Source organism: Solea senegalensis, linkage group LG7 (genome assembly GCF_019176455.1).
Source record: "Solea senegalensis isolate Sse05_10M linkage group LG7, IFAPA_SoseM_1, whole genome shotgun sequence".
NCBI lineage: Eukaryota > Metazoa > Chordata > Actinopteri > Pleuronectiformes > Soleidae > Solea > Solea senegalensis.
In genome coordinates, this window is record NC_058027.1 from 28,003,451 (window position 1) to 28,125,346 (window position 121,896).

The window sequence follows — 121,896 nt, forward strand, 5'->3', positions numbered from 1 at the left end:
CTCCTCGATCGGCCTCAGACGGCTCTCAAACAAACGGAGTGAAAACACTTTCCCTCTCTGCGTCTCCTCGTCTGTTTTTTTTCCTTCTCCTCTCTCTCTGCGTCTCCTCGTCTGTTTTTTTTCCTTCTCCTCTCTCTCTGCGTCTCCTCGTCTGTTTTTTTTCCTTCTCCTCTCTCTCTGCGTCTCCTTCCTCTGATGGGCCACTGAACCCTTTCGCGGGCTGTATATGCACCAGCAAACATGCTGATACGATCTTAAAGGTCATGTTCTTTTCACGTTGACAGAGGCCTTCCAGAACTTTGACGAGGGGGTGGGATGTGTGTTGGGGGGGGGTGGTCCCTCTGAAGAATAGCACGGTTACACGGCGGCGGCGGCGGCAGAAGCAGTCGTCGCACCTCCAGCTGAAGCCTCGCTGATTAATGCTCTACATCAAAAGCCCTTTTCTCCTTTTCAACCTGCATTTCCAGGGTTAGTCATGCTGAACCGGGACGGCCCATCAGCCGCCGCCCCCGCCACACACTTCCCAATCTGAATCACCGAGATGTAAGAGGATCAGCTGATTAGTGTAACTGCTGCACCGTCCAATCACAGAAGAGGAGCTGAAAAGTAAACAGTTGTCTCTCTGATGAACACGGCATTATCATCAGCGTATGAAGACGACAGCACACGGGCCATTTGTGTGAGTTAAAGCAACACTTTACGGCTTTTGTGTGAAAGAATTATTTGAATGAGTGACATCTAATGGTGAGAGTGTAGATTGTAACTACGGTGTTAAGTCAAGGCCACTTTATTTCTGAAGCACATTTAAAAACAACAAGGGTCCACCGACAGAGTAGAAAGTACAAAATATAACACAATAAAACATGATAAAAGAACATATTACAACATTAAAGGGGCTTTAGGTAAAAAATATTATATTAAGTCATAAAAATAACTATTATACATCATCAGAGATCTCTTTCTGCAGAGGAGTTCAAATACAGACGGTGATTAAGATCATTTTTTCTCCTTGAGAAGCAAAAACAGTGAGATTCAGTCAGTGTGAGTTCACTCACGCTGTTGTTTATCTTTGTATAACTGAACGTATATGAAGATTTTTTTACAGCTTCACAATTATTCAAAAAGGGTCTTGTCCTCACCTTTTCTATATTAAAAGTCTCATTTTAAGGCAACAAACACCAAAGTATTTTGTACTTTACAGCAATAGCACGTCCCTTTGTGTTGCTGTTAGCTCAAAATTGCGGCTCAAAAAGACGGCAACATTTCATCTACTAGAGATACAGGTAATGACCTCACCTTTTCTATATAAAAGAGTTATTTTAAGACGACAAAAAACGAATTATACAAACATATCATGTGAATGAGTCATTTATTCAATTTCAATGCTCGTCAGTGACTTTGTGCTGCTGTTAGCTCATGCCCTCACCTTCAGTATATAAGGTGAATATAATATAAAAGGCTACTTAGTTATGCTAAAGTGTTTAAAGTCTTAAAGTTTATTTTACAGCAGGTATGCTCTTATATGAACACATGTATGGGTTGTATATTTCATTTCAACACATGTCAGTCACTTTGTGCTGCTGTTACCTCAAAATAGCAGCTCACAGCGGCCGCCTCTGTATTTAAAGCCGACAAAAACAAAAGTATTTTAATGTGAAATCATTTGTAAACTTACATGAACAAACTTCTGAGTATTCTCTTCATGTTTTACCTCAGTGTTACACACTGGAGCGTAAAGTGAGTGCGTTTCAGGATGTTTATCATTCTGAAGGAGTTCAGGTAGTACATGAAGACTGTGTGTGTGTGTGTGTGTGTGTGTGTGTTTGTGTCGAACTGCATGTTGTTTTGTGTATGTGTGTGTGTGTTGTGATGTCAGTGTTGGACTCCTCTCCGTCGACAGCTCCTCTCTTCCCTGCCTTGTTTTTAAAAGGCAACCATAATGGCCGGTAAGGACAGCCTTAAGAGCTGCTGGCAGTTTGAAGCTTGCAACCAAAGGTCATTGATCGCCCGCCCAAACACACACACACACACACACTCCTCTCCTCGATATGTGCTCTGTCTCAACCGTCTTCTCTTTTTTTAAACAATACATCCAGATTTTGGCATTTTGTGAACACACACAGGACAGCGCGCCGACGAGCCGACCTTGACAGCGAATTGGATAAATAAACCTTCAATTTAGCCGCTCTCCTGCTCCTCTCGCTCCCCCAGCGCCGCTCACCGGCTCAGGCAGCGAGTCCCACCGGGAGCCTTCACCTATCCATATCGTTCAGCCCACGCTCGGCTCCGCTCGCCTCTCCCCTCCCTCCCTCCCCCTCTCCTCCCTCTCTCGCGGGCCTGTCTAACGGAGCTGCCCTCCGCGCTGTGACAAACACGGCCTTAAAGATAAGCTAACAGCCCCCGTGCGCTCCAGTCAAAGTCAATCCTTGTGCCGCGTCGGAAATTTAATGCCAATTCTGTCTCTCAACCCCTCACCCCCGCCCCCGCCCCACCCTCCCCCCGTCCATTCCATCCCATCATCCCATTTCCACAGTCGACAGCGTAGCCTCCATCAAACCTTTTACCGGAGGCACAAACACACACTCCGCACCGCTCACGCGGCGGCTGCAGCGTCCCGCGGGATGTGCCGGGAGTGAGAGCACTACTCCATAACGGGTGATGACATGGCATTTAATGATACTGTCCAAAATGATCCGGGCCTCCGCCGACAGCCGCGGCTGCTCTGCATGGAGGCCGCACCGCCGCACCGCCGCGTGTGCGTGTGTGTGTGTGTGTGTGTGTTCACGGTAGCTCTCATTCGTCCCGTGTGTTGATGGGATGTGACACACACGCCTCCTCCGCTCGCTGCCGTCACTCCTGCCATCAGCTCACCTCTCCACCCCCCATCTCCTCCTTTCTCATTTCATTTGCTTCTTCTCTCCTCGTCTTTTCTTCTCTCTTCAGTGTAAGAACGTCTGTTTTTTCACGTTAGATGAAAATGAACGATCATCACAGTTTCAGAATTGGTTTATTTTAGTTTAGTTTTTGCACAACGCACGTGTTTGAGAACATAAAGACGAGGATCAAGTGGTAGAAGACGGATGCAAACTAGTGTCATGCGCCGCCTTGTCTCCACCTTGTCTCCGCCTTGTCTCCGCCTCCTCCTGCTTCTCTCTGTGTGTATGTGATCAGCTCACCTGTGTCAGGATCACACCTGCTCACAATCCCTCGTGGTCAGACGGTTCCAGTCTCCTGTGCGGTAACGTCACACTCCTCCTCATGTTTCTTCTTGTTCTTTGTGTTTTTGACACTTCACTGACCTCTGTGACCTTTTGGGCCCAAATCAAGTTCAGCTAAAGGCCCCAGAAAGATGTGAACTGTGACGTGTGAACACATTTCACAAATTCAATCCGATTGTAAACATCTTTATTACTTTTTGTTTGCGTGTTTATAGAGTTGGTGAAATGTTCTGTGTTTTTTTTAGGCTTTTTTTGAGGATTAAGACCTGGTTTTGAAGTCAACTTTATTCACCTTGTGGCCATGTCACCCTCACAAAAATAAAGGTTCATTCATTAAATAAATAAATACATTTAGGTCCCCAGAAAGTCTTGGGCCGGCCCTGGACAATATACGTTATCGTGAGAGGGCTCGTTTAAGAAAACTTGTATTTTTCCCAGAAACTTGGGAACCATGGGATTGGGGAACCTTAGTTTGGGAATTTGGGGAATTTTCCATGGGAATTCATGGGAATCTTTGCAACCCTGTTAGCTCGTGGTCGGCTGATTCATAGAGTTTGAGCAGATTTTTAATATATAATAATAATAATAATAATATTCAAAGATGCAACCAAAGTAGAAGAATTAAATAAACGTATGAGCGAGCACAGATTCAACCAGAAGACCTGAAACCGAGCTAAATACAAAGAAGACACCAAGACACTGGTGAGGACAATTAATCATGGACATTTTTACTTTAAAGTAACATTCAAAGAGTTACATATGCTTAGGAATTGTGTTACACGGATCTTTTTAGTGTAAATTTAACAGTAAATGAAGTAAATTTAACCCTTAAGAGTTGATTTGTCATATTCATTGACATTTTTACTAAAAAAGTTACTAAAAGGACCTCGTTTTTCTGCCGTAAACACTGACCTCGTACCAGGACCAGTACAGTCCTCATGGAGACCAAAACCTGGTAGAACCTCATTTCTAAGTTTGAATTTAACTGGTTATGGTTAAGGTTAGTGATGAGGTTTTCTTTAGTCCTAAGGGTGTGTGTGTGTGTGTGTGTGTGTGTGTGCAGCTGCGGGGTTCCTTCTCAGTGTGTCTCGCTCTTGTCGGTGTAAGAACAGATGCTGGAGGCAAACCCTCAGGCTGCCCTCAGGGCTCCATGCACTCTGGAGACACACACACACACACACACACACACCGTGCTCCTGATCAATGTCACAGAGAATAAAGTCTCAGTTCTTTCAGACTGAACAGTTTTCTGTGATTCTCTTTACAGCCATTATAAATCAATGCAGATTCTGACCAACATGAAATCAAATAAAAACAAAAACAAAAGACCTCAGTCGTCCGTATCTATTAAAAAACACAAGTGATGTGTTAGAGACACAAAAAAGATGTTGTTTAAATTTAAATTACATTTAAATGAATGGGCGAGAAGAATACTTCAGTAGAGTATTTGGAGAATATTTAAAGTATATGATACTTCCTTTACATAAACTCAATCTCACATATGATATAACACATGACACATGATATAAGTGGCTGCATGACAGACTGGGGGCCCGAATGTGGCCCACGAGCCTGGAGTTTGAGACCTCTGCTGTGACGTTTTGTTGTGCAGCCGTTAGTGTTGTTTATGGGACGTCATTTATCTTTTTCCATGCACAGCTGCGTTTAAATCGTTCACTATTATCTTATATTTTATTCTGACGTTTTTTCAGTCGTTTTTGTTTGTATTTTTTTTGCCACATCTGCAGATAACTCTTTTCATGGCCTGAGTCACGACTTCCTCCTCCTCCTCCTCCTCCCTCCTCCTCCTCCTCCTCCTCCCCTGCTTCCTCCCTCATCACTCATGTTTATATCTGATGGACAAATAACTCCTGTAGTGTTGTATTAAAAATACAAGCAGCCGGCTGGAGTGTCACAAATCAGCCTGTCCCTGCGCCGCTCTGTTTCTCCCCCTCGGCCATCACTCAGCCGTCGAGCAGATATTTTACGGCCTGAGTTACTGTGCGGCTGACACAAATGAGCAGTGAGCTAATTACGACTGTGGCCTCGTGTTCTTCGAGCTGAGGCAACACTTTGATATGTTCCACTGCTGTTGGTGTGACTGTGAGGACAAAACCAAAGACTCACCGAATAAAATCTACGTCTATGTCTGAGTTTAAGTCTGTCACATGTTAAAAACATGTTCATAAGTCTTTATCTCACTGTTGGACACACTGCCTCATGTGGTCACTTTGTGTCGGAATTTTAATGCCAAATGTAACTAAATAAGACATTTGAACTTAGTGATGGAGGCAGCAGTGGATCAACAGCTCCTGTGTGCGGTGATGTTAAAATTATGTTCTATTATTATTATAGTTTAACATTTTTATATTGACTTCATCATGAAATATTTGCGTCATGTTCCGCGTGAATGTAGCGTAACACTGAAGTGAGCTCTCTGCTAAAATGCATATCTAAGTTATTAATAATAATAATAATAACATCACTAATATAATAATAGTAGTGTAGCCCAGATACCATACACAGATTTATCTCACTGTTTTCTTCATTTCCTCCCTGTCAGCACCTGCTGGTTCAGCGGGGGTTGGTTTTCTCTGCCCTGTTCTTAATTGGCGTTAAAGATGCCCAAGGCCTCAGCAACACACACACACACACACACACACACACACACTCACTATTAGGTGACTCTTCCAGTGGCTGGCGTGTGTGTGTGTGTGTGTGCGCGTGTGTGTGTGTGTGTGTAGAAAAAAGAAGAGAAAGAAAATCCTCTGAAGCTCCTTTGTGGGATGAAAAGTGCAATGATAGGGAATATTCTCGCCTTAATTACTGCCTGTTTACTCTGCTCAGCCCCCCCACATCTACAGGGAGCCTCCGCCTCCTCCTCGCGACCTCTAACCTCACCTGTGACTGCTGCTGCTTCTGCTGCTGCCTCTGCTGCCACTGCTGCTGCTGCTGCTGCTGCTGCTGCTTCTGCTGCTGAGTTCAGTGAAATCAGTGAAAGTGTAAATGAAGAAGACGAACGGCGAGCGGCGCTGTCACTGTCGCCGCAGCTTTCCCACAACATCAGCGGCAGCGGCCGTGTTTTATTACCATCAGTGTGTGTGTGTGTGTGTGTGTGTGTGTGTGTGTGTCTGCTGGCACGGGAGGAAATGTGCAGGAAATAACGACGGGCCGGGTCTTGAGGGTCTGGATTGAAGTGTTCCTGTAAGAATTCCACCGGTGTAAGCAATTTATTTCTTAACACATAGTTCATATTGTTTAAGACACGCCGTATATCTGCCACGTGTGACGCGAAATATGGCTTTAATACAGCGTGGCGCACACCAGGGGACAGGGAGATATTTCTCACCCCACTCCCACTCACACCCTTCTGACCAAAACTCCTCTGGACGAGCTGAGGTTTAAGAGAGAGGACACTGTATGAGCACACATGATATCTAATCCTCCTGAAAACTGAAGATAAAACCAGTGCAGTATCTACATCTGATGGCACTTTTTCACTTCACAGTTCTAACTCGACTCGTTTTGGTTTCTTTCTTCTCCATCAGTGACAGAACCTGCTGTTTTTTTTTTACTTCCTGCTCGGAGAGTGTCGTCACTGAAGAGTCATGAGTGCGACGTCAAAGCCAGTGAAAAAGACTTAAAAATCCTACTTAGATTTCCAAAATCTACTTAAAATTACAAAATCTCCTTATAGTTCCAAAATCTCCTTATAGTTCCAAAATCTACTTAAAATTACAAAATATACTTAAAGTTCCAAAATCTACTTAAAATTACAAAATCCCCTTATAGTTCCAAAAACTACTTAAAATTCCAAAATCTACTTCAAATTCCAAAATATACTTATAGTTCCTAAATCTACTTAAAATTCCAAAGTCTACTTATAAGCTATGATATGATGACTCCGCCAACTTTGAGGAGGAGCTTTGATGTCATGGAAAACAACATGAATGATACCAAACTGAGTCGAGCTAGAACAGAAAGGAGACACATATTCTCTCGCTCTCTCTTTTCAAATGCTGCCAAAGTTTTAAAGAGGGAGGTAACTCACACACACACACACACACACACACACACACACACACACACACACACACAGCTCAGATCAGAGCTAAGGTGAATGATGGAGGGATGACGGTGAGGGATAACACTCGGGTGAATGACAGAGTACAGGTGTTTGGTTTTGTGTCAGACAGACAGACAGACAGACAGACAAACTTCCCTCAAGGCCGTCAGAAGTTACCAGACGTCTCCTCCTCTGTGGGCCACCAGGGAGGGAGGGAGGGAGCGAGCGCTCCTCTCTCCTCCTCGTCAGGAACATCCCTCCTCCCTCTCCTGCTAACATTTGGCTGAACTTTTCAGATGGGATCCTCCCTCATGGCTGTCAGAAAAGAAAACAAAGGGAAGAGAAAAGAAAAGAGTGGAAGGACAGAGTGAAAGAAGTGACCGTGAGTGATAACAAGAGAGCAGAGGCAGCAGTTTGAGGTTTGGTTCAGGTCACAGACGAGAACAAGCCGTGGTTTCAACGTCAAACGCGTCTTTCTGCCTCATAACTGTTCAACTTAAGGGAGAGTTCAGGGTTTTTGTAGTGGGAAGAAAGTCGGGTCATACCAGCTCACTATTTGGCAGTTGGCTTGTTGGTGGATATAGAAAACAGCTCATTATTTGACGGTTAGTCTTTTCATGTGTGTATAGAACAGCTCACTATGTGTCAGTCAGTGTGTTGGTGGATTTGTAGATCAGCTCACTATTTGGCAGTCAGTCTGTTGGTCGATATAGAGAATAGCTCATTATTTGGCAGTCAGTCTGTTGGTCGATATAGAGAATAGCTCATTATTTGGCAGTCAGTCTGTTGGTGGTCTATAGTGCAAAAAAATACAATTTTGTGCCGTGAATATCTCATATTTAAACTGACTGTTATTGCATTGGGGACAAAGGAACTTTTATTAATCTATAATCTGTTTGATTTTGCAGGGTTTCGTGGAACTCCCCTGTGAGAACCTCGAAGTAAAGGAACCTAAAAGACGTCATGGACATTTTGTCCAAAACTGTGTGTTATTGTTTGTTTTCCAACAAAGAAACGCCCAAAGACATTAAATTATTTGATAGAGATCAGAAAGACTGTGTGATGCAGGCAGGAAGTGTCGCCTATGACATCATCAGACAGCACGTCGCACACGCACACTGATAAACTGCTGTTCTTATAAAGTCATCACCTTAGACTTTAAACCAGTGTGGAGATAAGAGGGACACACACACACACACATGCAGAGCACACTATATAGCAACATTTAGCTTGAAGAAATCAATTTGGATAAAACACTGACCTCAGTCAAGATTAGTGACATAAACATAATCCCCCCCCCGCTTCATTTCATTTTCCTTTGCCTCTGTGTTTTCTGAATACCAATTCTTCTCTGCAGCACGTCCACGCTCACAATGGATAATCTGTATGGTAATGCAACGGCTTGAGCCCAACTTAACACATAAATGTGTCAGAAACTCGGGCGGAATACAGAAAAAGACAGAGAGGAGAGCATGAAAATGAATCCTCCCCCCGTCTCTGCACGGATCTTCAGAGGTATTAATTTCTAATTCCACATTTTCCATGTTCAGATGTTAAGGGAAGAGGACTAATAGCTGGAATTATATTTGGTAATAATTCATGCGGAGTGGACTCCCCTCGAGCGCTGGAGGGGCCCGGGCTCTAATTCATCAGACGGAATCAGAAAACAGCTCCCTGTGATATCTGCCTTTTAAAACATCTGCCACTGGCTTTGACGTTTCACTCGGGGAATATGTTTCAGACGAATATGACGAGAAAATCAATCAGGCCACGGCAGATGGATGAGTGTCAGCGCGACGGATGGCGGCGGAGCGTCCATCGCTCATAAATCCATGCAGACAGCGGTTTGTAAATCGTGTGACGGATCAATTAGGGTTAAAAAAAAAGGTCCAATGCGTCACCTCCGTGTCACGTTGTCTTGAGACAAATTGTGAAAACAAACAGTGACTCGTCGACTCGTGGCGGTTTACCGGAAAACGCCCGGTGATCCATCTCAACTCCATCCAAATGGCTGATTCTGCTCCATGAACTTCAGCAAAGTGTCGCACAAATCAAGATCCACGTTAGAGCTTTCACTTTTTCTGAAGAACACGCTCAAAATAAACTTTTACGACATGTTCTTCAGAAAACTGATACTCTTCTAGTTCTGTATTTCGAACTCAAACGGGGTTTTTAAGGCAATCAGTGTGTTGTCCTCAGCTCACTATTTGGCAGACAGTATGTCGGTGGATTTACAGAAAGCCTCATTATTTGGCAGTTAGCCGAACCGCAGAACCAGTCTGGTGGTGGATGTATAGAACAGATCCTTATTTGACACTCAGTCTGTTGGTGGATTAACAAACTCACAAGCGCTTTAGTAATTATGTTGGTGGACAGAGAACAGCTTTCAGCCAGATGCCCTTCCTGATGCAAACCCTCTGAATTAACCTGGCAAGGACTCAAACCGACAACCCTCCAGTTACAAGCCAAGTTCCCTTTCCGCTTCCATTTTAGGTTTAAGTTAAGTTTAGTTAAGTTTTGTTTTTTTTTAAATAATGAATTAATTATAGTTATTTTTCCATTATATTATTTTCAGATAAATTATGTGATTATAGTTGTATATTTTTTACTCAAATTGGTTTTTAATTTTTGAGTTTGAAACTTTGCCATCACGTAGGTAGATAGATAGATAGACAGACTGACAGACAGACAGACAGATAGATAACTTTATTTATTCCCGAGGGGAAATTGGGTAACGTAGAGTTTAGTTTGGTTTATAAAGTTTATTTGTATCAGGGACAACATACAAAAAAACTATGTTAGCATGAGAAAAACATGCTTTGCCCCAGATTTAGCAGATTTACCTTTTATTTATTTTTCATAACTTTGAATGTGTAATTCGTGAAATGCTAGTAGCTCATGGATTGGAATCACCGCAGGTGGATAAACATGGCACCTGAGAGTAATCGTCATCATTTAAATGTCACACCCCTTGGAATTTAGGAGACAGAAAAACATAATCCAGCCTGGAAAATTTAAATTCTATGCTGTGAAAAGTAAACCTCAGATTTTAAAAGTTACATTTAATTGATTTCCGTCAACTCTGGGGAAAAAAATCGCAAAGAAAACACAAATGTAACTGTAAAAATGTATTAGCCTCGACTCATAGTATTTTATTTATTTATTATTTTTGGTTAAAAATAACTCAAAACCCGTGTATTTATTTTAAGACGCGTTCAGTCAAAGGTTCCGGGTTACCTGAGAGGGGGGACTCTAATTAGCGACGCTCACAACACAGTTGAGCGACGTAGGAGCAGAGACTTCCGGCTGAACTGACGTGTGAATCCGGTAAGTTGTCGTGTTTAAAATGTGATTTTCCCTTCTATAAACTGAGGGAACGTGTGATGATAGTGATTGTGAACGTGTGTGTTAGAGTTAGAAAGTGTTTTGGTCGAAGGAAAAAGTTAAATTCATGCGGAATTGCGGCTAATTTGCATATTGTTTAACCGCTGCGGAGGACCGTGTGTGTGTGTGTGTGTGCGCGTGCGTATTTATATTTACATCTTTGTGAGGACCAAAAAACGTAGGAACAGAAAGTGAGGACATTTTGTGAAAATGAAAACTAATTTTATTTTCCTCAGTTTGACTGTAGACAAATTAGATGTCTGTTTTGCTGCTGTTTAATCTATTACAGTCTTCTGAGGACTCTTCCTTCATTTTTGCTGAAAATATGAATATAATCAAAGATTTTTCAGCTTTTAAATTCCAGATATTTACATCCAGATATGATATATAACAACTTTGGGTGAGTTAAAAGTATCAGAATGAGGATCATGGTTATCAGGCCGTCTGGATTTATTCAGATGTCAAAAAAGAAGTTAAGTGAGTGAGTTTTTCTGCTCCTTTTTTATCTAAAATAACTTTCACTTTTCCATATCTGGCAGTTATTAGGAATCACAGTACTGAGAAGCTGTGACGTGCTGGTGAAGCTTGTTTGTGATTGGACGCTCGGTCCGCTGAAGTCCGGACGTTTATGGCGTCTAAAAGCTCTTTTTCTCTGCTTTCTGCTATCATCCATTCATCCGTCTTCTAGCACTTTCTACCGGTTTCTAACCAATTTTAGCTGACATGGGCGAAGCCTGGACAGATCGCCAGTCCATAGTTTCTATCATTTTCTACGTATCACAAACAGTCCAGGAGTTACGCTAATGAGACGTACGCATGCCAAATCCTGTCATTACAGCACAGTAAATGAGTTCAACTTTTACTAGAGTAATATTAGAAAAAGTGACTTCAACTTATACCAAAGTCATTTTCTGGTAACATACTTGTACTTTTACTCTAGTATCACTTGAGTGTACCACGTCAACCACTGACAGGAAGTGAGGACAGTCAGGCTGGTCCTCACATTCTGTCCCACCTTTAACAGGCTTTTTGAGGGTTCTGGTTTCAGGGTTGTTTTCCGTGTTATCGTGCATCAAATAACTCATCCATGACGGCGCCAACATTTGTGCTTGAATTAAAAGTTCTGTGTTGTAATTCCCAGTTGTCAGGGTATTGATCCTTTGCCACCGCTTGGACATTTGTTCACAAACATCCTCCTGATGTTTCTCCACCTCTTTATGAGCCGTTTGTTTCCCGCGACGGTGGCGACTGTGTCGTTTTTAAACGGCAGCATTACGGCCTAATGTGGCGCGCGTGGCAAACGCCGGACAGTAACAGTGAAAAGTGTGATGAAGTCCAGGTGAGCGTGTGCGAGAGCGAGACCTCGGCGTGACCGCGGCGCCGGAGTGGCCTGACAATACGGAGTGTTATTTTCATTTTACAGCAGGTTTCAATGTTGGGGGGGGGCAGTGATAGTTATAGAAAATCAGGACAATTATAATATATATGCTTGTAGCTGCAGGGGCCAATTTCATGTTGCAGCTACAATGTGGCCGCTTTATGGGAGCAACACTGTCATCAAAGAGAGAGAAAGACAGATTCAAATGAGCGCAGATGAGTGCAGGTGTTTTCACCGAGCTGCTGCTGGTTCCACTTGTGAACACAGATACGACGCGGAGCTGAGGTTTCGACGCGGAAAAGCAAAAAGGAAACGGAGGCAGATAATTTCCTGAGTTGGCAGAAATTAATTATGCTCTTTGATCTTTATGGCCGATCGCAATTAAAGCAGCAATAATGAGGAGTGTAATAATGTAGGGACTTTGTTTTGGGCTTTGAGTCCACGTTTAGAAATGCTGTGTGTGAAGATCCTCGCACAGCTTTGAGGTTCAAAGAAACAAAGATAGATTCATCGACTGCTGGGCACTTATTTTATTAATATATACTGTATATATGTATATATATATATATATATATATATATATATATATATATATACTGTGTGTATGTATGATGATATGATTATTTTCTTTATTATTTGGATACTTTGGTCAGTAAAATGTCAGAAAATGTTGATCAGTGTTTGTCAAATGTCTTGTTTTTGAAACAAAATGATTCACTTTTTTAATTGAAAAAATGATTTTTGACTTCATTCATTCCACTTCTTCCTTTAGTGGTCGCCACACCAGTCTTTATTTCTTTATTGTCTTGTTTTTAATGTTTACATGTTTTCTACTTTTATCTTTTATTCTGATTAGTAGTACATTACATTACATGTCATTTAGCAGACGCTTTTATCCAGAGCGACTTACAATGGAATTGAGTACAATCAGCCAGGGGTGGAGTTGAACTTGGGACCATTGCGACCATGATGTCTTTCGCAAACAGGGTACCGGTCTTAACCACTGAGCCACTTCACCCCTTCATACCTGTAGTATTAGTGGTGGTATAACTTTTTTCTGCCAACTTCTGACACATTTCAGGTCATTGGGCATTTCCTGGACTTCATGTTGGTGATTGGTTTAAATCCATAGAATGTAAATGAATCTGTAAATTATAAAAATCATACAGAAATAACTCATTATAACTTTATATTAAACCTTGGGTCAAAAAAAACCCGCAACATTAATTATCATAAATATCGTTAAATAATCCCATAAATATCCAGATATCAGTTTGTTAAAGATGTGAGGTGGTGCTCACGCTGCCTCACTGAGGACAGGAGGGGAAGTGCCTCTGAATTGTGTATATGTGTGTGTGTGTACGCCAACACTGAAGCTACGTCTCCGTTCTTCTTCTTCTGCTTCTTCAGCGGCGGCCCGCTAATCACACAAATTATTGCTTCCAATTAGCGCCGCAGCGGTAATTAATTCCCCCACTATCACATCGTTTAGCGCGCTTTCACGCCGTGGCACCTGTTCCCCCACACACACACACACACACAGCCCTGCCTCCACTGTTCTGTTTGTTTACTCCACACACATTATTTGCATTAAAAGGTTTAATGAACGGTGTAAAAAACAGTGGAAGGAAGTTGTGAAGACACCGAGGGTCACGAACAATAATGACGACACACACACACACACACACAGCAGTGCAGGGGGAAAACCGTCTTTACACTAACACTGAAGACGCCTCCCCCTCCTCCCCCCACCCTCTCTAATATGGATTAATAAAGTGATAACGCTCTTTGTTAATTAATATGAGCGTGCCGTGCTAATTACTTTGCTGTACGACAAGCGAGCTGTTGAACCCGTAAAAGGAAACGGTGTCAGATCAGGCTGCTGATGCTACAACACGGCCGCTGTGTGCAGACTGGTAATGGAGTACAGAGGGCAGAGAGGGAGAGGGAGAGGGAGAGACACGGAGAGAGAGGGAGGGAGGGAGAGACACGGAGAGAGAGAGAGAGGGAGGGAGGGAGAGTGGTTGTGAATAATCACAATGTAATCAAGTAGCTGTGATATTCAAATTCATAAGAGCTGCTGAATATTCAGGAAATGATCAGCTCTGTGTCAGTCAGTAACACACACACACACACACACACAGTTCTAACCCTAAAACCAGGTCTTAACCCTGAAGAAGCCCTTCAGAAGTTGTGAGGCCCAAACAAAAAATGTCCCTGCGAGGTAAATATGTCATCACAAAGATATAAATGTTGATCACACAAAAGCAGTACGATGATTCCCATTGAAATAACATACAGTACGTTATTGAAAACACGATATAGATCATTCTTGGCTTTATTTTGTTTGTTCTTTGTCTTCTTTAGTTTCTGTAAATAATGTTTAGTTTACTTTAAACTCCTGTTTTTGTCTGTAAATATTCTCTGTGCATCACATACCGACATAAAAGAGTCAAAATAATTCTGTGTGTGAATAAGGAACACCCTTGTGTTGTGGGGACATAGATGTGTTTACACACTGACGTTATGGGGACTTGTCTTCTTTATGGGACAAAAATCCAGTCCCTGTGATGTAAATGTCATTTTAAGGTGAAGTTAATGAATGTAAGTCGTCTGTATGAGAGTTCTCTGCTTCTCTGCTTCTTCCTCACCACCGTCATCATCTGTTTCCGTGCTCACTTCTCCCCCTGCTGGTGTAAACCCAGAACCAGTGCAGCGGCTCCCACCAACATATGTTTTGTGTGTGTGTGTGTGTGTGCGCTCATTAACATATTGATATCTGTTATCTATAATTCATGGGGAACATGTTTTGAAATTAATATTCAAAATAAGACGCTGTGTTTTTTGCTCCTGCAGGCAGCAGGTTCTCACACACACACAGAGCGGTTCTTTTCGTTTTCCTCAGGTTGTTTTGTCTTTAACTATTCAGTCACGAGACAAAAGATAAAATCAGCTTTTATTATAGTTATTGTTGTTGTTTTTGTTCCTGTCCATTATTTTACATGAAAGAGAAACAGAAAAAAATGAAGAAAACACGAGTTTAATTTCACTTGAAGGAGAGAATCTGTGTCTCCTGCTCCTCGTTCTTCTGTTTGTGCTCGTGTGTCGTTTACAGTCAACGCAAGAAAAAGCTATTCTTTTAGCACATGAAGGAATTTTCATGTTTCTCCAATTTAAAAGCATTAAAAAAAAGATCATTTATGTATATATGTGTGTATATATATATATATATATATATATATGTGTGTGTGTACATATATATATATATATATGTGTACACACACACACATATATATATATATATATATATATACTGTACATATATATGTGTGTGCGTGTGTATGTCAGAGGTCTCAAAGTCGCGCCCCATGGGCCACATGTGGTCCCCCAATTGATTTAATTTGGCCTGTCACTTCATATCAAGTTATTTAAAGTTTAATTAAATTTTTATGGTATTTATTGTGAATTATATATTACCTTATAACAAAACAAGAGTGTTATCACTCATTTTATATCTATAAGTCCACCCTAAATCTGTACTCACCAGTGTGGACACAGGTCCTATGACTTTGTAACCCCTGATTCAAAGAGTCAGAGAGTAGAACTACCACCAGGGTTCTCACATCCTCCTCCTGGACACGTTTTGTAATTAGAAAACTCTTGTTTTCCAGGGTCAGCTGATCAGATATCAAATAAATGATGATATTCATGATGTATGTTCACGTCCCAGTGAAGCTAGAAAACGCCTCTAAAGGCCCATTGAGACGCAAAAGACGTCGATGGGCGGGGCCTTTCGTGGGGACAGTAGCTATCATTTAATTTAATTTAAGAGCGTCTGTGGCATGAATTACATCCATGAGACGACTTACTGTCAGCAGTCTTAGGGAAGTGTTGCATAACGTCCAGACCAACACAAAGGACGCACAGAGGTTTGTGTGGTCGTCATGGAGATAACGGTTGGGACGGATGGACAGACGTGAAACAGACGGAAAATTTAGCATTAATTGTTCTTTACGGGATATAAATCTGCAGAAATGCAAGTCTTTTATGATAATTTTTATTAATCATTGAAATGATAAATATACAAACTGAGAGTCCACTGTGAACAGTGACGGTGATATTTCAGCCCGTCAAAATAAGAGCCTCTTTTAGAGGAAGTTAGGTAAAAGAAATTGTGGAAAATGTACTGTATGTTTCTTTGGTCCACAGAATGATAGAAAATATTCCAAAAATGTTGGTCAGTGTTAGTCAAACCATGATGTCAAATGTCTTGTGATTCAGTTTGAATGATTTCTTTTGTTTTATGGAGCAAAGAAACCAGGAAATATTCACATTTAAGTTTAAGTTTAAATTCACATTTACTATCAAACTTATCATCAATTATTAAAAAGAAATAAATCAATTATAAAATGATATGTTTCACTTTGTGTAAATGTTTTCATTCAAGTACAAATCTCTCAACTTCAACGACCTAAGCAGAATTATTACGACTTTGTGTCTCATTGAGCGTGAACACAGCGCCCTCTGGTGTTAAAGACTGGAAACTGCAGCAAAATATGAGGAAATGATTTTCTTCTGCTTTCTCTGAAAAATGTTTACGTCTCAGTGTTGTGGATTTTTTCTGATTTTCTTTTCCATGTTTAAACATAAACATGCGATTTAAGAATGTTATGGACATTTAAACGTGTTTCCGCTTAGGGTCATGATTATTTTCACTTGTTTGGTCCATAAAACATTAGAAAATGTTTAAAAGTTTGTATTTTTTTTTAATTTTCTGTTACTTTTTCCCAGATGTGTAACTGCAGTGGGTCTGTGAGGAGGAAGAGGAGGAGGAAGAGCTGCTGCTGCTGCTGCTGCTGCTGCTGCTGCTGCTGCACAAACGCTCGTCTAAAGTAGGTTTGATGAGAATTAACGGCGCTGGAAGACGCTGATTTTTTGACAATGGCCATTAAGAATTAATCAGGACGGCTGCTCAATAATTCATCGTGCTTCCCAAAGTCCCCCATTAATTTTTGATCCTCTCCGTCGCCGTCCAGTATTTGCATGAAATCAAATGAAATTTCTAAATAATGTGTCGCTCGAGTGACATCAAAGTCTTTGTCAGCGGCAGCTAAAAGAAAAAGAGAAGGAAGGAAAGAAAGTCAGGGTGTAAAAGTCGAGTGTAGGGGCAAAAATGCATATTTGGTCTGTTTGTTTATTGTTTATTTTGAAAGGTCACTCATACTGTTTTTTTTGTTCATGTCACTTCCGTTTTGATTGACACATGGGTGTGGTTTAATCTATACACCTGGGCACTCGGACGGCGGTGGGTAAGAGAGAAAGGGGGTTAGTGGCGTTCCTGATTTATATTTTCTGTTTACCGTCAAATCGTCAAATAACCAAGAATAAATCATCATACAACCAAGAATAAATCGTCAAACAATAAACATCACTGGACTTGGATTCATTTGAATGACGCGTAACTGCCTGGAGCCCACCTAAGCCTCTTAGCGACCTTTTATTGGAAAACTGTCGCTACAATTAGTAAACAGAAAATTCAATCCATAAAACACCACGGCATGGACGGAATTCAACGTTGCTCTTACCGCTTGGATCTCGATGTTTTGCACTGAACGAACTATGCAACACATTGGACTCTTTTCCGCGGACACCTTGGATCAGAGACATAAGTGACAGCAGCGCATCACAGCCATCGGAAACGGTATGTTAGTTGATCCTCCTGTGTATTTGTTTGAAGTTGAACACAGTTTGGAGAGGCTGCCGTTTTGTCCATTGGGGACTGTTTGTTTGGGCTTGTGTTGCGCGTGCTTCGTTTGTCGCGATCGGCAATTGTTTGGGCTGATTTGACTGTGTGGTGAGCAGTGGCCGCCGTGCTGTGCTGTTGTGTTGAAAATCGCATTGTGGCTGTTGCTCAGTGCTTTGGTGAATTGTGCACGTTGAAAGTTCACATAATGAGTGACTCAAATGAAATGGAAAATACGGAGAAGAGAACGGTCAAGCTTACAGCCAAAGCGCTGGCTTGCAAAATGGAAACTCTTCAAAAGCAACGTCAATCTAATGTGACAAAAATGAAAGCACTCTCACGCGAAATTAAAGAGCTCATGAAAAATGATGAAAATGCAAAGAAAGTGCAATTCAAACTGAATGAACTCAAACAACTGGATGAAAATGCAAAGGCAGCACATGAGTCAGTGATTGTTTTATTTCCCAAAGAGGAAAAAGTAACACAAAATGAGTGGTTTGGACGCATAATAAAACACAACACAGACTTCACTGATGATGTAAAAACATGGCTCTCTGAGACTGAAAGACACTTTCAGCAAGCAAGAAATGTGACTGCAGATGTGTTTGCTGCACAATCAGTCAACTCTCCCATTCCACCTGAAGAAGAGGCACCTGTTGCACCTGTTGAATTAAAGGAAGATATACCACACTCTGATGTTCCAACTGCCATTCCTTCTCAACAGAATAAAGCAATATCTGACATGCAGGATGAAATTAAACCAAGTGACAGTGTGTCAAATGTTACCAACAGGAGTCACAAATCACATTCTTCATGCTCAAGATTTTCCACCACCTCATCTGCATGCATCAAGGCTGAGGCTGAAATGGCTGCTCTTATTGTAAAACAACAAATGCTAAAAGATAAACATGCCATAGAAGCACAAGAGGAGCAGCTAAGGAGGAAAAAAGAGCAATTGGAGCTGGATGGAAACCTTGCTGCTACAATGGCAAAAATGAAGATTCTTGGAGCCTCAAGTAGATCTGGTGTGTGCAGCCACAGATCAAGAGTGTCGGATGGTATGAACTCGTATATGGAGAAAAAACAACATGAAAAGAAAACACAAATGACTGCCACTGCTGACGGAGACAGTACTCAAACCCAATCTCTCCCCACAGTGCCAGTGACAGTACAGTCAAATACATTAACTATGGATGCACATGTTACAATACCAGCCACATTGCCTGCTCCTAACAATGGTGAACAGAGCAACATGCTTAGCATCATGGAAAAGCAAAATGACATCACTGCATTAATGGTCCAACAACAGTCTCTCTCTTTAATGCCCAAGAAGGAGATTTGTCGTTTTTATGGTGACCCACTTCAATTTCAAACATTCATAAAATCCTTTGAACACAACATTGAAAGCAAGAACCCAAACCCCACAGATTGTCTTTATTATCTGGAACAATATACAGAAGCACAACCAAGAGAAATGGTGAGGAGCTGCCTTCATATGACAGCAGACAGAGGATTCAGGAAGGCAAAATCTTTACTGCAGGAGCACTTTGGCAACGAGCATAAAATTGCTACAGCCTACATGGAGAAGGCTCTTTCATGGGCGTCAATTAAACCAGATGACACAAAAACACTACAAGCATACACTCTGTTTCTAAGAGGATGTTGCAATGCCATGGAAGATCTCAACAACATGCAAGAGCTCAACATGTCAGCTAACCTGCTAATTATAATTAAGAAGCTGCCATATCGACTGAGGGATAAATGGAGATCTGTGGCATGTGATTTTCAGGAAAGGTACAAACAAAGGGCTACCTTCAGGGATCTGGTCAATTACCTTGAAAAACAGGTGAGGATTGCAACTGATCCAGTATTTGGAGACATCAGAGACACTCCAACACCAAGCAAGGATGGAAGAAGTTTTATGTCAAAACCACCTCATCCAAGAATCAAAGGAAGTACATTTGCAACCACTGTGACAGTTGCACATGAGAAAAATGGAAATGGACCGAGGAAAATGGAGAGTTGGCCGGCTGTAAAAAGGTGTTTGTTCTGTGGAGGTGGACATGCTTTGGAGGTGTGTTTCCTATTGGAAAAGAAAGCACATCATGAGAAAATCACTTTCCTTAAAGAAAATGGAGCCTGCTTTGGTTGTTTGCAGATAGGACACATGAGCAAGTACTGCAGGAAGCGACTCAGCTGCAACATATGCAATTTGAAGCATCCTCAGATGCTGCATATCCACCAAAGGAGATTTGAAATGGACAAACATCAAGCTCAAACAAAAGAAGAAGCTGACATCAGAGCCATAGCCTCGGTACAGACAAGTGGTCTTACTGGGGCCGGTGAAGACAATTGCAAACTCTCAATAGTGCCTGTGAAAGTAAAGGCCAAGAAGGGGAACACAACAGTGCATACATATGCATTCCTTGACCCGGGAAGCACTGCGTCATTTTGCACATTGGGGCTAATGACTAAGCTAAATCTCCAGGGAAGAAAATCTAATATTCTTCTGAGAACAATGGGTCAAAAGAAGGTCGTTGAAACCAGCATTGTTTCAGGCCTAGAGGTTACAGGACTTCATGGCACTGATTTCTGTGATCTCCCATGTGTGTACACTCAGAAGACCATGCCTGTGCATAAAGGAAACATCCCACATCAAAATGACATCAATCAGTGGCATCATTTGAAGAATATTCACTTACCTGAACTGGACTGTGAGATTGAGTTGTTGATTGGCTCCGATGTACCAAAGGCTCTGGAACCACTTCAAGTCATCCGGAGTGTGGGAGATGGACCGTATGCCGTCGAAACAATGCTCGGCTGGACAGTTAACGGACCTCTGGGAGGAAAAGATGATTATGCTCAGGAGCAGTCAGAGATCAGGGTTAACAGGATATCAGTTGTTGCACTTGATGAGCAGTGGGAGCAGCAGTTCAAGATTGACTTTCCTGAGTGTGTCAAAGATGACCAAGAGCCTTCAAAAGAAGATCAGCAGTTCTTGGATTTGGTATCAACATCTGCAAAGCTAGTTAATGGACATTACTGCTTTGGTTTACCATTGAAGGACAGGGAAATCTGCTTGCCTGACAATAAAAACTGCGCTGAACAGAGGGCACTAAACTTAAAAAGGCGTTTCCAGAGAGATCCAACAACCAACTTCATCCATTACTTCTCATCCTGGAATCAGTTGAAAAGGGCAGTAGCATGGATGCTCCGAATCAAAGGACTGCTTCTGCAACGAATCAGGAAGAGGAAAACAGCAAGTGGTGTTCTCTCGTTGCAAGGAAATCTTGACACCCATGAAATCCGTCTCACAATCGGTGAATTGGAGAACGCAGAGATTGAGATAATCCGCTTCTGCCAAAAGAAGAGATTTGGAGATGAAATCTCAAATCTGAAAAAAGGAATGAATGTTAAAAGGACAAGCCACATTCATAAACTCAACCCCATTCTGGACAAAGATGTGTTAAGAGTTGGTGGTCGCCTAAGCAGAGCAGCAATGCCAGAAGAAATGAAACATCCTGTCATTCTGGCCAAAGACTTTCACATTGCTGACCTCATTCTACGACATATTCATGGAGAGGTGGGACATGGTGGTCGCAACCATATGTTATCCAGACTGCGTCAGAAATATTGGATTCCTGGTGCCACAGTATTGATCAGGAAAAGCCTGTCTAAATGTGTTGTTTGTCGGCGTATAACTGCTACTCCTGGACAACAGCATATGGCTGATCTACCCCTGGATAGAGTTTCTCCAGATGAACCACCATTCACAAACGTTGGAGTCGATTACTTTGGACCCTTTGGAGTGAAGCGTGGCAGAAGTGTCGTGAAGCGATATGGTGTTATTTTCACCTGTTTGGCTACAAGAGCAATTCACCTTGAAATGGCCTCATCGCTTGACACAGACTCTTTCATCCATGCCCTTCGGCGCTTCATAGCCAGACGAGGCCAAGTAAAAGAACTACGATCAGACAATGGAACCAATTTTGTGGGAGCACAGCGCGAGTTGAAGGAAGCTATTGAAGGATGGAATCAAGGTCAGATCCATAACATACTGCTTCAAAGGGGAATAAACTGGATATTCAATCCCCCTGCTGGCTCACACCATGGAGGTGTGTGGGAAAGATTAATCAGATCAGTGCGGAAGGTTCTCAACTCAACACTAAATGTGCAAAGTCTAGATGAGGAGGGACTCCACACAGTCCTATGTGAAGCTGAAGCTATTCTCAACAGTCGTCCAATCACAAAGGCTTCTACAGATCCCAACGACCTTGAAGCACTCACACCAAATCACCTTCTGCTTCTCAAAACTACGCCATCCCTGCCACCAGGACAGTTTCAGAAGGAAGACCTATATGCTCGCCGCAGATGGAGGCAAGTTCAATATATGTCTGACTTATTTTGGAAAAGGTGGATTAAGGAATATCTTCCCCAACTACAAGAACGACAGAAATGGTCCAACATAAGACGCAACTTCACACCAGGAGACATCGTCGTCATTGTGGATGATTCCGCGCCTCGCAACTCCTGGTTGACTGGAAGGATTGTGGAGACCATTATGGACAAAAAGGGACTTGTACGTCAGCTTCGGATCAAGTCAAAGACCGGATTTCTGACCAGGCCCATCAACAAAGTCTGCCTACTATTGGAGGCAGAGGATCATTGACTGACCCAAACTGACTTTTGACCCCTTGACTTTGTTCCTGAACACTTGACTTTGATTAATCACTCTTTCCTTAGAGAACGTATATTGGATTACAAATAATGAAGAAAGAAGATCAAGAAAATATATTTATATACTATGTTGATTATGTCGAAATTGTAATTATTATTTGAAACATAATAATTAGGGGCCGGAATTGTAGGGGCCAAAATGCATATTTGGTCTGTTTGTTTATTGTTTATTTTGAAAGGTCACTCATACTGTTTTTTGGTCATGTCACTTCCGTTTTTGATTGACACATGGGTGTGGTTTAATCTATACACCTGGGCACTCGGACGGCGGTGGGTAAGAGAGAAAGGGGGTTAGTGGCGTTCCTGATTTATATTTTCTGTTTACCGTCAAATCGTCAAATAACCAAGAATAAATCATCATACAACCAAGAATAAATCGTCAAACAATAAACATCACTGGACTTGGATTCATTTGAATGACGCGTAACTGCCTGGAGCCCACCTAAGCCTCTTAGCGACCTTTTATTGGAAAACTGTCGCTACATCGAGGGTCGGAGTTAAACGTTTATGAGTCGAGAAGGAGACGAGAATTAACGTCAGCGTGTTTGACAGCGAAGTTTAACTTGATGAAAAGTCAATTCATAAATAGTTCTGCCAATCTTTTTAAAACGTGAGCGAATAAATGAGAGAATTTGCGCTTTATTTCATCGTAATAATAATGTTTAAAGGTAAAAACTACAGAGTTACTGGAGAATGAAAACAAAGGAAGTCAGGCCGCAAAAAATTAATTCACTGTTAATAGTGGGGGGGGGTTTAATAATTAAAACCAGTTTGTGTGTGTTTTCAGCTTCTTAAATGTGAATATGTTCTGGTTTCTTTGCTCATAAAACAAAGAAATCATTAAAGCTGAAGCATTTTGGTTTGAGAACGTCCTCATTTACAGGCTTGACATGTCCTCACTTTCTGAAAATGTACAGAAAGCCAACCCGCTCACATCTCACGACAAAGGTGTTTCCTTCTATGTATGATCGTGTTATTGGAGGTCGGAGGTCAGAAAAAACATGTCGTTTCACACTTTTATCCCAACAATTCTCATTATTTTGACCAAACTGTAAATAAAATACTGGGTTTTGTTTCCTAAAATAAGTAAATTCTCTATATTTAAAGACATTTCTAAACTCCATTTATCAAACACTTTAAACATATTGCACCAAATCTAGATTTTGTCACTCTTTACATTTGAAATGTTTCCATAACCAGTGAAGAGAGAACATTATGACAAACACGCGTCACGTCACGTCGCTGCGTTTATGAACTTCCGAAGCTGCCGACTGTAATAACTTCATAACAACAACTGGATTCCTTTGATTTATGTAGTAAATGCATTTTTAATAAAAGTGGAAGAGGAGAGGGACCAAAAAACACAGAGGGAGAGAATAGAGAGCAACAAAGAGGAATAAGAGGAGACGTGTTGATGCTGAGCAGCTGCAGTCAAACATAAATCACTTTTTTATTTTTCATTTTTCCTCCAAACAAACGCTACGAGAAGAAGAAGAAAGAGAAGAAATGTCTCCGTGTCCAACAGTGGAAGTGGGCTAAAGCCGTCACAGAGGCGTCTTTTACCTGAGACAAAACTAATACCCTTGATTCAAAGTAACAGTCAAGTGGTCATTAGGGTTTTTCTGTAGCCTAAAGCAACAGCGTCAGCGTCTCTATGCTAATGAGCTCGTGTCCTGGAAAAATGAGCCTGGATTCTCTGTGGAGCTCAGAGTTCACCTTCCTCCCTCCCTCTCTCCCTCCCTCCCTCACTCCCTCGCTCCCTCTCTCCTCTACTGTTGTTCTTATAAAGGTTTTATGGAAATGCAGACATGTTCAATAAGTAATGTAAATGTCCTCACTTTCTGAAAATGTACGGAAAGCCAAACAGGTCACATTTAACTACAAAGGCGTTTCCTTCCCTTTGTGCATATTTGTTTTAATAAGTCATAAAATGGACTGTTTAAATTCAAGAAAAGGAAATTAAATTAAATTAAAATTGTATTTAAATTGTTAAACATTTCAGTTCATGCTTGAAATAAGTGTGTTTGTCATATTTTATTTAGTCTAAAATAGTGATTTAATGCTGATTTCATGCATTCATTCTACTCACAGAGTTACCATACGCGATACATACAATAATATCACGATACAATGATTTACACGTCTCGGAAACAAAATAAATATGCTGTAACACAAATGATTTGGCTTAAAATGAAAGAACTGACTTTTTAAAATATCATTTTGTTGGTTCTGTGTAATATTTAGTTTTTCAAAAACCAGGAAATCACAGAAATCACAAACACTCTGATTATTCGATATCACCCTACCACGATATCCTGCCCGTCACTTCCTGCGACTCCATCATTGTGTGTGTGTGCGCACGTGTGTGCGCGTGTGTGTGCGCGTGTGTGTGTGTGTGTCAAAGAGAAAGAGTTTCAAAGAGAGAGCGAGAGAGAGAGAGAGAGCGGGCCTTTATTAAACCTGCTGCTAATTGAGATAGGAGCAAAATAATGGGGAGTGACACTTTAATGAAGACATGCTGTGTGTTACCACTTCTTCCTTCCTCCACCACAGAGAGGAGGAGGAGGAGGAGGAGGAGGAGGAAGAGGAGGAGGGTAAGAGCATCAACTATTTTTTTTATTGCAAAAAATAAAATAAAATAAAATATATATAGAAAAGAGAAAAGACAGAATTGATGCCGTCTCACATCTCGCACCGTAATACGTTTTCAGCGCCGCGTCAAAAAGTACGAGTTAAAGGGAGTTTACGGGCGGGAATATTGTTCCATCGCGTTAAAACACAATTACATTCTCGTCAGACGACGATTGCTGCGCTCGCTCGTAACACGTGTGTGTGTGTGTGTGTGTGTGTGTGTGTGTGTGTTCTGTCTGAAAAATACAAGAAGAAGAAAACTGTCAACCAAAGTGAAGCCAAAAGAGAGAGAACAATTAGAGAAGTGGGTGGTGTTTTTTTTCCTTCTATTCGGTTACTGCTCTCAAAATCTGACACGAGGTGGCAATCATTGGATTTGGGTTGAGATTACAGGGGGAGGGGTGATGGAGGGTGTGTGTGTGTGTGTGTGTGTGTGAAGATGAGGATTATGAAGAAAACGCATCAGTGCAACAAACACAAAGAGTAACAATAACAGCAGCTCTTTGACTCTGCAGCCAATAACAAATCTTACAACACACGTTAGCGTTATTTACACCCGGATTAAAGGGGACGTTCGTCCTTCTATTGTTTGTAATGGAGTTAGTTAAGAGAGCGACTTTGCCTTGAGCGCCCCCCTGTGCTGAGAACCACACACTGAGGCCTTCGCTCAGTAAAAACATGAGTTTTAACAACTTAACTTAAAATCTACATCAACTTAAGTCTTTGATGTCTTTATTCCACCTTTTGACAGCATTTTCAAACCGTAAAGTGAAGTTTGTGTTGCTTTGTAAACCACTCACTCTCCCACACCAAAGGCCATAGAGAAAACCAGTGATTTTAACATCACACACACAGGAGTCGTTGATCCACTGCTGCCTCCATCACTAAGTTCAAATGTCAAATGTTTGATATCCTTTGTTCTGATTTATCTCAGTGACACAAAGTGACCACACGAGGCAGCAGAGGAATCACTGATTTTCTCTATGGGCTTTGGTGTGGGAGAGTGAGTGGTTTACAGACTTCAGTTTCCTGTTTGAAAAGTGTGTGTAACAGCGAGATAAAGCTTGTATGATCATGTATTTTGGCTAAATACTTACTGTGTGTGTGTGTGTGTGAGTGTGTGTGTGTGTTTGAAGTGGTAGACTGACCTGAAGCTACTTTACAAGCAGATGTATCAGATACTGTGTGTGTGTGTGTGTGTGTGTGTGTGTGTGTGTGTGTGTGTGTGTGTGTGTGTTACGTGGCTTTTGTGAAGAGAGTGCAGAACAGATCATGCTCACCTCTGTGTTCAGGGGAAAAAGCCAAAGAATAATGCATTTCATAAATATTTATACCTAACATGGTGCTTGGATATACTCACACACACACACAGGTTTGCACAGCCGTCATTTAAGGAGCTCTGTGTGACCTTGTGACATTTTCACTCCAACATTTAGCAAAGCAAATGTGTAAAATATCATTATTGAACAGAGGAGTCTGCAGCACTGAACCATTCTGTCGACTCTTCTGAACTAACGATTCACTTTCACCCAAAACAGCTGCTTTACAACTCACATGTTTGTGTTTGTGCCGCGGAGAAAAAAAACCCACATCGCCACAGTTTCACGCAGCCGTGCTGTGATGACTCCGCCCACGTTAAGGAGGAGGAGCTATGGAGTCATGGAAAACAACGTGACTGATACCAAACTGAGTCGGGTTCTTGTGTCGGACGTCACACTCGTGGCTCTTCAGTGACGACGCTCTCTGACCAATCAGAGGCCGTCAGTCTGTCCACGTCACATTCTAGAACCTCGTCAGAGCCGGGACTAAAGCCGTTAGTTCCTCTGAGCAACAGTGTTTCATGTTGTGTGTGTGTGTGTGTGTGTGTTTCTCCTCATGACAGTTTGTCAGTCATAGAAGAAGAAGAAGGAAGACTCAGTAACTTCTTTCCTCCTTCCTTCTCCTCCAGTCGTCCATGACAGGTGACATTTAGTGGCGGGAAAAGACCGATGTGGCTGATTGTTTCATGGTGTGTGTGTGTGTGTGTGTGTGTGTGTATATGTGACAAATTTGGTGTATTCCAGGCCAGACGGGTCACTCAGAGTGTTACATGTGGCCTGCAGGGGCAATGGGTGCAGGAAATGAAGGGCTATTAGTGAGAGAGAGAGAAAGACAGAGACATTTAAGCTGGAGGCGATATGTGACAGTGGAGACTGTCCAATAACCGTGATGTCTTCCTATCAATCTCAGCACGGCCGCGCGGCGTCGGCACCGCGGCCCCACGGCGACGCCTCCCAGCGCTCAGCATCATATTAAATATAGAGTCCGACCCAAAACAAATAACAATAACCATCGCGGCGACGGTTAACGGGTGAGTTTACATTCACGGGTAAAGAGTTGAATCACTGGGTTACGGGTGATCCTTCTCTGTAATACTGCACACCATTCAGAGGAGGACGAGATACTGTATATGTGTATATATACATTCTTTTTCTGAGCACAGCCACATTTGCATGATGAGAAAGCGCTGCTCATATTCATCTTAGTGAAGTCACAGTAAGTGACTCCAACAGCATCATCATCTGTTTTAACGCAGGTAAAATCACTCACTTCAATCAGAGAGAGAAGCTGCAGCTCCACGTGTGAGGAGCCTCATTTTTTACCTCAGAGAGAAACAGAGACGTAATAACTGTGTGTGTGTGTGTGTGTGTTTCACCCACAGAACTAACATCACACTTGTAATGAAAAAAACCTTCCAAGACTCGCGCTTTTATTGGAATCCTAACATTCTGTCTGTTAAACTGGGGAAATTATGGATTCATCCATTCATTCATATATTACCGCTTTTATCGTCCACATGAGGGCGCCAAATCCCAGCTGACATCAGGAGAAAGGCGGAGTCACAGCGAGGACAGGTCGTCAGTCCAACACAGGGACACACGTGGAGCTTTTTCATGACATAGTCACGGCTCAGCTCGGCTTGCCGCTACGCAGTTTCGTTTGTTTTCCATGACCTCATGGCTCCTCCTCCTCCTCAACGTGGGCGGAGTCATCAGAGCGCGGCTGCGTGAAACTGTGATGACGTGGTTTTTCTTCTTTGCGACACAAACACGTGACTTGAAAAGCAAATCATACTTAAAGTTTCAAAATCTACTTATAGTTCCCAAATCCACTTAAAATTCTAAAATCTACTTATAGTTCCCAAATCCACTTAAAATTCCAAAATTTACTTAAAGTTCCCCGGCCACGCCACACGGTGGTGTAGTGGTTAGCACTCTCGCCTTGCAGCGAGAAGACCCGGGTTCGAGCCCCGGTTGGAACAAGGGCCTTTCTGCATGGAGTTTGCATGTTCTCCCCGTGTGTGCGTGGGTTCTCTCCGGGTTCTCCGGCTTCCTCCCACAGTCCAAAAACATGCAATGTGGGGATTAGGTAAATTGGACACTCTAAATTGACCATAGGAGTGAGTGTGAGAGTGAATGGTTGTTTGTCTCTAGTTGTGTGTGTGGCCCTGCGATGGACTGGCGAACTGTCCAGGGTGTACCCCGCCTATCGCCCGATGTAGCTGAGATTGGCACAGCACCCCCCGCGACCCTCTGGTGGAGGATAAAGCGGTTAGATGATGACTGACTGACTTAAAGTTCCCGAAGCTACTTAAAATTCCAAAATCTACTTATAGTTCCCAAATCCACTTAAAATTCCAAAATTTACTTAAAGTTCCCGAATCTACTTAAAATTCCAAAATCTACTTATAGTTCCCGAATCTACTTAAAATTCCAAAATCTACTTATAGTTCCCAAATCCACTTAAAATTCCAAAATCTACTTATAGTTCCAGAATCTACTTAAAATTCCAAAATCCACTTACAGTTCCTAAATGTCGCGTTCATGAGTCTTCAGTGACGACACGCTCTGACTGATCAGTGACCTTCGGTCTGTTGACGTCACATCTTGGTCTCGGCTCTGCTGGACCTCGTCAGGTTCTGTCACTGATGGAGAACCGTGAAATGAAGGTGTGGTTCATTTATCTTGATCGTGGATGGTTTAACTATTCAGAATAATGTCGTCGTTACAGAAAAGACAGTTAAAACCTTATATTATGCACAGATTTGTCATGATTTATTTTGTGAATTAGGTTTTGTCGCCTTTCAAAAAAAAAAAGTGTCCCTGGTTTACAAAGTTTGTGAATCCCTGATTTAGAGTCTTAAAGATACGGCCGCGTCTTATCCATCATCATAAGGTGAACATTCACTGATTAAAGTTAAAAGCAACGTGCGGCTCTCTCTATCGCCCAACGCCATCTTATTATGGGATGAAAAAATAAATCATGGCCGCACTCATTGAGATATGATATCATGAGCAGCAAAGGGGAAAATATCAGCTTTCACAACCGGGGATTTATGATGTAGTTTTAGCTAATATGCTGTGACCACTGTGTGGAAAAACGTATTTACCAGCCGTAAACACAACATTGATATATTATACCTTTACAAAGTTGATGTGGTGAACATGCTGGGGGGGGATGGGGGGGTGTATTTACACAACCAGCAGACACAGAGAAACATTAACCTTCATTTTTAAAAGCTTGAGTTTCTGGCGACGTGACAATAGTGGAGTCTGATATTTACTGAGGGACCGTGAAGGTCCTAAAATGACCTAAAACTGAAGCAGGTGTCTCTTCTCTGTGACTCCGTCATCACTCGTGATCCCTCTGGCATTAAGTGGAACATTATGTGTGATTTGAAATGAAAGTAAATGAACAGTTTAACGTAAAAGAACGTTAAACTGCAAAATTGTTTTGAGTGGTAGTTGGTGGACACAAGGAAAAACCTGATTCTAGACACTTCAACTAAAGACTCACGTAATAAAATCTGCACCTGCTTAAGTCTGCAGTACCTTAGGAACATGTTTCATGTCTTTATCTTAACATTTATCAGGTTTTTCCAACAGGAAACTGGAGTTTGTAAACCACTCACTCTCCCACACCAAAGCCCATAGAGAAAATCAGTGATTTTAGCTCACAGAGACACAGGAGCTGCTGGTCTACTGCTGCCTCGTGTGGTCACTTTGTGTCACTGAGGTTAATGTAAATGAAGAATTTTAAATGCCGAATAATACAAAATAAGACATTTGAATTTAGTGGTGGAGGCAACAGTGGATCAACAACTCCTGTGTGCTGTGATGTTAAAATCACTGATTTTCTCTATGGGCTTTGGTGTGGGAGAGTGAGTGGTTTACAAACTCCAGTTTCCTGTCAACAAACCCTTTTTAATTGTTAATATATTATGAGCTTAAGTATCTATGGGTTTAATGAGGTGAACCTGGATATTTTAATAAACCTTTACATACCAAAACATGAATATGTTCGTCCCTTTGTGTAGTAAAGTAAATACTATAAATCTATAAATCTATAATATAACCAATAAGAGTTTTTACCTTTGCCAAGAGTCGTAGATGAAACTGAACTAATCTGTTGATCCAGTTTAAAGTAGCTGTCAGCGCTAACCAGCGTTAACCAGGAGGACGGCGATTCCTCGTCGTCGTCCATATCTGTAAAGTTCCGGTGGTAGAACCGACCAGATACCATCTCACACACACACACACACACTCTGCATGTGCCCGCTCCATCAGCGCCGCTATCTTGTTTTCATCATTGTCATAAGCACATTTCTCATGTGCCGTTTGGAAACATATTATCCCGCAGCGCGATAATCCTGGATTTGATATCAGGCCCGGCTCCACTTTCCTGTTCTGATATTTATGAATAGTTGCATCGGGGGGATTGGAGATTGTTCTCACTCTGCTCGTGTGTGTGTGTGTGTGTGTGTGTGTGTGTGTGTGTGTGTGTGTGTGTGTGTGTGGTGAGGGATGGAACAGTGTGTGTGTCATAAGTAACTGACCTGGGACTCCTCCGTGTTTAATCTGAGAGCCAAACAGAAATCATCTGCAGGCTGAATATTGAGAGTGTGAACATGATTCTCACTTTGTCTCTCACACACACACACACACACACACACACACACACAGTGTCAGGAGAGTGAAAGTAATGTTTGCCTCTGTGAAGAAGAAGCCTTCACAGGATGAACAGGAGGCTGAGTTCTCTGGTAAATTTCCCCCGTGGGATATGAGCTCCTCGTGTCGTTCTCCTCTCAAACCACTTTCTGCTCATTTGTTGCCACCGTTGTTTTTTTGTTTTTTTAACTCTCGCTGTTGCCTCCAGATCTGCTGCACATCACCAGTGTTAACCCGGTGTGGGGAAGTGGAGACGGGCAATAAACTGATCTTTTTTTCAATATTGTCAAGTATTGAGGCAAGATTAGGGTCTTAGATTTTGGATTTTGTCCTGGTTTTAAAGGCAGTTGCTTTTGGTCATATTTCATATTTATTATGTTGCGTTAGTGAAAATGTTGTTTTGTTACTAATATTAAATAATATGAAACCAAGCCATTAACATTGAGAAAAATACTAGCGCGGAATCGATAATCATTTTATAAATTAATCGCAACTATTTGTGTTTTCGTAAATAATTAAAACTTAAAGGTTTCCATGGTTTTTCAGCTTCTTAAATGTGAATATTTTCTACTTTCTGTCATTTTTCAGCTTCTTAAATGTGAATATTTTCTACTTTCTGTCATTTTTCAGCTTCTTAAATGTGAATATTTTCTACTTTCTGTCATTTTTCAGCTTCTTAAATGTGAATATTTTCTACTTTCTGTCATTTTTCAGCTTCTTAAATGTGAATATTTTCTACTTTCCGTGGTTTTCCAACTCTCTCTGATCATTAGGGCGTTTTAATTAAAGAGCAGAGGATTATTGTCGTGGCCTGCAGTCTTTCACCTTCTCTCATCATTATTCCCTCTTCTGCCCCACTGCTGTGTGTGTGTGTGTGCGCGTGTGTGTGTGTGTGTGTGTGTGCGTGTGCGTGTTCCTGTATGTGTCGCCTCTTTAGGACCTTTTTTTTCCATCATAAACATTGACCTTGTCAGGACCAGTTGTCCTCATGGAGACCAAAACCTGGTCCTAATGAGGCAGAACCTGACTTCTGTGGAACTGGTTAAGTTTAGGACTAAGGTATGAATTGTGGTGATGGTTAAAGTTAGTGAAAATACTTTGTTTAGTCTGTTTGAGAGTGTGTTTTTTTTTTATTAATAATTAAAACAAGTTTCTGTGTTTTTTCAGCTTAAACGTGAATATTTTCACAGTAGATGATACACTGAAGTATCATCTGCATAGAGAGAAATATTCCACAGTTAGATTGAGGGCTATTTTTTAAATAACTAAAACAACTTGACATTTTATGGACCAAACAACTCTTGGATGAATGGAGAACATAAACTGTGTAACAGGAGTTTAGGTTAAAGTATAAATTGATCGTGTCGTTAGATATTCTTTTTTTCTTCTTTTCAAAACACTACCATCTGTTTTTTGTTTGTTTCTCCTCTCATTTTCATGTTGAAAAGATTTTTTTTCTTCTCCCCTGAAGCCAAACATCCGTCACAGTGTTTGTGATTTGTGGGATATATTTATTTATTTATTTATTTACATATTTACATATTTGTGAAATAGACGAGCGGGAAATGAAGTGAAAGTTGCAATAATTCAAGGTCGTTTAGTGAAGCCGGGGAACAACGACGGCTGTGGCCGCAGCTTCAGCAGCAGCAGCAGCTTCAGTAGCAGCAGCAGCAGTAACAGGTTCGGTAGCAGCAGCAGCAGTTGAAGCAGCAGCAGTAACAGCTTCAGCAGCAGCTAGTTTATCTACTCATTGACACGTCGTCCTCTGCTGCGGCTGAAGGACGCTCTTTAGACTAATGACCACACATATGGTGTCGCCCATTTAAAAGAGAAACAAACACCTCCTGGACCTGTGTGTGTGTGTGTGTGTGTGTGTGTGGAAACAGGGAGTTAAAGGATGGAAACTAAAGAAATCAAAGTTATTAGAGTTAGACACTGATTGATCGGTCAGGACGGTTCACTTTGTTACAGCAGCTAAAGGGTCAGAGGTCAACGAGTGACCAATGCAAAAAAGTCATAGATCAGGATCACCTTTTTATGTCAGAGTTTTGTACTTTGCTCTTCAAAATCACACATTTCAGCTCACAGTTTTGACGTTTTATGACTTTTTTTAGACTTTTCATCTCAAAGATGTATAATTATCACTTTACACTTTATAATTAGGACTTTTTCTCTCACAATTCCCACTTGTTATCTGATAAGTGTGACTAATATTATAATAATGACTTTTTGTCCCATACCTTTTACATGTTATCTCATAATTGTGAGTGAGATGTTTTATTTTTAGTGTTAAGTTTTTTATCTTTTTATGTCAGAATTTTCCACTTTTCAGTTCATAATTACACATTCCATCTCATAACTTTGACTTTTTTTACTCATAATTCATGTTTTCTCTCATAACATTGACCTTTAATCTGATACGTGTGACTTCTAATCTCATAATAATGACTTTTTAGTCCCGTCATTTTTATTTCTTAGCATAAAACAACATGTGTTCAGGGTTTTGAAAATTCTCTGAAATAGACCTGGGTCATTGGAAGTGCTTGAATCTAATAGGAATGACTTTTTAATCCCAATGTTTTTATTTTAAACACAATACAAAGTGTGTCCTGTTGTTAAATCACATATTCATAATCATTTATTTGGTCACAGTCACTGTCATTTTTTATTCTGCTCCACACACACACACACACACACACACACACACACACAGTGATATCCAGCAGACACAGGTCCATACCTGAGCTGCGCTGCTGTCACTGTGTATGGACCGTTCCATTTATCATGTAATCTGGAGGGGAGAATGGACGGCGCGCTATCAGCAATCTGCTATTGATCCACGCCTGAGGCTCCTGCTATTGTTCATCTGTGGCTGTGGACTGGCACCGAGCATTAATGAAAGAAGCTAAACAATGCATAGTGTTTAGACACACACACACACACACACACACACACACACACACACACACACAACAACAACAACAAAAAAAAATCAGAAAAGGATCTGAACAGAAAGAGAACAGAAGCTGCTGAAGGTTCACAGAGAGAAAGAAAGTTTAGTTTTTGTTGTTCAGAGGAAAACTTTTGTTATTATGTTTCAGAGAAGGTTTGAGCAGCAGGAGAAAAACACATTTATCATGTCAGAGGTGCTTCTTCATATCATCCCTGACCCTGAGAGCCGGACCACACAGCTGATATCACAGACATCACAGACATCACAGACATCGCCTTGTGAATATTTCTCAGCGCCGCCATCGTCATCGTCGTCCTCACAAATAAAGACACGAGATAAATCTGTCAGACTGAGAAACTGACAAAATCTCAGTGAGTTCATTTTAAGTTCTTAATGTTTTAATATTTTAAACAACATTTCAGTGTTTTATCACAGCACGTTAAACAGGGTTCCAGGACCAGTGAGAACCCTGACAAACAAAATTCAAGCACTTCCTATGACCAGTGTCTGTTTCAGAGGATTTTCAAAAACTTTCAAGGGCCTTGAAATTTCTTTTCAAATTCACCTTGTCCCTGAAAGTTTTCATTTTGACAAAAAGAAAAATTAAAGGTCTTTGAACGTTTTTGAAAATCCTCTGAAATATACATGGGTCATTGGAAGTGCTTGCATTTTGAGGTTCTCACTGGTCCTGGAAAGTTTGTGAATTTGTCAAAAAGAAACATTCAAGGTCCTTGAAACTAACTCCTAACCAGGCAGAGGAAATGGTTGTTGGTGGTTTCCTGTTAGACAGACTCTTCCAACAAACTGAAGTTTGTAAATCACTCACTCTGCCACACCAAAGTCCATAGAGAAAATCAGTGATTTTAGCTGCAGGGGACACAGGAGCTGCTGGTCCTCTGCTGCCTCGTGTGGTCACTTTGTGTCACTGAGGTCAATCTGAACAAAGATTTCAAACACTGAAGTGACAGAATGAGACATGTGAACTTGGCAGCAGTGGATCAACAGCTCCTGTGTGTGTGTGTGTGTGTGTGTGTGTGTGTGATGTAAAAATCACTGATTTTCTCTCTGGGCTTTGGTGTGGGAGAGTGAGTGGAGAATGTTTTTTTTTCACTTTATATTAAAGTAAGAGTTACCCACACAGACGCAGCCTGTCAGACACATGACTAAAGAGATGTTGCACCTGTGAGCGAGCTCATGAAAGTGGATCTGATCCGAACCAATCAGGCTCCAGGGTCTGCGTCGGAATCTGGGCCACTTTCCACAGACTAACTGTCTCCGGGCAGAAGAGACGCTGGTTTATCCACAGTGACTCTGTTGTCATGCTGCAGTACAGGTGAAGAATTCCTGCTGCTACAGAACAACACCCTCAGGACCTGTCGCCATAACAACACACACACACACGATGTACTGTTAATGTTGTCTTCATACTTTATTTTAATATTTTATTCTTTACGTAGCTGTTTATAACTTCTTCAATATGTTATTTAATATATATAGATTTTCTGTTTATATATATACATATACTGTACATGTATATGTATTTATATATATATGTGTACATATGTACACATACTGTATATATAAATACATATATATATATGTGTACTTTGCATTTATCTCATATCTCCTCTATCAATAGTTCAGGGTTTTTAATATCATAACTGACTTTTAGCTCATAATTATACATTTTTACCTCTAATGTCCTTAAATGTGACCTTTTTTTTAATCATTGTAATTGAACATAACATTATAAATAAATATTTAATAATTATAATTTTTTTGTCCTGATAATCATGACTTTTTTGGCCATAATTGACTCATACATTTGGCTTTTTGGCTCATAGTTGTGACTGTTTGTGTTAAAACTCTGAATTCTCTTCCTTATCTGGTGAATTATGACTTTTTATGACATTAATATGCCGTCTCAGCTCTCAGTTGACTTTTTATCTCATATTTCTGAACTTTTATCTGATTATTTCAAATAATTATCTCATAATTGGTACTTTTTATTTTGTCAGTATAATGATATAATAGCAGTATTAATGTTACATACAATTATACATTTTTACCTCATAATCGGTCCAATTATAATTATTCTAGCTTATTTTGACCTCTAATATCATAACTATGACCTTTTATTCAGTAGCTGTTACATTATCATTGAATATATATTCATAATCAATGTTTGCCGCATAACCTTTACTTTTGTTTTATTCCTAATTTAATTATTCTCTCATAATTTTCACCTTTAACTCATAATAGTGACTCAGAGGATCTCAGCACTGACTGGTTTTCACACCAAAGTTTCCGCCAAAGTGGAACATTTTCAGCTCGCATCATCAACACAAAAGAAATGACAAAATAAATGAAATGAAAGATTCCCGGTGCGTCCCGGTGTGACCGCTGCCTCTCCAGAGACTGTCCAGACTAAAGTGTCTGTCTTTTCTCTCATGAAGCCGGTGTCATTGCCCACAGCATCACCATCTGCCAGCCAGGTTCACACACACACACACAATCATCGTTAACATTGCAGTAAACAGCTCAATCTTATTGTTGCTGCTGTAACACACACAGAGAGAGAGACTGGAGCACCACAAACTCTGCCTAATAACAAACCTAATTCCCATCTTTATTTGCCATTTTCTCTTTAAATTCTAAACTTATCGTAATCCCGGGTTTTTCTAGGATTACTGAAAAAATGCAGATTTAAGTTCATCATCAATTATACAATTATATCAATGTTCCAAAAACCAAAGAACTCATCCACTGTTGTCCTGAATATATCATGTGTAATCAATGACAGTGTTTACACTCTATGTATTTCAGGTTACTTAATGTCTAAACTGGATATTCAAACAAGTATTTTTCTACAAATACATGTGCTGTGCCACCAAAAAAACACCCTGTTTTTGAGCCTTATGTTTGTATTTTTCCGTTTGAGCTCATTATTTCCTGTTTTAATTTGGCACTTCCTGTGAGAGAGAGCGGTGTATCATAGCGGTGATGGCTGTAGGTCATGATGCACGAGGCTCTAGCCTTAAATCCTTAAAGATAACGTTTGTAAAGCACTCACTCTCCCACACCAAACCCCATAGAGAAAATCTGTGATTTTAGCTTGTGGGAACACAGGAGCTGCTGGTCTGCTGCTGCCTCGTGTGGTCACTTTGTGTCACTGATGTAAATCTGAAAGATTTCAAACACTGAAGTAACAAAATAAGACATTTGTACTTAGTGATGGAGGCAGCAGTGGATCAACGAGTCAAGAAAAAAAAGGGAATGATAGGCCTCGTCTTCGTACACCGTGTTTGCATTGTCTGTTAAACAAGTGCAGTAATACCGTGTGTTGACTGAAAGCATTACAGAGCCGTGACTGATCTGCTTCCCTGCACAGCCGGAGTCTGCGTGTTTCCGCACATTTGCCGTAAAATCAGCCGGACGTTCGTTGTTTCTCAGACAGAGAGTCAGTGAGTGTAAGCCAGACAGTGAGGAGGTGTAAGTCAAACAGACGTATAGAGTCAGTGGCTAAGTCAGACAGACATGTACCCTCCTCCCCCCGAGGCCTCCAGCAGGAAGGGGCTGCGGGAGCGGCAGCATCCAGGAGATAAGGCTCTCATGTGGGGCTGCTGTCGTGTAATTCCCCCTCTAATGCAGCCGGGGCCGTGGTTCTCAGCTCAGCCCTGATCTTCACAACCTCTCCTGAGACTCAGCTGTCACAACCCACCTCTGCCACAGCTCTGAGCACACACACACACACACACACACGCTTAAGTGTGTGTGTGTGTGTGTGTGTGTGTGTCAGAGAAGTTCTGAGCCGTGTGTGTCATTTTTCCTGAGAGTGGCTCAGGCAGACTCAAGCTAAAGCCAGACAAGTTCCTCCAGGGAGAGAAGATCAAGGCACAGCCAGCGTTACTTATGTCTGTGGGTTTACACTCTGTGTGTGTGTGTGTGTGTGTTCCAGGTTTTACTCATGTTGTGGGGACCTTCATCTGTTTACACACTCACATTATGGGGACAAAAATTGAGTCCCTATGATGTAAATTATTACATATTTAAGGTGAAGACAGTAGTAGTTATGGTTAGGGTTAGACTAAGTCTCCAGGAAATGAATGAAGTCAATGTAATGTCCTCTGAAGTCATAGAAAGCATCTGTTTTCCTATGAAAGCACAGACATTCTGCTCCATTGTCCACACTGCCTCTGCATATTTGAGCCTCCTTTGAGTGGAGAAGTTTGAAAATGCTATGCATGTTCAAAGGTTGCATTTTAGTGTGGACGGACAGAGACAGCAAATATGGTGAATGAGAGATTCCGTGTTTTTTTAAGTGAGAAAACTGAGAAAAAAGTGTTAAAAGTGAAAATATCAACGGACCAAGAATGGAGCCTTGAGGAACGCCCCAGTTAATATGAGCCACAGAGGTTGAACATGCCCTAGTGCTTCAAATTGCACAGAAACACAACCGACTTCCCTTTAAACCCATGTTCATCTGTCCACACCGGGCACCACCAGGTGGCACTAAAGCAACATGCAATTCCTTCATTTGTTTTTTGTTTTGTTTTGCGATGCCTGAAGCAAATCTGACGGTTACTCTAAATGAACCCATGTCTCGCTCCTCCTTCTATATTCATGACATGAAAGTACATATTTATAACATAAAGGAAAACATAAGGGGAGATATAATATAATATGACATAATACACTACACCAGCACTGTGGAGAAAGATAGAGAGTCACGTACAGCAGATAGGGGGCAGTACAGTGTGTGTGTGTGTGTGTGTGTGTGGAGCAGCTTCATCTGTATTGCTTGCATGTTCACGATTATTAATATGTCCTACTTAATAATCATATGTGAAGCACATTTAATGTTACACAGCTCCCTCTGGTACAGAGATATTACAAGTGGCCAAGTCATCGATCATCGTCTCCGTGTTCCACACACACACACACACACTGCTGCAGCAGCACATTGATTCATTACAAATGTCATAAAACCATCTTTGTGTCATGTTCACTGTTTGTCAGAGCAAGATCTTCAATTTGCAAAAGTTTCTTTGAACCAGCTGTCAAACTAAATAACATAACCACATTGTTATATCTTTTTTAATCTATTCTCCATCCTCTATCTAATTTAGTCTTCAATTTAAGCGTAACATTTCTTTAACTTGAGATAAACGATGTGCTGTGATTGAGAAGAAGAGGAATATCCAGCACTGTTCAAATGTGTTCTTTTATGACTTCTGTGTTTGAAATCCTTCATTCAGATTGACCTCAGTGTTAATCACTGACTTTGTCGATGGACTTGAGCTCTGCAGACTGAGAATTTGACAGACTGCAGTTTCCAGTCAGAGAGAAGAAGAACTGAACTATCCCTTTAAGTGAAGCTGTTATTTATGGCCATTTAGAAGCCAGCTGTGTGTGAGCAGAACACACAGCAGAAGGAATATCACCTGAGTCAGGGGCCACGGAGAACAATGAACACCCGAGTGAGTCATAACATCCAGATGAGTTGTTTGAGTGAATGTGTCAGTGTTGAGTTATTGAGTTACTCACGTGGTGGTGGATCAGGAACAGGCCGACGTTATCCACTGCTTTGGTCTGACCGTTGTTTGAAACCACCCAGATATAACGTCTCTTTTAATCAATACTTATCAATACTTTATACTTTACTTTTAGAGCTGCAACTAACTAATATTTTACTAATCAATTAACCTGTCGATTATTTTCACAGTTAATCGAGTAATTTTTTGGTCCATCAAATGTCAGAAAAAAAATGTTTGTGGAACCCGGAAATGATGATGTTCTCAAATGTCTTAATTTGGTCCACAAACCAAAATGATTCACTTTTAATGATTTATTTGTTTTATGGAGCAAATGAAAAAAGAACATATTCACTTTTATTTTTAATCTTATTTTAATCATGTAAAAAAACTTCAAACCCATGAATCGATTATCAAAATGGTTGACGATTAATTTAGTAACTGATTAATAATCGAGTAATTGTTTCAGCTCTACACACTTATTTTTCTCACAGATTCAAAGTGTACGTAAAGCCGCACTTACTGTGCCCTCTGCTGGCCCAAGTGATAATTACTTCGGACCTTGTGTTCGGCCTGTACGTGTTTGAGCTGTTTTTTACGGCTCAAGTTTGATCTTTACAAAGTTTGAACAGATATTTGTCATTTTTTACCTTGGAGTCATATGTAGTACTCGTTTAGTAAACGTCTTAATCTTACATTTACAAACATAATAAACCATGTTTCAAGAGGTTATTCAAAACACACTATTTATTTAGCTTGTTTGTTTTATTCATTGATTTTACAATGTAAGTGTCACTCCATTTAGCTTAAGAATTAACAGCAATTTAGAAATGAATGAGAAATTAAGATGGATCAGAGTGTGAGAGAGAAATACACAGGTTAAGTCGGTTCAAGGAAGGATTAACCGCACAAAAGCCTTCTGTTAAACTCCACACACACAACTTTTTATTTCAGTACGCTGTCAAATGTGTTTTAAAAGACAATGAACTTTATTTCAACACACTGTTTTCTTCACTGAGTGGTTTGTTCACTAGTGTGGGGATGTTAAGAATTGGTGCGTTTGAATGAGTCCTAGTAATCCCTGCTCCAGTCAGTGGGGGCACTGCTGAGTAGAGTCTGTAACTCACACACACAGGCAGGTCCCCTGTTGGCAATTTTTTTATTTATTTTTTTTTTTAATTCACCAGAGGATCTTAGACATAATTTTAGCACGATTTAGAGCAGGACCTGAGACATGTCCCCGTTAGGACGGAGGTCCCCTGTTGGTGAGTGTGTAACGGCACCAGAGTCTGTGTTTGTTTGTGACCTCTAAATAAACTTAAACTTATCCTGGTTCCACCACTGCTGTCTTAAACATACGAGTCACTTCACATGCAAACACAAACACACATTACAAACACACACACACACACTTTTCTGTTTCACACAGGTCCTGGACAAGGTGAATGGGAATTACCCAGAAGACCTTGGCAGAAACCTTCAGGCTGACACAGATGCCCTATGCTGCTTCACTGTGTGTGTGTGTGTGTGTGTGTGTGTGTGTGTGCGTGATGAACATGTGTGTGTCCTTTGAAACCTAATAGTGCATTTTTTAAAAATGTGCTACACAAAGCACAAAAGTGTGGTGCGTCCATTTAAGCAAACATTGGACTGGGAGCAGACGGGTCAACAACAGAGCTTTTTAAAATACATCACATCACAGCTCTCTCTCACGCACACACATTCTGTATCTGCCGGGGACATCTGAAGGTTGACCCATGTCTCCTGCGTCCACTAACGTCCCTCTGTGTGGGGGTCACCAAGCTTTTCTCTTTGGTCTGAAGATATTAGCTGTTTGAAAATGATAAATGTGACTTTGGGAGAGAATGTGTTTTAGTTTCTGTAATCAGAGGAAATGTTCTCACACACACGCACACACACGCACACACACACACACACACACACACGCACGCACACGCACGCACACACACACACTTGATGACCTTCCAGCAGGTGAAAACAAATTAAACACACTTTGTGCTGTCTCTGAGTCTGATCTGCAACTGGAGGTGGTCTCAAGGACGAGCTGCGGTCACACACACACACACACACACACTGCGTGCACACACACACACACACACACACACACACACACACACACACACACACACAGTGCCCCCTTGATAATTCTCGTCGCTGTTTTCTGTGATTTATTATTTATTTTTTTATCCGTGGAATAAATCAAAAAATAGAAACGCTGATGAAAATTGAAGACTGTTTTTTGAAAACTTTGAACTGTTTGTGTAACACTGTAACATGCGGTGGGTCACATGGTGGTGCAGTGGCTGGCGTTGTTGCCTCACAGCAGTAAAGTTCACCAGTTCAGATCCTGGTTCTCCCCGTGTGTGTGTGTGTGTGTGTGTGTGTGTGTCCGGTTTCCTCCCACAATGCAAAAACATGCAGAGGTTCATTGGACACTCAGAGGTGTCAAACCTGCGTCCCGCGGGCCACATGCAGCCCTCCAGTCGATCTCATACGGCCCAGCACTGAGGCCACTGTGTTTGACTTTTGTAAATTTCGTTACAACGCCGTCCAGACGATGCGTGATAAAGACGTGGATGACCGTCTGTGTGTCGCTGTTTCACAGAGGAGGAGGAGGACGAGGAGGACGAGGAAGACGAGGAAGACGTGGCCGTGTCTTCCTCCTCAAACCTTCCACTAAAGACAGAGTGTGTGATAATTACAGAGTGAGTCAGAGTGTTGCCTCACAGATAAATCCCATGTACAATTATTCATCCGGGGACTCTGGCATGTAGATTAATGAGTTTGATAACCTGGAGCTTTGCACCGAGCTCCTGCCATCCTCATCCTCCTCATCCTCCTCATCCTCCCCTCCATCTCTCCTTCATCACAGCTGATAGTGGAAGGAACAGAAATCTGGACTCTTGTCATGTGTTTGAATGAGTTTGTTTGAACTTCAGTTTTATCACTGAATCCACTCTTTGTCACTGAGGGAGAGCACGTTTTTGAACATTTGTGTATTTTATACAAAACAACACAACACACATTATATGGACTAAAGTATTTTATCGTCAGCATACGCAGACATTTTGACAGACTGTGTTGTCAGACTCCCTGCAGCAGGGGGCAGCACTGAGTCCTGTATTGAGCCACAGTAATGACAAAAACTGTATTTTTCTTCTTTCTCTCTACTTTAAATGAACAGATGACAACAGACTGTAGTTTGTTATTAGTGATCAATACATAGATACAGAGATAATAGATGGAGAGACAGAGAGAGACAGACAGAGACAGAGAGAGAGACAGACAGAGACAGAGAGAGACACCTTCCCAGATGGTTGACAGAGGAGAGAATGACCTACACAACAACAACAAGAGAAAAACAACACACACAAGGTCTCTCTGTGTGTGAGTGTGACTGAAATCATTCACCCGTCCACATTGTTCATTCGTTCATTTGTTTTTCAAAATAAAATGCAAATGAAGAAACGCAGGCGTTAGAGGCGTTAGATTTTTCCATCTAACTCAAGTCACGTGACCCGAAGGTCATGCAACCCGGAAGTGACCTGTGACAGGGGAGGAGCTTCACACGGGACAGCGATATAACCGTGGTCATTTAAATGACTTATGTCAGATATTTTCTCCGTGGTTTCACAGTTTTACTTCCAGAGAAAGATTAAAGATTAATGTTAATGTTTGACGATCGTCATCCCTTCATTTCTTTAAAGTTGTTAGTGTTAACCACTTCACTCCGCCCTCACTCAGATCATCTCCTCTCAGACTCTGCTTCAGTCTCAACGTCGTGTTTCAGCGCGATTATCACGACATTTCGCAATAATTAAAACTGTAACTTTGCCTCGTACAGATTAGCATTAGCAGCACCAAGAAACATGTTTTTTTACTTTACTGCTGGTCAGTGTTTGTTGATAATGTGACATCAGTGGCGCCACTTCATCAACAACACAAAGAGTAAACATGTTTGAAACATACGAAAATAACACAACGATTCGATCACGAAAACCTGCAATCGACATTGTTTATTAGGTCTTTACTACGGGAAATACTGAAAGCTGACAGTTCATAATTCACCAATGTCCATGCTGCTTCTTCTTCTTCTTCTTCTTCTTCTTCTTCTTCTCCTTCTTCTTCTGCTTCTTCTTCTTCTGCTTCTCTGACCTAAAGAAAAAACAGAAAGGAAAAGAAAAATCTGATTCTTTTCACATTCTGCATGTTTTTGCATCATTGAGTGAGAGGAAGAGGAAGAAGAGGAAGAGAGGGGGGGAAAAAAGTGCGACACAGAAATGCAGATTCAAATTTTTATCAAAGAGGAAAGAGGAGGGGTCAACTTTTAAAAGTGGCCTCGCACTAATGGACTCGAAGGATTCTTTCTGTCTGACAACTGCATTTCAACCAAGAGACACAAACACACACACGCACACACACCTGCTGTCAAACACACACACACACCATTTAAAGCGTGAAAGTGCAGTCTCACTGGAGTGGCAGGCAGACATCCTGAATAAAATGGAGTGGCATTAATATTAATACCAGTAAAGTGCCTTTATAATCAGACAGTGGCCTGTCAGCTGGCCAAGTGACACACACACACACACACACACGGGTTTGTGCAGCTAGTCTTCTCAGGACTCTGCACTCACTTCCATTCTTTTAAACAAAGCCTTAACCATAACCAGTCAGTGACTAACTAACTAACCTTAACCGGTTACTCAGAAATGAGGTTCTGCCTCATTAGGACCAGGTCTTGGTCTCCATGTCTTTATGAACATTGGTGCTAGTTTGAAAAGGTATAAAAAATAACAATACATTAACATAATAACTGAGGTTTAAATGTATAATGAAGATGCTGTTGTTTAATAGCCTAAAAAACGAGTGAAGAACACGTTCAAATGTAGGATTTCAAAAGCCAAAGTGACAATTTAAGACATTTGAACTTAGTGATGGAGGCAGCAGTGGATCAACAACTCCTGTGTGCTGTGACGTTAAAATCACTGCTTTTCTCTATGGGCTTTGGTGTGGGAGAGTGAGTGCTTATAAAGGCACATAAACTTGACATTCCTGTTTGAAAATAATGTCTAATATTGAGATTAGGTGACATCATGCGTCTTAAATGGAATTAACTGAGTCATTTGTGAGCTTTTCCTTCGGTGGTTAAACATCTGTTCTTGTTTGTGTTCCTTCATGTTTCAGCGCCATGAGTCCGTGTTAGCGCGAGTATTCAAGCACACAGTTAAGAAGAAACCTGAACTATCCCTTTAAAGCTCCAGTTTGAATCACTTTAGCCTCGTGATAAAAACCTGGTAGGTCGTGAAAAAAGCTAAAAAACTCCTGAATCATAACTTTGCGCTGTCAGCGCCGCGGGAGCCTCTGACGCGTTCAGATCCACGGACACATGATTCCTGATAATCCTGAATCCTGTAGCATGTTCTCCGCTCTGCACACAGCGACCGCAGCAGGGAGCAGATCTGTCTCCGAGGTTGTAAATACGACGTCGGCCGATGTTTCCAGAGACGCTCCGAGGGGAGAAGAAGAGCTGCGGAGCTGCTCCGGGTCCATAAAAACAGTGAAATACTACGAGGCGCTGCAGCGCTGAGCATTTCCAGATGGACCTCACCAGCACCGCGCTGGAACACCCACCGCTCAGCAGCAGCAGCAGCAGCAGCAGCAGCAGCAGCAGCCTCTGTAGCCGCTCTCTCCCTCTGGAAGACATTTTGTTTTATGCGTGGAATGAGGACGATTGCAACACAAGCATTTTATGGCCAAGAAAGAAGAAACAGTAAATGGATTTGAGGAACGAGTCGAGTGCAGTGTGTGAGCCGCTCTTTAAAATCATGACCGCAGATCTTACAATCCTGGAAAACACACGAGTGAATCTGTTTATTTTATCCTTTGATATAAAGAGAAACTCTCCCAGATCAAACCTCTCTGGAAACAACAGGAGCTGCTGGTCCTCTGCTGCCTCCTGTGGTCACTTTGTGTCACTGAGGTCAATCTGAATGGAGGATTTCAAAAGCCAAAATCACAAATTTAAACTTAGTGGATCAGCAGCTCCTGTGTGTGTGTGTGTGTGATGTTAAATCACTGACTTCTCTCTGGGCTTTGGTGTGGGAGAGTGAGTGCTTTACAAACTTCACTGCCTCACAGTGAGATAAAGACGTGAACACATACATTTGAACCATTTTGACTGAAGTAGAAGCTAATTGTGCCTTGGGCTTTAAGTGTAGTCGCCCCCTGGTGGCTATGCACCATATTCTTGCTTCCTTGTTGGCCTCAACCATGAAACCAGAAGACTACGTCCACTTTGAATGAACCGAGAAACGAATCGACAGACGAAGACAGACAGAACATTTATGGTGGTGTTACTGTGAGAATGTCACTTTAAACAAGGTGCCATGTGAGCGAGTGAGGCGTGATTCACTCACTCACACACACAGAAAGCTGCGCTGTGTTCCTGCTAAATGTCTCCTCAGGACGCTGTAAATATTTCATCAGACCGTCCGTCTCTGACCTGAGAGAAGAGAGACATCATAATGAATCCTGAGGAGAAGATCACGTGACCAGTGTCTCCGCCTCTTCTCATCTGTGCAAACATTTCCAGTCGCTGTCGTCCGTCCGTACGTACGGCGTGAGACGTGAGACGTCTCGTCAGACGTGAGACTGACGAGAGAAGAAGAAACAAAGCTCATTAAAGGGAGGTTTCTAATAATAGCAGCCAGACGGAGGCAGTGGCAACATTATGGTCGGCTGCTTTTTATTGCTTGTTATTAGATCCTGATCCAAAACAATTATTAGTCTTATCATTTTCTTCTTTTTTTCCCCTCCTGCATCTGCTGGTAACACAAAAGAATTAAAACAGTGCCCTTGGGCAGCGCAGTCCTACTGTAGTGATTAAAAACAGGAAATTGTGATGCATAAGCTATTAGACCCGAGTCCTAATCACATTCATTAATTTCCTCTGTTTCCAAAAGGCTGAAGGTTGTTTTCTTTTTCTCTCTTAAAGCGACACGCTGCTTTTACGTAGAATAAAATAATAATTTAATATAAAATGACTTCAAATAAGACGTTTCTGAAGTTTGAAAAAAGCTTAATATGGAATTATAATAAAACGATTCAATAATAAAGTGCTGCATTTGAATGAATATAAAATTCAGTTTAAAAATCATCTACAGGAGGCAACAATTAAAATAAATAAATACATAATAATAACAATAATAATAATAATTCCAGCAAATCTGTCTACTGCAGCTTTAACTCACTTGGATATTGTGAGACTCTCCCACACCAAAGCTTAAGAGAGAAAATCAGTGATTTAAGCTTCTCAGCAACACAGGAGCTGCTGCTCTGCTGCTGCCTCGTGTGGTCACTTTCTGTCACTGCGGTAAATATGAGTATGAAGGACTTTTAATGCTGAAGTGACAAAATAAGACATTTGAACTTAGTGATGGAGGCAGCAGTGGATCAACATCTCCTGTGTGTGTGATGGTAAAATCACTGGTTTTCTCTCTGGACTTTGGTGTGGGAGAGTGAGTGGATTACAAAGAGAGATAAAACGTCAGTGTCAGAAAACCCAAATGTATTTGATGAAATTCAGTTTTCTGTCAGCACATGTTCATATATGGAAACACTGAGTCAGAGGAGGAAGAAGATCAGGAAATATGACAACAGTGACACTGACCGCAATCAATTCTGAAACACTGCACAAAATTAATTAGGTTTCTGCATGGAGGGTGTGTGTGTGTGTGTGTGTGTGTGTGTGTGTGTGTGTGTGTGTGTGTGTCATTTGTCTCTATGCTGCTGAGGAATGGAAGGTGGGGGGGGGCAGACGTCGGTGTGTCACACTCACCCCCGCTCATCACTCTTCAACCCAAATGATTAACTGCAAATTACTGATCTCACAACACAACTGTGTGTGTGTGTGTGTATAAGACACACACACACACACACACACACACGTAGTAGAAACATTTCTGACTTCATTTCATGGAAATAGAAACAATAACATTAACAATTTTCCCACTAAAGTTTGTCACCTTTGATGTTGTTTAATTTAAACCACTTTTTAACCATGTGTGTTTGTATGAGTCACTGACAAATAATCCCACCCACACACTCATCTACACACCTGCTGAACGTCTTATGACGTCTTCAGAACACGTTCATGTCTTTATCTCACTGTGAGACACACTTTTGCAACAGGAAACTGAAGTTTGTGAACCACTCACTCTCACACACCAAAGTCATGGAGAAAACCATTAGTGACGTGTTCTGAAGATATCATAGACTTAAACTAATGTAGATTTTATTATGTGTCTGTATATGTATATATATACACATATGTACACACATATATGTGTGTACATATGTGTGTACATACATATATCTGTATATATATATACATACAGTACATATACACATGTGTATATGTACTGTATGTATATATATATACAGATATATGTACATATATATGTGTGTATATATACACATACATATATACGTGTGTATATATACACATATATGTGTGTATATATGTGTGTACATACATATATCTGTATATATATATATATATACATACAGTACATATACACATGTATGTGTATATGTACTGTATGTATATATATACACACATATATGTACATATATATGTGTGTATATATACACATACATATATACGTGTGTATATATGTGTGTATATATACACATACATATATACGTGTGTATATATGTGTGTATATAAACACATATATGTGTTTATATATGTGTGTATATATACACATACATATATGTACATATATATGTATGTGTATACACACATATATGTACACATATATGTGTGTATATATGTATGTACATATATATATATATACAGATATATGTATGTACACACATATATACACACATATATGTGTATATATACACACGTATATATGTATGTGTATATATACACACATATATATGTACATATATGTGTGTATATATGTATGTACATATATACGTACAAATATAAATGAATCTGCATCATTGTATGAGTTTGTATGCATGTCTCCTTATGACAAAGCAAACATGTTTATATTTGTACAGTTTCTTTTTTAATTGTCTTTTTTAAATTTCTTTTTAAATTTCCAAAATTCCCAAACATAAAGTTCATAAAACTTTTCCACTTCCCCTTTGCAAGCCTATGTGGGACAGAGTGAATGAATGAATGAAAGAATGATTTTGAGCAAATTTTTCCTCATTTTGTGCACACACTTACAGCACACACACACTCAGAGCGGACAAAGGAGAAGGTCCAGTGTTGTTAGTGTCAGTAAAGATATGACACTAACAACAGTGAAGCTTCTGAAGTTCTCAGGAGACGAGAGACACACTTTTATGAAGCTGAGACGCAATTAAACACACACACACACACACACACACACAAAAAGATGCTTTTATCAACACAGCACTTTGACACACACACACACACACACACACACACGCCAGTATCCTGTGAACTTCAATCCATCTCTGAAACTTGTGGACAAAAGGGACCAGACTTTCTTTGGTGTGTGTGTGTGTGTGTGTGTCAATGTGTGTGTGTGTGTGTGTGTGTGTGTGTGTGTGTGTGTGTGCGCGTGTGCGTGTGAGTGTGTGTGTGTGTGTGTGCGTGTGCATGTGAGACGTCCGGACTTGTCGGGAAGCAAAGGCCCAGACGCTCCTGGGGCCTCCATGATCTGATATCTTTTTAATTAACCGTATCCCATTCAGCCACTTGAAGGAACAAAATAAAAAAAAAACTGGAAGAGAGGAGCGAGAGGAGCGAGAGGAGGAGGAGACGTAGGTTTTGACAGCTCTAATTAATGTGCATGGAGGCAAAAAAAAGAGGGAAATAAAGAGGAGAAGATGAGCTGAGGTCACGGAGACGACGGTGAAGGATTCATTAGACGGAGAAGTCACAAACTCTCTCTGCTCTCCTTTTATTTCACTCACAGGACTTTTGTTTGCGCTTGAAAGAGAAGAAGAAATATGGAATTTGATTTGTGCCACATTATCATTTATGAACAGAGCAAAAACACACAAATAAATGCAAATAAAATATCAATTGAATCATTCAAAATGATTGTATTTTATTAGTTTGAAACCTGCTCCTTTTATCTTGACGATATCCTTTAAACATGTGATTTTAATTGTCTTCAGTTATGACTCCTTGATTATTGCTTACAGATTAAATCAGTGGACACAATATCAAAGGAAACAGCTCTTATTTATTGGCTTAAAACTTATAGAATACATAGAAAACAATACTATTATTATTATTATATACTGTATAGACCTATTAGGACTCTCAGTTTTCCCAAAAACTTCAAACTAATTTGTGATGACTCGCACATCCGACAAGCTATTAATAATAATAATAATAATAATAATAATAATAATAATAATAATAATAATAACAACAACAATAATAATAATAATAATATGTAATAATAAAATTAAAGTAATTGTAAGTATCTTTGTCGGATTATCTGCAAGATAATGACTCAGAGCACTTACTTACTGTCCAAAACCCCAGCAGCCAATCAGCAGGCAGCTTTCTTAGCCCCGCCCACAGTCAGGTTTGCAAAGAAAAAAAAGAAGTGTGTGTGTGTCTGCGTGTGTTTGTGTGTGTGTGTGTGATGAATGACTTTTTACCTCTGGACACTGAGGCTTAATGAAACCTTCAGACTCTGACACACACACACACACACACACACACACACACAGGTTTGTGTATCTATTCCAGTTCCACAGAAATGAGGTCCAGGTCCAGGTTTTGATCTCCATGAGGACTACTGGACCTGACAAGGTCAGTGTTTATGACAGAGATCAAAGAGCCTGCGCTGATCTAGCAACCAGATATCCCATAATAATTATACTAAAGATGTTTTTTAAATAAACTTAACAAGTGCTTTACACGGTTTGAAGGTATAATGTAAGGTAATTAAAGTATAATATTTATCCTGAAATAATATCAGGAAACTAGTAAATAAATAATAACTAGTGAGTAAATAAAAACTATTAAAACATTCAAAACAAACATGGAATATCTTGATTCTACTGTATCTTAATGTTGTCATGTTATCTCTTTGTAAACCGCTCACTTTTGTGACTTTGGCATTTGAAATCCTTTGTTCAGTTTCACAAAGTGACCACACGAGGCAGCAGTAGACCAGCAGCTCCTGTAAAATCACTGGTTTTCTCGTTGGAAAAGTGTCTCTAACAGTGAGTGGACACCAGTTGGTCTCGTCCAAGAGGAGCTTGTTTGAAGCCTTCAAAATGGGAGTTAAATTCCTCACCGGTGACGTAACCTCAACTATCAACTTCACTGTTTCCATGACGACGGAGGAAGTCGGATCCTATAAATCGCTGGGTGCCTGTGCGTCCGGGTGTCTCCAGGCAACGACTCGTCCCGCTCGGTTACAACCTTTTACAGCTGCTCTGTTTCAGGCTGAACGGGTCGGAAAGTTTCTCCACTCTCTCAAAACTTCCCCCGATCTTTTCTAGACGACACATTCTAGACGAGTCAGTCACCGGCGCAGAGTGATTTATTGGCACCACTGGTATTTCCCTGGTACTCTGCCACCGCCCGCCATCCATCCCTCCTTTTAATACCTTCAATTAATGCATCAAGGCAAGCGCCGGGTTATCGTGAGGCCCCCCGCCCTCCTCCGCCCGCCACTCCTGCACTCCGACGTCCCTCCATCCCTCCGTCCCTCTCCATCATTCTCAATTAAAGGCTGCTGGATGGGTAGCTCTTATCTGCTCTTATGAATATGCAAGCGACTCTTATCCGTCGGTCGAGTGGCAGGTAAAACGGTTACAGCGGCTCCGCGCGCTGCATAGAAATGTTGTTTGAGGTTTGGATGCAGGAAAATACTTTTGTCTATTTGATCCTTTCCTCTTTTCTGCTCTGGAGCTTCATTCGGTTTCTACTTTATTTCCATTTATTCCTAATGGAACGTCTGCGGTGACACATTTGCTCTGAATGTCTTTCTCTACTGCAAGTTTACTCGATATGGTTTGTAAAAGTCAAAGGTCCGGTGTGTGTCATGTACGAAGATTTACGAGCAGAAAATGACTAGACAACCCATAAGTGTGTTTATATAAGTGCAGAAAACCATTTGTTTTGTAGCCAAAAGCACGACACGGTGGCACAGTGGTTAGTACTGTTGCCTTACAGCAAGAAGATGCTGGGTTTCCTCCCATGTTGGAATGTTCGAATGACATTCAACCTTCTTTTGGTTCGCAATGGTGTACGACGTTTGCTGAAAAACACCCGAGGTTAGCCGCGGTGGTGCTGGAGGTGACGCACCGAGGGCCGGCTGCCAATGAAAAGCCGGCACCAGCAACTATTCCCCAAGCTAGAAGTCCTGAAGTTTTCACTACAATAGAGGATTTTTAGTAATCTTTGCTGACATTGTCCAGTAAAGTAAAACTAATCCCATCCGAATAGAGCTTTAGAATAAGACTTATAAATGGACCTTGTTTTGAGGTTGGGGCCAGAACCAGGAGTATAACATATATATGTATATATAAACATATATATATACATATCTATATACATATAAATATGTATATATATGTACATATATATAGACATATATATATATATATATATATATATATATATATATATATATATATATACATATGTAGACATATATATAGATTGGCGGTACCTCACCCCTTCAACTGGTTACAAGCCAACTTCCTTTCCCGCTTGTCCATGGGCCACCAACTTAGTGTAAAAGCAATAAAACATAAGATTTATTTTATTTTAAGATTTATTTTGTTTAGTTTTTTTGCTAGCCTTTGTTTTATTTACTTTTTTTTTGTTTTTGTTTTTTTAAACATTACATAGCATTGGAAACATGAAATTTCCAGGTATTGTTTAGCTTTCTTCAAAGACTCCATAAGGAGGAGCTTATCTTCGTGTTGGTGGATCAGTGCCAAGGATGGTTTAATGCTTCTCACTGTCTGATTCAGTCGTCAGATCGAGCGTGGAAAGTTTTTCCATTGTCGCTGTGAACATACTTTTCATTTTAATTGCAGTCTCTGTGTTGGTCTCTGCAGCAAACTGGTTTCCTGGTTTCTCAACTGCCACTGCTTCATTTGACTTTGTACAAACAGCCTGTGCTACGTTTTGCCGCATGTACTTTTTTGGGCCAAACCTGTTGGCTGGACCTCTGCGGGTATTAGAAGCTGGACGTCTATATCTGCTGTGGGCAGGAACTGTGTAGGTATTGTAGTGACCATTGTAGTTACTGGGGCCCAGAGCTTTGAAGGTATTTTGGGCTGGACTCTCGATATTGTGGGCCAGACCCTTGTAGGAATTGGAGGCTGGGCCCTTGAAGGTGTTGGAGGCCGGACCATTGTGGAAATTGGGAGATGAACTATTGTAGAAATTGGAGGCTGGTCCCTTGTAGGAATTGGAGGCTGGGCCCTTGAAGGTGTTGGAAGCCGGACCATTGTGGAATTTGGAAGATGAACCATTGTAGAAATTGGAGGCTGGTCCCTTGTAGGAATTGGAGGCTGGGCCCTTGAAGGTGTTGGAGGCCGGACCATTGTAGAAATTGGAAGATGAACCCTTGTAGGAATTAGAGGCTGTGCCCTTGAAGGTGTTGGAGGCGGACATTGTAGAAATTGGAAGATGAACCCTTGTAGGAATTAGAGGCTGTGCCCTTGAAGGTGTTGGAGGCGGACCATTGTAGAAATTGGAAGATGAACCCTTGTAGGAATTAGAGGCTGTGCCCTTGAAGGTGTTGGAGGCCGGACCATTGTAGAAATTAGAAGATGAACCCTTGTAGGAATTGGGGGCTGGGCCCTTGAAGGTGTTGGAGGGCTGACCATTGTAGAAAGTGGAAGATGAATCCTTGTAGAAATTGGAGGCTGGAGACTTGAAGGTGTTAGAGGCTGGTCCCTTGTAGGTTTTGGAGGCTGAACCTTTGTAGAAATTGGTGGTTGGAGCACTGTTGGTCATGCAAGCTGGGTTTTGGTACATGAAGTCAGTTGGGGTTTGGCAGACATAGCCATCTAGGACAAGGTAGACAAAACCAGCAGGGTGTTGGTAGGTATAGTCGGTTGGTTGTTGGTAGAGGTAGTCAGCTGGTTGTTGGTAGATGTAGTCAGCTGGGTGTTGGTAGACGTAGTCAGCTGGGTGTTGGTAGACGTAGTCAGCTGGGTGTTGGTAGACGTAGTCAGCTGGGTGTTGGTAGATGTAGTCAGCTGGGTGTTGGTAAACATAGCGAGCTGGATGCTGGTAGATGTAGCCAGCTGGGTGTTGGTACAAGTAATCAGTTGGGTGTTGGTACACATTTCCAGCTGGGATTTGGTAGACGCATCCGGTTTCTTCGGTCTGTGTTATGGTTTCTTCGACTGAGTTGTCTTTTTTCTCAGCAGCCTGTGCTCCTTTCGTCTCCGTTTCAGGTGAAACACGTCGTGGCACATCTGCAGCTGGACTTTGGTAAACATACCCAGTTGAGCTGTGGTAGGCGGGACCAGTCTCTTCAGTTTTGACGTGTGTTTGTTCAGGTGAGTTCCCTGCATTCTGAGACACAGCTGTCTCTGTTACTGTCTTAAATGAAGTCTTTGTCTGAGTTTCAAAAACAGGCTGTACTTCCATTTTTATAGCTTGTGCTCTGTCCATCCAACCGTGTTTTGAATTGAAAACACAGTTGATTTTTCTGCTGCTTCTTCTCCAGGAGCTGCCAAAATTGCCGACGTCTGGACGCTTGTCTTCCATTGCAGGGACTTCACTGACGGCTTTCTGTCTTCCTTCTATTCCAAGGCATCAGAGGCAAGTAATATAGAAAGCTCACACACTTTGTATCAAAGACATCTAAGGTTCTTGTCATAAAAGGAACACAGAAAGTTGTGGCTTAGAATCAAAGACACTTTAATAAAAGGCCTTAAAAAAACAGGGCTTTTATTCATTCATTTTAATCCTCCACTTAAATGAATGTAGATTCACCTTTGACCTGTATGACAGTGTGTTGTTCTTCTGGAGGTGGGGAAACTTCTCTTCTCATTACCTTTCATTTCAGATAAAAACCTGCTATATTTGTTGAAGTGAAGGATATTTATGTGTGTTACAATAAATATGGTCAAATTCTACTCCAACACAAATAATTAGGCTTAAAATGAAAGTTTGTCGATTCCCTGTATTTTTTAGATGAATATAAACACCCTTTTTCCACTCGGGCATTTTTACAGTTGTGTTTGTGAGCACGGTCAGAACAAGAGGAGACAGAGTGGAAGAGAGGCAGGTTTTCTCCTCCACAGAGAGACTGAGGAGTGTTTCAGCCGTGGCGAACAGCACCATCTGTTGGACGATTATGAAAGAACAAAAAAAGAACTATTCTGAATATGAAGCTCAAACCTTCACTGATGGAAGTGAGGTTAAAAAATGAAGAAGTAGAAGAAAAACAGACCAAGTGCAAGAAGTGTCTGAGACACTGGTGTCCACTTTTTATCGTCTTTTTTCCTTTAAATATGAACATAAATTACAAAACTGACACCATCGATGTGGTGTCAACTTTGTAATTTATGTTCATATTTAGAATGTGAAGAGATGGAAGTATGATCATTAAATCATCAGGAAAATGTTAACTGAGCTTGTAAATCACTCCATTTATTCAGTATGGACTTTTATTTTGTTGGAGCGTTTGTTTTTTCTTTCTATTTTCCCTTGTACTTTCATAGTTTCTTGTTTTATTTTGTAGTTCTTTCCGGTGTGAACCTTGTATAGTTTGACTTCCTGTCGCGTGTTTTTTCCCTCCTCCGATATTTAACCTCTTGACCTCCTGAGTGTCTCTGTCACTTTGTTCGCTGCTATTTTCACATTTCCTCGTTTTTATTTTTCCGTTCCTGTACGGAATCGCTGAACTCTGAGCTGCGTTTGAGTCGCAAATCTCCGCACACGTGACAGATGAAGTTATTTATCTGTGACACATTCACAAAGATTTTCCCCATAGGAATGAATGGATGAAATGATCACAACCCAGTCCACTTTGTTGTGTGTCACAGTGTCGTCATGGACTGTAGCTGATGTCACACAACCAAGGTAATGCCCCCTTCTAGCAGGACACGCCCATGTGGTGAGGTTAATGAGGTAGCTGGAGTTCAAGTGTAAGGCACGCCCCCAATTCTGAGTTCTGACTACAAATGGAATGCTCACCTGACTGAAGCCCCACCCCCATGACAAAAAAAAGAAAAAAACGATTTGGATCATTACCCTGCAGAGCACAGGGAGGACTGTTCCATGTCAGGATGAATACGGGAGGGAGAAGGAACAGAGGAGGCCTTCAGGCTCCGTGTCACTCACATCAGCACATGTGACGACAGTGGATTTGACATGTGTGTGATATGTATGTGACACACACACACACACACACACACACACACACTTCAGTTCACTGTTGACAGTGGCTACTCTCTCATTTCACACACTTTAGAGTTTACTGTAGCCTCAGGCAGCCAACACACACACACACACACACACACACACACGTATGTCGTGAGCTCATTACACTGAGCACGTCAGAATGTGTGTGTGTGTGTGTGTGTGTGTGTGTGTGTGTGTGTGTTCCTCCAAATGAGACATGATTCCATCACAGAGCAGAACATCACAAACTGACCCTGTGTAAATGTTGTAACGATTACTCCGTTATTAATCCATTACTAAGTTAATCATCAACTATTGTGATACTCAGTAAACCCTTTTGAAACATTCAAACCAGGACGTGGGATTTTTCAGCTTCAGCGAGTTTTCCGTCACTACTATAAACATCCATTTAAGCTAGTTCGCTACATAGTGTCTGTCTATCTATCTAAGCTAACTAGCATCTATCTGTCTTTATATCTAAGCTAACTAGCATCTGTCTGTCTTTATATCTAAGCTAACTAGCATCTATCTGTCTGTCTGTCTATCTATGTAAGCTAACTAGCGCTAACTGTTTTATATCTAAGCTAACTTGCATCTACCTGTCTATCCCTCTAAGCTAACTAGCTTATATCTGTCTTTTTAGCTTAGATATAAAGACAGATATATGCTAGTTGTATATCTAAGCTAACTAGCATATACCTGTCTTTATATCTAAGCTAACTAGCATATAGTATACCTGTCTTTATGTCAAAGCTGGCTAGTTAACTAACATCTATCTATCTAAGCTAACTATGTGACACATACGTAGCCTGTTTCACTGCTGCTGCTGCTGTTTCTTCTTCTCCTTCTTCTTCTTCTTTTTCTTCTTCTTCTCGTATAAATGTCTTTATCTCGATCAAACCTGCTCATCGTCTTATTTCAAGGAAAATCAAAGGCTTGTTTTCCTGACGGGCCACACGGTTGGTGCAGTGGTTAGCATTCTTGCCTTTGCAGCAAGAAGACGCGGGTTTGAGCTGGAACAAGGATCTTTCTGCATTGAGGTCACATGTTCTCCCCGTGTGTGTGTATGTGTAGGGGGGAGGGGTTTTCTCTGGGTTCCTCCCACAGTCCAAATACATGCAATACAGGGATTAGGTCAATTGGTCACTCTTAATTGACTGTAGGTGTGAGAGTGAATGGTTGTTTGTCTCTGTGTCTCTGTGTCCTTCTGTCCCTGTGATGGACAGAAGGTCTGTGCAGGGTGTGACCCCCGCCTGTCGCCCTCTGTCAGCTGAGACTGGCACAGCACCCGAGGATAAAGAGCTAGAAAATGGATGGAAGGATTTTCCTCACATGACTTATTAGCAGCTGCCGACTTCAACCCAATTAAACCTGAGCTCAGGCTGAAACATCAGCTTCACCAAGACAAATGAAAGATTACTATTCAAGCTAAAGATTGAATTAAAAGAAGCCCCAGCACCACCTCTCCCTCCCTCCCTCCCTCCCTCTCTCTCAGTCAGCAGTTATAACCTGAGCTCTAATTAGCAGCAGCCTCTGAATCTCCACACTGATTTGGTTCAGGATCGTTTGTCTGTGTTATTACCTGGATGACATTCAGCTCTGCAGCCTTTACATATCTGCAGCCTTTTATTCTCCAGCGCAGCAAACTGAGCTTGAGAATTGTGGTTTATTATTTGCGTGAACGCTCTTGTTGTCGCTCTCGCTTGTTCACGCGTCTCCTCCTCGTTCATACGTTCACCAACGTGAACGTTCAGCTCGTTCGGGACATGATCGCTCTGACTTTTCAGCTTCGTCACCACAGTTTCACGCAGCCGCGCAACGATGACTCCGCCCACGTGGAGGACGAACTATGAAGTTGTGGAAATACGACGTCTCGTACCAAACTGAGTGGCGTGGAAGTGTCGGTATAAACTCCGGACTGTCCCTTTAACCCTCTGTGAATAAATGGCCGTCATATTTCCTACTCTGCTCTTGAACATGCGACACATAATCACACAGACTTATTAGAGCATTCACTCACGCGTTGTCACGCGGCCGGCCGCCTCCCGACCTCCTGACCTCCGCCGCCGCCGCGCCTCCGTCCGCACATTTGCAAAAATATCAGATGCATATTTCACCGTGGCTCTGCTAAAAAACCAGCGACGCGTTATTGCTGATACTAAATCACACCGCGGTGGAGACGGCGGCGGCGCAGACGAACCGGTGCGACGACGACGTTCAGAAGAAATTGTCCAGTCATTTAAACACACACACACACACACACACACAGTGAGCTCTAATGCAGTGTTTACGGTGTTTACTACGTTTCCTCGTCTTAAACGTGTCATAAACAACACTAATGGGGTTAGCGCCGCGCGGCTCCTGCACTTAGCTCAGTCACCGGCCTGAACCACGCACGCGTCGTATATCAGGTGAAGACATGAAGCCGTGAAGTGGTGAATGTCACGAGTTGACATTTACAAGGACAATTATGAGGAAAGAGGCGTCGCCCGACACGTGTTGGACTGCGACTGCGCGGGAGGTCAAGTGTCGTGTTTCGGAAAATTAAATTCATTCAGTCATCGCTTTAACGTGAACTAAGTGAAGTTCGGTTATGATAATAATCGTGACTCAAGAGCCACAAGAGGGCGCTGCATCTCTTTTTGTTTTTAGAAAGTTAGAAAGTAACGTACGTCAGTGAACGTGTTTCGTTACAAGAGAGATACATTTGTAAAGTTTTGAATAGAATTGTTGTTTTTTGTGGGCGGAGTCATGGAAGTAACATTTTTGTAATAGAAGATTTTAGGCTAACACACGTTTTCATATCATTACAATCGTTTGTGAGATTTTCTGTAGTAGTTTGTCGTCATTGTCACAAGGTTTTGTTTCAACTGAACTAAAAAGTAAACATGTTATATACTTTTACGTATACTATACGTTTTTAGTAACATTTGTAAAATTTAACATCATTTAGAAGGTTTTTGTAACGTTACATTTGGAAAGTAAGTAACATTTTTGAAATCTTCTGTAAATATATTTTTTGTAGTAATTTGGAATCATTGTCAGGATGTAATGTTACTTTAGTAACTGTGTAACACTGTTTTGGTAATGCAGTATAAGTTGTGTATTTAGTGACATTTGTAATATTAAATTTTGTAATTGTTTGGAAATATAAGTCGCATGTTTTTGTAACATTAGTAAAAAGATTTTACAACATTTTGTAAGATTTGCGGGCAACAGCTTCACAATCTTTTATGACATGTTTCTGTAACGTTTTGTTAATGTAAATAATCAGTAATTTGCATCAGTATTATCATGTAATACTTTAACATTGTGACGTTAGTGAACATGTTTTTATGTAACAATAGAACAATAATGTAAGTCAAACGTGTCACACGTCTTCACATGAAACATTGTGTTTCCTGCGCTCTGACACACGTTCTTACAAATTAAAATGATTTATATCGCAATAATAATCATGATCCCGCGTGTGTGTGTGTGTAGATGTCACACATCCTCTCCTGCACTTCCATACATAACGTAAAGGAATATATGTAAAGACTCACATAACATAAAGAAACATGTATGAACATGTGTTTCATATGTTTACACACACTTCAAATATGTTTTCATAGAAATACTGTACATGTGATAGTAATGTGTGTGTGTGTGTGTGTCTGACTCATTAGGACACATTAACAGTGATTTCATTGGTGCTGACGCCAACGTCTCTGTCTCGTCCCAAATGAGAAGGGACGCCATGACAGCATGGACACACACACACACACACACACAAAGACGGGAGGGGATGGTTTCTCTGCAAGATTGGGAAGAAAAAAAGTCCAAGCTGAAGAAACAAGATTGTGTGTGTGTGTGTGTGTGTGTGTGTGACTTTTCTCTTATTTCATCTCTAGATAACAGAATTGCAGTTTGACAAACTCAAAAAAAACGCTCGCTTTCTGCCCAGAGCCACATTAATTGCATTAATTTGCTCTGACAATTGCACAACAAGAAAAGAAAAGACAAGCATGTGTGTGTGTGTGTGTGTGTGTGTGTCACACGAGTGTTCTTGTCATTTCTCAGCTGTGATTAAATTAGCAACAACACTTGTGTCTGGCTATAATCAATCATTACTCTCACTCCGGTGCCAGCTGATATCACCACAACCATATTTTCTCCACTTGAGGACAAAATGTTTCTTGATTGTGTGAAACACTTGTCTATAAATATATCACACACACACACACACACACACACACACACACACACACACACACACACCAGTCGCTCCCCTTACGCTATTGAGTTTGTGCTTCTTTTGTGTGTGTGTGTGTGTGTGTTTGTGGCTTTGGCTCGGACACATCAGTGACCACGATGTAAGTTAATTAGAGGGCGGGACTATATGAAAGTGACACAATCAGACATTTGAACTTAGTGATGGAGGCAACAGTGGATCAACAGCTCGTGTGTGTGTGTGTGTGTGTGTGTGTGTGATGTTAAAATCACTGCTTTTCTCTATGGACTTTGGTGTGGGAGAGTGAGTGCTTTACAAACTTCAGTTTCCTGTTGGAAAAGTCTGTTTAACAGTGACATAAAGACGTGACCTTCAAATAGCATCGACTTAAGCTGAGGTAGACATTTTTACATGTGTTTGTATCATGGTGTTGTATTATGGGTCATGTAAGTTATTTGTGACATTCTTTTTTTATTTGAACATGAAAAATTCTTTTTTATTTGAACATGATTATACACTAAATACAAACCTAATGAAGATCATTTATTCACGTTGTGCCAGTAAACGCCTCCTAAATATCACACAGTGGTGCTTTAAGCTGTCTTTATTGTTCCTCGTCTGCCTCTGACTTTAATAGTTCCCTTTTCTTCATGAACACAAATCATTCAGTGCAACCGGTGCGTTTGTGTGTTTCCTCCTGATCCCGCACATAATGTCACGTCAGGTCTCATATCAGTGTGATGACTGTGTGCAGGGTCATTGCTGCCGCTGAGAGTCAGACAGGGGCCATTGCTCGCCGTGGAGCCGCGGTGCCACGGTGATTTGTAAGCCGATTTGTTCCTTTATTTCCCCTGGCCATACACATGCAGTCACAGGGCCTTTATACTCACACAAACACACACTCGCTCGCTCACACACATCAAGCAACAAAAACACACACACACACACACACACACGAAGGCCCTCCTCCCCGAGGACAATCTGTTCTGAATTGCATTACAGCCATTTCCCATTCTGTAGGAGGAGACTGGCCCCAGCAGAAATCAAATATTTATCATGTTGTATTAACCCCCACTGTTGCCCTGCACACACACACACACATGCACACACACACACACATGCACACGCACACACACACACAGTGCCTGAGCTATGGTCTAATAGGATAATGAATTCAGTGTGTAGAGGCAGAGTTTGTGTGTGTGTGTGTGTGTGTGTGTGTGTGTGAGATCCCACGACCTGTTGTGTGTGCTGCCCTCTAGTGGAGCCGCAGTTTCACACACTCGTACACAGCCGTGACAGCACGCTGTACTCCTCACAGGACAGGTGAACAATGAGGACAGGACAGGTGATGAGGACAGGTGAGAGGACAGGTGAACAATGAGGACAGACATGAGGACGTGAGCATGAGGTCAAGACAGTGAGCGATGAGGTCGCAGTGAATGAGGACAGGACAGGCTGAGATGAGGACAGGACAGCGATGAGGACAACGGTGAGGATGAGGTCAAGACGGTGAGCGATGAGGACAGGACATGAGGACAGGACGGGTGGATGATGAGGACAGATGAATGATGAGGACAGGACAGGTGAGCGATGAGGATAAGACAGGTGATGAGGACAGGGTGATGAGGACAAGACAGGTGAACGATGAGGACAGGACGGTGAGATGAACAATGAGGACAGATGAGCGATGAGGACAGGAGTGAATAATGAGGACAGGACAGGTGAACGATGAGGACAGGTGATGAGCGATGAGGACAAGACAGTGAGCGATGAGGTCAAGACAGAGGACGACAGCGATGAGGACAGGACGCGATGAGGTCAAGACAGTGATGAGGATGATGAGGACAGGACGGGTCAGCGATGAGGACAGGATGAGGTCAAGGTGAACGATGAGGTCAAGACAGTGATGAGGACAGGACAGGTCAAGATGAGGACAGGACAGGTGGATGATGAGGACAGATGAATGATGAGGACAGGACAGGTGAGCGATGAGGATAAGACAGGTGAGCATGAGGACAAGACAGGTGAACGATGAGGACAAGACAGGTGAACGATGAGGACAGATGAACAATGAGGACAGGTGAGATGAGGACAGGACAGGTGGATGATGAGGACAGATGAGGAGAGGTGAATAATGAGGACAGGACAGGTGAATGATGAGGACAGGAGTTTGTAAACCACACCAAAGCCCTTAGAGAAAATCAGTGATTTTAACATCACACACACACACACACACACACACACACAGGAGCTGTTGATCCACTGCTGCCTCCATCACTAAGTTCTAATGTCTCATTTAGTGAAATCCTTCATTCAGATTGACCTCAGTGACACAAAGTGACCACACGAGGCAGCAGAGGACGAGCAGCTCCTGTGTCCCCACCAGCTAAAATCACTGGTTTTCTCTCTGGGCTTTGGTGTGGGAGAGTGAGTGGTCTGTCTAACAGCGAGATAAAGACGTGAACGTGTTCTTAAAGATATCGTACACTTAAGCTAACGTTGATTTTATTGGGTGACTCTTTTGTTAAGTGGCAAAAATCCCTTAAAGTTAAGATGTTTTATAGTATTCAGACATAACATTAAAATCCTCCCTTTAATGATTTGCTGTTAAACGGCCATCGTTTTGTCTGTGCTCTTAACGAACAGCTCTGCTGCAGGAAAGTTGTGCTGCTGATTGGGACATCCCTTAAAACTTGCTAAGTACATATCATTAGGCCTCAGTACAGGATGTCTCGGCCAATAAACAATTATTTACAACAAATTATTGCCTAATGTATCAAATTAACAACATGCGGCGCGGGAGATTTACGCGGCGCGCTCGCCACATTTATTACGTTTACTTAAGGTATTCAGCGACGCACATTTGGTGTAAAACACGTCTTTTTATGGACGGTGCTTTATGGCGGAATATGTGAGATTAACAGTGTGAAGTGTGTTTTTGTTTGGATGATTTACGGACGCCATAAAGTCATGTTTATTGGGCCGGTGCAAATAATTAAATGGTGGAGTTTTAAGTGCAATATTCACCTAATGTAAAAAAAAAGGAAGCGGGCGGAGATATTGCCTCGTAAAAAGCCCCCATCGAGTTATCTCCAATGTCAAGGAGTCAAAATATTTACATCGATAAATCTGTCCTTAACGCCGCCGCCGCTAACAGGGGTGGACGGCCCGACCAGTTGGCTTCTGTAGCAGCAGCACGGAGATAAATGTTTGTTGTTTTTCACGGCTTCTAATTGCCTCTTTACCCTCCACTAACGCAGAGTTTAGGACAAAGAAGAAGAAAAGTTCCTCAAACAACACAAACACGGTAAACGTTCACTCTGTGAGGTCAAAAACAAACAAGTCCTGCTTGTTTCTTAGTTATTTAATATTTAATATTACATACGTCATATTTCTGTGACGTTAAAGGGACAGTTCATGTGTAACACGGCTGCCCACAGATCTACACCTGCTTAAGTCTACGATATCTTAAGAACATGTTTGTAAACCACTCACTCTCCCACACCAAAGCTCGCGGGGACACTGGAGCTGCTGGTCCTCTGCTGCCTCGTGTGGTCACTTTGTGTCACTGAGGTCAATCTGAACAGAGGATTTTAAAAGCTGAAGTGACAAAATAAGACATTTGAACTTAGTGATGGACGCAGCAGTGGATCAACAGCTCCTGTGTGTGTGTGTGTGTGTGTGATCACTGATTTTCTCTGTGGGCTTTGGTGTGGGAGAGTGAGTGCTGTCCAAACTTCAGTTTACACAAGGAAAAGTCTCCGTAACAGTGAGATACAGACGTGAACGTGTTCTTAAGATGTCATAGAATAAAAACAATAAAAAAAATCATCTCACCGTCGCACTGCGTTTGTTTTGTTGGAGGAAAACGAGGAGTTAGAGACTTAACTTTGAACTGAGCTACAGTTTTATACTCACATTCTGACTTTAGATTTTTCTCCATTGCAACATTGTAGCATTAAAAAAGTACTTTTTTCCACTAATTCTTTCTTTTTCATTTCAATGATGAATAATAAACACTTGCTGTGACTTGTCAGACTTACCTTTTCTTTATTTATTCATTATTGTTATGTGTTGTTTCATGTTTATCCTCATAATCCTCTGAAACTCACAGACGTGTGCTTTACAAATGAAGTTGACTGTACTGTCCTCTGGCCACCAGGTGTCAGTATATCCCCCCTGAGCTAAATGAGAATAAAACTTTAATGTCAAAGATGTCAGAAAGACTGACTTTGTTACTTTGTAACATTTTAAATGATGTTTGAAACATAATTTGACACAGTTTTAATCCAGTTTGGTAGTTTTTTGTCCTGTGTGTGTGTGTGTGTGTGTGTGTGTGTTAAAATGGACGACATATATCGTTTCTTATTGTGAAAAAAGAAAACGAAAGCCAAAAAGAGAGAGTGTGTGTGTGTGTGTGTGTGTGTGTGTGTGTGTGTGTGTGATGGGGGACAACGATGCAATTCCAGTTGCCCTTGGGTATGTGTGTGTGTGTGTGTGTGTGTGTGTGTGTGTGTGTGTGTGTGTGTGAGAGGCTGTGGTCACTCGGGGAGTGTGCTGCAGGAGTCACATGGTTCAGATGGATCACATCAATTTGCCACAAAAACAATATATACCCGCCCCTCCACAACTCCCCTCCCCCTATTTTCTCCTCTCTCCTTCAAACACTCCTCCTCCTCCTCCCCTTCTGCTTTCTTCACTCCATCATCACATAATATAACAGAAAAATGAAATCCACACAGACGATCTGCTCTTTATTCAGTCAATCAATCAATCAATCAATCAATCGGTCAAACTTTATTCGTACTGCACTTTTCATACATAAAAACATTAATGACTGTAAAATATAGATCATAAAGAAACTACGGAGGACGAGAGTTAAACGACAACGTTAATAGATAAATAAACAAATAAAGAATGAATATGACTAAAATAAGAAAGTGCATCAATTAATCACATCATTAAAGTGAGCTAGCGTGTTTTATTCTGAAAGTATATTAAAAATTTGACTTTTCATTTGTTGCCTGTTTTTTTTTTAATGATTTGACCAAGTCAATAAATAATAATAAGTTATGCCGATCATTCTAAATAATAATAATAAAAGGTTGTGGAATAACAGGCGTTAAAATTAAAACAAATTAAACACATTTATTTATACAAAAGGTTAAAATATCTTCCCTACGTTTTTCAGACACAAAACAGCGTTTGATAATTTCTCTGATATTTCATGCACATTTTTCATTTATTTATTTATTTATTCTTATATTTCTGTTCATCCAGTACTTATTTTAAAAGATATATTATTATATTATAAATATTAAAAAAAGTAATATATTCTTTATTATTTTTGTTTTCCTCATGGTCACAGTTTTGTGTCAATTTTATTATATTTCTTAAAGAAAATCAAAAAAATAAGAGGAAATATTATGATTTTATATAAAAGAAGAACAACAGGTGATTGATATTAATCATACAATAAATAATAATCATCAGATTTGTCCTGATTAATCATATACATATATATAGTGACTAAATAATAATAATAATAATAATAACATGGTTCTTTTGTAGATACATGATGTTATTCTACAGCGAAAAGGTCACCACTGCCACCCTGTGGTGATGTTTGGAAAAGCTTAGCAGGAAGAGAAGGTAATAACACGTTTGATTTTGTTTTAGAATGATTTAATTAAATAAAACACAAATTTACAGAATAATATTTTCAGTGTTAAATTAAAGGTTAAACAGATTTGGATCAAATCCACGATGAAACTGTGCTAAATGTTTTTTTATTTTTATTATTAAAGTAAGACAGAAAAATTATAACAACAGAGTTCATCGATCTCTCAAATCATAAAAACATGTCAGCTTTAGAAAACAATGTTTCAATGTGTCAACGTATTGATTTCTGATATGAAAGTGATCATGTGTTGAAAGGAAATTGCAGCTAATTGTATCGTATCAATGTTGGTGTCAGTATTGATATCAGTATTGGTATCATATCAGTTTTTATATTAGTATTTGTGTGATGTCTTTATGGTATCATATCAGTATCTGCAATGGTATCGTATCTATCTATATTGGTACCTGTATCAGTGTTTCTATTATACATATCTGTATTAATATTGTATCAGTACTGGTATCAGTATCTCTAGTAATATTGTATCAGTATCTGCATCAGTAATGTATCAGCATCTGTAGTAGAATTGTATCAATATGTGTATCATCCATACCTGTATCAGTATCAGTATGGGTAACATCAGTACTTGTATGAGTGTCAGTATCAGTATGGGTAACATCAGTACTTGTATGTGTTTGAGAAAGACATTTGTTGTCCCCTGTCCTGTCTTCATTCGTCCATGTCCGTCTTCACACTGTGTCCTTTCCCTCGTGCTCCTGCAGATCAATCCCACTCAGCTGTGCAGTTGGGAAAGAAATAACAGGTCCTGAAATAATAGCTTAAAGTGAAGTATTACTGTAATACTTCAACAGAAATAACCTGGTTCCAGCGTTTTGAAAGGAGCAGGCTGCGTTGCCCAAGGCTACAGTGTAATGTGTGAGTGAGAGTATATGAGCTGTCACTTCACATTAGAGAACAGCCTCAGTGTTTCTTTGACGGAGAGGAAACAGTGGTAATGGGAGGTGCAGGGAATTACACTTCATACTAAAATACACGTGTGAACGCAGAGGAGAGCGAGCCAACAGTGACATATGTCATTGGTTCACACTGTGTGTGATATATTAATACACTTTTATAATATACTCACCGGAGGAGGCTGAGTTTGAATGCAGCTCTCCTCAATATCCACACTAAACATGTATATCTTAATGCTTTTATGTGTGAAAATGAATTAAATCAAATAATGTGTTTGTGCATGTACTTTATTTTATTTTTTTAGAGTGTATTTTAGTGACCTTCTTTGTATCTATGTGACATTTAAATGTGTGGGTACAATAGATAGATGTCATAAACATGTAAAATCAAATACATAAAACAGCTGGAGAGGATAAATATGCTCAAGATAAAGGTACATATGTGTTTTTTCGTCTTTATAGCTAATAATTAGTATAACTAGTGGAGTAACATTTCAATGTGTGCCTTGTGTATTTCTGTGTTTATGTTATTATTAATTAATCTATATCAGTTTTAGTATCTGTATCAGTGTTGGTATCAGTATCTGTATCAAAATAGGAAGTAGTATCTGTATTGGTAACTGTATCAGTTTTAGTATCAGTATCTGTATCAGTGTTGGTATCAGTATCTGTATCAAAATAGGAAGTAGTATCTGCATTGGTAACTGTATCAGTTTTAGTATCAGTATCTGTGTTGGTATCAGTATCTGTATCAATATAGGAATTGGTTTCTGCATCAGTGTTGGTATCAGTATTTATATCTGTATCAGTGTTGGTATCAGTATCGGTATCAAAATAGGAAGCAGTATCTGTATTGGTAACTGTATCAGTTTTAGTATCAGTGTTGGTATCAGTATCTTTATTGGTGTTGGTATCAGTATCTGTATCAATATAGTAATTAGTATCTGTATCAGTGTTGGTATCAGTATCTGTATCAATATAGGAATTTGTTTCTGCATCAGTATCTGTATCAGTGTTGGTATCAGTATCTTTATTGGTGTTGGTATCAGTATCTGTATCAATATAGGAATTAGTATCTGTATCAGTGTTGGTATCAGTATCTGTATCAATATAGGAATTTGTTTCTGCATCAGTATCTGTATAAGTGTTGGTATCAGTATCTGTATCAGTATTGTTGGTATCTCTATTGGTATAATAATATTGGTATATTGTTCTTTTTCTTATTTTTTGGTGTGTATTTTGTTATATTACAGAACAAAATGTATTCTTATTTTTTCCAGGAAACATGAATGACATGAGACAAGATCTGGTCTTAGACTGTGATGGTAAAATATTTTTTACCATTTTACCAACCAGGACTTTTCCTGGTTTTAAAGTCTGTTGCATTGATAATCATCATATGTATTATACTGAATCTACTAAATAATATAAATATGGATAAAAAAATACATGGAATCAACAACATAATATTGTTTTAAAAATTATTCAATAAAGATTGAACTGAATTGAATTTGTCCCTCGTTTACTGTGTAAATCATCTGATGCTGGCGGGCCAGTTTCGGCCCACGGGCCACCTGTTGCTGATCACTACCCTGTGTGTACCTAATAGAGTGACCACCGAGTGAATTAAAGCCCGTAAACGCACCATAGTCCAGTTTGAACTATTTTACGAGCAGCACTTGAACGCAGCGGCACGCGACGATTGGCTGAGCCGCGCTGGTCACCTGACCCACATTTCGAAGTCACGTGACTGATATTCCACCCTCGCCATTTTGCAATGTGGGAGAGAGGGGAGGCCACTTTTTCTTTTTATGGTTAACGAATAAAAAACTAACAGCGGAGTTTTTGTTTCATGCGCTGAGGACAGAGAGCGACGAGCGTCCGCGTGACAGTGAGTATGTTTTTATACAAACGCTCACGTCCGTTTACGTCACTCACTCACGGGAAGTAACAATAAAATGCCCCTTGTACGCGTGAGAGAAGAAACTGCTGCTAGCAACAGTCTGAGACTAGCGTGTATGTGTGTGTGTGTGGGGGCAGCTAACTGCTAAGCTAACAGTGTGTGTGTGTGTGTGTGTGTGTGCTGCTCGCTTTCCCTCCCTGTTCTTTTTGTTTACTTTTGTTTATTAGCGACATTAACGCCTGCCGATGGTGACGTCACGGCAGCTGCGTTATGTTAGCCAGTAAATTAGGCACAGTTGTTGAGTTGTTTGTAGTCATGTTTGAAGAGTTGAGAGTGAGGGATGAAGTGTGTGTGTGTGTGGGGCAGACAGGGTTGCCAGAGTCAGAGAGGAAAAATAAGTGCATATTAATATTGTTTCTTAATATTTGGATTAAGTTCATCACACACTGTATTATCATAAATAAGATATAGTATACAAAGAGGCTGAGCACTTTCAGCAAGCTTAACATAATAGTTTTTGTTTTTAAAGTTAGTTTGTATAAGTTTTTATTTTTTGTAAATTCTAAAGTTAGTTTTTATTAATCCCCTTAGGGAAAGTATTCCTCTGCATTTTGACCCATCCTAGAATTAGGAGCAGTGGGCTGCCACACTGAGTGGCGCCCAGGGAGCATTGGGGGGATGGGTACCTTGCTCAGGGGTACCCCAGCCCTTTTTGGCCGGGTGGGGATTTGAACCGGCGACCTTCTGGTTACAAGTCAAGTTCCCTTTCCACTTTCTGAGTTGTAATTTAGTTTTTATTGATTTGTTCAATTAACTAAGGAAGTAAGTCCAGAAAACATTGATCCGTCTTGTTTTTTCTCAAACCAAAATGATTGAGATTAAATGATATCTTATTGGTTATATGGAAATATTCACATTTAAGAAGTTGAGAACTCCCGAGGGCTTGTTTAAATTATTACTGAAGTTATCAAAGTAGTTGATGGTTAATTTAGTCGTGGATTAATCATTGCAACTCGACACTAAAGTAAAGAGTTCCTCCTCTAATCCACAATATCAAAGGGATAATTCAGGGTTTTTATTAGGACTGGCCTGGGTGTGTTAAGTACTGACGCGTACATTCACTGACCAATTTATTAGGTACACAGGACGCTTGAAGACAGTGGCAGGAGTGGCACCAGGTATCGTAGCATGTCTGCGTCAAGGTTCGACTTTGGTCATAAAGGGTGGTACATGATCTGTGATATCTTAAGAATAATGATTTACTGCTTTATCTCATCATGAGACTCACTTTTCCTGCGTTAAACTTGAGGTTTGCTTTGTAAAACACTCACTCTCACACACCAAAGCCCATAGAGAAAATCAGTGATTTTAACATCACACACACAGGAGCTGTTGATCCACTGCTGCCTCCATCACTAAGTTCACAAGTCTTATTTTGTCACTTCAGTGTTTGAAATCCTTTTGTTCAGATTGACCTCAGTGACACAACGTGACCACATGAGGCAGCAGAGGACCAGCAGCTCCTGTGTCCCCGCCAGCTAGAATCACTGATTTTCTCTATGGACTTTGGTGTGGGAGAGTGAGTGGTTCATAAACCGTTGGACAAATGTGTCTCACAGTGAGATGAAGACGTGAACGTGTTCTTTATTTAATGTAGATTTTATACGTTGAGCCCTGTGTTAAATGTGATTGTTGAAGAATTGAGTGTAAAGGAGACATTTCTTTGCTTTATAAACACTGAAACTGAAACACAATACAGTTTTTGTGACGCTTTGCCGTTGTCATGTTTGCACAACAGGTTTACTCCACCAGCAGCAGGCAAATCACTTAAATGCCTTCAAAGTAGCCCAGGACCTGGCAACCCTGGTGGGTGTAATATTTTTAGACCCTGACATAACAGGTGCTCATCTGAGAGCGGTCTGAGCAGCACACGGTGGTTTGTCTCCAGCTTTCACATGTGAGGAAAAACTCCAACATCTTTTCTTCATTGAGCTGATTTACTCAGACATTTTCATCAAAGTCAATAATTGTTGTGTCCAGGATTAATATGAGGACACGGTTCCTGTTTGTGGTTTAGTGTCTCCTGCTCTCTGTGATATTGTCACACAGAAGCAGAAGTGGGCAAAAAAGAGGAAGGTGAATCGTGGTCAGAAAGTGACAAAGAGGAAAGTGTGGGATTGACCGAGATCAACGGAGTATAACCTCAGGCTTCAGTTAGTAAACAAACACACGTGGTCAAAGTGTTAACAGGCCTTTTTATTTCGTGATTCTTTTGTTCTTGTTCAACAGTAACCCGTAAGAAACGATAATATAATCATTTTCACTTCAGAAAGAAATTCAAATAAATGAATAATAGGATTATTTTCTTAATCTGTCAATTATTTTCTCAGTTAATCTGGTAAGTCTGTGTTGCTGATTTAAGCCTTTTATCCGTTAGATTTAACTTCTTATCCATATTCTTTGAGCATAACAGGAAATCCAAAAAAGCCTCACAAGACAGCACTTGACCCTTGTCCTCAAAAAAGGTCTTTTATGAAAATGTTATTCTTTTGAAACACAGACAGATTTGTTCCCTTGGTGATCATTTAGTTGTTTGCAGTGTCGCTCAGTGTTTCCTGTGAACAGCTGGTCAATCCTCACGAGACACTTAGTAAATAATGTGTCACAAAAGAGCAAACATTGCATCACTTAATAGCTACAGTTCACTCACTTTAATGGTGTTTTTATTTTAGCTTATAGTCAGAGTTCAGGTGTGGTTGTAATCTACAACACTGTCTAAAATATGAGATATATATATACACATATACATGTATGTGTATGTGTATGTAACTACAAACTTAAATTTTTCGATAAAGCAACAAACATATGCTTAAGCTATTGCTGATTGAAGTTGATTGTATTTTATTCAGTAAGGTTTCCAAGAAACCGAAGTTTGTAAACCACTCACTCTCCCACACCAAACCCCATAGAGAATATCAGTGATTTTAGCTGGCGGGGACACAGATGCTGCTGGTCCTCTGCTGCCTCGTGTGGTCACTTTGTGTCACTGAGGTCAATCTGAACAAAGGATTTCAAAAGCTGAATTAACAAAAAAAGGCATTTTAACTTGGTGATGGAGGCAGCAGTGGATCAACAGCTCGTGTGTGTGTGTGATGTTAAAATCACTGATTTTCTCTGTGAGGTTTGGTGTGGGAGAGTGAGTGATTTACAAACTTCACTTTCTTGTAGGAAAAGGCTGTTTAATGTTAAAAAAAATGTGGTAGACGTGAACTTAAGATTTCATGAAGGTGATTTTAAAAGATACAGAACATGTTTATCAATGATTGCATCTATATAAAGCTATTTCCTTTTAAGGAAAACATCTGATGAATCGCTCTTGTCTCTGTTGTCTGCCAGGTCATGGAGGAGATCAGTAATGGAGTCGTACTCTCCACTCACTCCTCTTCCTCCGCCGCGTCCGCTCCATCGGTGCTGCTGCAATCCACCTCTCAAAGCCAGAGTCAGGAGAACTCCTCGCCGATCTTTCAGCACAAGCAAGCGTCCGACTCGCTCATCCAGGTCATCGAGAAGCTGAGCAGAATCGTGGAGAAGCGGCCTCCGCGCCGCTGCACCGCCGTGGGACAGAAGAGAGCGTTCCAGCTGACGTCTCCCGCACGAGGAGGGGGTGAGGACGGCGTGAGGCGGAGCCGAGGAAGCTCTCCCTCTAAGAAAGTAAAGATCGAGCAGGAGAGCATCAAGGAGGAGCAACTGGATTATAACGATGTCCTCTCCGGTGACGGCAACAACAACAGCGTGATGCTGACGGAGGTTTTGGGCTGCCCCCGGCGGACAGTGACGTGCTATCAGTGCAGCCTGTGCCCCTTCATCTCCCCGACGCTGCCTCTGCTCAAAGAACACCTGAAGCAGCACAACGAGCAGCACAGTGACCTCATCCTCATGTGCTCCGAGTGTCACTTCACCTCCAGAGACCAGGAGCAGCTGGAGGCGCACGTACGACTGCACTTTGACCACCTGAAGAGGACTCCGCCTCCGTCGGACGCGTGCGGCGTCGGGAAGGAAGAGGACGAGGTCACAGGAAGCTCCGTGGACGCCTCCCAGGAGCAGAAGACGACAAAGTGGTACAGCTACGAGGAGTACGGACTGTACCGCTGCCTGATCTGCAGCTACGTGTGCAGCCAGCAGCGGATGCTGAAGACTCACGCCTGGAAGCACGCGGGTCTGGTCGACTGCTCGTACCCCATCTTTGAGGACGAGGACGGCGCTCAAGCTGCGAGGGACGCCCAGGCTGCTGCTAACAGCGCCGTGAGCAGAGAGGAAGTGGTTGTCCTCCCCCCAGCGCTGACGGATCATAGCGTGCAGAAGCTTCCCGCGGGCTTCAAACTCCAGCTCTGTGTGCCGCTGAGTGTTGACGGCAAACAGGACGTGTCCAACCACTCCGCTTCTAATCACGCTCAGAGTCCAAAATCAGCAGCAGGAGAAGACCGGACCTCCGAGGAGGCTTTAATGGAGGTGCAGGTGAGGACGGAGGCGGAGACACAAAGACAAGGTCACGCTGTCACGGACAGTTTACTGTCGTCAGCCCAGAAGATCATCAACGGCAGTCCAAACGGCTCGGGACGCATGAACGTCATCGTAGAACGCCTCCCTTCAGCCGAGGATTCAGTCATGGCTGCCAACCCGCTTCTTCTGGACCCTGATGTGGACAGGGACCAGGATCTGCTGGGCACGGAGGAGGACACGCTGCACCATGTGGTCGCTGTGAAGGACTGCGGCGAAGACGCGACTGACGGCGCCTTAAAGAGCAGCTCGCCGAGAGACGAGAGCGTCCCACCAGCCGCACGGAAGAGGACACATTCAGAGTCTCTCCGCCTGCACTCGCTGGCTGCAGAGGTGCTGGTGGCCATGCCCATGAGGACACCCGAGCTCCTTACGTCCAGCACTAAGGGAAACCTGAAGACGGCCCCGTGTCCAAACGTGGACCAGAAGCTGGACACGGGTGGACAAAGGTCTCCACACGCAGGAAAGACGGCAGCTCTGAAGCTTCACAGCAGAGGCAGAGAGAAGGAGTTGGGGAGTCTGGACCTTGAAGAAGAAGAAGAAGAAGAGGAGGAGCCTGCCACCAAAGCTGGCATCAGCCTGTCGCTGCTCACCGTCATCGAGAGACTCCGAGAGCGCTCGGACCAGAACACGTCAGACGAGGACATCCTCAGAGAACTGCAGGACAACGCGCAGTTCCAGAACGGAGACGTGGTCACGAGCAACGGAGCGGCCGGCGGCTACGTGTGCACCATCCCGGGTATGGAAGGGTTGGCGGCGCCCCCCGGCGGCGGTCTGGTGGACTACGTCGCCGGGAGTGAGAGGCCGTACCGGTGTCGCCTGTGCCGCTACAGCAGCAGCAGCAAAGGCTACATCAAACACCACCTGCGCGTCCACAGGCAGCGGCAGCCGTACCAGTGTCCCATCTGTGAGCACGTCGCTGCCGACAGCGTGGACCTGGAGAGTCACATGATCCACCACTGCAAGACCAGGATGTACCAGTGCAAGCAGTGTCCAGATGCCTTCCACTATAAGGTGAGCGGGTTGAGTAAGCAACAAGACTTTGAGGCGCTCTTCCTTAGAAAACATGCCTGTTTTACCTGCTTTAGTTATATTCAATATGCTTATTATGTCTCCTAGTTTATCTTTACTGTATCCAGGGGTTCCTTGAAGGCCTTGAAAGTTTGTGAATTTGACAATCAAATTTCAAGGCCCTTTTTGAAAATTACACATGGGTCTTTGAAAGTGCTTGGATTTTGTGCTTTGGGGTTCTCACTGGTCCTGGAAAGCTTGTGAATTTGACAAAACAAATTCAAGGACCTTGAATGTTTTTGAAAAACCTCTGAAATACACGTGGGTCATTGGAAGTTCTTGAATGTTGTGGGCCAGGGTCCTCACTGGTCCTGGAAAGTTTGAATTGACAAAAAAATTCAAGGACCTTAAATGTTTTTGAAAAACCTCTGAAATACACATGGGTCATTGGAAGTTCTTGAATGTTGTGGGCCAGGGTCCTCACTGGTCCTGGAAAGTTTGTGAATTTGACAAAAAAATTCAAGGACCTTGAATGTTTTTGAAAAACCTCTGAAATACACATGGGTCATTGGAAGTTTTTGAATGTTGTGGGTCCGGGTCCTCACTGGTCCTGGAAAGTTTGTGAATTTGACAAAAAAAATTCAAGGACCTTGAATGTTTTTGAAAGTCCTCCGAAATAGACATGGGTCATTGGAATATGTGCCTCTTTATCCTTTGTCATTCAACAGCCATTTCCAACAAGGTTTTGTTGCTTTGTAAACCACTCACTCTCCCACACCAAAGCCCATAGAGAAGTGATTTTGATCAGTGATTTTAACATCACACACACACACACAGGACGTGTCGATCCACTGCTGCCTCCATCACTAAGTTCAAATGTGTTATTTTGTATATTCGGGGTTTGAAAATGTTTACTCAGATTGACCGCAGTGACACAAAGTGACCACATGAGGCAGCAGAGGACCAGCAGCTCCTGTGTCCCCGTGAGCTAAAATCACTGATTTTCTCTATGGGGTTTGGTGTGGACAGGAAGCAGTTAAAAAAGTCTGTGTAACAGTGAGATAAAGTGGCAAACATTCTTAAAAAGTCTTCCCCCACTCTGACTCATTTTAGCACAGGTTTAAAGCTACAGTATGTGACTTTTGAAGTCTGTTTATATGTAAAAGAAGTTGCACTGAATGTGATGTGTGCGTTTCCTTCCTTCATTCACTCAGAGTCAGTTGAGGACTCACGAGCGCGAGCAGCACAGCCTCAGCGGTGACGTGCTCTCTCTCACAGCTGTCACTGAAGCAGCAACCACGGTGGAGGAAGCTGAGCGAGTCACAGACGAAGGTGAATAACACGCGTGTTTGTCGTCATGTACGTCGGCGACGCTGTAGATTTCGCTGTCGTGACACGTGTGTGCTGTCGTTCCACAGACTGTGCTCAGCAGAGGACGTACAAGTGCGACGTGTGCGACTACACCAGCTCCACGTACGTCGGCGTGAGGAACCACAGACGGATTCACAACTCCGACAAGCCTTATCGGTGAGTCTTAATGACACACTGTAACATTTCACTGTAATAGTCGTTCAAAACACTCTTTAAATCCATAGAAAAACACATTTCTGTTCATTTTGGTGACGTCATCCTCCTCAGTTCCTGCCGTGAATTCCAGGTCAAACCTTGTGAGATATCCTTGAAATCCTTGAAAAAATTGAATTCAAGGCCCTTGAAAGTTGTTGAAAATTGCCCTAAGTAGACACGAGGCATTGAAATGCTTGAATATGTGTGTCAGGTTCTCACTGGTCCTTGAAAGTTTGTGAATTTGACAAAAGAAATATTCAGGGCCCTTAAAAGTTTTTAAAAATCCTCTGAAATACACATTGAAAGTCATTGAAAGTGCTTGAATTTTGTGCAGTAAAGAAGTGAAGTTGAGGTAAAATGTCTCTTACTGCTCTTTTGCCCTTCTGGGCTCCCATGGGTCCTTGAATTCCTTGAATTTGAAAAGAAATTCAAGGACCTTGAAAGTTTTTGAAAATCCTCTGAAATAGACAGGGTTCTCACTGGTCCTGGGAAGTCTGTGAATTTCACAAAAGGCAGGAGTATCTGTCATCATTAGAGACACTTTTCCCACTTTTAAGGACAAATGGACGAGCTGGACTTTATTATCACGTCATTAACAACCTCATTTACATGAACGCCAATAATCTTCCTCCCAATACTCGTCCTTCAGAGAAACAACCACTAGATGGCAGCGCAGGGCCAGTAACACTCAGAGCCTCTCTCAGTGTGTGTGTGTGTGTTTGCTCCATAAAATCATTCAAACAATCATTTTATTTTGTGGACAAAAACAAAGACATTTGAGAAACATCATTATTTCCACAGTTTGACAAACATTTTCAACATTCTCTGACATTTTCTGGACCAAACAACTCATCGATGAATCAATAAAATACACACACACACACACTATTTGATGTTGTGTTTTCCATTTGTCGTCAATTATTTTCACATATACATTTTTTTAAGATTCAGGTTTTGTGAGAACATGAAGGAGAAAAATCACTTTCTTCTAAACAAAGTAAATGTCACTGAAGTGAGCTTGTTTCATACAAATGCAAAGACCATGTTAATATTCTAATAATAGTTACATGAATTTAAGTTAAACCTGTAGTTTATATTTATCTAGATGCCACTTCACTTTTTCACTTTAAAAAAATAAATAAACTGTCACAAGATTATAATTATAGTCTTTCAGTAAATTGTCTTTTTTCATCAGGGGAAAAGGACAAAATCCAAATGTGATGTGACATTTGAAAATGTTTTTAACAGAACAATGTCTGATAACGTCTGCTCTGCATAACAATGAGATTTAAAAGAAATGAACAATAATAATAATAATAATAATGTGGATGTGTTTCATATTTGCAAAAAGTCACGTAGGTTTAGATAAAAATAATCAGCGAGTGTTTGTTTTCCTTCAGAGTCTCTGTTTAATATTCCAGCCTCAGTCAAGTTTTACTCTTTATTTGATTTATTTCACACCACAGCTCAAATATCTGAGTCCTAATGTTTAGACCTTTTGCCTCCAAGCAAATAAAAGTCCACTTTCATCTTTCAGCCGCGACATGTAAAGTTCAGCAAAGAAGAAAACTTGTTTATTTTATTTATTGATGTAAGTTTCCCTTTCCTTTTTAAGCAGCAGCAGTTTCCTCTTTTGTTTTGTAAATCTTTTATCTTCCTTCAGGCTACAAGTTGATAAATAAGCAAACACACACTGACCCTGACGGGTGGCTTCAGCAGCAGCAGCAGCAGCAGCAGCAGCAGCAGCAGCAGCAGCAGCAGCAGTAGTAGCAGCAGCAGTAGCAGCAGCAGCAGCAGCAGCAGCAGCAGCAGTAGCAGCAGCCTCAGCAGCAGCAGCAGCAGCAGCAGCAGCAGCGTCTGTGTTAATGTCCCCGTCTGCTCTGTGTCGTCTCTCAGGTGCTGCAGCTGTGACTTTGCCACCACCAACATGAACAGTCTGAAGAGTCACATGAGGAGACATCCTCAGGAGCACCAGGCCGTGCAGCTGCTGGAGCAGTACAGGTGAGAGCGAGAGAGATGCATGATGGGAATATGACCCCCTGTGAGGTAAGAGGAAAAAGATGGGTTTTAACCAGTTGTAGCTGAAAGTCGGAGTTTCCAAGTTAGAGAAACCTCACCAACCCCCGACATTAATAAAAATCTACGTCAGCTTCAGTGTAGGATATTTAAAGACCGTGTTCACGTCTTTATCTCACTGTGAGACAGACTTTTCCAACAGGAAACTGAAGTTTGTAAACCACTCACTCTCCCACACCAAACCTCATAGAGAAAATCAGTGATTTTAGCTGCGGGGACACAGGAGCTGCTGGTCCTCTGCTGCCTCGTGTGGTCACTTTGTGTCACTGAAGAATTTCAAATGCTGACAAAATAAGACATTTGAACTTAGTGATGGAGGCAGTGTGTGTGTGTGTGTGTGTGTGTGTGTGATGTTAAAATGACTCAGTTTCCTGTCAGAAAAGTCTGTCTCACAGTGAGACAAAGACGTGATCATGTTCTTAAGATATCGTCAACATCAGCTGAGTCTTTTGTGAAGTGACTAAAATGAGTTCTCTTCTCGTGCCTCCTCTGTCTCTGTCGCTGATTCTTTAAAATGACTTTCATTTTGACACGACTTCACTGCTGTGCTGTTAATCCTATTCCCGCCCTGGACTCCTCCACACATGATCTCTGAAGATTAGTGTCTTCTCTGATTTGGGATGATTCTCCTGGATAGACAGTAGAAGGATTAGTAGAACCTCAGAAACAAATTAAATCAACTTTTGACTTGATCTCCTCTCTCTCTCTCTCTCTCTCACTCACTCACTCACTCACTCACTCACTCTCTCACTCTCTCACTCACTCTCTCTCTTTGCTTTTTACATTTCCTCTGCAGGTGTTCTCTGTGTGGTTACGTGTGCAGTCACCCGCCGTCGCTCAAGTCCCACATGTGGAAGCACGCTGGAGACCAGAACTACAACTATGAGCAAGTAAACCAAGCCATTAACGAGGCCATCTCCCAGAGCAGCAGGTAAACGGGTTGTTTTTAATGTCTGTATTTGTACAAATCTACTCAGAAACCACAGGCAGTGACTTCTACTGGAGGTTCTGCTAAATAAACACATCTGCGTTCATCGTTCAGGTTTTGTCCGTGCTGACTGAAGTCTCTCACTCACAATGCAAACACTTCAACACAGTCTTAAAAAAAATCTTTCTAACTGCGTGATGTGCATGAAATTTGTTGGGGAACCACTGGTTTACGGTAACATTGTCCATGGTTTCTCTCAGAGCTCCTCCGAGGTTGCCGGAGTCGTCAGCAGAGCGCCCCACGGTGGCTCAAGCGCCTCAGGACAAAGTCAAGGTCCAAGTGGAACCGACGCCGACGCTCTCCACAGCAGCTGCGGACGTCTCCGCCAGTCTCCACACACACACCTCAGACCCGTCACAGTGGACCGGCGACTCGCCCAGCTCTCGGGAGACTGACTCGCGCGCGGGCCACGCCCCCTTACCGGGCCCCGGCATGGAGTACTGCGTGCTGCTGTTCTGCTGCTGCATCTGTGGCTTTGAGTCCACCAGTAAGGAGCGGCTGATGGAGCACATGAAGGAGCACGAGGGAGACATCATCAGCATTATCCTCAACAAGGAGCAGCAGCAGCAGCAGCAGGCTGACGTCCAGCAGAGCCTCCAAACAGAGTGAGACCTGATGTTTAGCCACATCCACACGACCATGTTTTCATTTAAACTATAGCTCCACAAATCGCCAAAATAGACGCCAAAATTCAGAATGCCCTGGTTCCTCTTTTGTTCGTTTTGGGGCTGTACTATCTTCCTACCAAGTATCGGGGAATTTGTGGCTCGGTTTTCACCTCAGGGGGGCGCCCTAGAGCCCTGGTGCAACACACGGGGTTCGGGCACTATGCCAGTATAGCATTTTTCTCCAGCCCGAACCTTCGTGCAGATTTTTTTTCTTAAAAATGACCGGAAGAGATGGAATAATAATCATGATCTGAAGGTTCCTCGCACAAATTAGTGTCACAGCTGATATGTGACTTCTTATCCAATCAGAAAGTCTCCGTTTTTGACCGTCCAGACTAAGATTCAGCTCCAGGGTTTTCAAAATAAAAGCCAGCAGATGTTTATGAAAAGTTCAGCTAAAGACTGAATTAAATCCACATTTCCTCTTTGTTTTTTGGAGCTGAAAAAACGTCTGGAACAGAATTTATTCATTTAAAATGGTGTTTAAAATCGTGTGGATGCGGTCTCCGTTTGACCTCTGACCCCCGTGCGCCTGCACAAACCTGCTGTCCACAAAAGTATTTCATCATCTCTCCTGACCTCGAGGTCGACAGTTCCACACACACACACACACACACACATTTCCAAAAGTTACAGAGTCACGGCTCCTCCTCGTTCATCTACTGTCCGTGAAAACACCAGTGCTTTTTTTGCTAAATTTTTAAATAAAATGAGTTCGTTTCAATACGAAAAACTCTATTCAACTGATTTAAAAATGGTTATTTCCCATAACTTGAGCAGTTCTGACGCTCGTCACGTTTGGTGTGAACGCACCTTTAAAACGGCGTGGGTGTTTTTTCAGGTAAAGGAATGTCAACAAAAAAGAAATAGAACAAATGTGTTTGCCATGTTTTTTTTTCTGTCGTTAAACAGGGACAAAGTTCATACCTCACCAAAACCACACGATCCCTCAGTTCAGTGTCGCTCATTTATTGACTTATAAAGGCAGCTCTTTTTCTTTCTTTTTTTCTCTCTCTCTTTTGCTACTGTAATATTTAACATATTTAATTTTTTAGCCTCGTCGACGAGGAGGTACACGTGTAGACAAAACTCGCATCACCACATCACGATGTCATATTTATCAGCTTCTCGTGCATGTTAGTTTCCGTTATGCCAGTTTTAAAGAGGCAATGTTATTTGTATTTTATATATATATATATATATATTTTGTTATGAATGGCTGTAATTTTACTCGTTGGGTTGTTTATAAAAGAGAAAGTGACAAAAGAATGATCTGAAATGGAAGTCAAGTCCGTTTGCTTGGATATTTGAGAGCAGGTTTTTGGTGCTGTGAGCAGACGTGTATGAGGGTCAGTGTCGGTATCGTAGAATTGTGTTTATAGTCCACTGATATTTGCCACTAAACTAAAACATAACCAGCTGAAGTCTGTGATATGTTAAGAATGTGTTTGTGGCTTTATCTCACTGTATGACTGATTTTTCTCACTCTGAAATGAAGTTTGATAATCGCTCACTCTCCTGCACCAAATTCCATAGAGAACATCAGCGTTTTAAGCTCGTGGAGACCCAGGAGCTGCTGGTCCACTGCTGCCTCGTGTGGTCACTTTACCCCACTTGAGGCAATCGAAATGAAACTTTTTAAACACAGAATTCACAATATAAACCCTTTTGAATTAACAGATGAAAGCAGGAGTGGATAAACTTCTCCTCTGCACTGTGGTGTAAAATCGTTCATTTTCTCTATGGACTTTGGTGTGGGAGAGCGAGTCGTTTACAAAACTAAGCCAACTTCACTTTTGTGTTTGAATAACGACCACACAAACCGCGTTAAAAAACTATAACAACGTCAGAAGCGTTTAGTCTGTGCCATATGAGGTCATGTCAAAGAAATGACCTCCGACAGGATTTAGGAAGAATTTTCTTTTGTCTGTTTTTTGTGCCTTTTGGTTGCAGGTTTTATTCCAGTGAAAAGTTAAAAAGAAATGAAATGTTTTAACAACAGGATCCATGTTTTAATGATAATTACCGGTCAGTTTGTTGCAGTGGGAGCAAAAATCATCATCTCCTCAGTAGAGACAGGGGTGTTTCAAGGGACTACAGGGCCCCTGGTCCGGGTGTCCTCAGGGGCCTTAGGTTCAAAACCACAGTGAGTGACTGAAGCTTATTTAAACAGCACAACAATGTCACCCTTTCTTTTTTAAGTTGTGATATATTTTGTACAATAATCAAACTTAACGTTGTAATTTTCCAGATTTGCTAAAAAATAATTGTTTTCCCTCTTTTCACCAGTAGGGGCGGAGCTATCTTTTTCCCACCCTGCTGCTTGTTTGGTGGCTAGTAGATGTTGCTACAGTCGATGCTGCACTAAAGAGTGCGCCAAAGTCGCTCTTTTCATGTCCTCACAACAGCTAGCTGCTAAGCCCTGTAGCATCAATGCTTAATGTTAGCAGCCTCCATAGCCAAACACCATAACATTGATTTTTGACAATAGCATACTACACTGCTAATTTTACCACATGCTGCGGCATCCATGTCTGACGTTAGCAGCTAATGTTGCTACATGCTTAAATGTTAGCAGCTACTGGAACCAGTTTCTGTAGTTGCTAACATTTGACATTAGCAGTTAATTTTGCTATATGCTGTGGTGTCATTCTTAAATGTTAGCAGCTACCGCAACCAGTTTCTGTAGCATAAACATTTGACATTAGCAGCTACTGTTGCTACATGCTGCAGTGTCGGTCTTATATGTTAGCAGCTACCGCAACCAGTTTCTGTAGCATAAACATTTGACATTAGCAGGTAATGTTGCTACATGCTGTGTCATTGGTCTTAAATGTTTCCTGTAGCTGCTAACATTTGACATTAGTGGCTATTGATGGCAGAAGCTGTGGCCTCAGTGTTTGACATTAGCGGCTACATTAGCCAGACACCCATTACTTGTAAGATAGCAGTCAGCTTAGTTAGCAAATGAACGTGTTTGATGCCCTTTATTGTGGAGTGAAACTGATCAGAACATCCATTTGTTTAGAGAAGAGAAAAAAGTGAAATATAAAATGATTTCTTTGGCAAATTTGTTGTAAAATTGAGTTTGATTGTTGTGCTAAATTTAGTTAAAGTTCTGTTCTCACTGTGGGGCCCCGTCTGAGCTCAGAGCCCTAGGCTGTTTCCTCGTTACAGCTTCCCTGGTGAGAACGCGTGGTGTGGACAGATAAACAACAAACCAAGTATGTGAATCGAGTCATTTTTACTTGTATTACTGCAAGCTACTTTAGCTCAATTTGTACATATTTCAGCTGAACCTGAAAACTGGCTGTTTTTCTTAAAAAGATAAAGTATATTTTTTAATAATTGTATTGAGGAAAAAAACCAGGTTTTGGATTGGATGTAGTGTCTGCTCTTCTTTTACTCCGTGTGTTTTTTATAAGGGAACTGAAAAAACGAGTCGTGTGAATCAAAACCAAAGCAGTTTTGTAACAGGCGTAAATGTAAATGTGGAAATGTGTCCGACAACAGCGTGAGCTTTGCTTCATGTTTATTTATTTTCTAGAACACCATAGGCAGTATCGTTGTTACTACTTTTGCCAGTGTATTTTTTGGTAATAAAGACTGAGTAATAATAATAATAATAATAATGAGATGTGACGTTGTCTTTGGTCGTATTTGTGCCTGTTAATTATTATATATATATGTGTGTGTGTTTGTGTGTATATATATATAATTATTCAGAAACTTAAAAACCCCTGTACATTTTATTATTTGTGCACATTTTTATTTCTGAGATTTATCTTCTAAAGAGTTTATTGTAAGTTTATTTTTGATTTAAAAAAATTTTTTTTCCCCAGGAGTGTATATGATACACTAACATAAATAATCAATATAAAGTTAATTAGATTTTATGTGGCCTCTTAATGAAGGGTGATTTGGTTGATGACGTTAGTCCGGCTTTCTGAGTTGGAAATCTGACTGTAGGGGGCGTTATATTTGACGTCTTCTCAACTCGGAAATTCCGACTTCCAAGTGGAACTCGGTGCTATACCTCATACAACCACACTTAATAACCTGTACTATCTCTTTAAATCTTTAAGCGCAATGTGCGTGTGCATGCACTTTTATTCTGAAACCCCTCAAACTGCAACGTTCCAAATTTATTCGGATGTCGGAACTGGGAGTGACGTGACCTCCAAGTTGACCGCGTTCCAGTTGAGAAGTTGGTAAAAACACAATGGATGCAAACGTATCTCGCGGTTAGCAAAACCAGTCAATAACAACGGTCTACGCAGTATTTGGCGCATGTGTGGCAGCCATCTTGGAATAACACTTCCGACTACAACTGGAACACACATACTTTCCCACACAAAGGAAGTTGTCCCTGCCCCTCGTGCTACGTTCCACTTACGGTCGGTTATTCTGACATTTAACCACAACTGGAACACAGCGCTTTCCCCTGTCCCTTTGAATCTCATAACACGTCTGTGCTTTTATTTTGAAGGCAGCTTTATTAACTCTCGTGGGTTCCGGTTGTGTTCCGCGGTCAGGGTTAAACCCGGTGTGTGTGTGTGTGTGTGTGTGGTGAAGAAGCTGAGCGACCATAGAATTTTAACGGGAGGGTGTGAATGACAGGATGAGTGAAAAATGAAAGAGTGAGGAGGATAGAGAAGGAGGGTGAGAGACATAGACACACACAGAGAGAGAGAGAGAGAGAGCGCTTCCCGCCGCTGCTGTAGAAGAGGGTGAGGTTTTAACGTCGAGTCTCTTTGTTTCACCGTAAAGACTGAAAGAAAGAAACAATAACGTCATATTGACGTCAGTAACAGCAGTGTGTGTTTGTGTTGACGCTGCGTCATCACACTGACGTGACGTCGTGCTCACTGTGGAACGTTCGAGAACCGCCGCGGCGGCAGAGACCGCTGTGTAGCCCGGGAGCAGGCTGCTAATGTCGGCGTGTGTTTCCGAGGTTCCCCCGGCGACAGCAGCGGAAGATGGAGATGCTGTTGTAGCATCAGCGAGCGGCAGGCCTCCGTGTGTGTGTGTGTGTGTGTGTGTGAGAGACCGCTGAAGTCAGGGGCGTTTCTAGAGGTTGTGGGGGGGGGGCCCCAGGAAGAGACTTTAGGGGGTCTATTTTCAGTCAAAGGAACGCTGCTTAAATCTGGATTAGGATGTTGTGTTCACACCAAACGCGATTTTAGGTCGCACTGCTGAGCCCGGCCAACGCGACAAAATCCAGACCATCGCATCTGTCGCTGCCAGTCGTACAAACGCAGCTACTTTTACTGTTAATTACACCTTTTGTCACATTTGTTTCACAGTAATCAATTTTATTATCACAATATTTAAGTCACAATATGATATTATCACAATGTCAAAGTCAGGCATCTTCCTAAGCCCCGCCCACGGTCAGAATCACAAACAAAAATCCACAGCGTATTTAGTGTATTTTTGATTGTGGTTCATTTTTGTTTTGCTCAGTTCGTAAAAGTGTTGACACAAATCTAATTCCACAGTTCTTTCCGTGACTCAGCACTTGCTGCTGCTGCTTCCTTCCTGTGTGTTTTCAGCGTTTCGTCATGACCGTGCTCCGTCAGAGGAAGAGCGGGAAAGTGAAAGAGGCTCCGCCCACTGCCGAGCTTCAGTCGCAGACGTCCGACTGTTGCACCGACCGCCGTCCAGAGAGGATTCTGCACGGTGAGCGACGTCTGCCACACAAACTAAAACAAAGCACAGTTAAGACTCTTTCTTTCACTCTGAACACGACGACGACGTCTGTGTGAATCCATTAAACCAGAGGTCTTACACTGTAATGACCTGTGCGTCACTCTCAGTCTGGTCAGCAGGGGGCAGTGTTGTACAAAGCATCTTAAAGAGATTTTTTAAGGGAGTAAAAGTACAAGAATGTGACCAGAAAATGACTTTGGTAGAAGTTGAAGTCACTTTTGTGAGTGAGTGACTTAGTTGCAGCATGTGAATGGGTGAATGAATGTGTGAATGGGTGAAAACTGTATTGTAAAGCAGCTCATCATGACTAAAAAAAGCTCTATAGAAAGACAGACCATAATACCAAATCTTGCATGCGTGAGGCAGATCCAGCTCCAGCTCCAGGCCTGTGGTCTGTGTGTGTGTGTGAGCCTGACCTTTGACCTGCTGTGGGCGCAGAGCAGGAAGCAAAGATCCAGTGTGCTTTTTAAATCAAATGCCACGTTTGTTTTTTATTCATATTTCACTGAGCTTGTTAACCTCTTGTCCTCAGAGGAAAAAACAAAACTAACAAAACAAACTTTTTCTGTCTGTGTTTCACACATTTTAACTTTATTTACTGCCATAAATATGAATTATTATTATTATTATCTTTATAATCACCTGTGTAGCACCGTGTGCATGTTTTATACTTTGTTTACATTATTCAATATCAGGATATAAATGAAATCAATATTTCTATGTCTTGTACATAGTCTGTGCATATGTTGAGTCTGTATCCTGATAAATGAGATTATGTGGGTTTTAATCTGCACACATTTCGTTTCTCTGGAATCAGGAAAAGTTTTTCTTTACGTGTTTTTCCCTTAACAACATTTTTTAACATCCATGTTACCCTTAGTGTCCTTTTTCCCCCTTAACACCAATGCATTTCCCTCAACCTCCTTGTTTATCTCTTAACTTCCTTGTTTTTCCCTGAACCATCCATGTGTATATATATATATGTGTGTATATACAGTTTATATATATAATATCCATATTATTATCAACCTGATTATAAATATATAAACAATAGATCCTTTTCATTCAAATACGCTCCATGTGACAAACGGCGCCTTGATGACGTGCTGATGTTTCCACAGGCGGTTGGTCATGGACGGTCATCGTCTGGACGTCTGTCGGCTGGTCAGTGTCCGTCGGTCTCGGCCTCCTCTGCTGCATTTACGTGGCCACGCTGCACGAGAACGACCTGTGGTTCTCCAACATCAAAGTAAGACGTGTCACGGCTTTATAATCACATTGTTAAAGTTCATATTCATGACAAACTGTTCTGATTTTTGGTTTGAGGACAAAAACAACATCATCGTTTCCAGGTTTGAAAAGTTTCTGATGTTTTATGCACCAAACTCATGGAATAATGGAGAATATTTGAATTGAATGAAATGTTGCTGAGGTTTGAGTCTGTTTTTAAGAGTCTGTTGTGAAGGATGTGACACTTTAATAGTGAGATTATCTTCGGCTTTGACGTCCATGTGTGAAACTCATCAGCCACATCACATGACCACATTTACTCATGGAAAGTATCGCTGGGTTTCTTTGAGAAAAAGAAAGAAAAAAGAATCACTTCAATTTTCATGCTTGTTCAGAAAAGGAAATGTAGCGTTTGTTTAAAAGCCAAACGTCCACTTATTCAGTTTTCTCCCTCTGAAATAATCCTCAAACACATCATAAACCCCTGAAGTGTGGACTGATGGCTTTTCCACACTCACTGCAGTCTCTCTCTCTCCCCTCTCTCCCCCTCCCCCTGTGGAAGTAACTTCCTGTTAACGTGCGGCACTTCCTGTCTTTGTTTCCTTGACAAAATCTTCCCACAGCTCATTATTTGGCAGTCTGTCTTTTGGTCTATGTATAGAACAGCTCATTGTTTGTCAGTCAGTCTGGATATAGAAAACCGCTCCCTATTTTTCAGTCTATTGGAAGATGATGAGAACAGCTCACTATTTGGCAGTTAATCTGTTAGAAGATATAGAGAACTGCTCGTTATTTGGCAGTCAGTCTTGGTGGATTTACAGAACATTTTTTTATTTCATCTCTTGGTGGGAGTATGCAATAGCTCACTATTTGACACTCAGTATGTTGGTAGATACGGAGAGCAGTTCACTATTTGGCATGTTAGCCTGTTGGTAGCAATAAAGAACGTGTGTGTGTGTGTGTGTGTGTGTGTGTGTGTGTGTGTGTGTGTGTGTGTGTGTGTGTGTGTGCGTGTGTTGTGTGTGTGTGTGTGTGTGTGTGTGTGTGTGTGTGTGTGTGTGTGTGTGTGTGTGTGCGTGTGTGTGTGTGTGTGTGTGTGTGTGTGTGTGTGTGTGTGTGTGTGTGTGTGTGTGTGTGTGTGTGTGTGTGTGTGTGTGTGTGTGTGTGTGTGTGTGTGTGTGAGGGCAAAGACAGGTGCTCTCATATATAATGAATGCAGGTCACTTTACAGGCCTGGAGAACATTTCCCCCAAATGTTCCCACTGAAGATGGCTCCTGGCTGACATCATCACACACACGTGTGTGTGTGGTGGCGCTGCGGTGTGTGGGCGTGTGCGGTGTGTGTGTGTGTGTGCGTGTGTGTGTGTGTGTGTGTGTGCGGTGTGTGTGTACGCGTGTGTGCGAGTGTGTGTGTGTGTGTGTGTGTGTGTGCGTGTGTGCGCGCGCAGTCTTTCCTTCTGGTAATGCCATCAGTGAGTCTGTGTCACAATCACAGTGAGTCTGGAAATGCTGTTTTTGAGGAAGGTCAGTGTTTTTGTCAACAGTAACACAGTCACACTCATGAATGTCATTTATCATGACAGTGAAGTTCATCACACACACACTGCAATTAAATGCTTCATTAAAGCAACAGTACGCTCACTCACCACTGCTTCTCCCTGGTAATATAGGTGACATACAGTATAACGGTTATATACAGTACATATATACATATATATATATATATATATATGTATATATATATATATATATATATATGTATATATATATATATATATATATATATACATATATATGTATGTATGTATATATATATATGTATGTATATATGTATGTATATATATATATACATACATGTATATATATATATACATGTATATATATATATATATATATATATATATATATATATATATATATATGTATATATATATATATATATATATATACATGTATGTATATATATATATATATATATATATATATATATATATATATACATACATGTATATATATATATATATATATATATATATATATATATGTAGAAGTCCTGTATTGACAACAAAGGTAACGACAATGTTCACCTACGTGTATATACTCAAGCCATGGTTCTCAAACTATGGCACATGTACCACCGGTGGTACGCGAGCTTCCTCTGGTGGTACTTTTAGACATTTTAGAATCGCAAACAATTTAGAAAATAGTCACGAGTTGCAGTCCTACTTCTAAGACATTTAATCGTTTTGATCATTAAATCATTAGATTTGTGAAATGTTTGTTGTTTTCTCTTAATAAAACAAAAGGTTAAGTGGGTTTTTTTAAGCTAACGTTTGACTGTATTGACTGGTCAATATATGGATATTATATTTATATATACTGTATATACAGTATATTTACACAGTATATACACAGATTATTTACGAGCTGTATCAGCGCCAGCCTTACACAAATATTGACTTGAGTTTTAAACGTGATGTATATCCATATTGTATGATGTAAAAAAAGTGATAACATCATTTTCCCACATCACCCAGCTTAGCTCATCTTTTGTTGTTCTACAAGCAGCTTTATTTATTAATTTTGTACGAGGAGCTCTGAGGAAACACCTCTGTGTGTGTGTGTGTGTGTGTGTGTGTGAAAAGTCAGATATATACTGTATGTTTAAAACGCTGCCTCGGTTTCTCGGCACGTTTACGAGCGCTGGCTGGAATCACGTACAGAAACATTGGGCAGATCAGAGACACAGAAGTGCACTCCAGTGCTGAGAAACAAACCTCCACACTCAGATGTTGGAAGAGGCTTTTTGCCCGCGGCCACATCATGGAGCGAAAAATAAATCCCATAGATGGAAGGAGCGAACAGCTGCGCTTGCAAACCTCATGATATATTTCAATATCCTGACAGAAAAATGACTTTTCTTGGACGGTTGCAGTTTGGCCTGATCACTAAAGTCTCAAAGTCCTCTCACAAAATAAACATTAACACAGGTTTGTGGCTGCTCTTTCCACCCAGAATGTCATTCTTCACTACACTTTACCAGATTGTTTAGTGTTTTATGTTCTCCAAGGCTCAGTTTTGGCCCTAAAGTCTACCTGGGATTGAAGATGTGCTGATTCATTGGCCAGAGTTTGGGATTAATCTTCCATAGAAAAAAAATCAGTGATCGTAACATCACATTTTCTGTTGGAAATCAAATCATTACTTTTATTTTATGAACAGCATTTTTTTTTTTTTAGTTTGTAAACCACTCACTCACCCACACAGAAAGTCAGTGATTTTAACGTCACCAAACAGGAGTTGTTGATCCTCTGCTGCCTCCATCACTCAGATGTCTGATTTTGTGACTTTATTGTTTGACATTCTTTGTTTGGGTTTACCTCAGTGACACAAAGTGACCACACGAGGCAGCAGTTGACCAGCAGCTCCTGTGTCCCCGCGGGTTTAAATCAGTGATTTTCTCTCTGGGGTTTGGTGTGGGATCCCATCGATGGAAGGAGCGAACAGCTGCAGTTACAAACCTCGTGCTATATTTTAATATCCTGACAGAAGAATGACTTTTCTTGGACGGTTGCGTTTGACCGTATCACTAAAGTCTTAAAGTCCTCTCACAAAATAAACATTAACACAGATTTGTTCATTCTTCACTACACTTTACCAGATTTGTTAGTGTTTTATGTTGTGAATCTTTCTCCAAAGCTCAGTTTTGGCCCAAAAGTGTACGTGAGGTGGAAGAAGTGCTGATTCAGCGGCCAGAGTTGGGGATTAATCTTCATGTTTAGCCAACTCAGTCATGGTGTGAAGTCTGAGAACAAAACACTCATTTCTAAGCCACAGCCAGTGGTGCAGTGAGCAGCTGACACACTATTCAGATGCTGTGCCAGTTGATGTTTGGGCTGTTTCTCCCTCGGCTATTGAGATGGATGGATTTAATTTCCTGCTCTTTATAGACTCACTGTCTCCCTCACTTTAATACTCGCATGCTTGGGTGTGGAGAGTGTATATGTATATTGTTTAAGTGTGTTACTGATTTGTACTGTAGTCTTTGTTTGTTTGACACCAACTGACTGAGACACCAACGCTTCATCTCACTAGCGAAAATGGCTCCTGCCACCTAACTGAAAGCTTACCTCATAAAATCCATGTCGGCTTAGCTGTGAAATATTCTATGAATATTTTTGCCTCTGATTCTCACCGTAAGAAACACTTTGTCTGACTGGAAAAGTTTTTGTTACCGCTCACTCTCCCACACCAAACACCACACAAAAAATCAGTGATTTTACATCACAGCACACAGGAGTTGTTGATCCACTGCTGCCTCCATCACTAAGTTCAAACGTCTTATTTTGTGACTTGAGTGTTTGAAATCCTCTTGTTCAGATTCACCGCAGTGACACAAAGTGACCACACGAGGCAGCAGAGGACCAGCAGCTCCTGTGTCCCTGTGAGCTAAAATCAGTGATTTTCTCTGTGTGGTTTGGTGTGAGAGACACAAACATCTTCTTAAGGTATCTTGTGTAGACGTTCTTCTCATTTATAGCACGTATAAGCATGTTTACTGTACTGTAGTAAAAACACATGGTGGTTTTTTGACACTTTCTGATCATTATTTAATCTTAAATGTCTGCGAAATAGAAAGGAATTTCACATAAATGTCACACAGATGTGGATTTTATGAGAATTATGTTTCAGCTCAACAATCCCTCCGAGTCTTTTGCTATCCCTGTCTGTTACACGCAGCCTCAGCGTCCATGTGACACGCTCTGGCTGACTTCATCTGTTCTCCTGAATTCATCAGGTGTGAAGTCATATCCACATCGGTCCCGCTGCCCCGAGGAGTTTATTTCAGACATGTGCTCACAGCTCGACGCTGGTTCCAGATCCACAAACCCTCTGACAAATGTTTCCCCTGCATTTTCCGAATGATATTCCAACATGCTCCCCGCGCTGCTCCCTCTCCCCCGCTCACTTTTACTGTTTCCCTGTGTGCTTTCTCAGACAAGAGGTCACCACTCGTCATCCCACTCCCTCTGTCTGCTCCAGATATTTACAGCTCGCCCTGTTGTTGTTGTTAGCTCACGCTCAACTGCAGCTTCATGTTGTGGATGATTTGTTGGGTGAAGTGTCGAGCGTGGAGGTTGAAGGTCATCCACGGAGCAGAGAGATCCCAGAACGTTGGACTGAACCTTGGATTTCCACCTCAGAGACATGAGGGAGAAACACCGAGGAGAGGACTTCTGTTTCCAGAGACATGGACTCGTTTTTGTTGGAATAATCCATGTGTGAACTTGTTAACTGGGCTGTTTCGCTCTGACCTGAATGTAAACCGGGGATTAGTCGTCTCATCAGAGTTCTTGGTGAGAAGCCGAGGCTGGTTTTGCTCCTGGCAAACTCGGAAGAAAGAAGTGGGAAGTAAACTTTGCCGCTTATTCCCTCAGAGAACGAAGCCTTTGCCGTATTTGTTTTGGCAAAGAAAGTTGAAGTGATTAAAAGGCTAATTTACTTGGATGGACTTCAAGGAAAAGAAAGGAAAAGAAAACATGCTGCAACTACATTTGTTGCTGTAATGGACTTGGACGAGCTCTGCTGCTCAGCCCAGGAGGAGCACGTTGCTTCTGTTTATCTACCTTAAAATCATCTCATCAAAGGATCCAAGAACTTTGGGATTATGGATCTCCGTAGGAGAGTTAAGCCGAACAAGCTACGTCATAATTTGGGCTTTTTACACGATGCAGCGTCAGAGGGGAGAAGCAGCGGTGACGCGATGGCGAGGGCGGCGAGGTCTCGTGCCTCGCGGGAGGAGAAGGACAAGGAGGACTACGGGAGGGAGAAGGTTCCTCAGTTTGGTTCCAGTTCATACGTTTTGTGGCCTCTGCGACGGTGTGTTTCCATGGCAGCAGGGCTGTTACTGGCTGCTGTGTTGGGGCTGATCCAGGCCTGGTGTGTTAATGCCATACATGAGAATCTGCTGTGGTTCTCTCAGCTCATGGTACGAGTTCATAAATGTGCTGCTTTTAACTTCTGACTTAATCAAGTCTGTGGTTCATCGTCCGATTACTGCTGCGTGAACACGAGGTCACACAAATAAAGTCTCAGTCTCTACGTGAATGTATGGAGTTGCTCATTATTTGGCAGTCAGTCTGTTTGTTGGATGTAGAGAGATGTCTTTAGCCATGGAGGTGTGTCTCTAGGGGCGGAGCTAAAGGCTACAGGGACATTTTTTGTTTATATTTCAGCACAATGATAAGCGGTGTTGCTGTTTCTCTCTGTGTAAATTAGCCAGTGAATCAGTTTTATGTCCACTCTCTGTGTTTTATGGTGACTTTTTAATGAGGGATGAGCTTCACTTCACTTCACTCGGATCATAATAATAATAACACTCAGCGATATGTTCTGGTTTCTAATGAGATCCGTGGAAATGTCTGTGAGACGATAACGCTGTGGAAACACTTTGACAGACTTTGAGATGAATCCTGCGACTGATGGCTGCCAAAAAAATCAATCAAAGCACGGCTCAATCAAAGAGGCAGCACAGCTGTGCGAACAATTTACTAACAGAATATGATTTTTTAAAAATAAAGAATTCTGCAGATGCTTTTTACCTCCCAGTGGAACTCAGTCAGTACGTTTACGCAACGTCAGAAAGAAAACTGACTGAACTCTGACTTTTAAAACACAGAAATTTGATTTATTTCAGTTTTTGAAGAAATTATATAAATTATAGGATGTCATTTTTATGCATAATAATGCAATATTTGGGTCATATCTGTGGTATTTAAATACTCCATTGGGACAGTTTAAGTACTAAGTCATAAGCTTAATGTAGACATGATAAAAAGAACAACAAAAAACATGCAGGTGGTGAAGAAACCCTGAGAATTTGAGTAGTTTAGTCAATGGGTCAGCATTTGTGTGTGTGGGGGGGTGACCTTTGACCTTTGACCCAGAAATAATTGAAGAAACAAGTGAACAGGAGAGACAGACACTTATGGTGCAGAGATTATTATTTGGCAGTCAGTCTTTTTGTGGATATTATTTGGCAGTCAGTCTTTTTGTGGATAGAGAGAACGGCTCATTATTTGGCAGTCAGTCTTTTGGTGGATAGAGAGAACGGCTCATTATTTGGCAGTCTGTTGGTGGACAGAGAGAGCCTATGAATGAATGAAAGAAATCCTTAATATTCCTGTAAATATTTGCTCCTGGAGTCTCGTGTGTTGGTGTGACATTCCTAAGTTTGGGAATGACGAGCGCTGCTGCCTCCGTCCCTCATGTCATCGTCATGTGTCGTAGTGCCAGGAAATCAGTTTTCTGTATAAACACAACTGTCTGTTTTTTTTCCTGCTTCCAGGAAGTGGAGCGGGAGATTTCCTTTCGGACAGAGTGTGGACTTTATTACTCGTACTACAAGCAGATGTTGCACGCCCCGTCCATTCAGGAAGGTATGTGAGCGGCCATTTTACTCATTCTCATGTGATGATTATTTTTGCTGCCTTTCATTTGTCGTTGGAATTTCAGATTTGAGTCAAGTCGGATTTTGTCCGGTCAATATATTATGAAAGAAAAAGTGACTGCACTGTGTGTTCATGTGTTCATAGGCCTCTCAGATTTGATCCATGACAACCTGACAGAGTCAAAAAGGAGCATTAACCTGCTGCAGAGAATGAATATCTACCAGGAGGTTTTCCTCTCTGTTCTCTACAGACTGCTGCCCATTCAGGTAAAACATCTCATCTCTCAACATTTTATTGAATTTTACATGATCAAATATCAAAAGAAAACAAAGATCTTTAATAGACCTGTAAAGGAAACATGTTTCTGTTTTTGGGGAATTTTTTAATCCACATTTATTGACTTGCGACCTGCCGAGTGCTGCCCCTTCTGGACGAAGAAAAGACTGATAAAACTGACAAAACTGAGAAAAAAGAATCTGTGCCTGCTTAAGTCTGTTCACGTCTTTATCTCACTGCTGCAGGAAACTGAAGTTTGTAAATCACTCACTCTCCCACACCAAACCTCATAGAGAAAATCACTGATTTTCGCTGGCGGGGACAAAGGAGCTGCTGGTCTGCTGCTGCCTCGTGTGGTCACTTTGTGTCACTGATGTTTATGTGAACGAAAGACTTTAAATGTCGATGTGACAAAATAAAACATGTGAACTTAATGATGGAGGCAGCAGTGGATCAACAGCTCCTCTGTGTGTGTGATGTTAAAATCACTGGTTTTCTCTCTGGACTTTGGTGTGGGAGAGTGAGCTGTTGAAAAAGTGGCAAACGTAGTCTTAAGCAGGTGGATTTCTTTTATTCGGTGAGTTTGCTTCCATCTTTCCATCGTTTTATGCTGGTTCTTTGACCAGCAGGGGGCAGCATTGACTACGTGTCTGTACCTCATACAACCGCACTTTAAAAAACTGTCACTTTAACCACTGAAGCCATTGCTATGATAATGTCATTAGGCGACTTCCAGGGAATTGAAGTGCTTTCTTTTTCTTTTCTTACCTTTTTTTGGCATTTTGCTCTTTGGGCGAACACTCGGGGAAAGTTAGGGGAAAAGATTTCTGTGGTGAAACATCAATTAAGTGAAGAGCAACCACAGAGTGTCAGCACTGATGTGACAGCGCTGCCACACAGTGAAATATCAGAGCCCAACTTTGAAAATGCCACAGTGTTCCTGAGTCACTCACTGTCTCTGCAGTCATTTACACACACTAATGAACCTGTGTGTGTGTGTGTGTGTGTGTGTGTGTGTGTGTCTGCAGTCATACCTGGAGCCAGTGTATTTCTACATCTACACTGTGTTCTCGCTCCAAGCGGTGTATGTGATCGCTCTGTACCTCACCGCGTGGCTCCTGTCCGGTTCCTGGCTGGCTGGTGCACTCACTGGCATCTGGTACATCCTCAACAGGTGAGTAATGACTCTCTGTGTGTGTGTGTGTGTGTGTGTGTGGGTGTGAGTGGGTGAAAGGACGAGGGGAGTTTCTGCCTCCCTGTCAAATTGGCATTTGACTGTGAATTAGAGGTTTTTGTTAATTTTTAATATAGTTCACACAGAATTGTGGATTCTTCATATACCGTATATATACAGTATATATACACATATGTATATATATACTGTGTATATATATATATACATATATGACACACACATATGTTATGGGCCACAAACGGGTTTAATCTGGTGCTGCTGTGAAGCTCTAACCAAAGCAAATACAAGCAAACATTTCATTTTTTACCAGTGAAACACAGTCAGACCTTTATTTTGAAATATAAACATTAACAGAAAAGGAAGTGAAGTTACATGTCGCAGCAAAAAGTATATACATATATATAAATGACAAAAATGTACATGCTGTTTGTACAGAAGGGTTCAGTGAATGAGGTTCTGACATGAAGCAGCCTGAGAACATGGCTGCCAGCCGGGACGCAAAAGAAAAACAGCTTTTAGCCACTGAACAGAAGGCTCATTTAATAAAATCTAAACATGCTGAAGTCTATGATATGTTAAGAATATGTTTCTTGCTTCATCCTGCAGTTACATGGCCTTCTCTGCCTGGAAACTAAAGCACTCACTCTCCCACACCAAACCCCATAGAGAAAATCAGTGATTTTAACATCACAGTGCACAGGAGTTGTTGATCCACTGCTGCCTCCATCACTAAGTTCAAATGTGGTATTTTTGTGACTTCTGTCTCAGTGACACAAAGTGACCACACGAGGCAGCAGTAGACCAACAGCTCCTGTGTCCTTGTGAGCTAAAAATTATGATTTTCTCCATGGACTTTGGTATGGGAGAGTGAGCAGTTGACAAACTTTGCAGCAGATTGAGCAGCAAATGTGTTCAAATAGATTTTATTAGTTACGTTTTATCACTTTAAAGCTTTTATTTTGTTGTTTTTTTGTCAATTTCATGAAGACAGAAAGTTGTTAGAGAGTTTATTTAAAAAACTGACACATTTGTTCTTAGCGGAAGAAAATGTCACCTTCCCAAAAACTGCTGTAAAAATGTTATATATTAATATTTCTTTCCAATTTAAACAAACAAAACCGAGAAATATCAGCACTCAGTCCATGATTAACATTATTGTTGCGCTGATATAAATATTTCATTTGTGCATATTTGAGCAGATTACACACAAACAATTGAAACATGTCATATTTTAGCGCTCCAACAATTCCATGCAAACACATTTGTTTCCAAAAAAAAGTACGAGAGGTTCACACATGTGTTGATCAGCACTTTCCTCGACTTAATCTCTGTGAAAACTACGTGACTTCACGGATGTGATAATTAGATTTTTACACTTAGTTTCACCCACAGCTTTATCTGATGGATATTATCTACAAATTAAAAAGAAACATTTCTTGGAAACAGATCCAGCACATGTTTCTTTGAGGTGCTGCAGTCGTGCTGGTATCAAAGTGAGCATGAAAAAACTTTTTTATTTTAGAGTTTTTCTCTCTGGGTTTTTTTTTTTTTTGGAAATGTGCCCAAGGTTGAAATGAGCTCAGAAACCCTGCTGGCATTATCTTCACTGTCCTTTTGGATCAATAGACCGACGAGATTTCTGTGGTGACCTCTGTAAACAACAGAACGTTTTGGAGTTTTAGAAAAGCTGCACCAAAGTTTTGCCGCATTCGGAAAAGTAAACGGCGACGTATGGAGCTCAAGTGAACTTCAGTACAATATACTCTCTAAAGCTTATTTATTGAAGCATTTTTCTCTCACTTATGTAGTAGTTCATGATTTCTTTAAGTGAAGCGATATGTGCTACTGACACCAACCTTCACAACCTCAGGCTGGGGTCACCCAATAATATCTACTCCTGCTTCAGTCTGCGATGTCTGAAGAACATGTTCACGTCTTAATCTCACTGTGAGACAGACTTTAACAACACGAAACTGAAGTTTGTAAAGTGCTCACTCTCCCACACCAAACCTCATAGAGAAAATCTCTGATTTTAGCTGCGGGGACACAGGAGCTGCTGGTCCTCTGCTGCCTCGTGTGGTCACTTTGTGTCGCTGCGGTTAATCCAAGTGAAGGACTTTAAAAGCCGAATTAACAAAATAACACATGTGAACTTAGTGATGGAGGCAGCAGTGGATCAACAGCTCCTGTGTGCTGTGATGTTAAAGTCACTGGTTTTCTCTATGGGCTTTGGTGTGGGAGAGTGAGTGGTTTACAAAATTCAGTTTCCTGTTGGTAAAAGCTGTGTAACTGTGGAAAGAAAGTGGCAGAAATATTCTTAACACAAACAGACTCAGATTGTATTCGATAAGCCTTTCGTTAAGAGGCTAAAATCTGTTCTTCCTTGTGTTTTTCGCTGGCAGCGACGTTTTCGCTGAGCATCTGCGTCTCAAGCTGGTGCAGTCGGCGTCGACTCTGTGATCGTAATATCAGAACCACGCTCTCTTCAGTCCTCACACTCCTCTTCTCCTCCTCTCCAGGGTTGACACCACTCGAGTGGAGTTCACGATCTCCCTCAGAGAGAACTGGTCTCTGCCCTTCCTCGCGCTGCAGGTCACTGCCGTCACCTGTTACCTCAGGCCTCAGCTCAGCGCTTTACAGCAGGTAAACACACCAGTCCACGCTGTCCACGCACATCATGGATCCACCTCGGTACGTTCACGCCTCCTGTCTGCTCCGTGGTCTGCAGGCGGTGAAACTCGGTGAAACATCGCACTTATGACTAGCACTTCATAGTTTGTTCTACTTGAAGCTCTTACTTACTTCTAGCTCTTATATGTACCCAAATGTTTAAATGCACTTTTGTAAGTCGCTTTGGATAAAAGCGTCTGCTAAATGACATGTAATGTAATGTAAAGTGTGTGCGTGCCGTCTCTCCTCAGAAGGTGATGGTGTGGTTGATGTATGTGACGACGTTCTGCTTCTGTCTGACGTGGCAGTTCAACCAGTTCATCCTCCTCGTCCAGGCTCTCGTCATTTACACCCTGGACTGTCTCGACTTCATCACGGCCCCGCAGGTTTGTCCCATTAAAGGTACAGTTTACTCATTTGTATGAGGGACTGACACGTAATTTGCTTAATCTTCTTAATCTGCTCTGGGAACCAGATTAAAACATGCTGTACTGAAAAAAACACGGCTGCCAGCCACTGAACAAAAGACTTGTCTTCTCAGATATACACCTGCTTAATTCTCTGATGAATAAAGAACGTGTTTATGTCGTTAACTCACAGTTAGACCGTCCTTTTTAACACAAAACCAAACCTCATAGAGAAAATCAGTTGTTGATCCACTGCTGCCTCCATCACTGAGTTCAAATGTCTTATTTTGTCACTTCAGCGTTTGAAGTCCTTTGTTCATACTGTCCTCAGTGACACACAGTGACCACACGAGGCAGCAGAGGACCAGTAGCTCCTGTGTCTCCGCAGCTAAAATCACTGATTTTCTCTATGGAGAGTGAGCGGTTTACAAACTTCAGTTTCCTGTGTCACAGTGAGATGAAGACGTGAACGTGTTCTTAAAGATTTCGTAGACTTCACTCAAGTCTTTTCTTCAGTGTTTAAAATCATTTGTTTCTGTTAAATTACGTAGTTTTAGTCCTGCATCTTCTGACTGATTACACTGTTTCTGTGTGTGTGTGTGTGTGTGTGTGTGTGTGTGTGTGCGTGCGTGTGCAGGTGACCACTCTGTACCTTGTTCAGCTGAGTGGTCTGCTGAGTGTGTGGCTCCTGCAGTTCTGTAACTCCATGATTCTGGGGTCACTGGTCGTGAGCTTCATCGTCGCTGCGCTCTTCATCAGACACTGTCAGGTCAGTGTGTGTGTGTGTGTGTGTGTGTGTGTGTGTGTGTGTGTGAGTGTGTGTGTGTGTGTGTGAGTGTGTGTGTGTGTGGTTCCTCATGGTTTATCTCATCATCACTGTTGTAAAAACTCACCGCTGACACTTTAACTTTTAAGAATGACGGCTTCTTCTTCTTTGATCCTGACATGTACATGTAGTTATTCTTGCATTTTCAGAATAAAAGCTCTGAGCTCCATGTGAAATTAAAATTTTTCTTTGTGAAAAAAAATGAGCAAATAATTCAGATAATAATAATAATTCACGGGCCACCATTTTCTGACCACTGGTGTAAAATAACTATCGTCGGTACCTGGTTAAGGGCGTGCTCATGTTTTCTGGCGAGACCTCCTGATTCTGAGGACTCCTGGATCTTGAAATGCTGGTTTTCCTCTAACAGACAGTAGGGGGCAGTAGAGACAGACCACCAGCCTCCCATGGCGGTGATTCTGACGCTGTTAAATCAGGATGAACCTTGAGGACCTCTGAACGACAGAGATGTGTTTTTTCTTTAAACGTCACACACACTCGATCTCTAACTGCTCTGTTGTCACCGTCTCGTCCCCACAGTCTGCTCTGAAGACAGGAAGTCTGCTGACTCGTGTGGGAAAGCTGCTCCTCCACAGCACCATGGTTCTGCTCCTCACCGTCACCATCAACTACCTGGCCAAGGTGGCGCTCACGTGATTTTCTTCCCCACTTTTTGTTTGAAATTCAAAGTTATTTCCAACGCTGGACGTAGAGTTCATGTTTGCACTGTGATGTCTTAACATAGCTGATTTTCTCTCTGTGAGAAATGTGATGTCGTGGCTACTGTTGTGTTTTCACTGAGAGTGAGTCTTCACGTCTTTGGTGGGTTCTCAAATAAGACTGTGAGACGAACATGTGATCTGAGCTTGACTTATTTATTTATTTATTTATTTATTTATACATCTCAGTGAGTTCTTTATCCATAACGAGACAACCTTATCTCTGTGTGTGTGTGTGTGTGTGTGTGTGTTTACAGAAAGTACTTCAGCTCAGATCAGATGAGCACATCTTTAAATTCATCAAGTCAAAGTTTGCCTTGGGGCATACCAGGTATGAACACACACACACACACCACACACCACACACACCACACACACACACACACACACACACACACACACACACACACACACACACACACACACACACACACACACACACACACACACACACACACACACACACACACACACACACACCACACACACCACCCACACACCACACACCACACCCACACACCACACACACACACACACACACACACACACACACACACACACCCACACATCACACACACACACATCACACACACACACACACACACACACACACACACACACACACACACACACACACACACACACACACACACACACACACACACACACACACACACACACACACACACACACACACACACACACACACACACACACACACACACACACACACACACACACACACACTCACACACCAAACCTCATACTCATAGAGAAAATCAGTGACTTTAGCTCATGGGGACACAGGAGCTGCTGGTCCTCTGCTGCCTCGTGTGGTCACTTTGTGTCACTGAGGTCAATCTGAACAAAGGATTTAAAATGCCGAATATTTGAAAATAAAACATTTGGACTTAGGGATGGAGGCAGCAGTGGATCAACAACTCGTGTGGTGTGTGTGTGGATGTGTGATGTTAAATCCCTGGTTTTCTCTATGGGGTTTGGTGTGGGAGAGTGAGTGCTTTACAAACTTCAGTTTCCAGGTCTAAAGTCTATTAGTGACAAAATGTAAAAAATTGCAATCGGTAACGAAAATTAAACTTAACCCACATGTTCATATTTATCTTATTTTATATGGCAGTGGAAGTAACTTATTTATATTTAATGGTCATGTTTTTTTGCAGTTGTATCAATAGATTAATAAAGATTTGTGCTCACACACACAGAGTTTACACACAAGGTGATTTGATCCAGTTTGACTGTATTATTCACTCAGCACCAGTGTGATAGCACCTGGAGTGTTAGTGTGTGTGAATAATAGATGGAGAGGTAACACCAGCAGGCCTCCCATCAATCACACACTGTGTGTGTGTGTGTGTGTGCGGCCTTTCAATTATTCACGAGTCAGAGGGAAATGTGCTGCTCTCTCTCTGTTCCTGTGTCTCTCACTCATTGATATTCTCTATAACTGTCTCATTTTTTTCTCTCTCTAAAGCTCAATTCTCAGTCAAATTATTTGTCACTGTCGCGTATAACAAAAGAAATTAACACTTTAAAAAAAGACTGACTTTAAGAGCTTTTCAACAAAACAGTTCCAACACAACTTCGGCTCATTTTTCCATTATTATTATTATTATTATTATTATTATTAATATTTTATTATTATTTAATCCATTAAACGATTAATTGTTTGCTTCATAAAATGTCAGAAAATTGATCAGTGTTTGTCAAACTCTGGAAATGATGATGTTTCTCAAATGTCTTTGTTTTTGTCCACAAATTAATGATGAAGTTTGAATGATTTTTTTGTTTTTATGGAGCAAAGAAAGTAGAAAATATTCACATTTAAGAAGCTGAAAAACCACAGAAAGTAGAAAATATTCACATTTAAGAAGCTGAAAAATGACAGAAAGTAGAAAATATTCACATTTAAGAAGCTGAAAAATGACAGAAAGTAGAAAATATTCACATTTAAAAACAGGACAGCTGAAAAATGACAGAAAGTAGAAAATATTCACATTTAAGAAGCTGAAAAATGACAGAAAGTAGAAAATATTCACATTTAAGAAGCTGAAAAATGACAGAAAGTAGAAAATATTCACATTTAAGAAGCTGAAAAATGACAGAAAGTAGAAAATATTCACATTTAAGAAGCTGAAAAATGACAGAAAGTAGAAAATATTCACATTTAAGAAGCTGAAAAATGACAGAAAGTAGAAAATATTCACAATTAAGAAAAAAGCAGAAAGTGAAAATATTCACATTTAAGAAAAAAATGACAGAAAGTAGAAAATATCTAAGACACACATTTAAGAAGCTGAAAAAATGACAGAAAGTAGAAAATATTACATTTAAGAGTTGAAAATCAAAGAGAGTAAATATTCATATTTAAGAAGCTGAAAAATGACAGAAAGTAGAAAATACTACACTTTAGAAGCTGAAAAATCAGAAAATATTCACATTTAAAAGCTGAAAAATGACAGAAAGTAGAAAATATTCACATTTAAGAAGCTGAAAAATGACAGAAAGTAGAAAATATTCACATTTAAGAAGCTGAAAAATGACAGAAAGTAGAAAATATTCACATTTAGAAGCTGAAAAATGACAAGAAAGTAGAAAATATTCACATTTAAGAAGAATGACAGAAAGTAGAAAATTCACATTTAAGAAGCTGAAAAATGACAGAAAAGTAGAAAATATTCACATTTAAGAAGCTGAAAATGACAGAAAGTAGAAAATATTCACATTTAAGAAGCTGAAAAATGTGAGAAGGTAGAAAATATTCACCTTTAAGAAGCTTAAAATGACAGAAACTAAAAAATATTCACATTTAAGAAACTGAAAAATGACAAAGTAGAAAATATTCACATTTAAGAAGCTGAAAAATGACAGAAAGTAGAAAATATTCACATTTAAGAAGCTGAAAAATGACAGAAAGTAGAAAATATTCACATTTAAGAAGCTGAAAAATGACAGAAAGTAGAAAATATTCACATTTAAGAAGCTGAAAAATGACAGAAAGTAGAACATTTGAGGGCGAGCGCCACAGTTTTTGAACTGTTGACATTTTGTCTCCTCCCTCCTGCAGCAGGGACTTTGATGCCAGTCTGTATTTGTGTGAAGAAGCCTTCGGACGTCTGCCTCTCGACACTCTGGAGCGACTTGCTGCGACACTCCTGCTCTACCCCTACATCCTCACACTGCTGCTGCTCAGCGGCACGCTGGCACTGGCCGCGCTGCACAACCTCAGGTAGGTGATGGTTGGAGGAGAGGAGACAAGACGAGAGGAGGGGAAAGGAGGGGAGACCATGGCTCACTGTGGATTTGTGTGATTTATAATGATTTTAGGATTAGGATCAGATATCGACATATCAGTCAGTACATACTGTACGTGTATATCAATTTAACCCAGAGATGAGAAAAACAAAATAATATATTATCAAGTTAAACAATAAAGTTTGTAACACCAAAGCCCATGAAGAAAATAAGTGATTTTAGCTCACAGGGACACAGGAGCTGCTGGGCTCCTGCTGCCTCGTGTGGTCTTTTAGTGCCACTGCGTTAAATCAAAATTAAGAATTTCAAACCCAGAAATCTTAGTTAGCAGTGGATCAACAACTCCTGTGTCTGTGTGATGTTTAAATCACTGATCTTCTCTATGGGCTTTGGTGTGGGAGAGTGAGTGGTTACATTTATTGTCCACATGTCTCGGCCTCCACATCACTCGGTGCCAGTTGAAGGACCACATCGAGCTAAACACATTAGCATATCAACACGGCAGAAATACTAACCTCATTCAGAAATTAATTTAGTCCCATTTACCTCACTTCACCTCAGGAAGAGCCCGAGCGGGATTAGATTTCAGTTTGTCTGATTCTCACGCTGTGAGAGCGACATCAATGCCCTGAGGCCTGTCTGTGTGTTTCTGTGTCTGTGTGTGTCTCTGCTGCAGTGTTAGAGCTGTTTTCATGTCTCTCTGTTGTCTCTGGTTTGTCAGCAGGTCTCAGGACAGGAAAGCAGCCTCAGAATGCCATGCGGTGGCTTTACGTGCAGATGTGGCCTACAACGTCCTGCACACTCTGTTCTTTGGTCTTGTGGCCTTCAGCACCATGAGGTGAGACTGAACTCCCTCAATGTTGATTTAAGTGAACCTGTTGAACGTTCTTCATGTCCAGTGCATGAGAGCGAGTCAAAGTGTTGAGCTAACGAGATGCATTCAGAGACCCTCGTAGATTCTGTCCCTTTGTCGTACATGTGGGTCAAAATATGGATTTTTTTTCAGTTCCTGCTCTGACGAGGTTAAGGCTCTGCAGGTCTGATGAGCCGATACTAAGCCAAAATCTACAAAAAATTCCAAAATCTACAAGAAATTACAAAATCTACAAGAAATTACAAAATCTACTTAAAATTACAAAATCTACTTAAAATTACAAAATCTACAAAAATTCCAAAATCTACAAAAATTCCAAAATCTACTTAAAATTCCAAAATCTCCCCAAAAAAATCCAAAATCTACAAGAAATTCCCAAATCTACAAGAAATAACAAAATCTACTCAAAATTACAAAATCTACAAAAAATTACAAAATCTACTTAAAATTACAAAATCTACTTAAAATTACAAGTTGTACTTAAAATTCCCAAGTCTACTTAAAGTTTCAAATTATGACAAGTTTCCCTCAGTTCCAACTTCCAATCTAAATGGAACACAGCAGTAGTTTCACTGTATATGAATGAGTGAATTGTATAGTAAAGTAAAATATAAAGTATATCAAGTATATAAAGACCGAGTTCCAGCGAACACAGATCTTTTTTCTCATCATTTCTTCAGCTAATGTTATAAATGTCGTGATCGTTAATAACACATTGTCCTTTTACTGCATTACAGAGACTTTAATTTCAACACTTGCTCTTAAGAATGTTCCCTTAACCCAATATGAGAGGCGTTCAATTCAAACATGACAGAGTTTAGCAGGAAGACTTAGTGTACTTGAGTATAATGGATCCAGTGTGGTTAAAGTTAATTTAGTGTCTAAAGCGCGGCGTTAATATTCAACGATTCATTTCCAGGAGTTACAGTTTTAATGGGCAAAAGATGAAAACGCACAGAGAAACGAAATGAGGTGAGAAATTGTTGACGGATACAGAGACGGAGTCGTGAGGAGGAGGAAAAGTGCAGCCTCACACAAAATAAATCTCAATCCCTTTTTCTTTTTTCTTCCCTCTTCTGAAATGCAAAGCAGTCGTCTGACAGAAACAAATGACTTCCTGCACTTTTGCCCCTTGGTTCTTGATCAGCAGTTCAGAGAAAGTGCTGAAATCATAGTAAACCTGTTCCTCACTCTGGGGTCACAGAGGGGAGGAAACTTTCCCCGGGAATCATGATCCCAGTGGGAAACTTTCCCTGGGATTTCACTGTAAATGTACGGTTCTCTTCCATTATACAGTTGTAGCTCCTCCTCAACGTGGGCGGAGTCGTCACAGCACTGTGGTGACGTGTTTTTTTTCCACAGACATGTGACTTGTAAAGCAGTTGTTTTGGGTGAGAGTGAATCATTAGTTGAGATGAGTGGACAGAATGGTTCAGTCCTTCAGTCACTGAACACAAATCCCAGTGAACGTGGTGACGATGGGGCTGTCTCTCAATCCACCGGACTCAGATGAACGCATGTTTTCACCATTTTTCGGTCTTTTTTAACTTTGATCTGCAGTTGGACATTGTTGGACATTGTTGGACATTGTTGCCTTTGGTGTGGTGGCGTGTCGTGGTGTTGGTGGAAAAGCAGATAATTTTCTGTCTTCCTTCTTCCTCTGTGCAGGATGAAGTACTTGTGGACCGGTCACATGTGTGCGGTGGCAGCCTACGGCGTGTGCGGGACAGAGCTGTGGACGCTGCTTCTCAACACTCTCCGCTGCAACAGTAAATTTCTGGTATGAACTTCCAGCTAAAATCACTGATTTTCTCTATAGACTTTGGTGTGGCAGAGTGAGTGCTTTACCAACGTCAGTTTCCTGTTGGAGACGTCTGTCTCACGGTGTGATAAAGACCTTCAGGAGTTTAGACGTACATTTGTACTTCACTAAAGCACGTCCAGTTTTATAAACATGTTGTTATGACATCATGTTTGAGCGTTTGTCTCCACAGTGTTAGATATGTGATATCTACTCGTCGTCCATACTAAAACAGAGTCTGTTCCATATGTGATGTTTTTCTTGTTTCCATAAACACTGCAGTGACCCTGAGGAAACTCTGAACTGTTCCTTTAACAGTCTTATAGAAAACACATTTATTCACATGTTGCCCACAGGCAAGTGTTGAGTCCAGGCTTTGTCCAGCTCCTCTGGCCACTCACTCACTCACTCACTCACTCACTCACTCACTCACTCACCTCAGAGTAAACACATAAACAGTGGTTGGTTTTCAGCCTGTGGAGATGTTTCTCCTCTCACTGTGTTAATGAGATCCTGTTTGGCCCCAGGCGTCATCAAACCTGAGCTAATCTGAGCTAACCTGAGCTAATCTGAGTAAACCTGAGCTAATCTGAGCTAATATGAGTAAACCTGAGTGAACCCGAGTAAACATGAGTAAACCTGAGTAATCAGAGTTAATCTCAGTAATATGCATTCATCTGATAAAACCTGAGTTAATCTGAGTAAATTTGAATAATCTGTGTTAATCTGAGTAACCTTGATTTGTATATCCATATATTTATGGAGAATGTTGGGATATGTATAAATTATACATTTTATAATCCGTATCACCCTAACCTGACAGATTGGGAGTTGAATCTGGATCCACGGCCTCGTTTCTTGTCCTGGTGTCTAACATACAGTTACTCATGGGGCCACTAGGTGTCAGTGTTGTCATGATGACGTGATAAGAGCAGCGTTGATGATTCTGGAGGGCAGAGCTGCTCGTGTTATCTCTGCTCACTTACGTCTCTGTCTCACTGCCACGTTCCTCTCATACATTTGTATTCCTTCATTTCATTAAAGCCCTTTTCTCCCCCTCTCTCCCCCTCTCTCCCCCCCCTCTCTCTCTGCAGTTACGCCTCGTCAGATTTGCTCTTCCACTGGCAATGATCGGCTGCCTGTATTACAAGGTTTGCTGCTTTTTCCTGATGCTTTATGTTCGTCAGTCTCATTATAGAGACTGACACGCACACACACACACACGTACACACACACGCACACACACACACTCACGCACACACACACACACACACACAAATGTTACAGAGGAAAATGAGCTCATAACCGGAGGTTTAGATCCCGTTACATCCCTTTTAATTTATTTCCTGATGTGATTGTGAGCATCTGTAAACGATGCTGTCAGATTCAGGGCCATGGGATTTTATTTAAAGGTGTAGTTCAGGTTTTTTGTGTGAGGCACTGACACATAGATAGGGGGCTGTTGGGATTCAAACCGGCAACAAGCCAAGTTCCAATTCCACTTGGCCACCGTCTGCTCACAACATGGCTGCCAGATGAGACACAAAGAGAAAATATTGATATTCTTAGATTCATTTTGTTTTTTTTATTGCAAACGAGATAAGATAAGATTGCATCGTCGCAGCAGCACAAGATAACGATAATAATTAATACCACTATAAAAAATCATTCTGTATCAAAACATACACTTTTATTTTGAAATCATGTTAGAAATATCGTCGCAAATGTAATTTTTAATAATGATAGATTTATTTTTAATCATAAATATGTTTGTTGTGAACTTTATATCCTTCCATATTTAAAAAACAACAACAACAATAGTGCAATCGTGTGGAAACTGATGTTTGTGAACCACTCACTCTCCCACACCAAACCCCACAGAGAAAATCAGTGATTTTAGCTGCTGGTCCTCTGCTGCCTCGTGTGGTCACTTTGTGTCACTGAGGTCAATCTTACTGATGAATTTCAAATACTGAAGTGACAAAATCACACATGTGAACTTAGTGATGGAGGCAGCAGTGGATCAACAGCTCCTGTGTGTGTGTGTGTGTGTGTGTGTGTGTGTGTGTGTGTGTGTGTGTGTGTGTGTGTGTGTGTGTGTGTGTGTGTGTGTGTGTGTGTGTGTGTCTGTCTGTGTGTGTGTGTGTGTCTGTCTGTGTGTGTGTGATGTTAAAATCACTGGTTTTCTCTATGGGCTTTGGTGCAGGAAGTCGTCCGCTGACACAAACCTCAGTTTCCTGTTGGAAAATGTCCGTCTCACCGTGAGATAAAGACGTGACGACACTTTTTAACATATGGTAGACTGTAACAGGCAGGTATTTTATTAGGTAAGCCTTTGTGTTACGTGTCTATAACGAGTTTTCCTTGTGTTCACACTGGCAGCCGCGTTTCTTTGAGCCATTCCAGTTGGTTTAGCTCAGTTGTCATTGACTATAAATCAGCACCTCATACAACCGCACTTAAATAAAACCCCTAACTATCTCTTTAAGATATAAGAGTGTGATACATTCTGCTTTACAGCCTCTTTTCATCACCTGCCTCACTCTGTCTGTGCTTCTCGCTCTCTCTGTAGTTCTGGCCTAAGCTGATGGAGGAGTTATCAGAACTGAGGGAGTTTTATGATCCAGACACTGTGGAGCTCATGACCTGGATTAGGTACACACACACACACACACACACACACACACACACACACACACATCAAAAAGACACAAATGTGATTAGCCTGTTTCTGCAGATCAACTTTCGCTGTGATGCTTTGATAAGTGTGTGTGTGTGTGTGTGTGTGTGTGTGTGTGTGTGTGTGTGTGTGTGTGTGTGTGTGTGTGAGTCTCTGGGCTGGCGATGAGTGATGGGTCTCCATGAATAAGACATGGCAGCGCTGGAAAAGACCCAGCTGTTGGCAGAGCTCGAACACACCTCGGGGGTTTCTGCGATCGGGCTTTTTCGATCAGGAGCATCAGTCTGATGGGATCACAGATGAAGCTGTGATTCGGAGTGGCTCTGTGTGTGTGTGTGTGTGTGTGTGTGTGTGTGACATCCGGTTAGATGGGAGCAAGGATTTAACAATGCAACACCGTACAACCTCAAAATCCATTAGATAAAGTGTGTTTGTAGGAGGATCTGACAGATAGTAGATGCTTTGAGTAATTGGCTTTGTGCGCCCCCTGTGCTGCCACTGGGAACACAAGAAAAACACTAGATTTCAGCCACTTGACAAAATCTACACCGGCTTAATTCTATGATATCTTGAGAAAATGTTGGCGGTGGTTCTCACACATCAAACCCCATAGAGAAAATCAGTGATTTCAGCTCGTGGGGACACAGGAGCTGCTGGTCTACTGCTGCCTCGTGTGGTCACTTTGTGTAATTGATGTTATTTAGAACAAATTATTTGCAGGCCCCCCCCCCACGAGTTTGACACCTTGAACGAAGGAACACAGTGAAGATTCATTTACATAAGAAAATGTCCAACAAAATCAATCTTTATCGTGTTCCCTTCTCCATTAAATAATGATATCATCAGCATCATCATCATCATCATCATCATCAGCAGCAGCAGCAGCAGCATTAGTAATCTGAGAGGACCAGATTAGATTTTTAAGAAATGTCCCTTTTTGGGTTAATCCCATTAGTCAGATAGTGGAGAGGCTCAGAGGAGGAGGAGGTTTGGGATGTTTGAACGTATTTGTGTGTGACATGGACTCCTTCCCTCTGGAGCTAATCCCATTAGCCTCTGAGGATTAGCCGCTGCCTACAATTACCTTGTTTGGTGCTGAGAGAAGGAGCTGCTGCTGCTGCTGCTGCTGCTGCTGCTGCTGCTGTGTTAATTACATTCCAGATGAAAGAGTTAAGATGGAGGGGTTTTCTCCAGCGCAGGACGTGTTGTTTTATGAATGAAGGTCACGGGAGAGTCGGAGAGTGTTGGTGTAACGGGCAGCAGAGCAGAGATAGAATCGTACGTATTGTATCACGGGCGTATTTATGCCACAAAGTATCAGGATACATTTGAGCTGCGTGTGTCAATCATGTGATTTCATGTTGCCTCATATTCATATAAAAGTGTCGAAGAAAATCTAGTTTTTTCACCCCAAAGGACCTCATTTCTGAAGCATTAAACGTTGGTGAAAACAAACAACCGGCAAATATTTGAATGACATAATGGAAATGTGTAAAAATGCCGCAGTAGCGCCCCTCAAAGGTGAAACCCTGTAGGACAAAGCTGAAACTAAGTCGCACCAAATTTAACGAAACTTGGTGGGAACATGTGTCAACCCAAGACCGACGAAAAAGTCCATGGGCACCGTGACCTCAACTCAACAGGAAGTCGGCCATTTTGAATTTGTGTGCCCGTCTTGGTGATTGCACATTTCGTAAATGAACGAACTCGTCCGAGCGCAATAATCGTACCGACATAAAAAACGGCTCAATTTATCCCAGACACGTGAAGGAGGAAAAGTTACACAGAGGTCTTGCAGATTCAAAAGGGGCGTGGCCACGACAAACATCGACATTTTGGCACAATTTGGCTCATTCGCCACCAAACAGTTAGTGCCCCGTAACTTCACCGCTCTTTGACCGATCTGCTCAAAACTTCATACGTGAGATAAGAGGCCGGCCCTGAACACGTCTACGAACATGATGACTTAAAGGCATAGCGCCACTTGCTGGCAGGGTGTCGGCTGCTGGGGAAAACGGATACAAAATTGGATGTAAAATAATCACGTAAAAGTTAGAAAAATGGATTGTGAAAATAATTGTTAGCTGCAGCCTGAGAAAGGATGTTATGTAAAAAAAATGTTCCACGAAACGTTTTAAGTGGAGGTTTTTTAAAAGATAGATCTTTGTTGTGGATCAGATTTAAAGATTAAAGAGGATTATCATGATTATTTGTCTAAATGGATGGTTGTATGATGGCTGCACTGGGTACGCTCCCTGCTCTGAGAACCAGCCTGAGACATTTATTCTTACCTAAAACCACATGGCTGCCAGTGGGGACACGAGGGAATAACACCATACAACATACACCTGCTTATTATATAATCATTTAAAACTTTGTTCACTTCTTTATCTCAGTGTTAGTCGGCCTATTTCAACTGGAAAATGAAGTTTGCATCACTTTGAAAATCTCCCACACCAAAGTCCAGAGAGAAAACCAGTGATTTTAACATCACACACACAGGAGCTGTTGATCCACTGCTGCCTCCATCACTCACTTCAACTATGTGATTTTTTTAAACTGCCGTTTGGAATCCTTTGTTCTCTTTTTCCTCAGTGACACAAAGTAACCACACGAGGCAGCAGTGGACCAGCAGCGCCTGTGTCCCTGCGAGCTAAAGTCACTGATTTTCTCTATGAGGTTTGGTGTGGGAGAGTGACACAGTTTGTAAGTGACATAAATTTGAGTTTTATGTTCAACAAATCTGTTTTTTTAAAGAATATCTTGAACCTGAAGTGGTGCAGACTTTATTAGTTAAGCCTTTTGTTAAGTGGCGTAAATCTGTTTTTCTGTGCGTCCATGACGCCTCCCCCAAAACCACAAAAACCCTGAACTCTTATCACTTCAGTGGGATAAAAAAAAGTTCATGTGTATTTTGTGAAGCCATAACTCACAAGTTTCCACTCGATAACAGCAGCGGCTCAGCTTTAGGCTGATACTCCGTCCTAAATGGACAGTCAATAAATCCATATCAGTGCCGGATCTTCCAGCGCCTCCATCTGTGAGCTATAGTTATGAGTGAGTGTGCACTTTTGTCTTTTTGCTGCTGTTTTAAAGCCAGTGCTCAGTGTTTGTCAGTCAAACTGCTGATCATTAGCACCTCGGCTCACTGACACGTGAACTCAGCGCCGGCCACGGACAGTTCAGGCCAGCGAGTGTGTGTGTGTGTGTGTGTGTGTGTGTGTGTGTGTGTGTGTGTGTGTGTGTGTGTGTGTGTGTGTGTGTGTGTGTGTATGTGAGAGAACCTTGAATCAATGTTTTGTCCACAAACCCAAAAAAATATATTCAATTTGAATGATTTCTTTAAATATTATATGGAGCAAAGACATTAGAAAATAGTCACATTTAAAAAAGCTAAGAAAGCTGAAAAATCAGAAAACACCTGTTAAAACTGATGAATCAATCGATAAAATGAGTTAATGATTCATTTAGACGATAGATTTATCGTTGCAGTTCTTAACCCTTGCAGATATTTCATCATATTTCATGAAACCAGAAAATATTCACATTTAAGAAGCTAAACAATCAGACAAAGTTGTTTTCATTTCAGCTATAAAGTGACTGTTGGTGCTGTAACAGTGAGTCAAAGTGAATGAATATCTGGATTTGTATTGTGTGTACAGCACATCTTTACATGTGCTACAGAAATACACTTAACTCAAAGATTTGAGAGAATGTTAAGTGACAAATGCTTCATTTTGTGAATCAGACAAACATTTTGCTGTTTTTCGTGCTCACGATGAACCGACTTCAGCTCCGTCGCTTTGTCGGATTATAAAATCATCAGTTGCGCGCGACAGAAACACAGAGATTATAAATCGGGTTTAATGACACGTTTGAAGTGTGGAGCGGTTCTTTTTCCCACAACTATATCTACACTATGTCGCCACCTAATGGAGAGAAGAGGAAATACAACTTTATTTTTCAAATCAACACGGGAAAAGAATATTTTTGATATGAACATGGCAAAATTCACCCTGATCTGCTCGATGGGACTGAACCATGTTACATGTAAATTCCCACCAAATCTGTAATCTGGATTAGATCTGGATGAACTTTAGTCTCATGGTAGAGTGTCTAATCCAGCATGTAAGTACCAAGGACTTGACAGAGATATTTTAGAGTTTGTTTTTCCAGTTTTGCTCATTAGAAAATATTCACATTTATGAAGCTGAAAAATCCAGATTCTTATATTTTGTTGTTGTGTTTTTTCTGACCTGACCTTTCTCTGATGAAGACACTCGTCTTCATCAGAGAGGTTAGTGTGATGTATGTGTTCAATTATTTAGTGTTGCTCACGAAGGACGGCATAAAAGCCTGAAATGGCCCTTGAGAGAAGCGAGGGGTTTTGGCGCCTCGTTGTTTTAAATATCGCCGACTTCATCGCAAACCTCGCCGACATCAGTGTTTGAGCTGCTGCTCGCCGCTCGTGTAAAACTGACAGACCTCGGCCGTCTGTCAGTCAGTGCTCTGACAGTGAAAATAGATCTCGTTAGATCTGGAGTTACAGTTAGAACTCTGTGTGTGTGTGTGTGTGTGTGTGTGTGTGTGTGTGTGTGTGAGAGAAGAGGAGATGCACTAATTAAAATCTGTGTGTGAGCGTGAGTCGTAATCTCATTAATCTGTGCTCAGAATAAACACTGGTATGATTTTTAAAAAAGAGTGTTATGAGAATATTGCTGACATTTATATGAAGAACTTTTCCTCTTTTTTAAAAAAAATAAAACAGAGAGAGAGAGATGACAGGAGAAGAGGAGGAGGTGCAGGTCAGGAGGTCAACCCCCCCCCACACACACACACACCAAGAGGATGAATGAAAACACTGATGTGTTATGTTCATGTTCTCATCCATTTAGAAAATACCTTTAACCCCAGACTTTTCCTCCACTCACTCTCCCACACCAAACCTCATAGAGAAACCTCAGTGGAGCTGCTGGTCCTCTGCTGCCTCGTGTGGTCGCTTTGAGTCAATGAGGTCAATTTGAACAAAGGATTTCAAAAGCCGAAATTCACAAAATCAGACATTTGAACTCAGTGATGGAGGCAGCAGTGGATCAATGTAAAATCAGTGATTTTCTCTGTGGTGTTTGGTGTGGCAAAGTGAGTTTCTCGTGTGTGACACAAACTTCTGTTTCATGTCATAAAAACCTTTGTCTGACGTCGAGACAAATGTCTCATATCTGGTTTAGTTTGTGTCAATCCCTCATACAAAAAACCTTAAGTGTCACTTTAAATGCACGTGAAAAATTCACACTTTTATTGCCTTTTATGTACATCTAAAGTAGGAATTATTGTTATTATCATCATTGTTGCTTCCGATCATGACGATCATAACCAGCGAGTTACAGGATTTCATGTCCTGCAGAAATGAATTTGGTTTGTTTTTGTTGTATTTCTCATCAGTCAGGAGTCGGGTACAGCCGTAAACCCTGTATTTATCCTGCCTGTGATTACACTGTTGGCTCCGTGACCTGACCCCCCCGTCTCCATATCCCATCATTTTTTCTGTGAGAAACAATATGACTCCTGGTTGTCAACTTGTCCCATATTGTTAGCGGCGGCAGAAATGCTTCAGCAGCTGTGTGTGTGTGTGTGTGTGTGTGAGAATGTTTTTAGATTAAAAATGACCCAGAGGTTAAATTTACAGGTTGGGAAAATATGTGTGAGTGTGAGTCTCTATGTGTTTTTATAATAGAGGTCAGTCCAGGTCAAGTTTGGTTAACAAGCAGCGCTCAGATTAACACACACACACACACACACACACACACAAACCAGCATGTGTGCGTGTGTGTGTGTGTGTCCTTGTGTTTGCAGCCGTCTCTGCTCCTCACATAACACTCTGCCGTTTGTCCCTGATGTAAATGTTCTTCTTTGTCCTTGAACGCCGTCGATATGTCGCCATTATCGCTGCAGCTGTCGTTGAAAATTGAACGATGCAGACGCCGAGTAACAAAAAAACTCGATAATAAATGAAAAGCAAAATTCAATAGAACTTTTCTAATTGTGACGACTTGATGCACCTGCTTGCTTTTCAAAAGACATCTCCTCTGACACCTCGGAACATCCTTCTACACTGAATTTATAGAAGCTGAAAAATGACAGAAAGTAGAAAATATTCACATTTAAGAAGCTGAAAAATGACAGAAAGTAGAAAATGTTCACATTTAAGAAGCTGAAAATGACAGAAAGTAGAAAATATTCACATTTGAGAAGCTGAAAAATGACAGAAAGTAGAAAATATTCACATTTAAGTAGCTGAAAAATGACAGAAAGTAGAAAATATTCACATTTAAGAGCTGAAAATGACAGAAAGTAGAAAATATTCACATTTAAGAAGCTGAAAAATGACAGAAAGTAGAAAATATTCTGAAAATGACATTTAAGAAGCTGAAAAATGACAGAAAGTAGAAAAATATTCACATTTAAGCTGAAAAATGACAGAAAGTAGAAAATATTCACAAGAAGCAGAAAGTAGAAAATGACAAGAAGCTGACAGAAAGTAGAAAATATTCACATTTAAGAAGCTGAAAATGACAGAAAGTAGAAAATATTCACATTTAAGAAGCTATTCACATTTAAGAAACTGGAGAAAACAGAAGCTGAGAATGACAGAAAGTACACATATGAAGAAAAGTAGAAAATATTCACATTTAAAGAGTTGAAAAATGACAGAAAGTAGAAAATATTCACATTTAAGTAGCTGAAAAATGACAGAAAGTAGAAAATATTCACATTTAAGAAGCTGAAAAATGACAGAAAGTAGAAAATATTCACATTTAAGTAGCTGAAAATAACTGTGACAGTGCCACATACAGGCCTGGCATGCGTACTACAGTGTAGATAATATATTCATGTTAATGTTTACATAAAACAACAAGTCATCAAACAGTTAACTGTGTCAAATAAACTGCATTTATCAATATTTGTCAGATTTATGGCAATAAAAATGTATACATTTAAAGCTGAATTTTCCCTCCCACCACTTCATAGCAGCCAGTGTTTTTGTTGTTTTTCTTCCACTTTACTTATTCACAGGCCTTTTAAATGCACCACAGCACCTCATACATGTTGACACTGTCCACACACTCACTCACAGCTGTGACTCATGTGTCCTCTCTCTCTGTGCTTGTCCACAGCACAAAGACTCCTAAGCGGGCCGTGTTTGCAGGGAGCATGCAGCTGCTGGCCGGCATCAAGCTGTGCACAGGCCGAGTTCTCACCAACCACCCACATTATGAAGATAAAGACCTGCGGGAGAGGACCAGACAGGTAAACTTCCTGTACAACACTGTGAAAACATGAGCTGTGGAAAACGGGAAAAGGGGAAGTAGAAGAAGAGACTGACTGCCAAATAATGAGCTGGTTACATCCACCAAAAAACTGACTGCCAAATAGTGAGCTATTCTCTATATATCCACCAAAACACTGCCAAATAATGAGCTTTTCTATACATCAATCAAACAAATATAAAACAATAATGAGCCATGGCGTAAATGCAGCTACAGACTGACTGCCAAATAATGAACTATACTCTGTATCCACCTAAAGACTGACTGCAAAATGTTGAGTTGTTCAACATTTTGTAAACATCCATTGTACACATCCATGAAAACTACTGACTGCCAAATAATGAACTGTTGTATAAATCCACCAACACACAGACTGCCAAATAATGAGCTGTTCTATACGTCCACCAAAAAGACTGACTGCCAAATAATGAGCCATGCTGTAAATCCACCTTGTGTGTGGGCAGAGATTTAATGAACGATGTGTCCAGTGCAGCTGACGCTGCCTCACTCACTCACTCACTCACTCAGTCAGTCATCCAGTCATCCGTCCATCTCCCTCTGCTCTCTGCTCTAATGTCTTGTGTGAGAGAGCGGGGAATAGTCTGCAGATGAGGCCGGTGACCTTCAGTGAAAATGCGATCAGAAGATGCATCCATTAAGTCGACTGAATAGTAATGCAGGGAAAATTGAGTCTGAAACGCTGTGTTCCAGTAAAGGGAGGTGAGCGAGGGCTCGGGCTCTGAGTGCATCTCTGACAAATGCTTTTTGTTTTTAAAACCACGAGGACACAAAAGGGTTTTTATCATCGCTAAAGTGGGAAGGCACCATTTTAATTTAGTTTATCCCAGCGAGGGGAACCCATTAAGACTGAAACTGTTTTTCAAGGCACTCAAGGAACTTTAAAAAAAATACTTAAAAACATAATAACGTCATTAATGTACAAGAAATAAAATAAACTACACTGTTTTCAACGGGTTTAATGTCAAATATTTAAAATAGTGTTTGTCTTTTTGCCTCCTCCTGCTTTAATATAATGAATGTTTTTAATAATATAATATATAATAATACTGAAAAAATAACTTAAATAACCCTTAACTCTTAGGACTGGTTCTTATATTAGCACTAAGCACAAACATGTCCTTTTTATAAGCAAACTTTAAAAAATATTATATATTAATATATATTCTGCTTTTAGGGAACAGATTTTTTTAACCTACATCTGACCTAATTATTGATATAAAATTTTAATTGTTTTTTTCTTTTTCAACCCTTTAAATACCAGGTATTTGTTGTGATGCCCCCAAAAAACACCGCCGGAAAATATGAATTTTCAATATACTACAGGCAAAGTAACATTATGTGGATTTCCTCCACAATCTGTGCCCTTTGATCCTCTTTCCACAGTTTCCTTAGAATACAAACTGAAGTTTGTAAAGCACTCACTCTCCCACACCAAAGCCCAGAGAGAAAACCAGTGATTTTAACATCACACACACACAGGAGTTGTTGATCCACAGCTGCCTCCATCACTAAGTTCAAATGTCATTCTTTGTTCTAATAAACCGCAGTGTCACAAAGTGACCACATGAGGCAGCAGTAGACCAGCAGCTCCTGTTTCCCCGAGAGCTAAAATCACTGATTTTCTCTCTGGAGTTTGGTGTGGGAGAGTGAGTGGTTTCAAAAATTGAATTTCCTGTTGGAAAATACTATTTCCCCCATGACACAGAGCAGTGAACACATTCTTTAGATATTGTAGACTTAAGCTGACAAAGGTTTTAATGTGTTAAACCACTTTTTAAAGCAAATTGAGTTTGTGGTGGAGTTAAGTTTTCTTCTTCTTCTTCTTCTTCTTCTTCAACATCGTCCTCAGAAATCCACTCAAACATTAACACCTGTGTGTGTGTGTGTGTTGGAGCAGGTGTATCAGGTTTACGCTCGCCGTTCCCCCGACGACGTCCACGACATCATGACAGCGATCGGCGCCGACTACGTGGTTCTGGAGAACAGCATCTGCTACGAGCGCAGACACGGACGCGGCTGCAGACTGAGGGACCTGCTCGACCTGGACAACGGACATGTGGGTGGAACTCATTTAAATTTGAATTTCTAGGAGATACTGGCTCACAGTGAGCGCCCCCCTGTGGCAGGGACTCACTGGAGACCATAAACTCTATATGGAAATCTTACTGAGGCTTGGAAAAGGAAGCTCAATAACCACCAGGGGGCGACTCTGACGGGGTGAAGGGTCTCAGTCACGAGCTTCAGCTCTTCTTCAATAGAACGTGATGTCAGGTTGTAAATGATCTTCACATTTTTAAGGAAAATAGACGATAAACTACAGCACATTAGTGTGATTGACAGCAGGTATCATTTTATAGTTTTACAATATCATAATATCATAGACAGACTTTTCAACAGGAAACTGAAGTTTGTAAAACACTCACTCTCTCACACCAAACCTCATAGAGAAAATCAGTGATTTTAACATCACGCACAGATGTTAAAATCACTGATTTGTTCAGATTGACCTCAGTGACACAAAGTGACCACACGAGGCAGCAGAGGACCAGCAGCTCTTGTGTCCCCGCAGCTACAATCACTGATTTACTCTGTGGACTTTTGACTTGTCACTTGTTTGACTCACTAAAAGCTCTTCATCTCCACAGAGATCAATAATCTCACTTGTCATCCGTCGCTCTCTCGCTCGCTCTTTGATGATGGTTATGTGACTCTCTGTGTGTGTGTGTGTGTGTGTGTGTGTGTGTGTGTGTGTGAGAGTGTGTGTGAGAGAGACAACATCAATGTCAAAAAACCAAACGCAACGTCTGTCCCTCCTTTTTTCTCTTTACCTTTTGGCTTTCTACTTGACATGCTCTTCTCTTTCTTTCTTTCTTTCTTTCTTTCTTTCTTTCTTTCTGTTGTTCATTTGTTCTTTGTTTCTTTCTTTCATGTTCTTTTCGTTACCACAGTGTAGAAAGTGTAGTGTACATGTGACATGATTGATGTCTGTTCCTTTGACAGCATCAGCATGTGTATATGTTGTTATTGTGCGTCTGTACTTCACTCACGTACAGTTCATGTGTATTTACACACACGTCACAGGCGACTCTAACTGAGCCAAATATCAAAGATGCTTCGTTTAATGAAATGTAATCAGCATGGTGTCGTTAATAAAACACTGTTTGTACTGTGTGCGGTTACAGAGCCGAGGTGAAGTTAATCACCTGCAGGAGGAGCTGCTCACGACACGTGAATGTTAAACGTCCACACGTGTCGTTTACTGTGTCCAGCACATTAAACGCTTTCATCTGGAATAAACGACAGGGACACACGTCGACAGCGTTACACTTCCTCTGAGTGCGTGCGCGTGCGTGTGCGTGTGCGTGCTGTGTGTGTGTGTGTGTGGCGTCCACGTCAGCCCCTGCTGTCAGTAAATCTACATTATGGAACAATAACAGACATCTGTGACACGTCGCTCTGCTCACAGTCTGTTATTTATTATAACACATTAGACCAAGATAACAAGAAAAAAACACCTACAGGCTGTTGTTAAATTTCACTGTGTCACAAGTGACGACGCCCCCTGCTGGCCCAAGAGTCAGCCTGTTCAAGCCCACGGTATCTTAACAACCGTCTTTATCTCACTGTGAGACAGACTTTATAAACCACTCACTCTCCCACACCAAAGTTTTAACATCACACACACACACACACACAGGAGCTGCTGGTCCTCTGCTGCCTCGTGTGGTCACTTTGTGTCACTGACGTCAATCTGAACAAATTATTTTCAACACCGTATTCACAAAATAAGAGATTTGAACTAAAAGTGAGTTCAGAGCAGGAACAAGGATTTTAAAGGTCTGAGGAAAACAAGTGTGTTGTAGTGGGAGGAGTCTGGGGTGGGCGGGAGCTCGTCCCTCTGAGGACCAGCAGCTCCTTTAATGAGCTGTTTTTCTTGAAAGCACTTTAACGGCGACTCAGCGATGTTTCTGAAGTTGCCCACAAACTGCTGAGCGCTCAGTAACATCACATCCTCCACGGGGAAGCAAGCACGGACGAAGGAGAGGGTTAAAATAACATTTTGAAGAGATTCCGTGGCTTCTCCTCCTCCTCCTCCTCACGTCATATTTCACTGTTTATGTTCTCTGTTATCTGAAGGATAAAGTTTGTGGGATTCAGAATTAAATTTCCTGTCCTTGTGCAGCTGCCGTCAAATTCTCAGTCAATGCCAGCTGGGATTGACTCTGTCGCCCGTAAATATGTCATTTAATCAAGTTTACTGTCACAAAGGAGCGAAGAAAAGAAGCAGCTGAAATCACACTTCTTCTGTTTTATCCAGAGACAAAACACTTCAAGTCATTCATTGATTCATTTGTGTGTGTGTGTGTGTGTGTGTGTGTCAACAATACAAACATACCTGATGTGTAGAATGTTCAGTTTCTGTTCTTGAATGTCACACACTGGACCTTTAAAAACGTCACCATTAACCTTTTATTATTATTATTATTATTATTGTTGTTCCACGTCAGGTCATGGACGGACCCGGAGACAACGACCCGGACCTGGTCCCGGCCTCCCACCCTCGATTCTGCGACGCCATCAAGAGCGACGCGGCGGCGTCGGGTTACACCGCTCTCTTCACCAGGACGTTCCAGAACAAAACCTTCCACGTGTACCGGGTCAAGAAGAGACGCAAGAAAAGTGCCAAGAACCCGGCGACGGAGCCCGGTGCCACTCAAGAGCAGGAGAATGAGAAATGAAAAACGCAGAGGTCAGAGGTTAGAGAGGAAGAAGAGGAGGAGGAGGAGGCGAGCTCTGGCTGTTCCTCTGTCTCCTCTCTGCACAGAACCCAGCTGTGATCATGGCCATTATTTTTTAACACATATTTCTGTAAAGTGTGGTGTTGGAGCAGCGGGTCAGTTCCAGCTCGGGGCTGCACTGTTTTAGTTAGAGCAGAGGTGGAGCACCTACTGCTCCACCTCCTCCACCTCCTCCTCCTCCTCCTCCTCCTCCACCAAGTTATTACAGCACCAGGCTGCGTGTGTGTGTGTGTGTGTGTGTGTGTGTGTGTGTGTGTGTGTGTGTGTGTGTGTGTGTGTTCCCACACGAGCCTCATAAAAGAAAACGCAGGATTAAATTCAACCTTTTTCTCTGAGCATTTGTCTGGATTCCAAACACGAACTTTGAACTTTTTGTTTTTTTTCTCTACGGAGCTCCTCCCCCTCGCGTCGACCGATGCGTCGTAAAAAAAAAACTCCCCTCTCCTGGACACGTGTGTGCGTTTGTTTTCAACGGAGCCAACGAACACAAGCCGCGGAGCGTCTCACTCTCACACACAAAACCTCATAGAGAACATCAGTGATTTTAGCTGCTGCTCCTCTGCTGCCTCGTGTGGTCACTTTGTGTCACTGAGGTCAATCTCAATGCAGGATTTCAAATACATTTGAAGTTAGTGATGGAGGCAGCAGAGGATCAACAACTCCTGTGTGTGTGTGTGACGTTAAAATCACTGATTTTCTCAATGGGCTTTGGTGTGTGAGAGTGAGTGGTTTACAAACTTCAGTTAAAGTCCGTCTCACAGTGAGATAAAGACTCAGAGTCAGCTTTCTACTAACAGACAGTAGGGGGCAGTAGAGACCGCCCACTGCAAGACATTTAAGCATCACAATGACTCTGAAGATGTTAAATTAGGATTAAAATCCTTTAACAGTGAAACAGTCGACACACTGGTCCACACTTATATAAGATTAACATAACATAAAGATTAGCATGTATTCATATACAGTATATAAATATATGTATATATATATATATACATATACATGCA

The 121,896-nt window shown here is 41.3% G+C and overlaps 2 protein-coding genes across 4 annotated transcripts; both read left to right on the forward strand.

Annotated features, from left to right (window-relative positions):
* The first annotated feature begins 68,638 nt into the window (after positions 1-68,638).
* On the forward strand, positions 68,639-83,253 carry znf507 (zinc finger protein 507). The gene is made up of 7 exons (XM_044030690.1): positions 68,639-68,749; positions 72,158-74,332; positions 75,544-75,661; positions 75,748-75,856; positions 77,792-77,896; positions 78,768-78,902; positions 79,160-83,253. Exons 2-7 carry the CDS (start codon positions 72,161-72,163, stop codon positions 79,566-79,568), a joined length of 3,048 nt encoding a protein of 1,015 aa, XP_043886625.1. The 5' UTR covers positions 68,639-68,749; positions 72,158-72,160; the 3' UTR covers positions 79,569-83,253.
* An 872-nt stretch (positions 83,254-84,125) lies between these two features.
* On the forward strand, positions 84,126-121,090 carry dpy19l3 (dpy-19 like C-mannosyltransferase 3). Of its 3 annotated transcripts, XM_044029527.1 has the most exons (19): positions 84,126-84,357; positions 85,183-85,309; positions 86,461-86,588; positions 93,918-94,008; positions 94,165-94,286; positions 95,325-95,470; positions 98,011-98,134; positions 98,413-98,547; positions 99,206-99,337; positions 99,935-100,036; positions 100,371-100,444; positions 103,199-103,360; positions 104,108-104,224; positions 105,929-106,040; positions 107,156-107,212; positions 108,634-108,716; positions 115,917-116,049; positions 117,988-118,146; positions 120,599-121,090. In XM_044029527.1, the coding sequence occupies exons 2-19, from the start codon at positions 85,192-85,194 to the stop codon at positions 120,827-120,829; spliced, it is 2,226 nt and encodes a 741-aa protein (XP_043885462.1). In that variant the 5' UTR covers positions 84,126-84,357; positions 85,183-85,191; the 3' UTR covers positions 120,830-121,090. The 3 variants fall into 3 exon arrangements, with proteins under 3 accessions (XP_043885462.1, XP_043885460.1, XP_043885461.1); XM_044029525.1 differs by lacking the exons at positions 84,126-84,357; positions 85,183-85,309; positions 86,461-86,588 and adding an exon at positions 91,390-92,558; XM_044029526.1 differs by lacking the exons at positions 84,126-84,357; positions 85,183-85,309; positions 86,461-86,588 and adding an exon at positions 91,390-92,558 and having other exon boundaries at positions 104,111-104,224.
* Positions 121,091-121,896: the final 806 nt, after the last annotated feature.

What these genes read in the sequence shown, in the direction of transcription:
- dpy19l3 (XM_044029525.1), top strand. Translation starts at nt 92,238, where the DNA reads ATGGATCTCCGTAGGAGAGTTAAGCCGAACAAGCTACGTCATAATTTG. An exon ending in ACAGACTGCTGCCCATTCAG is followed by an intron (nt 94,287 to 95,324) that starts GTAAAACATCTC and finishes GTGTGTCTGCAG; the next exon opens with TCATACCTGGAGCCAGTGTA. An exon ending in CCATCAACTACCTGGCCAAG is followed by an intron (nt 100,037 to 100,370) that starts GTGGCGCTCACG and finishes GTGTGTTTACAG; the next exon opens with AAAGTACTTCAGCTCAGATC.
- znf507 (XM_044030690.1), top strand. Translation starts at nt 72,161, where the DNA reads ATGGAGGAGATCAGTAATGGAGTCGTACTCTCCACTCACTCCTCTTCC. An exon ending in CAGCTGCTGGAGCAGTACAG is followed by an intron (nt 77,897 to 78,767) that starts GTGAGAGCGAGA and finishes TTTCCTCTGCAG; the next exon opens with GTGTTCTCTGTGTGGTTACG. An exon ending in GCCATCTCCCAGAGCAGCAG is followed by an intron (nt 78,903 to 79,159) that starts GTAAACGGGTTG and finishes GGTTTCTCTCAG; the next exon opens with AGCTCCTCCGAGGTTGCCGG.